A 144,179-nucleotide genomic window follows, 5' to 3' on the forward strand; every position below is an offset into this window, starting at 1 on the left:
TTCGAAGAATTTCGAAAAACATGATGGCATTGAAAAAAAATTAAAAAAATTAAAATTTAAAATTTAAAAATCAAAGGGCACATACAAAATTTTGAAAACTCATCCACCTAAAGAAATGGACGTGATCAACCACACACAACTCAAAACAAAGGAAGAACACACATACATACAACATATTTTTGACGACCCAAATGATTTTACGAAGTTCCTAAGTCGACAGAACGAGAATGTTCGTGTCGCGGAAGATTTGCTGACCGACAAATGTGTTCGAGTCAAGCATTCCGATCGAGGGAGTCGATCGTTGAAAGGACCGATGGAAGTTCCGGTCAAAGAAATATCATCATCAAGGCATGTGGGATCGACGTGCAAGGCACTTTCCCACGGGCGTGCCATATTGTGTTACCTCGTACGAGATGTACGGAGAGTCAAGTGTGATGAGCGAGGGTCGAATGTTATCATAATGTTGTTGTGTATGTGTAGGGGGCATAAATGTAATTGTGAGTCGATACGTATGTGAACACATGCACACGTGTGTGCATGTGGATGGATATGAGGAGGTATGAGTGAGTGTCCAGTATGAATGCTCTAGGGGGCTTACACCCCTTTGTATCTACCCCCTCTTGTACTATTTAACCCCCTTATGGGGAATGAATGAAAAATGAATCATTTCTCTCTATCTATCTCTCTTCCCTCCCCTTAACGTTGAACCCCCTTGGGAGGGGGGTGGAGCCATTCTAGGCACCACCCCCCACCCCGCAATGCTTCTCAATGCACATGATCTCTCTCGCCATCAATCCCATACTCTCCATCATCATCATAACCACCATGTCTATCTTTATCATGATTATCATCGTCCTTAACCCTAGCCCTAAAACATACAACAAGTACCGTCGTGATGACTTCCGCACAGCATGCACTTCTCTTCCTGAGTGCACAACTCTTCTTCATAGCCGCTTGCTCCGACTTGTTCGGATGTGTCGACTTCCTTCGTCGACTCGGCTTCCTTCATCTTCTTGTCTCCTCTTCTTCCGGCTCTCCTCTTACCGACGGGTTCAACAATTCTTTGGCCTTTGCCCGTTTCGGTAGAGACTTTGCCCTTGCTTCTCCCCCTCAAGTGCGGCACGTCGAGATGCTGAATACCAAGCATGTCGGTAAAGTGCTGCAACTTGTCCGATCCGAGTGGCTTGGTGAAGATGTCGGCAACTTGCCGATCCGTATGAACATACCGTAGGACAACTTCACCGCTCAGGACCCGCTCACGCACGAAGTGGTAGTGCACCTCGATGTGCTTTGTGCGAGCATGGAACACAGGGTTCCTGGCGAGCTGCAGGCTGCTCATGTTATCGCAGTAAATCGGGATCGGGGTCGGTACCTCGATCCGCAAGTCTCGCAGCAGTCGCCGAAGCCAGATGGCTTCACAAGTGGCAACGGTAGCGGCCCGGTACTCAGCCTCAGTGCTTGACAAAGCCACTGTGGGCTGCTTCTTGCTGCTCCACGCAATGGCCGCGCTACCTATGGAGAACATGTATCCGGAAGTGGAGCGGCGATCAGACGCATCGCCGGCCCAGTCAGCATCTGTGTAACCGACAAGCTCTTCGGGTATACCTCGCCGGTATAGCAGTCCCCAGTCCTTAGTGTCGCTGACATACGGTAATATTCGTTGCGCGCACTGAAGGTGCTCCACGGTCGGCTTCTGCATGAACTGACTTACCATGCCAACCGGATAGCTGATGTCGGGTCGGGTGATGGTTAAGTAGATCAGGCTTCCGACAACCTGTCGGAACCGTTTCTCATTGCAGGCCGGTCCGGAGTTGGGACGGAGTTTCTGGTTCCGGTCCAAGGGTGTGGAGACAGGTCGGCAATCCGTCATGCCGAACTTATACAACATATTCAACACGTAATGTCGTTGTGAGAGCAATATGCCGTCGGGGGTCCGGATCACTTCGATCCCAAGAAAATAATGAAGGTCCCCCAAGTCCTTCATTTCGAATGCGTCCGACAATTGGGACTTAACGCGGTTGATTTCGGGAAGACCCGGTCCGATGATGACTAAATCATCCACATACAAGAGTATACATACTGGACCGTCAGAGCCTTGCCGAATGAACAACGAAGAGTCCGACTTAGAGACAGCAAACCCCAGCTTACGCAACCGATGCGTGATCTTCGAGTTCCAGGCTTGGGGGGCTTGCTTCAAGCCGTAAAGCGACTTCTTCAGTCGGCATACTGCCGACTTGTTCATCTCCGATTGAAATCCGGGGGGCTGAGTCATAAAGACTTCTTCTTCAAGCTCTCCTTGAAGGAAGGCGTTCTTCACATCCATCTGGTGAAGATGCCACCCCCTTGCTGCAGCAACCGCCAGTACCACACGAACCGTCGTCATCTTTACCACAGGAGCGAAGGTCTCGTCGTAGTCGATTCCGTGGGTCTGCGCGTATCCCTTCGCCACTGACCGGGCTTTGTACCGGTTAACAGAACCGTCGGCGTTGTACTTGATCTTATACACCCACTTGCATCCGATCGTTTTACAGTGACGGGGAGGATCAACTAGGTCCCAAGTTTCGTTGGCATCGAGTGCCCGCATTTCTTCGTCCATAGCGGCACGCCAATTTGCGTCCTTTGCCGCTTCTGCGTAGCTCTCCGGCTCACGCACTTCTGTCACCTTAGTCATGTACGCATAATGATGCGCCATGTATTCATTGTACCCGTACCGCATGACGGGATCCTTCTGGCGGGTTGATCGGCGCAACACACCATCACCTGATTTGAGGCCCTTCTTGGCCAGTTCGGTCTTCGTTGCCAAAGATCCGCCTTTCTCCTTTCCGGAGTCGGATACGCACTGATCCGACTCATCGTTGCCGGTTTTGAATTCCAGCATCTTCCTCTTCCCCTTCTCTTTGCACGTGAACCGTTTCCTCGGTTCCTTGCGCGGGGAGAGCACGACAGAGTCCCCACCACTTGTCGTCTCTTCATCCGACTGGTCCAACCGACTCAGTCGCTCGTTCGGTCCACTCAACCGTAACGATTCCAGACTCTCATCTTGAGTCCCGGCTTCATCATCCTCTGCCAGGGCTGATTCAGGCTCACTGGCCTGATCTTCCGACATTGGGTTAGGATCGGAAGTCGGAGTCAGTACGGAGTACCAGGATACCGATTCATCGAACTCGACATCCTGGCTAACTCGGACTTCCTTCGTCCGGGGGTTATAGCACGTATACCCCTTTTGCTCTTGAGCATAGCCAACTAGGATGCATTTTTCCGATTTTGCATCCAGCTTTGTCCGCTTCTGATCCGGCACATGTACATACACTATGCTGCCGAATATCCGAAGGTGTCTTAAGTTCGGCTTGCGCCCGAAATACAGCTCATGAGCCGACACCTTGTCACCAATGCGGTTTTGAATGTAGACGGTCGTCCGGACCACCTCCACCCAGTAGAACCGGGGCATGCTCTTCTCCTCCAGCATTGCCCTTGCCGCTTCGACGAGTGTCTGGTTCTTCCTTTCGGCCACACCGTTTTGCTCCGGTGTGTATCTGCAGTTGAACTCTCGCCGAATTCCCTTCTGCTGCAGATAACTAGTGAATTGGCCGGAAAAATATTCCTTTCCGCCATCCGACCGAAGGCATTTGATCTTCCTCTCCAATTCCCATTCCACCATCTTCCGGAGGCTCCGGAAACAGTCGAAGACTTTTCTCTTCCGCTCAATGAGGTAGATCCAAGTATGTCGAGTATAGTCGTCGATGAAGGAGACGAAGTATCGGCTCCTGCCAAGGCTTACACTTTGTGTCGGTCCCCACACATCCGAATGGATGAGATCGAGCTTGTTACGGCTCCAGTTCCGTTCGGTGGGGAATGGAAGCCGATGTTGCTTCCCAAGTTGGCAGGCTTCACAAATTTCGGCTCTCCGGCCGCTGAACTTTGGCAAACCGAAAACGACTTGTTTCGTTTGCAGGACTTGAAGCCTCCGGTAGTTGATGTGGCCTATCCGCTTGTGCCATAGGTCGATGTCCGACTCGACCTTCTGTCGTTTCGCGAATAGAGCAGTGCCAAAGTCATTGGTGTTGAGGATAAACATCCTCCTGTCTCTGCGCCCTTGCGCAATGACTTCACCCTCATCCTCAATGAAGCACCCGAGGTGCGTAAACCGCACCTGCATCCCCTGGTCGACAATCTGACCGACGGACACCAGGTTCTTCGTGATTGTTGGAACGTGTAATACGTTCATCAGCTTCCCTTTCTGTCTGACGTGGCTTAGAGGGACTTCTCCGACGTGCACGATTGGGTGAGGAGTGTCGTCTCCGGTTTCGCCTACTCCTGGTTGATCCGGTTTCTCCAGAAAGGAGAACCACTCTTTGTGGCTCGTCATGTGGTTCGACGCGCCGGAATCAACATACCACACTTCCTCCGTTTTGGAAGTGGTCTTCTTCATTGAGTTTGCCTTGTGATTCATCACCAAGGCTGGCCCCTTACCGGCCTTTCCGGTTCCGGATCCTCCGGATCCGTTTGCGTAGTGCGAGTTTTGTCGGCCACCCTTACCAGTCTTGCTGTATCCGGATTTGTCCGAATCGGCATGCTTTTTCCAGCACTCGTTTTCCTTGTGGCCTTTTTTGCCACAGTACCAGCATTCTGTAGCGGATTTGTCTTGCCGGCCTCCGGCACCGCCTTGACTCCCCCTGCTTGTGGAAGTCCCGGAATTGTTGTCGGCACACTCATAGTGCCTTCGTTCCTGCTCTTGCCGACCGCCTCCATTGCGTGTTGACCCACCTCTTCCACCACGCCCACGGAGCCGATCCGTTCCCGTGTACAGAATTTGGTTGTCCGGGGATGCACTGGTAGATGCACCGACGTGGTTCTCCTCTACAAGGAGCATCGACTGTAAGTCGAAGAATGAGGGGATATTCTCCCTTGTACACACCGCAGTCCGGAACGCTCCAAACTTGGACGCCAGGCCTCCGAGACATACCTGCACCATCTCGTCTTCCTCTACGGTAACATTGATAGAGGCGAGTGAGTCGCAGATTTCCTTTATCCGGCCCGTGTAGTCTGCCACGGACATGTTCTTCTGTCGAACATTGCTCAACTCCTGTCTGAGTTGCAGCTTCCGGGCAGTGGTGCTTGCAGCAAAAACCTTTTTCAGGTTCCCCCAAGCATCCTTCGGTGTCTTGGCGTCACGGATGTGGCTGAGCAGCTGATCGCCGACACTGGACGCGAAGCAGTACATCACCCTGCTTGCCGCATGTTCCCATACCGGGAAGTCCTTGTGTGCCGAGTCAGGCGCCGCATCATTCGCTCCTTCGACATAACTCCAGTACCCGTGTCCAAGCAGGTACTGGTGCATCTTGTAAGACCAGGATGCGTAGTTGCTCCTGTCAAGCTTCTCCACCGGGACCGACGTAGCCATGCCTCTATCCATGTCTTCTACTGTGTCTGTTTTCGACCTGTTAGGGTTTTCTTCTCAAGAGTAAATGTCTGCAGCAGAGGTTCTCAACCCTCACGCTCTGATACCATGAGAACGTAAGTGTTTGCGGAAGCGTAAAACAGAGAACAACACACACACACAGAGACAGAGAGAGAGCGAGAGAGACAGAGAGAGCAGAACACAATTTCAAAATTATATCAAAACTCTGTACACACACTGTGCTAAGTAGCACTATTTATACAAGTCCTCTTGGGACTGACAGAAGTACCATGTACTTCAATGCTCACACGAGCATCTGACACTTACTACGAGACTATAGCTACCTAGTAGTCTATCCTATACTAGGCTTCCGATTGGACTTCCGGTTACGGATTGCACCCGGCCTCCACTGCTTGCCGGTTCGGTTGCTCACCGTACTACCGATCCGTTTTGCCCGATCCGTCTCGCTTACCGGCTCCGGCTTATTCAGCCGATCCGGCTGCGGTTGAGCTTGCCGCTCAACACAAAATCTACCTTGAGTTTGAGGAACTGCGGGGCAAAGAGGGCTGCGGATGAAAATGCTCATAACTCCTCACTACGGTAACGGAATTCAGAAAATAAACATTCATTAGAAAGCTCTCTGAAAAAGCTCTCCAACGAGCTATAGAAAGAAGATAATGATGGCAAGAGAGAAACAGACGCACAGAAAGAAAGAAAACGATGAAGATAGAGAGAGAGAGAGAGAGAGATCTTGTTCAACCCCTACATTCCACAGTGGCATCTAGTGAAATAGGAGATATATATGAAGTATATAATAGAGAGGTGAGAAAATTGGGTTTCCAACCCAAGACACAATGCTTGTAGTGCTATCAACTTACCACTAGGGTAAGATAATTACTATAAAAGAGAGATGTTGTTCGAGTATAGTCGTAATTGGGATATGCGCAATGCTTTTGTATTTGATGGTAGGCATAGAGTGAAAGCATATCTACAAAAGTTGAAGGGAATACTAATGTGGCAATTTTCTTTATTAGAACAAGTGGAAGTTCTTTCCTCAATTGAGTGTTCATCTTGCCTATTGGTAATTCAACATGATCCACTACCCATGTATTGTAGTGAGTGGGTGACCATACTCCATAGTGACATCCATTATAAGTAGTGAGAGATGTAGCAGTTAGTAAGGTTGTCCAATGGAAACCATGTTGTCATGGGGTCAACCCCTACATTCCACAGTGGCATCTAGTGAAACACAGATATATATGGTATAATAGAAAATTGGGTTTCAAACCTAAGATGTAAGGTTAGTAGTGTAAATGACTTACCACTAGGGTAAGCTAATTATAATAGCAAGTAAGTTAGTTTGGGAAGAGAAATGGAGAGATGAAACATCTGAAGTGAAGGTGAACTAGAGAGAAATTTCCGTCAATCACAATAGATTACCACTAAACTACATTAACTTTCAAATTTTATAATATAACCAATGGTAGAATTATTATACCCTTAGTATGTAGGGCAATCTTATATATTCCACAAAATAAAATGCTCTTCTTTCATCAAGTTCTCAATATCAATGAATATAAATAAAGAATTCAAAAGTGAAATGTAACATGTACCAATAGTAGAAATAGCATCATTTCGCTAAATAATCAAAGGTAGAGGATACATTCATGATAGTTGAATGTATTGTTCTTTGGATTTGGATATAGAAAAGCCTAAGGTGATGCCATTTATGTAAAGGATATACGATTAGAGGTAACAACACATACACGTATGCACATTTGCATACACAAAATATAGTGAATCTATAAACCTACATTTATATATGCAACTTGTACAAGTAGAACATAAACTTGAATGACTCATTAAAGTGTCTTTATACATAGACATAGATGTAGATATAATATCATTTCAGTTATGTCCATGAGATGGTGATATATGAAAGAGGGAAGCTTAAACTAAAAGCCAAAGCCCAATAGAGAATGAGATTGAAAGATTATTTAGTAATGATGATAATATATTAAACTATTGAATTGAAATCAAAGTTTTGTTATGAGTCATTAATACGGTATGGAGCATGATGAGTGTGCACACATTATTTGTCAACTTATATCTTGGAACCCCCAAAAGACGGGTTGTTTTATCATCCATTATTGATTTGACACTATTATTCGACGATCAAATAAAGAAGCTCATCAAAATCAAAAGCATACATTTGAGTTACAACCGTTATCACTATTTTATTTCCCAAATCATCGTGAATGCCTAAGATTGTGATTCAAGAATGATACTACTATAACAAATTGTCCAAGATATGTCACTACTTGCTTTCTCTAAGTGTGGATCTATAAATCTCTCTTACTGTGTTTCGACTATAGAGAAACCATAATTCATTTGGGAAAGGTGGAGTGGTCATAATTTGAGAATGAAGATCATATATAATGTTAAAAAAGTGCACAAAAACGGTTGACCACGTGCAACATGGCAGGCTAGCAGCCATCAAATCAACCCTTCTACTCTGCATAGACATTTCAAGTATGCATAATAGTATCATACTTTTATGAACAAAATAAAAACATTTTGTTTTCTAAGAGGATGTGAGTATTTAGGAGAATAAATATTGTGTTTATCTTTAATATCTATTCTCAAATTGGTAGAATAAAATAAGATATGGAAACCAATTAAGTAAATTTGTTTTCACTTGATTTCATGTAGAACTTCTCCATATGCTTCAAACCATGCTATTGTTGCAAACATGGAAAAGAAACCTAACAAACTCCTCAAAAGAATTTCCTCGGATACGTTTTCGGAACAAATTCATATATAAAGGCTTTCTCATAAAATATGCATTTGCATTTTATGAGAAGACAAGAAAAATGTCCTGGCGCGGTGTGTGTGTGTGTGTGTGTGTGTGTGTGTGTGTGTGAATGTCCGCGCATGGTGTTTGTGTGTGTCTCTTTGACCTATGGGTGGAAACAATTTTTTGTATTATAGTAGGATGATTTAATGAATACTTTATATGTATATTTCTAACTCGTAGTATCACCCACCCTAACGGAATATTTAGGGTGTTGATCATGCAAAGGTAGTGATGATTGTGATACCAATGACCTCAAATAAACAAATACAATATTAATTCATCTCCCTTCATAGAAAGGGCATTGTTACTTTAAAATCCATGTTCTTTTTCTCAAGGTGCCATCTCTTGAAAATGAGATCCTTACTATGTTTCATTACTAGACATAGGCTTTGTTGCTTGAGTTATAAATTCACAGCAAATTTAACATTTCACTCCACTTGAATTCATAAAAAAGAGACTTTGTTGTTCTTGACTTATCATCCACTTCACATTCTTTTGCATAATTGCTTATGCTATAATTGGGGTTAAGCTCATTTGAAAATTTGCATCGGTAGAAGGCGAATCTAGAAACGTCAAAGTTCACATTTTACACAAGTGTTGATGTTCGCAATGTTGTACGCATCTTTCTTTTTTCCTTGGGAACAATTCATCAATGGAGGAGACATTTTTATTACAATCCATGGGATAAACTAAGATGAATATAAACTTTTTATTATCACAATACAATCTACATTGTAAGATAAACCTTGGACTTACATACATCATTTTGTGATCCAATCTTATCACTTCACAAGCACATTGTTTCTCTGCATGTCTTGCATTTTCCACTTCTATGATGATTTCCTTGGCTTTTTTTTCTCTTACATGAAAACTTAAACAAATATAAACATGAATGAAATTGTTTTCACCACCATACATGCCACAAGGATACACATGAAACAAGCGTAAGACACAAAAGTATGGGATAAACATGAATTAGTCATGAAGCACTAAGATGCATAGATGCCCTCGTGCATTTTTTCGATTACCTCGATGACACTGAAATTTTATAAATTACTCCCATTGTGACTCATTTATTTATGTATCCCACAGAATGCAAGTCCTTGATGAAAAAGAAAATCAATTTAGAAAACAAACTTGGGAGGAACACTTATTATTGTTTCACATCCATTTTAAATATGAGCCATTCAATAATATAATTGAGATATGAACATTGTGCAATTCAACATAATATCTTCGTAACCCCTCATTTTGTTTTTTACCTTGTTACATATCTGAAATGAAAGTTTAGTGATTAAAAAACTAAAATGTCTCCCTCAAAAAATGAAGTTCAAAACTCACTAAGTAGTTTTATGAGTTTTTTTCTTCTTTAGTGGTAATTTGACTTAACTAAAACATTTATTGAACAACTAATATAGATACTCTAGCACATATTCAAGAATAGAAAGGTGATAAGGAGTGAACTGCAATTCATGTTTAAAAGATGATTCAAATCATAAAAGCCTTTACGTCTATTATCTTTGGCAACGCCATTTTAGCACAACCAATAAAATGCTTGATGTTCTTGAGTGTCACTATTAAGTAATGTTTATCGAGAGACTTGATCTTCTTTCATGGTACCCATTTTCTATGACAAGCATCCTCTTCCAACCACTTAATTACAGTAATTAGGTATTTCTCATAGACATGGTGGCAGCAAAGTGTGTTTAAGGAGGCAATCGAACCATTTCTTGGCTCTCACCTACTGATAGTGCAAAAATCTTTTAAGAGATCCAATGGGTTGAAATGTCACAAGCCATACATATATTGGGGGTAATAATGGATGATAGCAAATGGGTTCAAGTCATGGATAAAATGTTTATATCGATTTCGGAAACTAAAGATGTTGTTTGACACCGTCAATAGCAAGTTATAGGTCGATTGAAGTAAAAGATTGACAACATTCATGTGAACTAATTATGGACAAGACAAAATGGGTTTGCCCAATTCATGTTGGGGAATAAAAACGAGTGTAAAAGAACCTAGGTTTAGTACTCATAACTCATTACATACTAATGAAGAGAGAATGAGAGAGACATAGAGGCCAAATGGATGTAGCTCAGTTGGTAAGGTTCCGCAATGGAGACAAAGAGGTCATGGGTTCAACCCCTCCATTCTATAGTGGCATCTAGTGAATTAAAAGAGATATTGTTACTATGAAGTATCTAATAGAGAGGTGAGATAATTGGGTTTTAAACCCAAGACATAGTGCTTACCACTAGGGTTTAAGGTACTTATAATAAAGAGAGAGAGAGAGAGAGAGAGAGAGAGAGAGAGAGTTACCTTACGTAAGGTTGCCCAATGGACCTTCCTAACCAGGAGGTCACGGGTTCAACCCCTACATTCCACACTATCTAGTAAATTAAAAGAGATATGGATGATACTCGGTTTCGAACCCAAGACATAGTGCTTCTAGTGTAACAACTATGTTTAAAAAATAAAAATAAAAATAAAAATTTAAAAAAGAGAGAGAGATCTCTTTTCTTTCTTTCTCTCCACACGCGAGGAGCCTCTGAGAGAGTGCCACGTGGCATGGCCTGTGGGCCCCGATAGTCTTGCGCCACAGAAGTCTATTTTTCTACATATATATATGTATGCTGTTGTTCTAAAACATTAAAACTAAAGAAAGAATTACAGAGAGGAAAAGCAGATAATAACCAATAATAATAATAATAATAATAACAAATTTTAAATAAATAAATAAATAAAATAACAGAGGAGGAAGAAAAGGCAGCTCTGCTTCTGCCTTCTGCCTTCTGCAGGCTTCTGCCTTCTTCTGCGCATTCTACACAGTCAGTCTGCAGATCCATCTCTCCCCCCTCTTCCTTCTGCTTCTGAATCTCCATAATCCTCCTCCTAAGACCTTTACCATGGCTCAGGAGAGTTGGGACAGAGACCCCACCTCCCATGACGCCATGGCCATGGCAGCATCAAACGCAGAGAAACCCCTCCCTTCGTCCTCACTCATCTCTGATCAGAGCCCCAACTCTAATTCTAGCCCCACTACAAGTGCTATCCCTACTTCTTCTAACTCCAACGCCCCTAACTCTGGAACCATCCCTAATCATTTCAACCCTAACCCTCACAACAGATCTGCAGTGTCGCCGTTTCATACTCAAACCGTCCATTTGCCTACTTCCGAGATGTTTGTGTCAAGACAGATGATGATACAATCTGGATCCGGATCTGCATCTGCATCTGCATCTGGGGGGATGCCACAGGTCCTGGAATCCAAGAGATGCTGGGTGTGCAAGAAGCGGACGGGGCTAGTAGCCTTCAAGTGCCGGTGCGGGGCCGGGCTGTTCTGCGCACACCACCGCTACCCGGACAAGCACGCCTGCCCATTCGACTACCGATTGGCCGCCCGCATCGCAATCGCCAAAGCCAACCCACTCATTCTCGCGCCCAAGCTCCACAAGATCTAAACCCTAAATCAAATCAAATCAAATCAAATCAAATCCTCCTCCTCCTCCTCAGGGAATGTTTGTCAAATCTGGTGGAGGATTTACTGTAACTAAGGGAAATCCAATCTCACCCCTAATTCTTGATTTCTTTCTCCTCCCATCTCCCCACTTTACCTCTTCAAATTCCGTTATATTTTCCCTCTGACTGATGCCCCCCTCCTCCTCCTCCTCCTCCTCCTCTTCTTTCGATCGATCGATCGATGACCTCTTCTCCAGCAAATTATAATCCTTGCCCGTTTGGTGCCAGCAATTCTAATATGGTTAATGGATCGATCCCCTGAATCCACTCTTTTGAACTGTCATTTAAAGGCAATTTGGTGGAAACATAGAAAAGCTCTAAGGGGCATTTGGAGAAATAACTGAAACTCGGGGGGATGAACAACTTAAATATATTTTCGATTACATCCTTCCGACCCAACCCGACCCAAGCAAGCAAGCAAGTCGAACAACATATCTGTACACAATATCGAGCCTAAACGAGGAGGCCGTGCCCCAACATAAGATGAATTTGTATTTGGTATTATACATATATGTATGTACACAAACATATATTGTTCATTACTTCTTATACGATTCGAGTTATTAATATTCTTCTTGATCTCTTTCTCGATTTTTATCATCGGGTTCCTCCTCGTCCACGATAATCTTATGATTGGTGAAACATCGTGCCCATTCTTCCCGGCTCCCCGGCTCCGAAGAGCATTCATGTACACCTATGAAACCAGTAGTTATTTAGTTTACTCATTCTGTTATAGCTGCATGATAATTTCCCCCCCTTGACCTCAATAATGTTAGGATTTATCTCTATATGCTTGTAGAAGCCAAGTTTAAGTCTTCTTTTCAATGATGTTAAATGCCATTTGTTAGTATTGTTATTCATGCCACAGCCACCCATGTGAGGTTGTTTACCTAAGTAAAGACTTGAAAACATATCAAAAGTCTTGTTTCGTATGTGAATTGGTCTTAAAATTCGATTGATGGGTTAGGCTCAATGTGAATTCAATTCTCCTATTCACATGTAAATTGCAACTTGCATCTATTAGAGGTCATTTGCAACCCACCTCTTGACAATATGTAGTTTATTGCATTACTGTAACAACATTAATGCACAAGACCACAAGCAAATAGGATTGTGATTCAACAAGTTACAATATTCTTCTCTTAATGCAAAAAATATCCAATGCATCTTCATTTCCTAACATCATTAGAATTTAGGATGCAATTAATATGAAAAGTTAAAGTCAGTGGTTGCATTTTAACTCATTTTATAGGGGAAGATGAGAGATTGAACTTCAAGGATGGTTACAAGGCTAATGAGGAGTTTCTTGCAAGGCTAGAGTGCACACACATGTGTGTACACACACTAGAGATCGGTTTGTGAGATGAATTAAAGGTAGTATAGAATGTAGACAATTAATTCCAAAACATCCGGTTCATTGAGGGAGAAACAAAGAGGAGAGGATTTGGCAAAGTGATACTAGATCAACAAGTAAGCATAAATCCCAAGGGTAAATGAAGTAATAGGCAATATGGTTCTCGTGAAATGATTAAGGAATGAAGAAATGATTTGACAATATGCCAAATTACTAGTGAAGGAATGAAGGTCTAATTCTCAACTAAAATGCATTATGAATGTGGGAAGCATGCAAGGGAATCAAGTAACTAAAATGAGGAATCCTCGAGTAACCCAAATGTGGCATGTAATGCACATGAAGAATTGCAAAATATCTAGGCCATGGAGGGAGAAACAATGTGGAGGGAGAAACAATGTGGACTCAGCAAAGTGACAATCGTGTCGTGATGTTTGTAAAGGGAGAAATGTGCAAAAAAGTTAAGTTGTATAGAGGCTTGAATTCTTGTCAAAGTGGTCAACTAGAAGAAAAAGTGGTAATAATATGGATGTATACGTCAATTGGTAAGAGCTAGCCATTGGTAACAAAAGGGTCAAGAGTTCAAAAGCTTGTAAGGGTGACATAATGGAAAATATGAATCATAATACATAAGTGATGATGAGAAAGCATGCACTAAATGTGGAAAAGTATGAGTTATAATGCATAAGTGATGACAAGAAAGCATGCACTAAAGCCAAGCACCCATGGAAGGATAAGGTCAAGAACATGCTCAAAAGAAAAAGGAGTGGTGCATCCTAAGAAGCACCCATGGAAGGATAAGGAAAAGCACATGCTCAAAAGAAAAAGTAGTGGCACATCCTAAGAAGCAAGGATTCTATTTCCATCTAGCAAAATGCTCTTGAAAGCAAGAGAAGTCATTGTTGGGTTCAGGTTCACAGGGGCACATGAAAGCCTAGGATGGCCGTGGTGACATCGTTGTATCTTGTAGACTCATAACACCAAATCAAGGATATCCCTCCAACTTTTTTTATCCTAATTTCTTCTCACCTTATGACAACAAGTTCAAAATCTTGTGTATTTTTTAATCAATTTTTTTGAAACCCTATTGTAATATGCAACATTTATAGTTGTTGTCTTCGTAATCTATTTATTTCTAGAAACATATCCTTACAAGTTTTAAGTCAAGAGACAACTAAAGCTCGAAGAAAGACGCAACAAAAGGATAATAATGCAACGGTACCATCAACAAGCTAATCCTTTCTTTAGGCTCAGTGTGAGTAGTTTTTTGTAAGACTCTCCACAAGTGAAAATGTTATGGAGATGTTATTTTATGCAGGCAAAGCAAACCACTCAACATCTGCAAAGGCCCAACATGAAAGAAATGCTCTGGAAGACTCAAGAGAGCGCTCTTATATTCTTGTAGAAATCGTAAAGACACTCTATCATGTAGGCCCCAGTGGACCAACCATTATCCGCGAAGTGAAAATAGATATGGTAAAAGTATGCTCTTCCAATCAAGAAGAAACTAAAGGAATTCAAGATTATACGTGCCAATTTTGGGGAGCAACAAACTTAGAGCCCACATCGCTAAATCCTGTAGATTTTATGTCCTTCCATTGCGCAATGATCACATGTCAAATATTTACCAAAGAGCTTGGTCTATTCCCCTTGATATGCCAAGCTTTAGGGGAGTGAAAGAGGGCTAGCAAAAGCAAGGAGGAGAAATTCAAGCTAGTCATAAAAGTGGTTGATTGAGTGAACATAGTTTAGCTTGATTAAGTGGCATACTGACATGACAGGTTCAACCACATATGTGTGTGTGCGTGCGTGCGTGCGTGTGTTAATTTTCACTATTGACTTTTTAGAATAGGATATGGCTTTCCAATGAATGACGGGATACAATACCCCTCAATCTCCAATTATTATTATATTGATCCAAAGTTCTATATGTATTTTCAGAGAGCTATCCCCCCTTCTTACGTAGATTGTTGATTATCCTTGAGTTATAGTTGACTATCTCTTGGTTTTTTTTAGTTGCATTGTTTAATCACCCCTCCATTTGCCTAATACATCGTCTTGGTGAATATTGTGTATTATCTATCTTTCTCTCTTATACACAGACACACATGCATGCATATCTTAGTCTACTTTCCTTCATAAATTTGTATTATCCAATTATTTAAATGATTCACAAAGTCACCTCGAGAGCTTCTTGTATGCAATGACCCGCTCGTCAACATGTGCGATGACATGGTAGTTGTCTTCAAGTGATTCAGCTCAAATGGCAACCAAACCCTTCCCCTTATCTTCAATGATCAATTAATGTAACATTACTCCTCTTCTTCTCTTGTAAGTGTTGTTGCTTAGCCCCCTTGCATGTTTTTGTCAAGTCTTTTAATGTTCTTCCTTCATAACATGTAGTAGATTAACTTTACTCTCATACCACTTGCTGGAGTTAGTGGGTCCTACCTATACCATGACTACAAGGAAGAATGTAAAACAATGATAGAAGTTGGAGAGTTTGCATAACACTCAAAGATACAATGAGATGGTGCACGATTTCAATCTTATTGTCAGAGAATGGAGGCTCCAATAATGACAATAGACGGTACAAGGTCATGTAGAGTTCTCCCTCTCTCACTCAATAAAGAAATCTCTACACCTTAAAGACGAACCACACCTACTCATATTTGTTCTTTAGCATGGGCCAACCTTATTGCCCTTTCCCTCTACTACTATGTGTGGCTTTCCTATTTAGATAACTTAGTTTATGTCCAAGAAATGAACACCAATCATGGCAAATTGATTCATTGTCTTCCTATTTGGCTTGACAATCATTATATTCATAATTTATGGTGTCACTCTTTAGACTTCTCTTGTCTCCCTTAGGGGTAACTTAGGATCACGGATTACATCTTCTTCCTGTGCTGTTTTTTTTTTTAGTAACACTCTTATTACTAGTGGGAAACCTCAAAGTGAGGTGAAAACCCACAAAGAATAAAGAGAAATATACAAGTGTCGATCAGACACTAAAGAGCTTAAAAGCACTCAAAGTAAAGAGTGTAAATTTGTAGTGTGATGTCTCTGTTTTTCTGCTTCTGCTCCTCCATCTACTCATATCAAAATCCTCTCAATTGAAGCCATTTATTTACTCTTGCTCATTCACCCACTCATCAACATTTTACCACTCCACTCTCTGCCAATCATCTAACCCCTTTCTCATATGCCCATCCGATCCCTCATGAATTCGTAGATCGTGTCCTTCCTTGGGTCCTCCTATTTGATCGTCCAATATTTGTGACAGTTTATGATAAGAGTATATCTTCAAGACAACTAGGAATTTATGTCAGCAAGAAGTGCTACCTATTTATCACGAATGAGGACTCTCTAATGTGGTCAAGACAACCAATGGTACATGGGCTAGCTAATAGATTGAAAACCATGTTGTAGGCAATGGAACCTTAGAGAGAGCTTTCGGGTTAGTTCTTCACTCCACGATTGAATTAAATGCACCTATACATATATGCTCAATGAGCAAAGGATCAATAACTCCCATTGATGAGTGACAACTCCCAATGTATCAAACCTCTCTCTTTGTAATCAACCTTTACATTGTGGCTCTCTACTCTATCGTTAAGGCTCTATGTTTGTATTGTGTGCTCTTTGTTGCATATGTGTTAATGGATTGTCTCTTTTTCCGAGTGATTGACATGGTATTAGAGTTATAGGGGTGCTTGCACTTGTTGCTCAAATACAATTGTGAAGGAGTCGATTTGGTTAAGTCAATGCAAATGGGTTCAACAAATCGTGCTGGAAAACAAGCTCTTGGTCAAGTGAGGACACGATAACCGATAATGTGAGAGGAAGCTCAATGAAATGAACTACATGTTGTGGAAGTTGATAATGTCCACTACATTAGACACCATTTGGACTTGACACCAAGCTAATGTGAGCAAAAGACTCAAAGAACCTGATAGCCACAATCACTTCGATAACAAGTGGCATTCTAATGTGGGAAAGGTGGAATGCATGTGCGTGTACATGATTTTCGTAAGGATAACTACTTTGGCATTAACAATTATTTGGCACATGCAAATGTAGTGGATACTTGGAAAACTCTACACAATAAGACAAAAATCCAAAAACCTTAGTATTAGTTAGCCTTTGAGACTAGTGGCTTGTGCAGCTAGTTCGGTAGTTGTTGGGGAGGTTGTCATATCACATTAGAAAATCAACTTTTATGGGGAGTTGGTGTAGATGGAGCTCATATTTCTCATACAATATACAAGAGCCACCTAATATGTAATTTTAAAGAGTTGCATAGTCATCATGGCTTGTGCATATAAATAATATGATATGCCCATTTTGAGATGCATGTTGCCAATCATTCCTTATTATATAAGCTCTCCTTCTCAATGGAAGTGCAATACGTACATTTTAGTCTTACTCATTTTTAACGCATAGTGTATTTTTTGTGGAATTATTTGGCCCTAACTTGAAAAGACAATTCGATGAAAAATTGTCAAGTGAACTGATGTTATTGGAGTAATTCATTCTCGTGATATATTTATCCTACTAGTACCCTTATGGTTGGAGGGCTTATATTGTGAAAATATATGGCAATCCTTGTAAACAAACATTAATCTCTACTTTTTTAGATTTAATATTATTTACTCAACCATGTTTTCGGGTGTTTTGAACACAAACATCACCCCCCAATTTGTCCTTGCCATGTATTTTATGTGCTCTATGCATAATAGATTTCTTAACTTGAAATATGTACAACTTAGACATTCTTGTCATTTAACTACAAAAATCAACATGTTGACAAGCTAGAGTAGTTTGATTGTGCGTGCATTAGTTTCCAAAACGATTAAGTTTTCAAATCAAATAAACATTTTTATCAATACCATTGAAAACAAAAGCTAGGCTTTTTTAGACTTAATTTAGCATTTATTGTCGAAGATGAGTCCATTCAAGAAAACTTATAAAATAAGTAAGAAGTGTTTAATTGAAACACGCTCAATAATGTACACAATAACTATGGGCATGTGACTAAGAAGTATATTATTATTAGGATCTCAAAAGTAAGCAAAACTTTACTGAATTGACACGAACAAGTTGTGCGCACAAAAATTGTGGGAGTCCGCATATGTCTAGTACTTTCGTTAGGCCCTTTTCATGCATTGAATTTGCATAGGCATTATCATTCGCAAATACAAACTGGTTTCTTAGGGGTCTTATCCTCTTCAAAAGAAGGTGGGTTACGAAATTTTTGGAAGAGCTATGCATGAAAATTAGCAAACAATTAGTGTATTCTCCTTGCTTAATTTTAGAGCAAAGATGGAATATCAAGAAAATTCTTTAGTTGTTAATTAACCAATACTAAAATCTTCGTTAATTCGATCTATGAATAAATAAATATAAACATATGTATATACTTCTAGATAGTAGCAAGAAAATGATTGATTTGCTCTAAATTATGTCATTTTTTGAAAACGGGCCCCAAATTTCGATAAAAATGCCACTTGAGTAGGTTAACTATGAGAACATGCACGGCACTATTTTATCATGTTGTGTAACATCTACACACAATAACCAAAAGTCTATAAGAGGGTTCACTACTAATTATGCATGATTTACTATTAGTATTATGAAACATCATGCACCTCATTGAAAACATGATGTAATGTTAGACTTATGGTTTAGGACCTTTGAGGAGTTTTGATTTCTAGCTCGTTCCAGCCTAATGTGAAAGACTCAACCAAAGTGAAACGAAGTGGTACACTTTCAAGAGTTCTATCAACTTTCAATGTATGTTTCTATCTTCTATGTTTATGATCTCTAAATGAAATAAGAATGATTTTGAGAGCATTCTCATTTCATTGGCATGGTGATCATTCGTTAAAATGCATCAATTATAGGATGAAAAGACACTACATTGACCAAGTACATAAGATATTGCCTCAATTTGCATGTGATTTGTTGCATTACTCATTCTAGGATATATATGACCCAACTTACGTCCATCATCCATTTCTTGGTTATTTGTCGTTTATAATGGTTTATTACTCCAACTTTGCATGTTACTTTCATCATTAGTATATATTTCATACTTATAAAATATAAGCTGGATCTCGTGGATTCATCATTCATCAAAGGGAAATGCCATAAAGCTTGTATAAACCACAATGTGACACCTTTAAGTGGTCACTGGTATGTACTATGTATGTACCCATTTACCGCATTGTATACATTGGCATGAAATCCCATGGAGATTTCAAAACATACAAGCATATTTAGATTATTTTCTCCCGACATCCTCAATAGAATAGGGGTGAATGTTATTAAGTCAAGACATGCCCTTGATCAATAAAACAAAGTGGAAGTTAAAGCCATACCTTTTTGTTTGAGTTATGCTTGTGAAAAAGACAAAGAAAGGTCGATGATGAGGTTACATTGCTAGTTTCACACTCAAGTTGGTCAAAAGTTGCATCTTAATTCCAAGTTATCTCCATCTACATGGTTGGAATCTTTTTTTGCTTATATTTATTTGTTCAATATTCTTCTACATTTAAACATGGAGTTGCCGATTTAAGAAATCATGAGTTCGAATGCTTGGAATAATCAATTGATGGCATTCCTAGATATAATCAATCCACATAGTAGTAAAAATGACCAAATGGAATTCACCCAGCTATTATTAGAAGCAATGATGGTTAGAGTTCATAAAAAGCACCTTGTAAGGCCTATACAATAGGGGGCTTGTCTCCAAATAATGCAAGACTTTTTAACTTCCAAAAAACATGGATAAGTAAGAATGTAAGGCTTTAACATGCTGGAAACATGGATTGCTAAGATGTGTGATGGCAAAACATGCCAACGCCATTGTGACAAAAGCCACTAATTCAATTGTAATTTGACCACATGTAAGTAATGAGTAGAAGACTTTGGATTGCCATTTACCTTTACTAAGTTTGTTAAGTGCGTGGTTATGTTGCAAGCTATCACATATTTATGTTGAGCAAGGAAATTCTCATCTTAGAACAATGCCTGTACCCTTGATGTCTTCATCATGTTTTTTATTTGCTTAGCATACAAATCTATTGGTGTGAATACAAAACAACTCTACTCAAAGATCCATGGCAAGACCAAAGAACTGATGCTCTAAGGGATTCCAAGATGATAACAAGAATCACCACAAATTGTTATGTGAGCAACAATGAACAATAATTTAAGGCTTTTGAAAGAACTATTAACACACTCTTTAGCAATAATGAATAATACAATGGGTAGGTATTAGCTAGAATCAAAATTGAATTTCAAATATTTTGCTATTGAGAAGTCGAGTATATAGTGAACCTTCCCAACAAGAAAGATATAATGTTTTGGAGTGCTTACATCTTCCTCAACAAATTTCATAACTTCCTCAACACATGATGAGCAAAATATAGGAAGAGGGAAGGAATTGTACATTGTATTGCATGTGTCTAACTAAGTATGTCTGATGCTCTACATGTGACAACGTCAATCCATCAAATTATGTGGATCACACAAAAGACAATGAATGCTACGTTACTAAAAGTGTGAAGATGTTGCTTAGGGAAAGCATGTGCACTAAACAATTGATAAGGTCCACGTGTTCCTCATTAGAGTTCATAAGTTTCCAAGAACATGGAGAGCAACATGTATCAAGAGGAGTAATAGATGTTGATGACAATCATACATGTTTTGCTAAGTATTTGTTATATTAAAACATGTGGATTGAGGCTTAATTGGTGACATTTACCAAGGCATCTAAACCGAACATTTCATCAAGTTCCACAAACACAAAAAGCGCAAGACCAATGCAATACAACAACACACAGACTCCATAGATCTTCATCTAAGTAGAGTCTAACACTACCCAGAGTTGTTCATCAAGGTTCACAAACACACAGAAAAGCACAAGGTTTGCGCGATATAATAGCAACATTATTAAAGTCCTTAGGATGCATGTTTAGCTGAGTAGAGCCTAGCAATGCTTGGTTGTGGAAAAGATCAGGTGAGCAGATCCAAAATTGGTTGTGGGAAGGGGCAGATATGTATCACCCGAAATTCATGTCTTGCCAATAGAATGTATTGCAATCGGGTGGTTCTTTCTGGGGCCGTAATGTAATGTCGGGTGCAGAGGGAGGAAGCGGGGCGAGGCGAGAGAGATGAGATGATGAGGCCAATAGGTAGCCATCCCCTGAGTTCTTCACAACTTCACAACTTCCCAAGCAACAAGAACTAGAATTCCTGCCTCAAATTTGAAATGAAGAGGACTTTTTTTGACATTGGAGTGAGTGAATGAGAAGGAAAAGGAAGGAAGGAAAGAAAGAAGGAAAGAAGAAACAGAGTACCCCTCCCTCCTCTTCTCTTCTCTTCTCTCTGATCTCATCGCGCTCTCTGGCTCCTTCTGCTCTCTCAAACTCTGTCGCAGCTTCTTCGATGCTCCCAGATTAAGCAGAGAAGGTAATGGAGAGGAAGAAAAGGCGTGGGAGGCCTCTTCCTAATAATGGCTCTGCTGATGCTGCACAGGTAAATAAAAAAGAAAACCTTCAAAAAGCCATACCTCCCCTTATTGCCCTCCCCGCTTTCTTTCTGTTCTGCTCTGTTCTTATCTTTTAATTTGAAGAAGAGAGAGTGGAGAAGGAGCCGTCCTTGATTCTTTTTTCTGCTCAGAATGGGTTTGAAAAAGGTCGGATCTCCAGTTGATATCTTGTTTTTACGTTTTTTGATGGAGATTCCATAAATTCTTGCATTATTCTCAGCATGAAGATTCCAGTTATATAAAAATTGCATTTTTTTACATGATGAAGATGCCATTAAACCTTGTATTATTATGCACAAGTACAGGAATGTCCTACCAAATTCCTGTATATTGTATGGCATTTTATCTTTCATGTCTGAAGAGGAAACTCAGCCAGTTAGTAAGGAAATATTCCCAAGAACACTGTATCATTTTTAAATTTTGCATTAGTCTTTGTGCATTGTAGAATGGAGATGGGCATATATGGCAAACAGAGGCGGAGGGTAACTCCATCAACAAAAAGATTGCTTCAAGTGATAGCCCAACACAACCTTATTTTCCACCATTCTATTGGCCATTTGCCCAACATCCATCAGGTCAGTCACAATCGGCATATGTTCGGATGCCAGGAGAGGCATCACATGCCCAGACACAGGCCCAAGCACAAACACAGGAACGACTGCAATCACAAGGAGCCCATCAATCTCTCCCTTCCGAAGGAGGGGGACCACATCCCTCTCTCCACTCTACTTCAGGGGAGACTGCATGGCAACAAGGTGCCCCGAGACCCCCACCACCATTCTCCTTTCTACCACCACCATTGCCGGGTATGTAGGTGTATTTTTTTGGGGATTTGCATGAATTCTAGCATAGAATTTTCATTTAAATTAGAGTTGCATTCATACCATATTTATGCTTAAGATTCAGGTTCCTTAAGAATGGAAAATGCTGATGTGTCTATAAACATATTAATGCTTAGATTGGGTTCACACAACTATGGAAATGCTGTAATGTAGTCACAAATGACGAGGAATAAAATAAATTCCATGCTTACATTGGGTTCACATAATGATATAAAAAATGAAGAAGAATAAGGGTGGCGAATTGTGATGGTGAAGAAAATTTTGGAGAAGGCATTGGTTAGAATTGTCTAGATTGGATTCACAATAACGGTGGAGAATTCTGATTTATATGCAAATGGTGAAGGAAATTTTGGGTAGAACTTCTTGGAATTGGTTCATATAAGATGTAATGTGGCCACAAACAGGTGAAGAAATACAGTTGAAAGGCATCTAAATGGAACTACTTTGATTGTGTATCACATAAGGTGGTGGATATTGGGATGCCATAGCAATTACCGAAAAACATATAGTCCATTGGCATTTGGATACAAATTCCTATATGTCCATTAGAAGGGGAAAAAAACTAGAGAAATGGATTGTGAAAACTCAAAAGTTCTTTCACCTGCTCTTATTATTGCATGCCTACTATTTAAAGGCAACAAGTGTATCATACAAATGAGCTATTTCATAGCACATGTTTGCTGAAGAAATAAATCATTTCCTGCTCTAAAACAAGACTTTGGTCGGTCTTTATGTATATTCACAGGACCATGGGATCCATGGTGGGTTCATAATCCTTATCCACCACCCTTTCCGTATCTGTTTCCTGGCTATGGAAATGGGTATCCTTGTGCACCACCACCTATACTACCAATGGGGACAAACCAACGTGGTCTCATAAAGCCGCCACCAGGCTTGTCACAAAAACATGTCCAAATGTGGGAAGCTCAGGTACCGTGTTTCTGTATCTATTGTTAGGTAATTTCTCTTCATTTACTTTTTTTGAATTGGGATAATATTGCTATCTTTAGAATCCCATCAATCTATCTAACCACCAGAATTTTATGCTTGGTTATTTTTCTCTACTCAAGTCTATGGAGAATATGCACCTTTGGACAACAACAACTCAGCTCTGGGCTGCAGTTGCAAGAGCCGATGCTGAGATCTCCCTCCAGAGAGGCAAGATTATTAAGCTAGAGGCCGATGTTCAAGCAATGAAGGCACATCGAACTGAGTCCACCCTTCTCACTCCTCCATCAATCACAAAGAGAAGCCGGCACAAGAAAGCTACTCCTACTATGTCTCCAATTCCAACAATTTCCAATATACCTGATCGTGCCTCGGTGCCAGTTAGAAAGTTAAGGGCTAATGCTGAGAAGCTCGACTTGACCCAGAGAAAGGAACCTGAATTGGAAGAAAAAGAGAAGTACACAATAGCATGCCAAGCCATTGAAGAAGTATATCGACCAACTATGACAGGTACAAAAGAGTGCTCACTTATAGTAGATACAATTACAAATGAAGGTGGGTTACTTAAAAGCCCACGGAAGCATATGGAAGAATGCCAAGGATCCTCTGACAGCATGCTCGTCATGACCAAAGATGACTCAGCCTTTAGTCATTTAGATCATCACCTCAACCATTTTAGGCCTAGCACATTCCATGCAACGGGAAAGGATAACAATTTCAATCAAAGTCTTGGTATGAAAGAAAGCATTGTAAGCTTTTTGAAGAGTTCTGGCAATGTAGATCCCCAAGGTGTAATTGTTGGAGACTCTTCTTTTATGGCTGCAATGAATCAACAAACAAATTTATGTGTCAGAAACACAAACGGCTATGATGCAAGGAAGGATAGTACAAATGCAAGGTCATCATTACCTGGTGGACACTATAATGCCAATAATAACGTTGAGGAAAGTAACACACTTCGCTTGCAAAAAGTAATTCCAGGTTGGAGGTACATGGCCGAAAATGGATCTGAGCAAGATGATGCTGTTGCCTCGGCCCAAGATGACGATGAACCTGATGAGGCTGAGGATGAGGATGATGAACCTAACATAGATGACATGAATAGCAAGAAAGTAGGGAATTGTACGGTTCTTGATCATCATCTGTCTATGAAGTGGCAATGAATCAATGCCACCAACATGTGTGTATACTACCTAGATGATGATGATACCATTGTTGTAAGATGAAATCTTTCAAAATACATCAACTATCATTCAACTATGCATTTGTTATCAGCTAGAAATTTTGATGGCATTTTCGGAGTGAATTGGTTGGGTGTTTAAGTTATGACCAACGAAGGGACTCTCCTATTGTATAACTTGGAGAAAAATAATTACTTACATGTTTTAACTATATCCTGAAACCCTAGAATATGTTCAAATTTCAAATCATCTTTTCTCAGCTATGTTTTGTGTCTTTATAAGAAATATTATTTGATGAAAATCATGAACTCAAAATGGCACACATGTCTACCACTTGTAGTGAGCTCTTATGATTGATGTTGTTGAACCAAATTTATAACTTTATCATTAGCTTGCTAAAGTCAATATTTTGTGGTTCTCACAGTTTGTGCACTCATTCATGGCACAAAGAGGTAGGTGGTAATGCGTCACTATTCAGCATTGTAGTTTTCCAATGTTATGATGAGTATCTCATAGTTATGTCACTTCTCTTGTGAACACATATTTCCACTTTATAAAATCCATATGGAACCATTGTGAAATCCATATGCTAATTGTATTCGATGGTTCAAATAGTTTTCATGTGAGTATAATTCGATTGTTCTTGCATGTCCACTAGTATCTTTTGTTATAATTGGATTAATGTCATATTTTTTTCCAAAGGCTACAAAGGGCATATTAATGCTAACTAGCTCTTTGGTCAAATCCATCTCTTCATTCTAGAAGCAAAAAGTATTGGTCATGCCACCCAACCATACTTGTGTCCCTGGGTCCTTACAAATTATATTCATCTAAAAACAAGTTTTTGGGTAGACCCAATCTTGATGACCCTCAATTACTATTGTTGATATCTTAGTACTAATTCTCCATGAAAGTTACATGTGTCACAATCACCCCTAATAGAATCATTTGGAACTATGAGGTTTGGGAAATCACTTATCTACCATTTGTGGCAAGATTTGGTATACTACCAAACCATGCACTACTTTTATCTTTGCATGTGGGAATCCTAAGGATATGCTAGATGAGAAATGTGTCACAATCACCCTAATAGAATCATTTGGAACTTTGAGGTTTGGGAAATTATTTTATCTACCAATTGTGGTAAGATTTGGTATACTCTACCAAACCAAACACTACTTCTTTTAGCTTTGCATGTGGGAATCCCGAGGATATGCTAGATGAGCAATGCATCACAAGCTAATAGAATCATTTGGAACTTTGAGGTTTAGGAAATCATTTTAACTACCAATTGTTGTAAGATTTGGTATGCTACCAAACCATACACTACTTCTTTTAGCTTTTCTTGTGGGAACCTTGAGGATATGCTAGATGAGCAATGTGTCACAAGCTAATAGAATCATTTGGAATTTTGCGGTTTAGGAAATCATTTTAACTATCAATTGTTGTAAGATTTGGTATTCTACCAAACCATACACTACTTTTAGCTTTGCATGTGGGAATCCTGAGGATATGCTAAATGGGCAAAGTGTCACAATCACCCCTAATAGAATCATTTGGAACTTTGAGGTTTGGGAAATCATTTTATCTACCAATTGTGGTAAGATTTGGTATACTACCAAACCATGCACTACTTCTTTTAGCTTTGAATGTGAGAATCATAAGGATATGCTAGGTGAGCAATGACTCACCATGGCATTAATGGATGGTTTCTTCATGGTAGGTAATAATCAAGTAATAGTATTGGTCAATGAGGTGGAACATGCAACTAAATTTGATCTTCACTAAGTTGAAAGGTGTTTTCAATTAGCTCAAGTTGTCTAAAAAATATGCAAGGCAAGAAAAGTGCAATAGAGGCTAATTTTTAGGTCTTAAGAGGGCCCAATCTCCATTAGAAGTTTTGAACATCATTACGTTAAAATCCCCTTTATACCATGCACATTTCTTGAACTTCAGATATTTGTCTGGCAATCATGATATCTAATAAGTTCATCTATTGTCATCATATTTGAACCAATGACTCTTGTTGTATAAAGCATGACTCTAACTTATCAGTCAAGTAGACTTTTTATATGTGGCCACATTGTGCACTTATGTATGTGTATTATGCTTTGGTAGGTATTTGCAAGTTCTTCAAGAAAAAATAGATGTTTTTATATGTTTCAAGGTGAGCTATATATCCATTTTCCTCGAGTATTTGACTTGACAATGATTTATCGGTATCAAATACAATAGTCATTCGTCACCAATGGCAATAGGTCTTTGGTAGCGTGCTATGTTTACATGCACACAAATGATTTTTCTAAGAAGGTTCATCAAATAAGATAGATTCACTCAAATTTCTACATCATAATTTTTTGTGTTACCTCATGTATTGGAGGGGAACACCAACATGGAATGTGGATAGGTCAATAGTTTACAAGTGCACGAGATTTGGTTTTCTTGATGTAGGTTTGTGAGTAGGAATGTGAATCAAATGACTCATTGATTAAAATTTTACATTGCATTTTAATAAGGAGAAGTTCGACAATTTAAAGATTACTCTTTAATATCCACAACAAAAGGCTACATTTTTATTTTATTTTTAGAAAACACATCCTTCCATTAGTTTTAAAAAACATATCAGCTACAAAATACAAAATGATGGAAAGGAAGTGATTATCCTTCCCCAACCCTTCTTGTGTAAGACAATGGCTAGCCATGAGTCCTTCGTTTGATAGACTTGATTGAGCACTTCCTCAATAGTTGAAACATACCATGAATTTGCATATGCTCAAAGCAAATCAATCTTACTCATCATGTTCATATTCAACATATCCAGATACCACCTTTGGGTCATCTAATCCTTGACAAACTTTACATGCATCCAATGTTGGCATAAAAGGCCGACTCCTTCCACTTTGTATCCTAGTGTGAATCTGTCCATATAGTTAGGGCTTAGTATATAAGCGATAACCTAACGTTGTAAAGAGAGATCATCGCTTGATCATTCATGTACAGAGTCTCTGAGAGAGAGAGAGAGAGAGAGAGAGAGAGAGAGAGAGAACAGAAATAAAGAGAGCTTCCATTAAAACTTCATCTGTGTATCTAACATCTGTCGATATCTTCTTGCCCTCCTTCTGTGTTGTTTGCTTAGCACAATCGATAGATCCTCACATATGTTTCCGCGCATATATGTCCCTCAACTGGTATGAGAGTGATCCGTGGCTCGGTGACAACAAACAACAAAAAAAGCTGAAAGGAAAAAGACCAGGTTAACAAATCTCACTTTCAAAAGAATCATGGCATCAACATCCGGTATAGGAGTTGAGATCCGAAAATTCGACGGCAAAAGCTTTGCTCTATGGAAGGAGATGATGCAGGATGTACTGATTAGTCGAAGACGAGCCAAGGCCATTCAACACTCCGAAAACCCTGCTTCAATGTAAGCCGATGAGTGGAGATCAATGGACGAAATCGCACGATCCACCATTCGAATGTACCTAGTCGAAAACGTCTACTTCAGCATGGCAAAAGAGACGACAACGTTCTCATTATGGGAGAAGCTACAAGTTGAGAAAAAGTCTGACGTGGAATACACAGATTAATCTCCAGGCACAACTGAAACGTAGATCACTTGATGATAATAAAAACACAGACGAAATGGGAATGGAGGTAAGTACACAAAACAGAAAGAGAATACACAGGATATTAACGTGGAAAACCTTGAGAGGGAAAAACCACGGGAGTCCACAGACTCCAAACTATCACTATGTAAAGTAATACAACAGGGAGCATAGAGGCACCAACCCCTTGCTCTCAATCTTCTCCTAGCGGTGGTTACAATAGAGACACAATCTCTGTATATCGCTCTCTCTCACTCTTACACATTGTACAGAAGTTACACCAATAACTCTATATTTATTATTAAGTTTGCCCTAGGTCATATTTATACTAATATGACTTTCAGGCTATTTACAAATATAGCCCCATTGGGCTCTCTAGGACATATTTACATATATGTCCCTTCCATCCGATGAGAGGTTCTCACCGGGCCTGCAACATCTGGTTCTCACCGGGTCTTCCGTTGTCGGGTACTCCACATCCGGATTCGGCCTCGACCGAGTTGCTCATCAACACAGTTCTTCTCATTTCCCATCCGGAGGGACCTGTTTCCTATCAAACTCCCCCTTCACTCCGGCATGGGACATCTTACTAGTCTGATCCGCTTCCGTCATGCATCCAACTTGTTGGGTATCATTACTTTAGTCAACATATCTGACCCGTTCTCGGCCGTGTGGATCTTCATCAGCGCGAACTCTCGATCTTCTACTCGCTCCCAGATCCAGTGATACCTATGATGGATGTGCTTCGTCCTAGAATGGTACGTTGCGTTCTTAGCAAGGTGGATGACACTTTGACTGTCGTAATAGAGCCGGTATTCATCTTGCTGGATACCGAGCTCTCCGATGAAGTCCTTCATCCATAATATTTCCTTGCCGGCTTCAACAATCGCCATGTACTCCACCTCCGTGGTTGACAATGCAACCGTCTTCTGCAGCCTTGACTGCCACGAAACAGCTCCCCCTGCATATGTCATTACATACCCGGATGTAGACCGGCTGGTATCCACATCAGCCGACATGTCTGAATCGGTAAAACCGTCAAGTTGAGGTTTACTAGAGCCGAATCGGAGACACATATTCGAAGTGCCCTTCAAGTACCGGAGTATCCATTTGACCGCGTTCCAGTGCTCCTTGTCGGGATTGCTCATAAACCGGCTCACCACTCCGATTACATATCCAATATCCGGTCGAGTACACACCATTGCGTACATTAAGCTCCCGACGGCAGAGGCATATGGAACCTTCACCATATCCGCCTTCTCTGCTTTCATCTTCGGGCTTTGCTTACCGGATAGTCTACAGTTTGCCGGGAGTGTCGATCCAACTGGTTTCACTTCTAACATGTTGAACCGCTAAAGCACCTTTGTCACGTATTTCTCCTATTACAACCATAATTGCTTCTTTGACCGGTGTCGTGAAGATTTTTGGCAATAGTGTGAAAATCCCATAAAATGTACGAAATCGAGTATGAATCACATAATACAATAATTGTGAAGATAACATTTTAAATAAATTTAATATCTAAGTACAAAATGATGGAGGTTTCGAATGCACTTTATTACACGAGAAACGGACAACTAAATGTCAAGATATAAGGGTATAAATTTTGTGAAAGGAAAAGAGAAAATTGTGAGATATCCCACATAGGCACGACAAATACGGCTCTCATCATATATAAGGTAGAGCAAAAGATATTATCTTTGTGTCTATGTGTGGAGCATAGAGAGTTCAAGGTAACTTGAACTAAGAGTGGAGGTGGGCTAGCTACTCGTAAAGGGTTTTGGCCAACCAAAAACGGACCGGCGATGGAGGCGGCATTCGGCGACGGCATCCGACGGCAAACTGGTATCCGGCGCCGGCACCCGTGAGACGACAGCATCCGGCGGGGCACCGGTATTCGGCGGCAACCGGCGACGACATCCGACGGCAAACCGGTATCCGGCGTCGGCGCCGGTGAGACGACGGCATCCGGTGGGGCACCGGTATTCGGCGGCAACAGGCGACGGCATTCGACGGCAAACCGGTATCCGGCGGCGGCATCCGGCGCCGGTGAGACAACGGCATCCGGCGGGGCATCGTTATTCGGCGGCAACCGGCGACGGCATCCGACAGCAAACCGATATCTGGCAGCGGTGGGGCAAGTAAGGATTCGAACCTTGCACCTCCAAGTTAGGAGTCAATTGGCTTACCATTAAGCCATGCCATTTAGTATTTCTATCATTGTACTTTTACATGTAAATTCTCATACATGAGAGCTAAAATGAGTGACATGGTTATCATGCACCACATGTAATACATAAACGCAAAATGGCAAACATGCAATTTATGCATGTCTTGTACCCTCACATGCATCATATACGTGAGAGCATCTATAAAAGAAGGAAGGGGGAGGAGAAAAAACACGTTTTTTTTTGTTATGAAATTAAGAAGGAGAAATTCGTTATCAAATTGATCGTGTAACTTGTTTCTTAAATCTAAAGATAAAAGTTCAATCAATCTCTCTCAATCGTTTAATCTCAACTTCTCTCTTTCCCAATCTATCTCAAGTACTTTCTCGCTAAAGCTTGCGCCAAAGCTTGTACCGACTTTGAATCCTTCCGGTCCAGAACCCCGGCGGTTCCGCCTCACGATCCGCGCGTAGTGACGGATCTTCACGACACCGGTCTCGGATGATGTGCATCCCCAATATCTGTCTTGCTGGGCCCAAGTCTTTCATTGAGAAGGTCTGGTTCAGGGCCTTCTTCAGCATCTGTATCTTGACTTGGTCTCGTCCGACGATCAACATGTCGTCCACGTACAAGAGGAGTATCAGGAAGTCTCCACCTTTGAACTTCTTCACAAATACGCAATGATCGGCTTGCGTCTTGTGGTACCCTTGATTGGTCATGAAGGAGTCGAACTTCCGGTACCATTGCCGGGGAGCCTGCTTCAACCCGTAGAGGCTCTTTTTTAGCCGGCAAACCAGGTGCTCCTTCCCTTTCTTCGCAAATCCCTTCGGTTGCTGCATGTAGATCTCCTCTTCGAGGTCGCTGTGGAGGAATGTTGTCTTCACGTCCAACTGCTCTACCTCGAGGTCCATGCTTGCCGTTATACTCAGCACCGTCCGGATGGAAGTCATCTTTACTACCGGGGCAAATATCTCGTCGAAGTCCATGCCCTTCTTCTACTGGAACCCCTTCACCACGATCCTGGCTTTGTACCTTGGAGGGTTGTCGGCATCTCCCGGTTTCAACTTGTACACCCACTTGTTTCGGAGTGCCCGCTTTCCTTTCGGCAACTCCACCAATTCGTACGTATGGTTCTCATGTAGGGAATCCACCTCATCCTGCATGGCACTTAACCATTTGCGGCTATGAGAGTCACTTTTAGCTTCCTCGAAGCTTTCTGGCTCCACCCCATCGGTTAGTAACACGTGCTCTGGATTCGGAAATCTCTGGGGGGGCCTTCTCTCTCTGAGAGGATAGTTGCGTCCTTGGGCTTCAGTAACCGGCTCCTCCATTTGCTCTTCATCCGAATCTGATTCGGGGTTTGTCTGATTTCAGTTTCACCTATTCCTTCCTCTTCGGCCAGTTTTGTCTCCTCACCGTCACCGGCCGGTTCATCGAGTGCTAACCGGCTTCAAGTCGGTTGGAACTGCATTTCATCAAATCGAAATTTTTCCTTACCGGTCGACTCGGAGTTCATTATCTTCTTCTCCGACTCCTAGTCGGCGAGCATCTTATCCTCCATGAAGATAATATCTTGACTCCAGAATACTTTCTGGTCGACCGGGTTCCACACTTGGTAGCCGAACTCATCGTCGTCGTAACCGAGGAATATGCATGGCCGGGTCTTCGGATCTAACTTTCCTCTCCGGTCCTTAGCTACATGCACATACACAAGACACCTGAATACCTTCAGATGCCGGTAGGACACTTCCTTACCGGTCCAAACTCTCTGTGGCGTGTCTCCGTCCAAGGGTACTGAGGGTGATCTATTTAACACATATGTCGTCATCAACAGTGCCTCAGCCCAAAACTTCTTGGGTAATTTTGCATGCGCCAACATACTCCGGACCCTCTCCATTATGGTTCGGTTCATCCTCTCGGCCAGCCCGTTTAGTTCAGGCGTCTTCGGCACGGTAAATTCGAGCCGGATTCCCTTCGAGCGATAGTACTCCTCGAACTGCCCCCGGTATTCTCCTTCGTTATCTATTCGAACCGCCTTCAGCTTCTGGCCGGTTTCTCTTTCCACTCTCGCGTGGAGCTCTTTGAAGACGGATAGTACCTAATCCTTCGTTTTCAACGGTGTGGCCCACAGCTTCCGGCTGTGGTCATCTATGAACGTCACGAAGTACTGCGATCCGGCATGTGACTTCATGTCCACTTGACACACATCGGTATGCACCAACTCCAATGGTGCATTACGTCTCATCGGTGACCTTGATAGGAAGGAGGTTCGGTTTTGCTTACCGACTAGGCAGTCGGTGCACCTCTCAAGATGCACGTTCTTCACCGGAATGAGGTTGTCATCGGCAAGCCTCTTCATCCCCTTCACGCTCATGTGACACAGTCACTTGTGCCACAACTCACCGGCAGTGTCGGAAGCCACGTTCACTTCTTCCGGGCATTCATCAAGTACAACGTGTTGACCTTCCGAGCCCAAGCCACTATCAGGTTCCCTTTGCTAAATTTCATGACTCCGTTCCGGATGCTACCCGTGTAGCCTTCATCATCTAGCCGACCAGCTGATATCAGGTTCAATCAAACCTCCGGAACGTGTTGGACATCTTTCAGCAGCAACTTGCATCTGGTTGGTGTTGTCAACCACACGTCTCCTATGCCGACAATTCGGCATGTACCTTCATTCCCCATCCGGACACAACCGTGATCACCGGTTGTGTAGGATGAGAAGCATTTCCGATCCAGGGTGAGGTGGAACGACGCTCCAGAATCGACAACGCATGTTGTGTCGTCGCCAGCAAGGTTCACTCTCCTCGGTGATGAGCATCAACTCTTCTTCACTTGCCGCAATTTCCGTCGTTCCCTTCCGGTCCGGCCCCCTCCGATCTTTACCGTTCCGGCCCGGTGTCCGCTTCGAATCGGTACCGTTGGTTTCCTTGTCTTTTCGGAAGTGCCGACAGTTCTTCTGGAAGTGTCCCGGCTTGCCGCAATAGAAGCAAGTAGGCCTCCCCCTTGACTTTGACCGTGTCCCCGACTTTTCCCGGTTCTAGGGACAACGATTCCTTTGTCTTCCGCGTTCCGATTCGGTAAGGAGCGCTTTGGAGTCAGAGCTCGTATCCTTATCTTTCCGACACGCCTCCTCATCTAACAAGCTGGACTTCACTCTTGCTAGAGATAACCGTTTCCCTTCTAGCCCTGCATTGCCCAAAGTGACAACCAACGTCTCCTAGCTATCTGGGAGGGAACCGAGTAGGAGTAGTGCTAGTACCTCATCAGCGAGAGGTACTTCCAATGATGTTGCCTGGTGGATCAGCCCCTGGAAGGCATTCATGTGCTCCGCCATGCTGGAGCCATCTTGGTACCGGAGTCTTACTAGCTTCCGAAATACCGAAACCTGATTAACAACATTTTTGTTCTGAAACATAAAGTTGATCTTCTCCCAAAGCTCATGAGCCTTGCTCTCTTCATTGAAGTTGTTGTATAGACTCATGTCGATGAAGCACCGTATGTACGCCGTTGTCTTCATGTGCATCACTTCCCATATTGTGGCATCATTTTTGTTCGGTCACTTGTCCCCGAACTAAACCGGCAACCAAAGATCTTTAACCACGAGCATGTCCCTCATCTTCGACTTCCACACTGAGTAATTGGAGCCGGTGAGCTTGAACGTGCCTCCCAACGAATCGTCCATTTTTCTGTGTCGTTTTGCTCTCCGGCCACAACCGAAACGTAGATCACTTGATGATAATAAAAACACAGACGAAATGGGAATGGAGGTAAATACACAAAACATAAAGAGAATACACAGGATATTAACGTGGAAAACCCTGATAGGGAAAAACCATAGGAGTCCACAGACTCCAAACTATCACTATGTAAGGTAATCCAACAGGGAGCATAGAGGCACCGACCCCTTGCTCTCAATCTTCACATAGCGGCGGTTACAATAGAGACACAATCTCTGTATATCGCTCTCTCTCTCTCTCTCTCTCTCTCTCTCTCTCTCTTACGCACTGTACAAAAGTTACACTAATAACTCTATATTTATTATTAAGTTTGCCCTAGGTCATATTTATACTAATATGACTTTTAGGCTATTTACAAATATAGCCCTAGTGGGTTCTTTGGGACATATTTACATATATGTCCCTTCCATCCGATGAGAGGTTCTCACCGGGCCTGCAACATCCGGTTCTCACCAGGTCTTCCTTGCCGGGTACTCATCATCCGGTTCTCACCGGGTCTTCCGTTGTCGGGTACTCCACATCCGGATTCGGCCTCGACCGAGTTGCTCATCACTATGGTTCTTCTCATTTCCCATCCGGAGGGACCTGTTTCCTAACAAAGTCCTCATCTTCAAAACTAATCTTGATCAAACAACTGTTCAACATGAAGATGAGAGAGAACGATCCGGCTACCTCTCATATCAACACCTTCAGTCGGGTGTTGTCAGAACTCTCCTCACAAGGGATCAACTTCGAAGAAGAAGTGAAAGCCCTTGCTCTCCTATCAAGCTTGCCAGCTAGTTGGGAGGTATTCTGCACCACAAACACCAATAGCCGACCGATCCTAAATTTGGATGAGACGATCGGCCAAGTCCTCACCGAGGACATTCGACAAAAATCGATGGGACTTACCATCGATGAATCGGCAAAAGCCCATCACTCGACCGAGTCGTTCAACTGACAAAGTCGAACGATTGAACAAGCCGACAAAATCACTCAGAATACCAACCAATAAAAAATGAGGGGAAACCGACCGCGGTCGAAGTCGAGAACGGGCCGATCAAGTGAATTCTGCACACACTACAGAAAAGTTGGCCACAATGTTTCCGACTGTTGGTCAATCACGAGGAAAGAGAGTGGTTGGCGATCCGAACGAAATCGAGGACGACCTTACTCAGACCACTCTCTAGTCGGCAACCAAATCAACGTTGTCGACACCCGATCAGGAGAAATTCTCTCCTTAGAGGATTCAGTGATCGGAGAAGTCCTATACACTGCACAAGATGCACACACGTGGCTACTGGATTCCGGTGCCACATTCCAGGTGACCCCCAACATTGAATGGTTTGCGAACTATTCAACCGACGCCAACGGCACAATCTGACTAGGCAACGGGCAAGAGTGCAAAATCACAGGGACCGACGAAGTCCCCTTTCGATTGCCCAATGCCAACATGATCACCCTCCACCGAGTTCGGCACGTACCTGATCTGAAAAGGAGTCTGGTCTCCATCGGCATGCTAGCCGAAGACAGGTACAAAACGACTCTAAGTGAGTCGGTAATAATGGATGATCATCTGAGGAAACCTGAAGATAGGAGGCGGTCACAACTACAATAACTTGTGCCCAATGATGGCGATCAATCCAAAAGGGGTCGTGAACGTAGCCGAAAAGATCGACCCAAACCTATGGCATGGCAGATTTGGTCATATATCTCAAGTTGATGGCGGTCGGCTACATCCCAAAACTCCAAGCGAAGATGGACTTTTGCGAGCATTGTCAATACAGGAAACAGACCCGAAGTCTGCACGCTCTCCACTACGAGATGGTACGACAACCCCTAGAGCTCATGCACACAGATATATATGGGCCCATGCCAGAGCAATCACTAGGAGGCTCCCAATACTTCATCACCTTTCTAGATGACTTTACACAGAAGGCTTGGGCCTACTCCATCAAGTTTAAAGACGAAGCGCTCGAGGTCTTCACTCGGTGGATATCTGAAGTGGAGAATCAGTTGGGATATAGAGTGAAGACACTCAGATCCGACAACAGAGGAGAATATACCTCCAGAGCCTTCAAGCAGTACTTGTCCAACAAAGGGATCCAACATCAAAAGACCATTCCTTACACACCCATGCAGAATGGATTGGCAGAACAGAACAACAGAACGATCCAAGAGAGGGTGACAACAATGCATCAACAAGCTGGACTGAAGCTGGAGTTCTGGGATGAGGCATTGCATACGGCAATATATTTGGTAAATCTATCATCGTCGAAGGCAATCAGGCTCAAAATGCCATAGGCACTATGGTCAAGCAAACAGCCGACCTACAATAGGCTCCATCCGTGTATTCAGATGCGAAGCCTACGAGTTCATCCCCTAGGAGAAAAGGACTAAGTTGGCACCCCATGCAACAAAATGCATATTTCTCAATTACGGAACCGATGGGGACTTTGGCTACCGGCTATGTGACCCTAAGAATCGGAAACTAATCCAGAGTAGTGACATAGTCTTCAATGAAGACTCTATCTTCTCTCAGCAAAAAATAGTTGGTAAAAAGGTATCTTTCAAAGACGACAGAGACTTCATAGAAGGACCGACCCACCAAGCCAACTAAGAGATTCGACAAACAATCGAACTCCACCAAGCCGACAACATACCTACCGACTCTGAATCGGTAGGAAGTCCACTAGTCGAACTCGAAGACAAAGCCATCAAAGACAAAGCCAATTCGACAAGAGTCAAAGAAGGCAAAGTCAACAAGATGCGAGTAGGAAACAGAACCAAGTCGACAAAGTCCATAGGGGAGGACAACGTGAGACCACCGAAATCCCGACTTAGGGGCGAGTCACCTAACAAGACTCCTGACACAAATGGTTCAACAAAGATCACCCAACAGAGCCGATCGAAGAATCTGAACCACTTATCTCGGCACCCAAGAGATCTAGACAAGCTCGAAGACCAACAGAGTTTTTAAAACGGGGCCTCGACTACGTCAACTACATTGATGCAGGCGAACCAAGCACTTATGAAGAAGCTATGGCCGCAACGGACACCGATACATGGCTAAAAGCCATGAAATCCGAAATGGACTCGATTCACAAGAATCAGACATGGGAGCTGGTTGAACTACTAGCAAGAAGAATACCGCTACCTTGCAAATGGGTTTTTCGATACAATTATGTATCTGACTCAGAGAAACCCAAGTACAAATCTTGGCTTGTCGCGAAAGGGTTCAAACAAGAACATGGGGTCAACTACGACGAGATATTCTCACCAGTAGTCAAGATGACCACCCTCCGCCTCTTACTAGGAGTCGTGGCAACAAAAAACCTAGAGCTAGAGCAGTTGGATGTAAAGACGACATTCCTACACGAAGATCTGGAAGAAGACATCTACATGTCTCCATTAGTAGGCTTCACGGCGATGGGGGAGGAAAGTCACCTCGTATGTCGACTGAAGAAAAGCCTCTATGGCCTGAAACAAGCGCTGAGGATGTGGTACCAGAAGTTTGACTCCCACATCATGCAACTTGGATATCGCCGATCCGACTCCGACCCAATCATGTATATTCGGCAACTGGCCAACGAGTCTAGGATTTATCTGATCCTATATGTTGATGACATGTTGATTGCAAGAAGCAATCAAGCAGAGATCGGAAAGCTGAAGTGGAGCCTTCACGACAAGTTCGCGATGAAGGAACTTAGACAAGCCCGTCACATACTGGGCATGAGGATCGAGCGAAATCGGACGACCAAGACTCTCTGACTCTCCCGGTGCTGAGGCGCTTCAACATGCAGAATGCGAACCCAACACCAACACCGCTTCCGACGTTGATCAGACTATCAGACAGAGAATCTCCTTTAATGGACAAGGAGAGAGAGCTTAATGGAAAGATGTCCTACACATCGGTCGTAGGAAGTATCATGTACGCAATGGTGGCGACCCGACCTCACCTAGCTTATGTCGTAGGAGTGGTCAACCGGTACATGTCAAACCCAGGACAGAAGCATTGGGAGGCCGTCAAGCACATCTTCAGGTACCTGAGAGGTGTTGGGATTACGGTCCCTCCGGATGGGATGGTCGGATGTCCGGGAATCCGGATGATGAAGACCCGGTTCCGGATCCGGATGATGAAGACCCTGGCTACGGAGCCGGATGACGAATGTACCCGGAGAGAGATCCGGATGCGGGGACATATTTGTGAATATGTTTGCCAAGGGCCCTCGAGGCTATACTTGTAAATAGCCCGAAAGTCATATGTGTATAAATATGACTTAGGGCAAACAGTTTTGTTGTTGTTGCTCATTTTTTCTGTTTTCCACTTAGAGGGAGCGAAGTGAGAGCAGCCGAGAGAGAGAGAGAGAGAGAGAGACGAAGAGGTCGTTGCCTCTGTGTATTACCGCCGCCTGTGGCGAAGACAGTGAGCTCAAGGTTGTTGCCTTGTAGCTTCACCATTGTACATCTCTGTTTATAGTGATAGTTGGAGTTTGAGGACTCCCGTGGTTTTTCCCACTAAGGGTTTTCCACGTAAAATATCCTGTGTACTCTTCTCTCTATTGTCTTCGTGCATTTTGTATTTCCTGTTTTCTGTGAGTCGATCCTATTCCTCGGTTGTGGCCGAGCACGGTGTTTGACAAAGTGGTATCAGAGCGACGGTAACACAGAAAATGGAAGGCGGCAGCAGCGGGCAGCCGGGGATGATGGTGCTGAATGCGCAGAACTACGCCGACTGGAAGATAAAGATGGAGGACCTGCTCATTGTTCGGGACCTGTATGAACCGATCGACAGGTCGGAAATACCCAAGGGGGTACTTGAGACGGAATGGAGGCTTCTGAACCGGAAAGCCGTTGCAACCATTCGGCAATACGTCGACGTGAGCGTTCTACAACATGTAGCGAACGACACCAACGCATATGAGATGTGGCAGAAGCTGTCGGGCCTCTACGAGAGGAAGAATGCGTTGAACCGGACCTCCCTGATGAGGAAGATAGTGAATCTTAAGTACCGGGACGGCGAGAGCATGGTCGAACACGTCAGCACGTTCATGGGATTCGTGAACCAGCTTGCGGCGATCAAGTTCCCGTTGGATGATGCAATGCAAGCCATCATGCTGATGTGTACATTGCCGGAAAGCTGGGAGAACTTGGTGGTGACTCTCAGCACCTCCTGCACCGAAGATAACTTGTCTCTACAAACGGTAAAGACAAGCATTTTGAACGAAGAAGCGCGTCGGAGAGATAAAGAACCGGCCTCCGATCCGAAGATGCTGCTTACCGAATCGGATCGGGGAAGACAACGGAACCGGAGTCCGCAAAGACGGGAGAAGTCGGGGACCCGGTCGCGGTCAAGAGGAAGGCCCACATGCTTCCACTGTGGGAAGCCGGGGCACTTCCGAAAGAATTGTCGTCATTACCGAAAAGACAACGGAACCGACGACACCGATTCGAAGAAGTCTTCGGAACGGAACGGTGCTTACCGGGGAGCCACGGACTGGAATGGTTCGGATCGGCGAGGGCACGACCGGAAAGGAACGACGGCACTCGCGGCAAGTGAAGAGGAGATCATGCTCATCACCGAAGAAGGTGAACTAAACATTGCCGGCAATGAGACTACCTGGGTGGTCGATTCCGGAGCGTCGTTCCACCTGACCCCGGAAAGAAGATACTTCTCATCCTACACAGCCGGTGAGCATGGCTGTGTTCGGATGGGAAATGAAGGTACGTGCCGGATTGCCAGCATAGGAGACGTGTGGTTGACAACCTCGACCGGATGCAAAATGTTGCTGAAGGATGTCTGACACGTTCCGGAGGTTCGATTGAACCTGATTTCGGCCGGGAGGCTAGACGATGAAGGCTACACAGGTAGCATCCGGAACTGCGTAATGAAGTTCAGCAAGGGGAGCCTGATAGTGGCTCGGGCCCGGAAAGTCAACACACTGTACCTTATGAATGCCTGGTTGTGTCCGGAGGAGTTGAACGTGGCAGCCGACACTACCGGTGAGTTGTGGCACAAGAGACTGTGCCACATGAGTGAGAAGGGGATGAAGAGGCTTGCAGAAGACAACCTCATTCCAGTGAAGCATGTGCACCTGGAGAAGTGCACCGATTGCCTGGCCGGTAAGCAAAACCGGACCTCCTTCCGCTCAAGACCACCGATGAGACGTAGTGTACCATTGGAGTTGGTACACACTGATGTGTGTCAGGTAGAAACGAAGTCACATGGCGGAGCCCAGTACTTCGTAACATTCATAGATGACCATAGCCGGAAGCTGTGGACGGCACCGTTGAAGACAAAGGACCAAGTATTGTCCGTCTTCAAAGAACTCCACGCGAGAGTGGAAAGAGAATCCGGCAAGAAGCTGAAAGCGCTACGAGCGGATAACGGAGGTGAATACCGAGGGCAATTTGAGGAGTATTGCCGTTCGATGGGAATCCGGCTCGAGTTTACTGTGCCGAAGACGCCGGAACTGAACGGGCTGGCCGAGAGGATGAACCGGACCATAATGGAGAGGGTCCGGAGTATGCTAGCACATGCGAAATTACCCAAGGGATTTTGGGCTGAGGCAATGTCGACGGCGACATATGTGATAAATAGATCACCCTCAGTACCCCTGGATGGAGACACGCCACAGAGAGTGTGGACCGGTAAGGAAGTGTCCTACCGGCATCTGAAGGTGTTCGGGTGTCTCGCATATGTGCATGTGGCAAAGGACCGGAGAGGAAAGCTAGATCCAAAGACCCGGCCATGCATATTCCTCGGTTACGGCAACGACGAGTTCGGCTACCGAGTATGGGACCCGGTCGACAAGAAGATATTCAGGAGTCGAGATATCATCTTCATGGAGGACAAGACACTCGCCGACTGGGAGTCGGAGAAGAAGATGAAGAGCTCCAAGTCGAACGGTGAGAATCAACTCTACGAGGAGCAGTCCCGACCGGCAAGGGACCGGTTAGCACTCGAGGATCCGGCCGAAGACGGTGAAGAAACAGAACCGGCAGAGGAAGATGAAACTGATACCGGAACCATCCCCGATCCCGAAATGGATTCGGATGAAGAGGAAACGGAGGAGCCGGTTACCGAAGCTCCGGAACGGAGATATCCTCTAAGAGAGAGAAGGGCCCCCCGGAGATTTCCGGAACCAGAGCACGTGCTGCTAACCGACGAGGGGGAGCCGGAGAGTTTTGAAGAAGCAAAGCTTGACACCCATAGCCACAGGTGGTTAAGTGCCATGCAGGAGGAGATGGATTCCCTGCATGAGAACCACACATATGAACTTGTGGAGTTGCCGAAAGGAAAGCGGGCACTTCGAAACAAGTGGGTGTTCAAGCTGAAACCGGGAGATGCCGGAAACCCCCCGAGATATAAAGCCAGGATCGTGGTGAAGGGGTTCCAGCAGAAGAAGGGCGTCGACTTTGACGAGATATTTGCCCCGGTAGTGAAGATGACCTCCATACGGACGGTGCTGAGCATAGCGGCAAGCATGGACCTCGAGGTAGAACAGATGGACATGAAGACGGCATTCCTTCACGGCGACCTCGAAGAAGAGATCTACATGCAGCAACCGGAAGGATTCGAGAAGAAAGGGAAGGAGCACCTGGTATGCCGGTTGAAGAAGAGCCTTTACGGACTGAAGCAGGCTCCCCGGCAATGGTACCGGAAGTTCGACTCTTTCATGACCGACGAAGGGTACCACAAAACGCAGTCCGATCACTGCGTGTTTGTGAAGAAGTTCGAAGGAGGAGACTTTCTAATACTCCTCCTGTACGTGGACGACATGTTGATCGTCGGACGGGACCAGGTCAAGATACGGATGCTAAAGAAAGCGCTTCACCGAACCTTCTCAATGAAGGACCTGGGTCCGGCGAGGCAAATACTAGGGATGCACATCATCCGGGACCGGAAGAAGAAGCAGTTGTGGCTGTCACAGGAGAAGTACGTGACAAAGGTGCTTCACCGGTTCAACATGTCGGAAGCAAGACCTGTCGGGTCAACCCTCCCGGCAAACTGCAAGTTGTCCAGCAAGCAAAGCCCCAAGACAAAGGCTGAGAAGGAGGACATGATGAAAGTACCATATGCCTCTGCTGTCGGAAGTTTGATGTACGCAATGGTGTGTACAAGACCGGACATAGGATATGCAGTCGGAGTGGTGAGCCGGTACATGAGCAATCCCGGCAAAGAGCACTGGAACGCGGCCAAGTGGATACTCCAATACCTGAAGGGCACGGCAAACGTGTGCCTCCGATTCGGCTCCGGTAAGCCCGAACTCGACGGCTTTACCGATTCGGATATGTCGGCTGATGCAGATACCAGCCGGTCCACATCAGGGTATGTGATGACGTATGCAGGGGGAGCTATTTCGTGGCAGTCGAGGCTGCAGAAGACGGTTGCGTTGTCAACTACGGAGGCGGAGTACATGGCGGCTGTTGAAGCCGGCAAGGAAATAATATGGATGAAGGACTTCATTAGAGAGCTCGGTATCCGGCAGGAGGAGTACCGACTCTACTGCGACAGTCAGAGTGCCATCCACCTTGCGAAGAACGCGGCCTATCACTCCCGGACAAAGCACATCCAACGAAGATATCACTGGATCCGGGAAAGGATAGAAGACCAAGAGTTCGTGCTGACGAAGATTCACACGGACGAGAACGGGTCAGATATGCTGACCAAAGTGCTCACACCCGACAAGCTGGAAGCGTGCCGGAAGAGGGTCGGACTGGAAAGACATCCCATGCCGAAGTGAAGGGGGAGTTTTTTGGGATTACGGTCCCTCCGGATGGGATGGTCGGATGTCCGGGAATCCGGATGATGAAGACCCGGTTCCGGATCCGGATGATGAAGACCCGGTTCCGGATCCGGATGATGAAGACCCCGGCTACGGAGCCGGATGACGAATGTACCCGGAGAGAGATCCGGATGCGGGGACATATTTGTGAATATGTTTGCCAAGGGCCCTCGAGGCTATACTTGTAAATAGCCCGAAAGTCATATGTGTATAAATATGACTTAGGGCAAACAGTTTTGTTGTTGTTGCTCATTTTTTCTGTTTTCCACTTAGAGGGAGCGAAGTGAGAGCAGCCGAGAGAGAGAGAGAGAGAGAGAGACGAAGAGGTCGTTGCCTATGTGTATTACCGCCGCCTGTGGCGAAGACAGTGAGCTCAAGGTTGTTGCCTTGTAGCTTCACCATTGTACATCTCTGTTTATAGTGATAGTTGGAGTTTGAGGACTCCCGTGGTTTTTCCCACTAAGGGTTTTCCACGTAAAATATCCTGTGTACTCTTCTCTCTATTGTCTTCGTGCATTTTGTATTTCCTGTTTTCTGTGAGTCGATCCTATTCCTCGGTTGTGGCCGAGCACGGTGTTTAACAAGAGGGACCAAAGATACACAACTGACTTTCGGTTTGACAACCTTAGTCGAAGTCAAAGGTTACACTGACTCCGACTATGCCGAAAATACGGACAATCAGAAGTCAACATCAGGCTATATTTTCACCTATGGTGGCGTTGCGATATCATGGAGATCGAAGCGTCAAGAGTGCACAACCCTGATGACCACAAAGGCTGAGTACATAGCAACATCGGAGGCAGCGAAGGAAGCGACATGGCTACACCGACTGTCTGCCAACTTCTCATCTACAAGTCGAATCAACCGACCAACGCTGACCATCTATTGCGACTCGCAGAGTGCAATTCGCCTCATTAACAATCCCGTCTATCACGCAAAGACGAAGCACATTGAGGTACAATATCATCACATCCAGGAGCTCATAACTGAGAAGAGGCTTGAAGTCCGAAAGATCGACACCGAGGTGAACATCGTCAATTGCCTGACAAAGCCACTCCCAGATCAATGCTTTAGAGTACTAAGGACAAAGATGGGACTACGACAAGCAACTGAGCAGAAGAAAGCCGAACAAGGAGTAGAAGGTAAGAGTCAATCGAATCAATCATGATAATGATCCATGCTAGGATCGACACGGACCTCACTTATGCCGACTCGACTATATGCCGACCGACTTGTAACATAAATTTAGATTAGTGTTGTAATCTAGGTTTACGGGGGAGACAACCCCAAACACATGTACATGTAGGAAAGACTAGTCCTTTTACGGGGGAGTTTGTTGGCATAAAAGGCTGACTCCTTCCACTTTGTATCCTAGTGTGAATTCGTACATATAGTTAGGGATTAGTATATAAGCGATAACCTAATGTTGTAAAGAGAGAGCATCGCTTGATCATTCTCTTATAGAGTCTCTAAGAGATAGATAGATAGATAGATTATATTATCATCTTCGGAGGTCAAATATGACCTATGAGACCAAAAATATTACATTTCACGTGATATGTGTGCCCTATGTGTGAAAGTGAGTAGTGACTCTCGATGTTCAAGAACTTTACCAATGAATGTTGCAATCGAGAGTGCACATTGTGGTTGTGAGAGGAATTCATCCAAAGATTGGGCTCAGTTGAAGAGATGTGGAAAGCATGGTTGAATATGATCAAAGGCAGAGCATTGTATCAAAGTGTGATACTCAGACTCGTGAACTTGTTTAGGGCAAAGTGTGCATAGCCAACCACTCTCATCACTTGTGCCCCAACGCCCTATTTCACATCACAATGCATGTGAGCTAAGTCGCATGGAAGCAATGGTTCGAATGGCAGATAACGGTATGGACTCTAACATGTATCGATGTGTATGATTTCCCCGTTCCGCAAAGAATATGGTTTTGTAGTTAGGTGCAACATGTGTAGTATAATGTGTGAAGCGCGAGCCTCCACATTTGTCCCATGTCATGATACATTGGCGTTGCAAAAAGGCATCATTTACACAGGAATCTAATGATGCATCATGAAGCAAGTGTCTCGCATCCCATCTACCAAACCATTTTTCAATATCTTGCATCCAACCCGGAACACAAAATTTTGCTTTTATGCGTCTTTTGGATCTTTTTGCTTGCTTCCCACGCAATTCTAGGAAGTCGATGTGAGGGATTTTTTTGAACCTTAAGCATGTATTCAACAACCCTTTCCATGGCCATGGTCTCAATGGGAAGTGATCTCGTCTCAAGGAGGAGGAGGAGGGTGTAGAGCGTTTGTTTCTTAACTTGTAGAAACTTTGTAAGAAAATGTTTTTGGACATTTTCAAACTCTTTCCACATAGATTTAGGGATGTTACCGCCTCATACTTCCACCCCATAGATAAGAACCAGTGTCACCAAAGTGTCGAAAAGATATTTCTTGAGGAACCAACACTTAATATCTCCAAGGTTGCATGTGTTCTCAAATGCATAATATGCTCGCTTACCCGCCTCTAAGCGGCATGTAGCACATTCATTCCATCTATGATTTGAAGGAACTTCAAGGCCAAGATATTTGAAGCTTTCCACACATTCAAGTGGCTCATTGTTGTACATAATGCATGGTTTATCTCTTTTTTGGCTCTTCATAAGCATAATCTTTGTTTTAGAGCTATTGACACTTAATTTAGTATGCATGCAAAAAAAAAAATCCAATGTCTTCATAAGCTTTTGTGCATCTCGTAAAGTATTTGCAAAAAGCACTACATCATCTGCATATAGCAAAAGCATAATCACAACATTCCCAATGGCAACTTCTTCAACACATTCTTCCTTTGCAAACTTGGTAACCATTTCTTCCAATTCATCAATGCATAGACCAAATAGTGTTGGTGAGAGAGAGAGAGAGAGAGAGAGAGAGAACAGAAATAAAGAGAGCTTCCATTAAAGCTTCATCTGTGTATTTAACATCTGTCAATATCTTCTTGCCCTCCTTTTGTGTTGTTTGCTGAGCACAACCGACAAATCCTCACATACGTTTCCATATCAGGCTTCATCCAATATACCACCACATTTACAATGACCAAGCATCCTCTATTTTCCATATTGAACGTAAAACTCAAGCAAATTATTATGGTATAGAGGTCATTTTGTATGCCTCGATCCATGAATTCAGCATCTATGAACATGCCTTCATGTAAAGGCATGTGATCGACACCCATCTTGAGGGATCTCAGCCCATCGAACAGTTTATATGCATCTGATCAACTTCCACATGTTGCATACATATCAAATGTGCTTCTAATGAGCATATCCAATTTTATACCTAGCTAAGCGATGGAAATATGGATTTCTTTTCCTTTCTTTTAAATCAGATGTGTTCGACCATGAAAATCACATCTCGAATGCAAGATTTGAAGAACAATGATTCCATCCATCACATAATAAGAAATGGAATTCTTTCGAATGCATACGTAAGAGCATCCTCCCCCCACCTATCTCAATGACTCCATCCATATCATAAGAAGAAATGGAATTCTGCATACAAATCATTTAGCATATTAGTGATTACAAGATCATGTTCCAAACCCTATTTTCATATTTTACTTCTTATCCTTTTTCTATTGCTCGAAGGGCAAAATTCCAGATAAGCCATGTTGCCACTATTTCTTTTGATATAAAACAACCCTAAGTCCATTCAGGATTCTGCTTTGCCAATATCTTTGAGATCTATGAGATCTATGGAAAGTCAAAGGTAATGACTTGATGCTGACCATAAGTAGCAATGCAATATTTACAAATTCTTGGGCCGATGCATACCACACAAACCTCTCTTCAAAGTTATCACCTATCATGGACACACCAACTTCAGACTACGATGGAGCATGGATGACGAGGCTACGACCGATAAGTGGAACCAGAAGTGATGAGGCTAGGAACTCTAGAAGTTGTGAGCAACAAGATTGTCAACATAGGAAGCTAGGATTAATTGGAGCACATAAAGACAAAGATGAAGAAGGAGATAAGATGGAATGGAACAAGAAGACTAGATTGATGTGTCAATGACTGGCATTAAATCCCTTGAAAGGGACCACGGAGGTTACAAGTATTTATACAAGTACTAAGATTGAATATCTCTAGAATATACTCGAGAAATATCTCTAGAATATACTCGTCTAGAATACACCACAGAATATTTCTAGAATATTTCTAGAATATACTAAAGAGTAGAATATTCTGGAATTTACTATATGATAGACTATATTGACGAGAATCAACGCTCCGATTCTCCTCCACCACTCGGCCACAACCGAGAAGTCACTTATCGACACAGCAGAAAATAGGAAATACAGAGAAAGACACGATGACACACGGATTAACGTGGAAAACCCTATACGGGAAAAACCACGGGAGTGCAAGACTCCAAACAAAACTATGCACAGAGAAATATACAATGGCGAGCTGCAAGGCGACGACCTTGAGCTCGCTATCCTCACCACAGGCGGCGGTATTACACAGAGGCGTCGACCTCTCCCTCTCTCTCACGCTCTGTCTCTCTCACGGCTGCTCTCTCTTCACTCCTCTTGAGTGGAAAAACAAAAATGAGTAGCAACAACAACATAAAACTGTTTGCCCTAAGTCATATTTATACACATATGACTTTCGGGCTATTTACAAATATAGCCTCAAGGGCCCTTGGCAAACATATTCACAAATATGTCCCCGCATCCGGATCTCTCTCCGGGTACATTCATCATCCGGCTCCGTAGCTGGGGTATTCATCATCCGGCTCCGTAGCCGGGGTCTTCGTCATCCGGCTCCGTAGCCGGGGTCTTCGTCATCCGGCTCCGTAGCCGGGGTCTTCGTCATCCGGATCCGGAAACCGGGTCTTCGTCATCCGGATCCGAAAACCGGGTCTTCGTCATCCGGATCCGGAAACCGGGTCTTCGCCATCCGGCTCCGGATCTCGGGTCTTCATTCCCGATTCCCGGACATCCGACCATCCCATCCGGAGGGACCGTAATCCCAACAAACTCCCCCTTCACTTCGGCATGGGATGTCTTTCCAGTCCGACCCTCTTCCGGCATGCTTCCAGCTTGTCGGGTGTGAGCACCTTGGTCAGCATATCCGACCCGTTCTCGTCCGTGTGGATCTTTGTCAGCACGAACTCCTTATCTTCTATCCTTTCCCGGATCCAGTGATATCTTCGCTGGATGTGCTTCGTCCGGGAATGGTAGGCCGCGTTCTTCGCAAGGTGGATGGCACTCTGACTGTCGCAGTAGAGTCGGTACTCCTCTTGCCGGATACCGAGCTCTCTAATGAAATCCTTCATCCATATCATTTCCTTGCCGGCTTCAACAGCCGCCATGTACTCCGCCTCCGTGGTTGACAATGCAACCGTCTTCTGCAGCCTCGACTGCCACGAAACAGCTCCCCCTGCATACGTCATCACATACCCAGATGTGGACCGGCTGGTATCTGCATCAGCCGACATATCCGAATCGGTAAAGCCGTCGAGTTCGGGCTTACAGGAGCCGAATCGGAGGCACACGTTTGTCGTGCCCTTCAGGTATCGGAGTATCCATTTGACCGTGTTCCAGTGTTCCTTGCCGGGATTACTCATGTACCGGCTCACCACTCCGACTGCGTATCCAATGTCCGGTCGGGTACACACCATTGCGTACATCAAGCTTCCGACGGCAGAGGCGTATGGTACTTTCATCATGTCCTCCTTCTCAGCCTTTGTCTTGGGGCTTTGCTTGCTGGACAACTTGCAGTTTGCCGGGAGGGTTGACCCGACCGGTCTTGCTTCCGACATGTTGAACCGGTGAAGCACCTTTGTCACGTACTTCTCCTGTGACAGCCACAACTGCTTCTTCCTCCGGTCCCGGATGATGTGCATCCCTAGTATTTGCCTCGCCGGACCCAAGTCCTTCATTGAGAAGGTTCGGTGAAGAGCCTTCTTCAGCATCCGTATCTTGACCTGGTCCCGTCCGACGATCAACATGTCGTCCACGTACAGGAGGAGTATCAGGAATTCTCCTCCTTCGAACTTCTTCACAAACACGCAGTGATCGGACTGCGTTTTGTTGTACCCTTCGTCTGTCATGAAGGAGTCGAACTTCCGGTACCATTGCCGGGGAGCCTGCTTCAGACCGTAAAGGCTCTTCTTCAACCAGCATACCAGGTGCTCCTTTCCTTTCTTCTCGAATCCTTCCGGTTGCTGCATGTAGATCTCTTCTTCGAGGTCACCGTGAAGGAATGCCGTCTTCACGTCCATCTGTTCTACCTCGAGGTCCATGCTTGCCGCTATGCTCAGCACCGTCCGGATGGAGGTCATCTTCACTACCGGGGCAAATATCTCGTCAAAGTCGACGCCCTTCTTCTGCTGGAACCCCTTCACCACGATCCTGGCTTTGTATCTCGGGGGGTTTCCGGCATCTCCCGGTTTCAGCTTGAACACCCACTTGTTACGGAGTGCCCGTTTTCCTTTCGGCAACTCCACAAGTTCATATGTGTGGTTCTCATGCAGGGATTCCATCTCCTCCTGCATTGCACTTAGCCACCTGTGGCTATGGGTGTCATGCTTCGCTTCTTCAAAGCTCTCCGGCTCCCCCTCGTCGGTTAGCAGCACGTGCTCCGGTTCCGGAAATCTCCGGGGGGCCCTTCTCTCTCTTAGAGGATATCTCCGTTCCGGAGCTTCGGTAACCGGCTCCTCCGTTTCCTCTTCATCCGAATCCATTTCGGGATCGGGGCCGGTTCCGGTATCATTTTCATCTTCTTCAGCCGGTTCTGTTTCTTCACCGTCTTCGGCCGGATCTTCGAGTGTTAACCGGTCCCTTGCCGGTCGGGACTGCTCCTCGTAGAGTTGATTCTCACCAGTCGACTTGGAGCTCTTCATCTTCTTCTCCGACTCCCAGTCGGCGAGTGTCTTGTCCTCCATGAAGATGATATCTCGACTCCTGAATATCTTCTTGTCGACCGGGTCCCATACTCGGTAGCCGAACTCGTCGTTGCCGTAACCGAGGAATATGCATGGCCGGGTCTTTGGATCTAACTTTCCTCTCCGGTCCTTTGCCACATGCACGTATGCGAGACACCCGAACACCTTCAGATGCCGGTAGGATACTTCCCTACCGGTCCACACTTTTTGCGGCGTGTCTCCGTCCAAAGGTACTGAGGGTGATCTGTTAATCACGTATGTCGCTGTCGACATTGCCTCAGCCCAAAACCCCTTGGGTAATTTCGCATGCGCCAGCATACTCCGGACCCTCTCCATTATGGTCCGGTTCATCCTCTCGGCCAGCCCGTTCAGTTCCGGCGTCTTCGGCACTGCGAACTCGAGCCGGATTCCCTTCGAGCGACAGTACTCCGCGAACTGCCCCCGGTATTCCCCTCCGTTATCCGCTCGTATCGCTTTCAGCTTCTTGCCGGATTCTCTTTCCACTCTCGCGTGGAGTTCTTTGAAGACGCACAACACTTGGTCCTTTGTCTTCAACGGTGCCGTCCACAGCTTCCGGCTGTGGTCATCTATGAATGTTACGAAGTACTGGGCTCCGCCATGTGACTTCGTTTCTACCTGACACACGTCAGTGTGCACCAACTCCAATGGTGCGCTACGTCTCGTCGGTGGCCTTGAGTGGAAGGAGATCCGGTTTTGCTTACCGGCCAGACAGTCGGTACACTTCCCCAAGTGTACGTGCTTTACCGGTATCAGGTTGTCTTCGGCAAGTCTCTTCATCCCCTTCTCGCTCATGTGGCACAGTCTCTTGTGCCACAGCTCACCGGCAGTGTCGGCTGCCACGTTCAACTCTTCCGGACACAACCGGGCATTCATAAGGTACAGTGTGTTGATCTTCCGGGCCCGAGCTACTATCAGGCTCCCTTTGCTGAACTTCATGACACCGTTCCGGATGCTACCCGTGTAGCCTTCATCGTCTAGCCTCCCGGCCGAAATCAGATTCAATCGAACCTCCGGAACGTGTCGAACATCCTTCAGCAGCATCTTGCATCCAGTTGATGTCATCAGCCACACGTCTCCTATGCCGGCAATCCGGCACATACCTTCATTTCCCATCCGAACACAGCCATGCTCACCGGCTGTGTAGGATGAGAAGTATTTCTTCTCCGGGGTCAGGTGGAACGACGCTCCGGAATCGACCACCCAGGTCATCTCTTCACCGGCAAGGTTCAGCTCTGTCTCTTCGGTAATGAGCATTATCTCTTCTTCACTTGCCGCGAGTGCCGTCGTTCCTTTCCGGTCCTGCCCTCGCCGATCCGGACCTCTCCGGTCCGTGGCTCCCCGGTATGCACCGTTTCGCTCCGGTGACTTCTTCGAATCGGTGTCGTCGGCTCCATTGTCCTTTCGGTAATGCCGACAATTCTTCCGGAAATGCCCCGGCTTCCCACAGTGGAAGCATGTGGGTCTTCCTCTTGACTGCGACCGGGTCCCCGACTTCTCCCGTCTCTGCGGACTCCGGTTCCATTGTCTTCCTCGTTCCGATTCGGTAAGCAGCGCCTTCGAGTCGGAGGCCGGTTCTTTATCTCTCCGACGCGCTTCTTCGTTCAAAATGCTTGTCTTTACCGTTTGTAGAGACAAGTTATCTTCGGTGCAGGAGGTACTAAGAGTCACCACCAAGTTCTCCCAGCTTTCCGACAATGTACACATCAGGATGATGGCTTGCATTGCGTCCTCCAACGGGAACTTGATCGCTGCAAGCTGGTTCACGAATCCCATGAACGTGCTTACGTGTTCCACCATACTCTCGCCGTCCCGGTACTTGAGGTTCACTATCTTCCTCATCAGGGAGGTCCGGTTCAACGCATTCTTCCTCTCGTAGAGGCCCGACAGCTTCCGCCACATCTCATATGCGTTGGTGTCGTTCGCCACATGTTGCAGAACACTTACATCGACGTATTGCCGAATGGTTGCAACGGCTTTCCGGTTCAGAAGCCTCCATTCCGTCTCAAGTACCCCCTTCGGTATTTCCGACCTGTCAATCGGTTCGTACAGTGTCGAATACATGTGTATAATGGACGTATTCACACTATCCCGTTTTGGCCATTTATGTAATTAGCATAAAAGGTAGTTGCCCTAAGTCGGTCACTATATATAGTGACCTTGTAACCTCTTTGTGAGGTTGGATGTTGTATTATTGCTTTGAGAAATAAGAAACTCTTTTTGTGTCTCTCTCTCTCTCTCTCTCTCTCTCTCTCTCTCTCTCTCTCTCTGTCATCACGACCTACACTCTGTCACACGCAGGTATTCACAAGAATCGAATGCTTCTTGATCTTCCGCACAGACGACCTTCCTCGACATCAACATCTGGTATCAGAGCAGAGGTTCGGCCGTCATCACGGCCTGCACAGTATTCGCGTCATTCGAAGAAAGAGAGAAGAAGAACAAAAACGAGGTCTGCACCTCATCGCGTTAGATCCTCTTGCTTGGAGTAAGCCATCAGGTTGTACTCTGTCCTTCGTGATCGTAACCGCTCGAGGTGAAATCCCCTTGTGCAACATTGACACGATCGTGCTCCATTCGGTTAAACGGCATCCGAAGAGGTCATCAATCGCCGCTCGTTGTAACCACTCGGTGCAGATCGGTCTCAAGACAACAACCCCAATTCGTGCTTCATCCGGCTGATCGACATTCGAGAGGATCAGTTGGATCCATCTCTCTCGTCGCTGCAGCCACCCGAAGCAGAATCGGTTCAGATAATCGGTTTTAATAATCGGTATTCGGCAGATATATCCGAAGCGAACCGGACTCACTCCGACTCGGTAACATTCGGGAAGACCAGTCGGTTCTGTCCCTCAAGCTACCGAAGTCAATTCGAGCAAGCTCCGAAGCCGAACCTACTCGGGTTCAAATCCGACTAGAACGATATCGGGTGAGCCAACCGGCTGCACTCCAACAAGGTTCGTAGTCGACTCCGAACCGAGCTTCGTCAACCGAAACCGAATTTGATGGCATCAACATCCGGCTCGTCAGAAATGAGTCTACGAAAGTTCGATGGATCGAACTTTAACTTCTGGAAGGAGCAAATGCAGGACTATCTCATAGTCAAGGGGCAAATCGATCCCATCGAAAATGAAGAACCTCCAGAAGGATACAAACCAATCGAGTGGCAGAAGCTGGACAGAATCGTCCGCGCCACGATTCGGATGCACCTATCGGAATCGGTATATTTTACGGTGCAATCGTGTACGACAGCATTCGAACTGTGGAAAACACTGTCGGACACTTACGAAAAGAAGGTCGCCGCAACGAAGATGTTTCTGATCCGGCGCCTCTACAACTTGCGGATGAAAGAATCCGATTCGGTCCAAGCACACCTCAATGAGTACGAAAGCATAAGCTCCCAAATCTCGTCACAGGGGACGGCAATCGAGGATGAACTCAGAGCAATGATACTCATGAGCAGCCTTCCCTCATCATGGGAAACTTTCGTCACAACCGTGTGCAACGCGTCAACCACGGCTGTTAAATACTCCGAAGTCACGAGCGCAATCCTGACCGAAGCAGCTCGGAGAAAGTCTTTCGCCAAAGACTCAACAGACGACGCTTATGTAGTACAAGGTTCGACAGACCGATCGAACATACGAGGAAGAGATTCCTCACGACCGCCGAACAATCAGCGAAGACGGAGCCAGTCACGGGATAACCGAATCTGCAACTATTGCAAGAAACCCGGACACATCAAAGCCGACTGCCGCGCACTCAAGAACAAAAACAACAAGAAGAGTGGCCGGCATGAGGAGATCAATTACGTCAGCTTCTCAGCTGATGTACTACCGGACGACCCGAATATACTATCAATCGAAAATCCCGTCGGATCAGAAGTTCTACTCACGACTGAAGAATCGAGCACATGGCTCCTAGATTCGGGCGCGTCATTTCACGTGACTCCTCATCGATCCCAATTTCGGCAATATACGATCCGTCACTCCGACTCAGTTCGAGTCGGCAACTCGCAACACTGTGACATCATCGGAATCGGCACAGTAGAGCTCAACCTTGCAGGTGGCTCTACACTTGTACTCCACAATGTCCGACATGTACCCGAGCTCTCAAGGCCATTGATCTCAGTCGGACAACTAGATGAAGACGGCATTCGTGCCGGTTTTTCTTCGGGAGGGTGGACACTCCATAGGGGGAACCTCCTGCTTGCTAGAGGACCCAAGATACACTCACTGTATCCGTTACATGTTACACTCAGAGAGGGTAACCTGTTTTTGGTGGATATTCCTGTGTCATCACTATGGCACAGAAGATTAGGACACCTCAGCAAGGCCGGCATCACGCATCTATCTAGAGCCGGATACATCCCCAAACTCTCCTTCTCCGACCATCAATTCTGCGAGCATTGCCAGTATGGCAAACAAGCAGCCGCATCACACCCGACATCAGCACCAAGAGAAACGAGACCTCTCGATTTGGTCCACTCGGACGTCTGTGGCCCAATGCCGCATCAGTCTCTTGGCGGTGCCTCTTACTTCGTCACTTTTATTGACGATTCGACTCGAAAGGTGTGGGCTTATCCAATTCGCACCAAAGATCGGGTCTTCTCGATCTTCACCGATTGGCTCGCTATGGTAGAAAATCAAACCGACCGAAAGCTGAAATGCTTTCGGACAGACAATGGGGGAGAGTTCAAATCTGAAGAATTCGTCAAATTCTGCCGACAACGCGGCATCCGACGTGAATTTACGGCACCACACAGCCCGGAGCAAAACGGGATTGCCGAACGCATGAATCGGACAATCCAAGAACGGATAGTTTCCATGCTCCAACACTCCGAACTGTCGGATGGCTTCTGGGCAGAGGCTCTACTCACGGCAGTACACATAATCAATATGTCGCCAAGTAGACCTCTAGGACTTCAAATTCCTCAGGAACTATGGATCGGCAGTAAGCCGAATTATGACAAGCTGAGGATCTTCGGATGCGAGGCGTACGCCCTTATTCCGAAAGATGATCGCCGAAAACTTGCACCTCGGTCCAGGAAATGCATTTTCCTTGGATATGGATCCGACGGCGAAATGGGATACCGACTCTGGGATCCCGAACGCAGACAAATCGTCCGAAGTTCGGACGTTGTGTTCAACGAGTCGGCTATGAATCCATCAGTCGAAAAACCGATCGAAGTCCGGAGGGTAACATTTTCTGATGTGCCGACCCTTCAAGAAGGCCCCGCTCTTAACACACGGTCAGCTTCACGGGTAGCTGAACCTCACACTACCGACTCGGACAACCCCGACTCGGCGCAGCAGAACAATCCTCTTTCGGACCATCCGACCTCGATACCCGATGCGACCAGTCCAATCATACCTCGACGATCCGAGAGACTGTCGCAACCTCCGGAGAGGTATTCTCCTGGAATTTTCTTCACCGACGCCGGCGAACCGACGTCTTACGAAGAAGCATCGACATCTGTCGATTCAGCCACCTGGCATCTGGCGATGGAGTCGGAAATGCACTCCATTCGGGCAAACAAGACTTGGGACCTGGTCGAATTACCTAAGAATCGACGTGCTCTTCCTTGCAAGTGGGTTTATCGACTGAAAGAGACGTCTGATTCGACCACCCCAAAGTACAAGGCCAGATTAGTTGCGAAGGGCTTCCGACAAGAATATGGCGTCGACTTCGACGAGATTTTCTCACCAGTGGTGAAAATGACAACCCTTCGTTTCCTACTCGGCGTAGTGGCAGCCGACAACTTGGAGCTGATTCAGCTAGATGTCAAAACAGCCTTCCTCCATGGTGATCTCGAGGAGGAAATTTATATGGAGCAGCCCAAAGGCTTCGTGGCCACCGGCCAAGAACATCTAGTCTGCCGACTTAGGAAGAGTCTATACGGCCTCAAACAGGCACCGCGACAATGGTACAAGAAGTTCGACGACTTCATCCAATCGATCGGCTTCTCCAAAAGCGATGAGGACCATTGTCTCTTCACCAACACAGCTCAAGATGGTTCACCCATCTTCCTCATCATTTACGTGGACGACATGCTAATTTCTGGACGCCACGCGGGCGAACTTGCTGATCTCATTCGGCAACTGCGGTTGAAGTTTGCCATGAAGGACCTCGGTCCGGCACGACACATACTCGGCATGAAGATTAGTCGGCATCGCGATAAACGACATCTTTTTTTGTCTCAGACCGACTATATCCGACGTGTCTTGGAACGCTTCAACATGCAATCAGCCAAATCTGCTTCAACCCCGCTCCCAATGAATCTTCGGCTCTCTCAGCGAGACTGCCCGACATCCGGTCCGGAGGGGGAAGATATGAAGTCGGTACCGTATGCACCGGCAGTCGGCTCCCTTATGTATCTGATGGTCGCGACACGGCCTGATATTTCTCACGCCGTAGGAGTCGTTAGCAGATTTATGCACAACCCTGGCCGATCGCATTGGAACGCAGTCAAGCATGTGTTCAGATATCTGGCTGGCACAAAAGACCACGGCATTCTTTTCGGTCCGAACCGAACCTCAGGCGTAGTCGGTTACACCGACTCGGACTTCGCCGGCTGTATAGACAGTCGGAAATCAACAACTGGATACTGTTTCAAATTCGGCAATGGAGCAATCTCGTGGAAGTCGAAACTTCAGGAGTGCACAGCGACCTCAACGACCGAAGCAGAATATGTAGCTGCGTCCGACGCAGCAAAAGAAGCTTTGTGGCTCGGTCGGCTGGCGCACACGTTTCGACAAGTCGACCATGACTCGGCTCCAGTTGTCTACAGCGACAGTCAAGGTGCTGTTGCCTTGTCAAAAAATCCGGTTCACCACAACGCCTCCAAACATATCGACGTTCGATATCACTTCGTTCGGGACTGCGTCATTTCAGGGAAAATCGGTCTAGCGAAAATATCCACAACCGACAATGTCGCAGATGGAATGACCAAGTGTCTCTCGGCAGACCGTTTTCGGTCTCTTCGGCTTCAGATGGGCGTAACGACAAACCAGTCCGGTTAGAGCCGGACACAGAGCAGGATGGTTCCCGACAACCGACATCAGTTCCTTAATGATCGGCTTCAACTGTTCCGACCCGACCAGTTCGGTCTTCTGCCTTCGGACCCTGCCGACCCGAACAAAGCTGATATGTCCGAGAACCTAAGTCTATACCTGTAATCTTAGATAACCCATGTATACGCCCATTACGGGGGAGTGTCGAATACATGTGTATAATGGACGTATTCACACTATCCCGTTTTGGCCATTTATGTAATTAGCATAAAAGGTAGTTGCCCTAAGTCGGTCACTATATATAGTGACCTTGTAACCTCTTTGTGAGGTTGGATGTTGTATTATTGCTTTGAGAAATAAGAAACTCTTTTTGTGTGTGTGTCTCTCTCTCTCTCTCTCTCTCTCTCTCTCTCTCTCTCTGTCATCACGACCTACACTCTGTCACACGCAGGTATTCACAAGAATCGAATGCTTCTTGATCTTCCGCACAGACGACCTTCCTCGACATCAACATACAGGTCCCGAACAATCAGAAGATCCTCCATCTTGATCTTCCAGTCGGCGTAATTCTGCGCATTCAGCACCATCATCCCCGGCTGCCCGCTGCTGCCGCCTTCCATTTTCTGCACTGCCGTCGCTCTGATACCAGTTTGACGAGAATCAACGCTCCGATTCTCCTCCACCACTCGGCCACAACCGAGAAGTCACTTATCGACACAGCAGAAAATAGGAAATACAGAGAAAGACACGATGACACACGGATTAACGTGGAAAACCCTATACGGGAAAAACCACGGGAGTGCAAGACTCCAAACAAAACTATGCACAGAGAAATATACAATGGCGAGCTGCAAGGCGACGACCTTGAGCTCGCTATCCTCACCACAGGCGGCGGTATTACACAGAGGCGTCGACCTCTCCCTCTCTCTCACGCTCTGTCTCTCTCACGGCTGCTCTCTCTTCACTCCTCTTGAGTGGAAAAACAAAAATGAGTAGCAACAACAACATAAAACTGTTTGCCCTAAGTCATATTTATACACATATGACTTTCGGGCTATTTACAAATATAGCCTCAAGGGCCCTTGGCAAACATATTCACAAATATGTCCCCGCATCCGGATCTCTCTCCGGGTACATTCATCATCCGGCTCCGTAGCCGGGGTATTCATCATCCGGCTCCGTAGTCGGGGTCTTCGTCATCCGGCTCCGTAGCCGGGGTCTTCGTCATCCGGATCCGGAAACCGGGTCTTCGTCATCCGGATCCGGAAACCGGGTCTTCATCATCCGGATCCGGAAACCGGGTCTTCGCCATCCGGCTCCGGATCTCGGGTCTTCATTCCCGATTCCCGGACATCCGACCATCCCATCCGGAGGGACCGTAATCCCAACATATATAATATTGAACTATTATATATAAATATATGCTCATATCCAAATGGTTGAGAATTGCATCTTCTTGGCATGAGGTTGCATGTTCAATCCTCACCAACTATGTATTTTATGTCACTGTGTCATGACATCATCTTTGTATAGCCCTATAGCTTTTAAGATGTTAAAAAGCTGCCAAGTGAAAAGCTCATGATTCCAATCTATCCTTACAAGATGAAATGATGTGTAAAAAACTTTCATACAGCTTATGTGGCGCATGAATTCTATAAACTTTGCCTCAATTGCATATTGTCCACTCAATATCTTCAATTTATGGTTGTACCTTGTCATATGCTTACAAAAAGTTACATATTATATCTATTGATGAAATAACATTTCATAGTTGGTTACAATTTCAACCATTACCATTGCTTAGACATATTGCTTTGGGACTATAAATATGATTTACACTTTACACTACATCCAATTTAGCATGCTCTATTGTACAAATGCCTTCTTTCCTTCATATATTTCCTAGAAGCTTGAGAGACTTTTGCTCATTGGATACAATGCACCAACACAATTAGTACATATCTATTCTCGTTTCTTTGATTTTTCAGCTCTATATAGTTTTTATTTGGAGAAAGTGTAAAGGATGTGGGAATGTCAAGGTAGCTCTTTTACCATGTAAACACAACCGTGTGCAATTGATAAAAAGGTGTTACAATGTTGATGAATAAAGCAAAATAGAGGACAATCAAAGTCAAAGAGCAATCTAATCATAATGGTTATGATAGGAAATTGACTGTTCTTATGGATAAAAGTTAGAGAAAAATAATGTGGAAGTTTGAAGTTTAGATTTGAGAAATTCCTATCGACAAAAAGGATCACTTGACCTCATTAAAAACAATTGTTGAAACAACTTGGATCATAGTAGCTAGCATACTATTGATGTTGTGGAGTGTCTTGTTGGAGATTGATGGCAAGGAAACAAATGCAATGAAGTTATAATGGGTAGAGATCAATGGCAAGAAAACAAACGCAATGAAATTAAAATGGGAACCGAAATATACACACAATATTTTAGACAGTGGAAGATAGGCTTTAGTTTACATCATTAAAAAATTCAAAGCTATGCTTAGATCTATAAATGTGAAAGTCCAAGAACACATAACTAAAAATGAATAGATTTGGTGATGTGGTGGGTCCATTTATGCAATAGTTTTAGATGGTGATCTACTTGTGGTGACATTGAATGGCCTGGGAGAATAACATAAGTCTTTGGATATATCCATAGAACTAAAAGAGAAGCTACTATGCTTTGTTGAATTGGTTGCATTGAAACTACATGGCACATGTTTTCGAAAGTTTGAATATTAGGTAATTATGCACATGTAAATAGATATTTTGTTGAGCTTTGGAAACTCAATGTTCATACACGAGCGAGTTTTAAGGAAATTTGTACGTCTCACTTTGATAATCATGGTTTATTTAGTTAGAAATTATTCTTAACTTAGTACGTTTTACATCTACAAGAAAAATAATGCATGCTTATAAATATCTTGATTGAATTGTCGACATATGACATCATCATCATTTGACGAAAGAAATTGTGCTCATGCATAATTGGGTAGAGTGATCATCATTTTTGTTTGAACTTTGGACGTGCATGCTTGCATGTTCGAGTGTCTTTGTCCCAACTTGGTTTGACATTGTACATTTGAGAATGGAAGCCAAGGAGATTAATATAAAGAAATAAGTTGTCTTTTATTGGACGGAGAAAAGACACTTTTGAAGTCCAAACTACTTTCAATCCATGATATCATTAGATTCGGTGCAAATATGAACCATACAAACGAACATGTCATACAAACGAATCTCCGACCTTGATAAAAGGTCAACATGTTTTCTAAGCTTCAAACATACTTAATTAATGGATTGAACTTCTCACTCATTTTATTATGTGGACAATGTCGTGCACCACTCATTTAGATATGTAAAGGCAAAATTCATGAAGTTTGTTCGACATCAAAGATACTAAAATTACCAATTTTCATATTATGTGAATAAAATAACTTACATGTACACTTGATTTATGACATTATATTTAAAGTAATTACATGACCATCTCTTTGTGTAGGAGTCTCTTGTTGTTTAAAATTTGGTGAGACAATATCATCTACTTCAACTTTAGTGATACAAGGGATCAATTTGGTAAATTGTGGATATTGATGTTTTTTAAATATTTCTGAGATTGATGGCTTCTTTAACACTTCTATCTCAACCAGGAAGATAGAGGCAACTGGACGATGGTCCGAGTGCCTCAACTCAGAGCGTGTGTATGACATTTGCTTCAACCCCTTACCATACCATAATATACGATCACACCTAACATAATGATTAGTTTTGATTAGTTAACGTCTACAAAGGCACATGTCAATATTATTCAATTTAAACATGTGTGAACATTCCGATTAGCCCATGCATGCAAAACACAAACAAGCTACCAAAAATGTGAACCATAAACACTTCCATTATATGCCTTACATGTAAAGCAAGATATAAATAAACAAATTTGTTTGAATATTAGGTCGTACAAAGCTCGCCTCTATATCTAGAATGTATCAACTAACACATACATGTGCAATTATTACGGAGGACATGTGAAACACATAAAGTGGATAGGTTGATGTGCACTATTAACAAAATAATCCAAATCTAAGATATATGTAGGCCAATGAATACACCAACTAAACTAGGCCATGCACATTGATATGTAGGCCACAAGAGAGCATATTGCAACTAGAAGGCACGACATACTTGAAGAGCTTTGACAAACCTATCACATTATTAAATACTACCATATTGATTAATATGATAATGATGCATACAATTTACCATGCGGGAGCTCGCCTTTTAACTCTTTCATGGGTGGGGGCATGAAGCATGTAGTAGGCATCTGTGTTTGGCATATATTTATAGGTTGGGGCGAACAAAATAAGCCCTTCATGCCACCCTTCAAACACTCCTCCAATCCCTTTCTCGTGTTTTAACTGTAAAACACATTTCCAAAGCTCATCAATAGCATACATATGATTTGCATTATATTCAATGTTTAACTTTACTATTTGAAATATTCCTAAGTATTAAACCGTCTATATCAAGGCCACACATGTAGATTTATAATGAATAAAATACAAGCAATTCATTCAATCCAAAGTTGTCGCCTTGAAATGGCACCACTATGTAAACACATTATATGCAAAAGTAGGTGTTATAACTTATAAACCCCTTTTATCGAACTCACATGCGTGAAGTTTCCTTCGCCTTAAGTAAATATTATCCTTGTATAGACACTTGCAAATCCCTCACAAATCCAAATTGGTCACAATAGAAAATGGAAGAATAACATTGAGTGCGTATGAAATGGTTTATTTTACAATTTGAGGAGACGTCTAGTTCACTTACATTAGTATAAAAAAATGTTGCGGAATCAAAGAGGGAGACATAGGTATGAGATCATAAAATTAAGTAGTTGTTTGGAAGCTATTAGTATATCATTATTGAAAACCATACAAATCTTATCACGCTTCAGCAAATTTTGACAATATTGATTCCCAATTCCAATTCAACAAGAACAATAACATGAGCTTGTGCATGCAATTTACGATATGTAAAATACCTTTTCGGTAGTGCGAGAAGCTCATCGACAACTCTTACATTCCATGCATCATCCTAACAATAAGTGTTCATGTGCGAGTTTGTCCCAAGCTACTACTCTTGCATAACATATAGGAGCCCTCCCAACCCCCCAAAAAAGAACAATATATTCCAATAACTTCTTATCTTATTTAATGGAAAGATGTCTCTCAATGCATCCATTATCTTTCATCAAAAACAAGTTTTTAGAACTAAAACGAAATCTAAAGTTAAATTTGTATATATATATATATATATATATTACCTCGTCTTTTGCAAGGAGAGTTTCCCAATCCTCCTTCGCCACAAGTGATTTAAGATCCTCAAGGGGTAACGATAATCGATAGTTCAAGTCTCCAAACCATATAATCCGACTGCAAATTTTGAGTATTTATTAGCCGAATAAGCCTCCAATTGAAGTGAATCCACATTTCATTAGTTTACCAAATATATCAAAATTTATAAAGAAAGATGGAAAATGAGCATACAAAAAAGTGTAAAGACATCTTGTAAAATGAGCATACAAATTTGGAAAACTTACTCATGGCCTAAGATAGATTGGGGCAAATAGTTATTATAATATTTGCTCCACGTTATAGTATCTGGATTAGAGCTGTCAATCAATGACGTGGAGCGTTTCATGCGGTGGGATCGCCAGAATCGAGTACGTCGGAGGATTTGAGTCACATCAGCATTTCGGCGCAAGACATCGGTGGGTTTGTCGCCGGAATTGAGATGGCTGCAGATGAAGCACATGCTCGTCTCACCGATCGTTAGACTAACTGAAACCGCACCCTAGCATAACATAACCATGGAGGCATACAAGCTCATGATGGAACAATGAAAAGTAATAAGATGACATATATTTGAACCATACTTGATTATTCTATTAGATTGAAAACACTTGAGAATGATGGTTCCTATGCATATATTTGAAAGAACGTGCATGGGTATAGGTACTAACAATCGGCAACGGTTCGGTTTGAACCAAACCAATTAACGGTTTCACGGTTTGGTTCAGGTTTCAAACCATTTAAACGGTTCGGTTTGGACCCTCTCAAACCGAACCGACCCGTTGCCGATTGTTAATAGGTACCCTAGTTTTCTAATGAATAAATCTCAATCAGTACAAGAGTGGACTCCTTCCCAAGGGTATGAGTGTGTTTATTCTTTACCTTGTTCCCTAGGTAACCCATGATGCCACAACCAACACAAGACACTTCCACACCTTTGATATGGCTACACAGATCCTCTCTAGCCCACACACTCACAAACAACCCCACCATCTGTTTATTGACCACCTTTATGTACTTCTTCATGTTCTCATCTCTGCGACTCGCGGCACCACTGTGTGGTCGGTCGCCGATCCCTGATCCGGTCACTTCGCGACGCGAGGTCTGGGCTCGGGGGCGTGGATCGTAATTTCGGTTGGCTTGGGACACTGTATGTCTCTTCACACGCGGACACGGATACATCCTGTCGATACCAGTTGAGTCGGCATTCACATTTCTACCCAAAGTGTCACATCTCCCACACTCACATGTCACCACCAGAGGTGCATGTCTCGGTTGGTGGCGGTGGTGGTCACAAGGGGATGCGAGCGCGGGTTCACGAGGGCTGCCGCGGTCGCCAATGTCCGGCGCCACATTTGTGGGCAGGCCGATATCATGTGGGGTGCGGCATGAGGACGGGTCGGTGGAATGCTCCCCGTACATATCGAGGGGTGAGACATTGGTCGGGGTATCGGGTATCACGTGATGCCCGTGGCTAGCTAGTGGACTCGGGTGACACTCCTCCGCCTTGTGCGTGGGCATGGGAGCGGGAGCGGGATTGGGCGGGAGCGGCTCGTGTGGTGGCCGGACGGCATTTTGCATCCGTAATTCGGATTCGAGAAGAGAGAAGAGCAGGTTGCAATGATGATTTGGTGCCGGCTTCTCCTCGAGTGGATGAGGTATAAGGTGTATGTAGTAGTTGTTGGGTGAATGCTGCACATCTTCAGATTCATATGAGTCATGATGATTGTGATGAGTTATTGGAGAAGGTGGGGCTGTCAGGCTTCTTCTCCAGGACCTACTTCTGCTACTACTTACTACAGATGGATGCAGGTCATTGGAGCCGCTTATATCATAATAGCTTGATGATGAGGTGATTAAAGATCCATCACTATGGTTAGGGTTAGGGTTAGGGTTAGGGTTAGGGTTAGGGTTAGGGCTCATCTGATTATGGTTGATATGAGTGTTTAAGGTGGAGCTGATCAGATTGTCCCACTGGCTTGCAGCTGAATTAAGCACCCCGTGAGCCGCTGCATCCTCCCCCTCGCGAAGATTGGCTCCCAGTAGTATATTGGCAGCATTTAGGGGAACTATCTCTTGGAACCTGCAGTAGATTAGCATTAAAGCTTTTAATTCATTTTAGTGGCCAAAAACATATATGTAATCTAGTTCACCCTTAGAATCCAAATTTGACACTTTCGTTTTTTTTAATGAAATGAACTGGACTGAATTGTCAGTCAAATTAGATGGATCGATTTACCCAATTACATAGAGGTCTGCTTTCTCTGCCTGATTCGTGTTCTGGTTGATCCATTCATTCATCATGTCCCATGGCGCTTCTTCATTCTGGGGATGATGAGGGGGAGGCTTCAATCCACCCACATTCCAAGTGCCCACAAATACTCTGAATTTCCATTGGCATACACACATTTATATATTATAGACAGAAAGACACAGTCTCTGTATTGAAACGGTGATGGAGATGGAGATGGAGATCAGAAGTACCTTATTTGTTGTATATCTACACTGCTGCTGTTATTTATGAAGGATGCGTGAGGAGGAGGAGGAGGAGGAGGAGGAGGAGGATGGCCGTATGGATCAATGGCTTCTTCTTCTTCTTCTTCGTTGTTGTCCATAACCGATCTGCTCTTCTGAACCCTGCAATATCTCTTTGTGGCTTCCCACAGTAAAGAGGACCTGATCTGCACCAAGAGTGCATTATATCAGAATATGAGCTCCTTATGGAGGTAGAAAAATCTGGTGTGAGCTGAATGAATTCGACACAAATAAATCTGTGTTTAAACATGAAGATCAACAATTTTACATGATTAATATAATCACCTTAGTGCCACTTTTGTGAGGATCAGTCCTCATTCTTTTGGATACAATTAGGAATTAAGCAGAACCGAGAAGACTGGATTGAATCGGATGTTATATGCACACGCATGTAATTAAAGATCAGAAAACGCATGAGATTAAGAAGGGATTAATTGAGGGGGTGCTAAAACTACTGACATTAACTAACCATTACTATGGATGAAGAGGAGGAGCAGAGCAGAGTAATTACAACTCATCTCTGAATGACCACATACATAATGCATGTATATATGCATGTGTGTGTGTGTAAAGGAGACATTACACACACATCAAATCATTTCATTTCATTTCATTGTCTGTCTTTTGAGAAATATTATAGAAGAGGGGAAAGAGAGTATTATGGCAAATCATTTGTGTTGGGGTTTGCACATACATACATACATACAATACAATACAATACATACATGATACATACATACAACATACACACACACACATACATACATAGCATATAATATATATGTTATATGTTATATATATCTATGTAGTTGTAACTCGTAGTGTGCCTGGCTATCTATGATAAGTGATGTCCTTTACCCAATTATACTTGTTACCCATTCATTACATTGGTCACTTATGTGTCCCAACAAGAAATGATAACCTCTCTCTATCTCTCTATGTATATGTATATTTGTCATCATCACCATTGATGGATGGTTTCCTAGAAACACTTACAAGCAAGCATGTGCCTTGGTAGTGTCTCCTATGCCCCCCATAAGTGCCAATATTGGAGAACACCCACTTATGACTCCTCCATAGGTTTCATAGTGCACAAAAGTATTGTGTAACTTTTCTGTAAAACTTCTGGAGTTGTCATGCTCATAGAAAAACCAACAAGACAAATGTAACAATTCCATCTCCCTTTGTCATATGTTCTCACTTGTGTTTTTCTTTTCTAAACACCAATGTGACATGTTTATTCTTCTTCAAAAGAGCAGAACATATGCTTGAGAGGCTGGCAAAATTTTGGGCATGTAAAAGGTTAGCGGGTTGTATATCTCGTTTGTCATAAGTTCAAATCCTATGTAGCATGTGATTCAAAATATGTAGGGGTTGCCTCTCACCATGTGTGAAGCTCACCTTACCATTATATATGCCAATATGGCATGAGGTGGTCTTGTGATGACCTCTAAGGACATGTCTATGTACAAAGTTTGTTAGTTACTTAGGAGGTTGACTGCAACATTTGTGGAAACAACAAAAAAGCAAGGGTATTTTAGACATATTTTGGTAATGCCTATGCTTGCAACTACCACGATATCTGCATATATACATATTGGTGCTTTTTGCCTATATGAACCCATTTAACGGTTTATAAGAACATTGTAACCATGCCCAAGCGAGGAAATCTCCTTCTTGCTATCATGGTGTCTATGTTTGCCTCGACACTTGATGCTTGACATTGCGCACTATATGGAAAACCATTGGACAGGTGTTGTGTCTTCAAACACTGATTACAATTTACAAATGACAAAACTTTTGCGTGTTGGTTGATTATTCAATCTTGTTGTTGATTAATTAATTGCATCGAGACTCATGCCAACTTATTTACAAGATAAGAATTTTGATATTGGAGAATAATCGTGAGGATGTTCTTTCAGAAATCCGCCTTCTTTTCTCATAATTGTAATTTCAAGACAAAGACGGTTAGGAATGATAATATAATACATGGATATTTGTTCTCGTGATTATTTTGTTATTAAAGAAATGGTCATCCATGAGAGAAAAACTCATGAGATTATAGGTACACGAACATGAGTTGGTGAGGTTTGACAACATGCATGGAAATGACAATAGAGAAAGAAAGAAAGAAATATCGATGTCTTCTAAGACCAAATTTGGCCCATGAGAGAGAGAGAGAGAGAGAGAGAGAGAGAGAGCAGAAGTTCAAGTCCCCACAATCACAAATGGTGCTGATTACATCACATCAAAAAGCTTCAAAACTTTGCTACACACATGGTATATAAAGTGAAGGGCATAAAGAACAACTTAAAAGCCTCTAATGGTTGACCTTGAGTATCGACCTTTAAAGAGAGGAGTCCAATTGAGTGTTACATTTGCAAAGCTATGTTAACATAAATATTTTAAAGGTTTGAAAATAGGGGCATCTACATTAACGAAAAGACGGCTTGGAAAGTAATCATTGTAGTAGGATGATGAAGGACATATAAACAAGTAGTACTCTATAAGACAAAATGCACATTACAAGGTTCTTATGGACCACATCATATGTATAGAACATATGTATTTTGATATTATTATAATGCACACACTTTGCACTTACATTTGAGATTTGTGAGAAATATCATGTTGTCATTAATCATATGTATTGTTTGGTGGGGGAAGCTAAGGGTGTGTAGATTTAACCAAAACCCGTTCATTAAGAAGCTTCCAATTCTTTGTTAGAGGATAATAGAACCCCAAAGATTTCTCAACTCGGAGTTATGATGTGAAAGCTACAGCCTACAACCTTCTCTCTAAAAATAAGCTCCTAAAATCACCAACAATGGAACTTAGCCTTTTTCTTATTTATTGAGAGAGAATCATTTTGAAATTTTAAATGCTCAAAAGTTTGAGATAGAGCCTGAATTCAGCCTAATGGTTCTTCATTGAGTTGACAATTGATGGGGAATACAAACTATAGTTGATAGAGATCTAATAATATAGAACACAAATTTAGTGAATGTTTTGGCAACATCGTGGACCAAAGAAAAGTGTAGCCAGTGACAAACATTGATCAAGAATGTTGGGGTATGTCTTCCATGTTCCCTTCACGTGAAGTGATCAAATACATACTTGTAGGTAACAATAAGTGACTATATTCAATAACTCACCATTGTTCATATGATATAGTCTCCTTTTAACTAGTTCCATTAACACTAGTGGATGCATTACCCAACAAATGCATGTCAATGTGGTCAACTTTCAAGGTTTAGCAGTAAGGTAGGGCTACCATCTAGTAAATGGTCAATCCTTTGTTCATGAACTTTGTATTAAGTGAGAATGAAGAGCAAGTTATAAATCATCAATATTTGTTCAAATATTTGTTTTGTAAGTGAGGGGTTGATGATGTGTAGGTAAATATTTGGATATATGAGTAATTTAAATATCTACTTGTTACAGATATTTAGAACTGAGTGATTTAAATTCTCACAAATATTATCAACAAAGCTAAGGCTACAAGAAGATTCCTAGGGACAAAATTTTGATCACGAGCCTACACGATAGCATTGTTAGGAATATAGCCATCCTAGCATATGCACTGCTATATATAGAGGATGATAATAGGAATTCATTTATGCTTAAAGAAACTTAGGTGGCAACCACAACCAAGCTCTAGTTTGTGGCCAAAAGTCCTTTGACTTGGGAGTGGTCCATCATCAAGCATCAATGTGAGGTTCAACATGTTTTTCTTGATAGGCTAAGGCTACCTTCCATTGGAGGGGGGAGAGAGTCTTAATCACGCATATCCTTAAATTTTGCCAAAGCTCTCCCTTAGCTAATGCAGGTTCATTGTGGTCATTGAAGATATACTCTCTCCCTTATCTAATGCATGTCCCTAAACTCTATGAGGTGGAGCCTCGACAAGTCTCAAGTGAGGTTCAACAAGTTTCTTGATAGGTTAGGGCTACTATCCATTGGAGGAGCAAACATTTGTTAACACATATCCTTAAAGGCGGCCCTAATGCATTTACCTAATCTCTATGAGGTGGAGCCTCATCTGACCCTTGAGTGAGGTTCAACTAGTTTCTTGATAGGCTAGGGATACGTTTCATTGGAGGGACAACCCTTCATTAACACATGACACTAAAGTCTACCTATCCTCTAACGGGCAAATCACGTAAAAAAAGGGTGTAGGATTGACCATTGTTGTCATTGAAGGCATACTTAATACATTGACAAAAACCTCTTTGGATGCATTGTGGACAACAATGAATATCTTCTGCAAGAAGTTTGAAAAGAGTCGATGAGAAGGAAGAGTGGGAATAGGATCTCTTGTTGCATTCGTGTGTAAGACTAAGGGAGTGACAACAATGAATATCTTCTGCAAGAAGTTTGAAAAGAGTCGATGAGAAGGAAGAGTGGGAATAGGATCTCTTGTTGCATTCGTGTGTAAGACTAAGGGAGTGACAATGAGTAAAAGATGGCATTTGTGGTTGTGCAATCCAAGAAAGTAAGAGGGACAAGAGGGTAGAGAGAGAGAGAGAGAGAGAGAGAGAGAGAGAGAGAGAGAGAGAGAGAAATTTTCACAAACCGACACCTTAAGGTGGCATTAGCCGATATACGGCACTAACTAACAACCCAACGTTGGGAGTTTCATCGTTGAAACATACCTATATAAAGTGGATTTTCAGTCAAATATTTTGATATATTACGATGGTTCTTTCAAAATGTTAGTATGTTTCACCTAAAATGTGAATGTGATATATGTGACTAGTTAACACTAAACATCTTCAAAAAATCAATCATGCCGATGTTTTCTTGACCACTAGATTTGTCAATGATATTGTCTCGTCATTCTTTTGCTTATTATATATGATGTTATATATATATATATATATATATATATATAGAGAGAGAGAGAGAGAGAGAGAGAGAGAGAGAGAGAGATCATGTGAGTGTGGGTGCACACATATTCAAAACACAAATGTGTGTATGCGTGTTTCTCGCAAAGGATCACGAAAGAAACAAATGCGGATACTCATGCACAGACAAAATGCCACATTAGTTTATCTGTGTTTGGATATGTCTCAATGCACGCACACATACACACACATAAATATATATTGCAGGTATGCCTAGGTGGCATATAGATGTAGAATGTACACTAAGCATTCCTCTCTTTATTTTGATGTATACTTAATATGTAGTATATTGCATAATCCAAGTTTGTTGTGCAAATTTAGTAGAGCAAGATCCACGCTAAATTCCTTGGAAAAATCTAATGTCAATGATTAGCATATTCAATCAAAACTTCATTTGATTCTGAATTCATTCACTATTACACAGTACGAGATATGTTTGTGTTTTTGTATTGTTAAATATAATAATTCTTATAATCTACAACTCATCAACTTATTTATCGTAAAAATATACCACATATAATTGATCTTGCCCTATAGCTAGACATCTTTTTCTTATAGTTTGAGATGCTTGTCTACGATCACATCTATAAAATGGAGTTCCCGTTATAAACTGCCTTTCGCATTGTAACAAATTGTATATTGTTTGTGGATGTATTATACATCGACCATGCATACAAATATATTACGTGTCAAAGTTGTCTAGTGCATTTACAAGTATTTTTTTCCCATATCAATATTATATAATGTCTTTATTGGACTACATATGACTAATTTGTGTATGATATAAGAATCACAATTAAAAAGGATTGAGTATTGCCTTTGGATCATTGATCAATTGTCAGAGAACTAGAATAAACATATAATAAAACTATATGTGTACATGTGAGTGACCTATATTATCGTATACTAATTGTCTTGTTGTGATGCATCTTGTAAATTACATATATTATTATTGTTCTAAAATGTTTTATTGTATTGTTCCATGTAGGGATCACTTTCTCAGTGTAACAATGACGACATGTTTCCTACCCACTCATAACTAAGCACCATATCACAATATTAACATAATCGAGCATATTAAATAACTAAAGAGAGAGTGAAAACACAAGAGTGCACAAAGAGAAATATTGGGTCATAATAGTTTCACCTTAGTTGTGAGCCCTCATGTATATGTGTATTTATATGCAATTCTTTCTATGCACCATCGAAATTCATTGAACTTAGACAAATTTGTCACCCATCCAATACAATTTCATTAGGTCAATACAATTTTTAAACAAGGTAGTATTGCACAAGTTATAATAGTTCACTACAAACAAAATCTATCAACTCAATGTATAATTACACCCATGTCACAAAAATAAATGTTTTCAATATATAAAAATCTCCATAATTCCAGGATGCTCCTTTAATGAAAGCACAATTATGCTCATTTGAGATCTAATGGTACCAAAACACCACATCGACTACGACTTTGTCAAGGTCAAATACAAATCCACCATGAAGCTAACTCGATCTATATTGGATGTCTGTGATACGAGGTTGATGATGTTACTTATGTAAAACTCACTCAATGTATGACTCTAATAGGATTCAAACACATGCATTACAGGTTTGATTTCTTAAATATATATGGGACATGTTCTCGGGTATATCCAAAAAACCCATAAATATATTTTTCCTAGATATTTTGTGGTCAAGTACATATATGTATGTGGGCAACTTATGATCTATTGTTAAGGCTGAACAGCAATTTGATTGTAATTAGTAAATTTTGGAATAAATATTCAAACATATATCCAAGTGTTCCTAGCAATCCTCGCAAACATCATATTGGCATCAATCTTTTAGGCAATAACATATATTCTAGCACTCTACTCTACAATAGCACAATAGCACTTCTAAAAAACCCTTGAATTATGCATGTAGGTGGTTACAAGGCAAGACAAAGTAGTTGACAAAGTCATATTAAGATAAACCCTTTGTCGTGCATGGTGTCATGAGTATTCAATATTAAGGGATTATATACCCTAATCATCCCAGTCGTGTTCGATGAAAGTTAAACTAGATTTGTTACAACTTACAATGTTAGAATATATACATGATTCCCAAATTATATATAGGCCACAGTCTTAGGTGCATTTAAAAACATCACAAACATAATCTATCATTTCAAGATAGGGTTTAGGGTTGAATATATGTATTCGGCCAACCATGATCTATTATTGAGGGTGAAAGTTAATTAGATTTTATTCTATGATATCTTGAATGGACGTTGATCTTCAAATTTGTGCCCAAATATTTGGTAACAACACTTTGGAAGCACATACATAGTCATCAATTTGATATGCACGACTAATGGTAACGAAACTCATAAAGCTCGTATATATATATATTCTTGATGTGTGCACAGGCACACACATTGCTATATCCTTGGTTATGAATTATAGTAAAAGTTAATAGATAGTAGCCACAAAATCACATGCAAACTATGGTATTCCTTACTCGTATCGTTTATGTAAGACCATTAGTTAACATAATAAATGGGAGTGTGTGTTTATATATTAAGTATAATTTAAACAAAACTTTGAGCAATCTCAATGAAAGATACACTAAATATAATAAGACTATATACATTGACGGTATACTATTTCTAGATATATACATATGTAGTTTATTATCGTATGGAGGAATTATATAGCCCAGTAGTGCTCACTTAAAGATAATATGGTACATGTCTTACAATTGACCAAACCAAAATACATAAGATTTCTGAAATATATATATATATATAGGTGCAGGCTACAATCTTAGGCATGACTAAAGAAACCTGTTATATAAGTGTGTTATTTATGGATAGTTGAGGATATATATGGGTACACTATGATTCAAGACTAAGGCAATAAATGAAACTATCTAGTCTTAAATAGTTATGCGTGCATCTAAATGATGGTAACAACCCTCGCAAACATCATATCATGAATCTTTTACACATGATCCCATACTCTAGAACGTGAATATGCTATGAAGCATAGCAAGTAGAAGCCTATAAATTAACCTCAATTTACGCATGTCCATGACATGCGGATTGAGATACAACGTAAGACAAGGGGAGAACTAAAATCTCACATCAATGTTACAAACAAGGGGAGAACTAAAATGAGAGTATGGAAACGCAATGGTGGCCATGTAGCGAAATGGAGGGATCGATTTGTGGCGATGATATTTTGAACAACTAAACCACACAAGCATGATAAGATTTGGGATCGAGACTTTTGGGTTTGAAGTCTTAACATACATATTTGTGGCACAACATGGAATGTTTGTTCTTGATCCTTTTGTTAAGCACGGTGTTATGAATATTCTATATAGAGTGGATTATATAGCTTCACATGCTAAATAGTGGTGCACCATAAGTTATACAATTGACCGCACTAGAATAAATACAAATTCTGAATGATGGTTATTGTATCACCTTACATGATACATTAGCACCGTGCATGATAGCCAGGTGGTGAACATGAATAGATGAACAAGTGGTGCACGAGGGCTACGTGGTGATCATTTAGAGAGTGAGGAATATTATATACATGGAAGTCCCAATCTTGCAAACATTGTTTCATTTCAACACTAATATTTGGACAACACATTTGAAATCACTTGTGTACTCTTTTGCCTTCTTTGACAATTTGTATATTTTTCTTCTTTTCCAATTTAATATTGTTTTTGTTAAGCCTTGACAAATTGAACCATGAACCCTATTGTTCACGAGGAATTTCATTGTTGTTGGGACACCAATTTAGAGATATTTAAAGTTTTGCACCCTTGTAGTACTTAGAAGTGGGGTGGTTTCTTTGCTAGTAGGACCAATGAGGGTCTTGACACATGGTCTTTATATACCTTCAATTCCATAATATCTCGAGGATGCAATGAAACACTTTTGAGGTATACACCCGATGTTGCAAACCTTGTTCAATTTCAACACTAATCTTTGGGCAACATGTTCGAAAGCACATCATGTACTCTTGCTCTTTCTTTCACAAATTGAAAATTCTTTCCGTCCTTTTCCAATTTAATATAATCTCTTTGTGCCTTGACAAACAGAACTGTGATTCCTTTTGTTCGCAAGGAATTGCTTCGTTGTTGGGACACCAATCCTCATACTATTTAGAGCCTTGCACCCCATGTTCTCCCTCGTATAAGTATGTAGAGGTGGGGTAGTTTCTTTCTACGTAGGACCAACAAGGGTAGACTTGACAAAATATCAGCTAATAGAAATATTTGTCCATCGATCGAGTATTTTAGAATAGCCCCTATTGAACATCCGGATGCACACGTACATGACATGGGCATCATTCAATTCCATTATATCTCAAGAATGCACGAAACACGACAAAGTTATACAACCCCATGATCTATATTGATGTCACCTTTCGAAAGACTTGCGAGAGGCTAGTCAGATCGGATAGAATCCATGGTGGACATCGGATCGGCTCAAGCCTTTGCATGTGGCACATTCATTCTTTCCCCATGCTTGCCCAAACCGGAAGACGATGGCCGGACGTTCCGTTCCGTCCACGAATGATTCCGTGACACGAGATTCGTTTCACACTAGGCCGCCCAAAGCGGCCCATTGTGGTTCCCTTCATTTTTTCACACTCCCAAGGAATGAACCAACCCTACACACAATCACATACATATGTACATATTTCCCGCTTCTTCTTCTTCATCGAACTCCAACAAACAAACAAACAGCTCTTCTCTTCTCTTCTTTTCTGTATTTTCCCCTGTTTCCCTCCCCTGGGCTGCAATCTATCAAGAAGAAGAAGAAGGACTCCATCGCTACATCGCTCGCGCAGAGCCGACAGGAGAAGGAAGAAGCGTGAGGAAGGAAACATGGCGCTGGCCTTCGACGAGTTTGGTCGCCCTTTCATCATCATCAAGGAGCAGGAGCAGAAGTCTCGTGTTCGTGGCCTGGAAGCTCACAAGGCCAACATCACCGCTGCCAAATCTGTGGCGAGGATCCTCCGGACATCTCTCGGCCCCAAAGGAATGGATAAAATGCTCCAGAGTCCTGATGGAGATGTCACAATCAGTAAGCGAATGCAACCTTCTCCTTCTCCTTCTCCTTCTTCCTTTTCTGTTTATGTCCTGGTCAATTTCGTTTCTACTGCCTCAGTGATCGCCAGTACCATTTTCTTGAGAACTGCTGATTTAAGTTACGTTTGATCTTAGAGATAATGTGGGATCCGTTTTCATGTCAAAAGGATACGTTCGATTCATTTTGAACTTACAGACATTTTGGGTGCTACATTGTGGTATGAGGGTTATATTTGTTTCGTTTGTAAACCAAAAACACGTTTTGCTTAACTTTGGCGGTATGGGAACCAATATGTTCTTCGGTGTTTACAAGATTTCAGCATTAAAATGCTAGTTTAGAAATCACATTCATTTTCTGGTATGTTGTCCAAGAACATGGTAAAAATGTATATATTAAAGTTTCCTGCTTGTCAAAAAATTCACAATTTCTAATCTTTACTGGTGGTCTCCTGTACAATGTGCAAGTGCATTTAAGAATCTTTGGTTGGATTACGAGTTCCCTTCAAGACTGGGGTTGCATACATTGCCATCTTCATATTATTGAAAGCATTCTCCTACGTCTCTCCCTAATGAAATGAAGCCTTTCCTTTGATCAATTCAGTGAGTGTTGCGGCAATGTGGCTGAAATGGTGTATGAGCTTCTTCATATATTGCACAAACCCCATGAATTGCTGCACTTCGCTTACTATGGTGGGTCGTGGCCATTCCCCCATGACCTGAACCTTCTTCAGGTCGTCCTTGATTCCATCTTTCCTGATCACACTTCTCTCGCTTTGCATATAATTTGAGCAATTATATGGTTAATACGTCCCTCAATTATATGTCCTCTCTGAGAAAAGTGTCTTGAGTTTTTTTTTCCAAGTTCTAATTGTTCCAGGGAATCTCAGTTGATCTAAAAGTTGACATTGTTATTTTAGTTTTGCTCTCTGCTACTTTCTAATGTGTATGTTTTCTACCCTTTCAGCCAATGATGGAGCCACTATATTGGAGCAAATGGATGTGGAGAACCAGATAGGGAAGTTGATGGTAGAGCTATCCAGGAGTCAAGATTATGAGATTGGTGATGGAACAACAGGTGTTGTGGTTACAGCAGGCGCATTGCTTGAGCAAGCAGAACTATTGTTGGACAGAGGTATTCATCCTATACGTATTGCGGAAGGCTACGAGATGGCTTCCAAGATAGCTGTTGAGAATCTCTCCAACATCGCCCAGAAGTTTGAATTCACCTCATTGAATATTGAACCCCTTGTGCAAACCTGCATGACAACACTATCCTCAAAAATGTAAATGAAGAGGATATCCTCCTTATTAAGAACATTCATGTCAGTTAGATGAGGGCTCATTAGTTTTTCTGTTTCTGTATGTTGTGACAGAGTCAATCGATGTAAGAGAAGACTAGCTGAAATTGCAGTTAAAGCTGTACTATCTGTAGCTGATCTTGAAAGGAAGGATGTAAACCTTGACCTCATTAAAGTCGAAGGCAAGGTTGGAGGGAAACTTGAAGATACAGAACTAGTGGAGGGAATTGTTGTGGACAAGGATATGAGTCATCCCCAAATGCCAAAAAGTATTGAAAATGCAAAGATTGCTATCTTAACCTGCCCCTTTGAGCCTCCAAAGCCAAAAACCAAACATAAGGTGGACATCGACACTGTTGAAAAGTTTGAATCATTACGAGAACAGGAGAAGAAGTATTTCGATGATATGGTTCAGCTTTGTAAGGTAAGCTAACATGGAGTTCATAAAGCTGGTAAAGCTAGGCTTTTACTGGGAACAACTTTGAAATACCCCTAGGTATTTCTTTTTTTCCAAAAATGTCCTTCCTTTTTTTGTTATTTTCTCAAATTCACTTGGCAACCCCATTTTGATCAATAATATGGTCAATTCTTTTGGGAGTTTCACAGGGATATTTGGGAAAGTATACTGAAACATAGGGCATCCGGAGAGAATAAGAAAATAGTCAGGGGTATTTAGAGTGTTTCACCTAAGCTTTTACTGGTGTCAATGAAGCAAAAACCAATCGTTAATCTAGTAGGAATTAAATTTCCTCTGAAGGAAGGAGCAATTTTGGATGTTTTACTGTTTTAGGATGCTGGTGCTACCTTAGTGATCTGTCAATGGGGGTTTGATGATGAAGCAAATCACTTGTTGATGAACCGAGGGTTGCCTGCTGTTCGTTGGGTAGGAGGAGTGGAATTGGAACTCATTGCAATTGCTACAGGTGTGTGTCCTTACTTCTTTTCATGTTGTTCCATATGTAGATCTATTCGCTATTAATTCTTTGCTTTTTCTGACAGCAACAGGCATGCGTTTTTCTTGTTATTGTTAATCCTAATGATAGTTTTGGTGGTTAATAATGATAGGAGGACGAATTGTTCCGAGGTTTCAGGAACTTACTCCAGATAAACTTGGCAAGGTAAAAATCTCAGTCATACTGCGGACATCTGTGCTTGTAGTTGATGTCTCATTCTTTTTTTTTTCACTTACTCCTGCCTTCGAAATTAGGCTGGATTGGTGCGAGAGAAATCCTTCGGAACAACCAAGGATCGAATGCTGTACATTGAGCAATGTGCCAATTCTAAAGCGGTGACTATCTTCATTAGAGGAGGTAAGTGGAGGGATAACATATATCTTTGGAAATCTTCTAATAATCTTGGTACATTGCAATTCTCTTTTTGTTGGGCACGTCCATGTAGGTTATAGTTGCTGTTTATTTTCAACATGGCATTGTGTGTTTTATGTTGAGGTGTCAAATATTATTCATATTTGTTTTTGTCTCAGTATGCATTTTTGTATCCTAAATTTCTAAATGCCTTTATCTATAATGTCTCTTAATGTTTAAATAATGTAGTTCAGAGTGTTATGAATATACTCCATGTACCTGCATGTTTGTGCTGGTAGATTCCAATTTGCTGTAACTTCCTAAGAATTTAGACCTGACGTCTAATCATTTAGAGTTAGATGATAGCTTTAAAGGTATATTGAGACTGTTTTTCCTCATTCAAACAATGCATTTTACTATATTTGATAACTAAAGCAGATGTTATGGATACTCAATTGATTGGAGGATTTGTTATGTGTGCTCTCAATCTCCTATGTATAAAAGTATCCTTCAAGATAAAGTTGATGGTGTAGACCTTTCAATTCATGCTGACTTTCCCAGAGTGCCATGTTTTTCCTTGTCTATTTGTCTTCAGCTTAAAAGAGGTTGGAAAGTAGTTTTCTAATTACCATGTATGGTAGTGATACTTGTGCTTCTTGTCGTAAGAATGATTTTGGCATGAACAATCAACACACTTGTCATTATTAAATGCATTTGATATTTTTGTATTTTTCATCATTGGATGCAGGCAATAAAATGATTATTGAGGAAACCAAACGCAGTATACATGATGCTCTCTGTGTTGCTCGAAATTTAATCCGCAATAACGCTATTGTATACGGAGGAGGTTCAGCTGAAATCTCGTGTTCTCTTGTCATTGATGCTGCAGCTGATAAGATTCCAGGAGTCGAGCAAGTATGTATTCTGATCTACTTCTTGTTTTGTGCAGACATCTTTTTTAGGTTAAACCTTCAAGGACCTCTTTAGTTTTTTACACCTGAGTTTTCCAGTCCACAGATTTTGGATTATGTGATGCTTGATTACTCTACTGCTTTGTATAATTAAATTACTTCAATTCTTATCAGAAAACTCACGTTTTATAAATCTAATTAGAAAACTCAGATCGTGTACTGATTGAGAATTAATAACCCCTTTTTGATAAGGTGTAATTAGACTGTTAGTGGCATATTGGATGTGTTTACCTTGTAGAGTAACATTTTAATATTTTGGCAAGTTTTTGTCATGATGGGTTTGGGTTGATAATTTGACCTTTTGCTTATATGTTTAGTTTTTTGCAACTGGTTTTAATGGCTTTTGTAATAAAATCCTTTGGGCTTTTGTAGTATGCAATGCGAGCTTTTGCAGAGGCACTGGATGCAGTTCCGATGGCACTTGCTGAAAATAGTGGCTTGCAACCCATTGATACTTTGGCCGCTGTAAAGGCACAGCAAGTCAAGGTAATTTATTATTTTACTTGTAGCGATACTCTTGTCTTTTATATGAATTACATTTCAAACTTATTCTTGTTATAAAATGGACAGGACAAAAATCCTTACTTGGGCATTGATTGCAACAACGTTGGGACCAATGATATGAAAGAACAGAATGTTTTTGAGACTTTGATAGGTAAACAGCAACAGATGCTGCTTGCCACGCAAGTCGTGAAAATGATTTTGAAGATTGATGATGTAATCACACCATCAGGCTATTGAAATGTCAAATGCCATGCTCAAAATATGAAACAGTTTGTAATGTTGTTTGAGTATATGAAGATCCTTGCCTTGTTGAGACAGACTATTTTTTGAAAGAATTTGATAATTGGGAATTCTCTATTTTTGACTTATGTGCAATGTGATCATTATGTTTGTTGGAAGCCAATAAAGAGTTGGAGAAGGCAAGGAATGTTGAAACAGTTGTATTCTGTGAAAGAATTTGATAATTGGGAATTCTCTTGTTTTGACTTATGTGCAATGTGATCATTATGTTTGTTGGAAGCCAATAAAGAGTTGGAGATGGATGATTTGCAAAGGCAAGGAATGTTGAAACAGTTGTATTCTGTGAAAGAATTTGATAATTGGGAATTCTCTTGTTTTGACTTATGTGCAATGTGATCATTGTGTTTGTTGGAAGCCAATAAAGAGTTGGAGATGGATTATTTTCAAAGGCAAGTAATGTTGAAACAGTTGTATTCAGTGAATGAATTTGAAATTTGGGAATTCTCTTGTTTTGATTTGAGCCTAAAGGATTCAAGTCTTTTTGGGTGGTGATCTTTATGTTTGTTGGAAGCTAATAAATATATGATATATCGTACAGACCAACCTAAGGTCTTCATATTTACATGGTAATTCACTTGACGAATTTAACACGCATACAAATTTAGGTCAGTCACTTTACACCTGTAACATTTTTCGTTTTTTAAATATATTTTAGCTGTTAATGCTACGGCAAATTCATTTTCTTTTACTGTACTATAATTTCTGCAACACATTGGGTTTTTTATTATATATTCGATACATTAGCACTACATTATTGATTGTGTACCTTTTGCATGGATGGGTAATACTATCGTCATAATGATGAGGAAAAAGCAATTTGCTATAATGATGAAAAAACTAAATTGCGTTTCGATTTTGTACAGGAATACCAAATATTTTGTATGAGTTTGTACAAATGAGTAGTAAGTAACAAGGCAAGTGCTACACCTAAATGTTGATTCTGCGTGAATAAAACAAGTGATTCAGTAAAGACGATTCAATCAGTAGCCAACATTGCATCTTAAATTTAATTATAGATAGATTAAACTAAAAGTGATTAAACATGACTGAAAGGCTACTAGTAGCAGACGTCACAACTTAATATAGCATCTTAAAATTAATTTTGTATTTAGCTAACATTACAAACGATTTTGTAAACATATAATTGAGACCATGAACAAATTCAAAATCGCAGGTATGAAGAAACCAGTGGTAAAGAAATGGAAGTTCAGAATTAGATATGTGATTTAGAAAGGTGTCAGTCCTCCCTCCACAGCTTGTTTTATTTCTTTACATATAATTCAATAGCACATCCAGCAACCATCTTCGGATATTCCACCTGTTGAATCTGGTTTGTATCACAATGAATTGATTGAAAGAGACGGAGGAGGGGGTGAAATATGTTATCTAAACAATGTATCTACATCTCATTTTGCCCAAAGGCTAGGCTAATACCAAATATAAGTAAGGTTGGTAAAATGAAAAGCATTTCGCAAGGGTCTAGGACGTGAGGTAAAAGAGAGAAAGCAAGCCCGACCAATGATGACCTAAAAGTTGCAAGAATGCAGAGCTCTGTTTTCTAGGGTTGGAAAAAAGAAAAAGAAAAAGATTAGGGCAAAGGAAGAGTAGTGATTATTAGGGATACATTTGTTTTTCTTTCTTTCTTCTTCATGAAAACCATGGATGGACAATATTACAAAAAAGGAAGAAAGAAGAAGCAGGATTAAGGAGGCGGGGGAGAGAGGCAGGAGCCAGTGAGCTGGTGAACTAGCAAGTGATTGTTGAGGAAGAGGTGTGCGACATGGGGGCTGCCTTCATGGGCTGCGATGAGCAGCTGTTTGATCTTGGCCGCCACTCGCCGAGTGGAGCTCTTCAGCCTGGACCTCACCACAACCACAACCCCCAGCCCAAGCCGGCCATTACTCGAGCCCCCCATCTTACTCTCGATCTCCTCCTTCTCCTCCTCCTCCTCCTCCTCTCTCAGCAGTGTTGTCGCCGCCATCGCCATGGCTTCTTGCACCTCTTCCTGCTCCTCCGGCGCCACATGGCGCCGCCTCCACCTCGCCATATCCACCATCATCCACTCATCGCACTCGTACTCGTACTCTTCCCTTGCTCCTCCTCCTACATTCCCGCCAATGCCCCCGCCCTCCTCCTCCTCGTCTTCTTCTTCCTCTTCATGCAGTGTCTGTAAGCGCCCGTAGCTGAAGCTCGACGCCGGCAGCAGCTTACAGGCTCCTGCACTGTCACCGTACGGATCAGAGGGAGAGGAATATGAAGTGGAGGAAGAGAAAGGCGAGATGGATGATGATGAAGAAGAAGAAGAAGAGTGGAAGACCATGGATCTGCCCCTTGTGTCCTGTACAGACATCCCTATACCACCTCCGAAGCAGCTGAGCAGAGAGGGGCCTTGCATCAAGCTTTCCATGGGAGCAGAACAAGCGAGAAACACAGACAGAAGACACACGCACGCACATAGACACACACACACACACTCTCTCTCTCTCTCTCTCTCTCTCTCTACCTCTCTCTCTCTAACTGAACGCTGTCCCTCTCTATTTTGTTTATATCTTTTTTTTCCCTCTCATTTCTTTTACTTTGTTTTGGTCATTCGTTATTATTGGTGCTGTTGTTTGTACTATTTACGTTTCTAGCCCCACTGTAGTTTCCTTTGGGGATTTGTGACTCCTCTGCAGATCTATGGATATATATACATACATACACATATGTCTCTAATACATTATACATACATATATTATTATATATATCTGTCACTATGTATATATATGGTCAGAGAGAGAGAGAGAAAGAAAGAAAGATATACATATTAACGTCTTCTAAGGCCAAAATTGGCCCATGACACACCAAAACACTATCTTGTAATAGAGTTTCTTTTTTGTTTCCTCACTCATCAAAGATACACCAAAACACTATCTTGTAATAGAGTTTCTTTTTTGTTTCCTCACTCATCAAAGATACACCAAAACACTATCTTGTAAGTTGTAATTGTTTATGTAAGTGGGTGAAAATAGACGAAAACACATGCAACATTATTTACTAAGGAGGCCTTGGGTTCCTCAACCATAAAACCAAGCAAAAGACATGGACACAAGCACGATACACATCCACCGCTTCTCTCTCTCTCTCTCTCTCTCTCTCTCTCTCTCTCTCTCTCTCTCTCTCTCTCTCTCTCATTCGTTCCTTCGAACTTCGCAACCCATCTCCTCGATCCTTTACGACATCTACAATGCTTCCCTTCCCCCCATTCCCTCTTTAATTTAACTGCCAAGTATCCGAAATGAATCTTGCTACATGTGCAGTACCCTCAACATCCACACCAGCAACCCCTTGCTTTCTGCATGCCCTTTGCACGTAAACGACGCGTCATATGTTATGTCCTTTCACATGTGACCATTGATGCCCTTTGCACCACAAGGATCTCATGATGAGGTTATTTGGTGTTACATAAAATAATTTAGGTTTTGTTTACCCATGCATCATAACGTAATGCAAGTTGACATTGTTGACAATGACAGGTGTCATACACCTTAGTGTGCCCATTACAATATGCAATATCACATGGCCTTTCTAGCTACAACTACGAAAATATGTTGATGTTTGTCTTTTCATGTTCCTAGGCATCTATGAAAATTCTTTAGAAGAAATATATTCGGAGGAGAGGGAAAAATGTAAACATAAGCATCATATGCATGCTTGTTTCCTAGACAATTCATTGGGCACCAACGTGTTTTTCTTTGCTTTCATACAAAACATGATTATGGCATATGTTAATGTCCATAAATTTGATGCAACGTAATAGTGCGGCCTCGCATATATTATAAGAGTGTACATTTGACACCACACTGTTGAATTTTGAAAAGTTTACATGTATTTTATGATCCACGATCATTTTATGTATAAACAATCGTGATCAATCAAAGACAAAATATGCACATGTTTCAAGTACATATCATAGACATGGGATAGATTATGGACATATGATCTTTCTTAAACCAATAAGTTTGAAGTATCTATGTTTTTCGAGGCTAAAATATGGTTTGCATATCAAAGAAGCCTATGACAATTAGTAATTATGTTTACTTTTAGTACTAGAATCAATTCACTTAGAGCATAACCTCTTGATTTCTTTATAATGTGTTGTAATAGATGACGACCAAAGAGTATGTGGTTGCCTAATTTAATGCAAGAAGTGGACTAGTTAGTAAAGACCAATTGAAGCAAAAGTTTAAACTTTTGATAGTACAAGTTAGTCAACCTTAACTTCTAGACGTGGATTAACTAGTATTTCATGTTAGAAACCGGCGTGAAATATGTAAGAGTTATGGGGGGCTTGTATATATGAAACTTTCATTTTCAATATATGGCCCTTTCATGGAGTTCTACCGAAACGCAGAAATCTCATTACGTGTCAAGTGTTTTTATTATCGAGTGTCACAAATGAAGGACACTCAGCACTCAAGTAGTGTAGTTATTTTTCCATGTGGGAAATAGGAATTTTCGAAAACGTGAACATCCATGCTATGCTTGCATGTTTGCACTCATTTTCTCCTTCTCACTCCTCTTCTAGTGTTTTCAAACATTTTTTATTGGTTCCTATACTTCCATCGTTGTAACCTCTCATAGAAATTCCTCCTTGTAATGATTTCCATCGTTGATTGACTTATTCATTCTCTCTCATATTTGCAAGAATAAAGGGTTCATAAATAGCCTGGCTTGGAGTAGTTCCACTTTTGTTAATGTCCTCGCGTCTATCATTATTTTCTCGTATGCTCTCATCTCTTTAATTAAACATGCATTGCATTAGTACAATGTTAAATTCATCCATACATTTAGACCCTATAAGTACTCATGTTCAACTATAATGTTTAATGGATATAAAGGCAAAGTTGATCGAAATTTTACCCTTGATTCCTTGAAACAAATGGTAGTAGTTTTTAATTACGACATACAACCATAAATATGTATAGAGATTGTACAATGGTAATGTATCTAAAAATGGCACACCTTTTCTCATTGATTTTAGTGTCGCATCTTGGTGCACAAAGTTTGATATTGTTTAGTAACACCATATTCATTTGATATATCAAACGCATGTGCTATACTAGTGCTCTTATTTTAAATCGCACCTTCAACAATATCCTTTGCATGTGCCCCGGACATATAATGTGAAATTTTGCTATTTTGTTTTGATTTTATATGATTTCATAAAGCACCTATTTTATAATATCGCGTTGTCACCTAAAATATAATACGGGTACCATTAAGAAGGCTTATATTTTATTTGCTTCGAAATTTGGGTCTTTTTTATGGTATTTATACTATCCCTAGGATATGCATAACCTTTTATTCACTTCTTTTTTTTCTAAAAATAAAACTCCTTCCATTAGTTATAAAATTTTACAAATGAGATGATTATGTACAAATCCCTGTAGAGACGCAATAGTTCCATCATATGCGGATGCCCACTGACTCAAGAAAGGGAGAGGACGACCATTGTTAGATGAAGGCTATTCGTTGTCTTTCAACTCCATCAGAGCTGCCCTTGAAGCCATGATATTGGCTCTTTAGAGTGGTTACAATTTCACTCCATATCTCTTGCAGTAACATTGTTGGAGCAAGATATATATATATATATATATATAGAGAGAGAGAGAGAGAGAGAGAGAGAGAGAGTTTATCATATTTATACCATCCCTAAGATATGCATAACCTTTTATTCACATTAGTAAATTAATCACACTTGATACACGCATTTGACATAAGACTTAGAGTAACACACTTAATAGTAACTTTGTAGCAAGAGATATATATTGATGGATTCATTGATACACACACACACACACACACACACACACACACAGATTATCGTATTTATACCATCCCTAAGATATGCATAACCCTTTATTCACATTAGTAAATTAATCACACTTTATACAAGCATTTGATATAAGACTTAGAGTAAAGCACTTAATAGTGACTTTGTATCAAGAGATATATATTGATGGATTAGTTGGTAAGGTTGCCCAATAAAGACTCGGTGGTCATGGGTTCAACCCCTACATTCCATAGTGACATCTAGTGAGATCAGAGATATCCAAGAGAGAGAGAGAGATGTAGTTTAGTTGGTAAGGTTGCCCAATAAAGACTCGGTGGTCATGGGTTCAACCCCTACATTCCACAGTGACATGATCTAGTGAGATCAAAGATATCTATAAAGTAATCAAGAGGTGAGATAATTAGGTTTCAAACCCAAGATGGGGTTTTTTCTATCTCTAGGGTAAGCTAATTACCATAAAGAGAGAGAGAGAACCTTGAAATGGTGAAAGTGAAGAAGAAGATGGGAGGGGCCAAAAAGTTCGTTAGGTTATAAACCTACATGTTTCTTTGTACCCCATTATTGTGTTGTACATATTATGCATTCTCATCCAATGTCAATGCTCATGCTAACGATGTGTATCTAGTGAAACATACAATAAATGTTTAACATCTTACTGGGCACCCTCCCAATGAGTTCACACTCTTCAGTGCACTGTTTCATGTGTCACCCAATGATGTATCATGAGGTTATGGTTTGTGGTGGGGGAAAAAAATGGACAGACGGTGAAGTGGAAAGGGGGTGTGGGGGCTCAAGGGATACCAAGTAGACTTTTTGGAAGTACAAGATCTTATCATGGGATGGGGTGGTGGTTGCATGAGTTTGTGTTCAAAGGGTGGGTGGCTTGGAAAGTGGGTGTGGGGGCTCAAGGGATACCAAGTAGACTTTTTGGAAGTACAATATCTTATCATGGGATGGGGTGGTGGTTGCACGAGTTGTGTTCAAAGTGTGGGTGACCTCATCGCTTGTAATGCAACACATTGCTTCAATGATTTAATATAAATATGACCTAGGTTTAACAACTTTTGACGCTATATTGTCGGAAACTAAGTCAAGTACCATCCGTTTTGCAATCTTTACATTTACCCTTTTAATATTTCTAAAACTTTGCCAGTTTTAGATATAGCAATATCCGAACGTAGTCCCTTCTTGTTCTTTGAAACATGTTTGTTTTTGCCACTATTGTGCCAATTCAAACTGTTAATTTGAAGCACGTAAACATAAGGTTGCATTGAAACCTTGTGCTTGTGTTTGTGCGTGTAGGATGGGGAGGAGGGGGGTATGGATTTGGTATTTACTATGTGTCAGCATCTTGTTAATGCATTGAGGGGAGTTCAACAACTTTGTTCTAGAGACCGGCCATTTGTGTCACACTCTAAAGTAGAATGATTAAACTTTGGTAATAATGTGTTGTTTTACAAAAAAATGAGTTTGATGCAACATTATTGAGAAGGCCAAAGGTCTAATGGTGAGTTGGATGTTGGATTCAAGTAGGTCTAGAATAGAATGTGTTAATAAAGAGACCAAATTATTATGTAGAACTCTAGGACATGATCATGATGGGATTTTAACCCATGACTTTTGAGTTTGAAATTAGAAATGATAATCCAATATCCTATGTTGTGCTTTGTTAGCCCTTGCATAAATTGAGATTTAAGTGGTGTTTGTTGCTCATATATACTTTACACCCACACACGATGAATAGGGCTCCATCCAATAACTGCAATAAGTTGTTCAACCTCACCCAAAAGACTAAATAGTTTACAAATAAAGTAGACATTCTTTTCCTAATAAGCTTTTTCATCTTCATCTCGTTCAACGAATCACACAGAGCGGTATTGACAAAAGTGCCAAAATCTAGAGATATTACATTGAGTGCATGCTCACCAACTTGCCAGAGAAGAATATTTGTTTCCTCTAGAGTTGTGGTGACTCTGCCTTATCATACCATACTCATCGTTAAAAGAATAATTGATTTAAGCATTAGTAGCGATTGCTCAACTGGTTCTAGCTCCCTTTGGATTTTAAGGAATGGAATATTACGAAACACTCTTTTTTTCCCCCAAAAATGAGGTATTTTCCCATTAGGTAGGAGAGATTATTACAAAAAGGCTATACATGGTGGCTTATATATATATATATATATATATGGGAATCAACCCTCGGCCGTGTTCCAAAATATGAGAAAGCAACTATGGCTACATACATATCCTCTCATATTTTCTACTTAATGTAAGTAGGTACCTGGAGCTATAAACATATTTTCACCACATTACGAAGCACTCTTCATTATTTCCAATTATATTTATAATTTTACTTTCCTTTTAGCCATTGGGTGGAATCACTATGGTGCTACTAGTGGTAATGCACCAGGCCAGTTTTCCCTCGAGCTATACATATTTTATCAGCGGCTTTGCAAAGTACGTGACTGATAAACCATTTCTCTGCTCAACGTAAAGCATCCATGTAGCATCGACATTCAAGTGTTGTGCCAAAATGAGGATATTCGACCATATTCGACCATGTTGGCCTACACATGGGGTGATAGTTTAAAGGCTATGCAAGACTTTGCAAATAATGTATAGGGAGGTGGTACGACCAATGTAGTACATACTTGACTTTGAGTGGTAAGACTCTTATGTTCTATAGGCAAGCCCCCATCCCGGAAGAACGCATTTTGCTTCTCAAATTTGTGGGCGTCTTTAAACGTTGGTGAGTGAGAGACCAGGCTGAGCTCAGCAAGGCAATACATATATGTACATATTCTTCTTCTTTCCGGGAGACAACGAAAACGGTAATTCTGAAGGCAAATTAATTACATAATTTTGGAAGAGAGACAAAGAAGAGTTCTCTTTCTCAAGGGCATTCTTCGTCTTCGTCTTCGTCTTCGTCTTCGTCTCCTTCTTCGCAGGCGTCAGTGGTCACACCATGGGAGACTATGGCGATGCGTTCATGCGTAACAAGGACTCCTCTTTATCGTCTTCTTCCTCTCTAGGACGCAACACCAAGGTCCAGAATCGAGCCACTGTTCAACAGCTCAAACTGGTAAAACTACTACTGCTCTATTTCTTTTCCTCCTCCTCCTCCTCCTCTTCTTCAATCCTTCTTTGCAACAAAGATCTAGATCTAGATGCATAACTCCATACCTTTTTTCGTTTTCTTTCTTTCTGTGCAGAACGTGGACCTTGTTTTTCTTCTCAAACGTTGTTTATCCATTTTTCCTAGGATTGAAATCATCCAGTTTTTCTGAAAACATCGTTCTTTTCATTTTATAGTTACGGCTTAGCTGTGAATTTGTTGAATTTTTCATGATCATCATGGTTTTTAGAATGATCACAAAAGGATCATCTTGCCTCTTTTCTTCACATTTACTATGCTTTTTACTGAGGTTTTATTGAATTTCTATGTTATATTTTTTCGTTCCTTACATATTGATCTCAAACACGACCATCTTGTTTGTTTTCTTTACATTTACTGTGCATTAGTTTATTGAGTCTTTATGAACTTTGTTATTTGCATTTTATTACAGATTGGCCAGAGCCATCCGACCGGTTTAACTGCGAATTTGTTGAAGCTTTTTGAAGCAAGACCGCCACTTGAATTTAGAATTCCTACAGAAAAGAGAAAATGTCCACCTTACACAGGTTTTTCTATCTATATATGTTCGTAAATGTCTGATCATGGTGTATATTTTTGTCTAATTCGTTAACTTTGAGAATTATAAGAAAGAAATAATGACTCATTTGAGAAGGATTTGTTTCTTTACTAATTAGCTGAGTTTCATTTTTAAGCTGGAAAATACCTGGATTTTAGCTGAAAGTTCATGTGATTCTGCTGGATTTTGCTCCCTCTATAAAATATCTAGATCTAGAACATTCATTCTCTTCAAAAATTGTAAGAAATGAGTGATCACAGTGTTAAATGCCAGAATTTTCTTTAGAAATTGGCTGAGAACATTTTCATGCACACAATAGTAGGAAACTATGATCATATCCTTCAAATGTTCAGGAGCATAGTAGAAAGTCCATATATACTTCTGTCCAATTTTGTTCCATTCAGAAATAAATATTTCTCACCAGGAAGTTCTAAAATTCAACTGGAGTTTTAATGAATTTACAATTTTTTTTTTGATAAGACCAAAACTTTTACTGGTTCTTTTCTTTTGTATAGGTATAGGACAGTTTGTTAACCGGTTTGCAGAGCCTGGTGATCCAGAGTATTCTCCGCCAGTTACAAAGGGAGAGACCACAGTAATTAAATTGAAATTGCTCATGAACTTTAGGACCCTTAACACTGATTTAGTGTTTGTCTCTTCATAAACTATGCATGAAAAATGCACATTATGTTTGTAGACTATATAATCATAATCGTCAATGGCATAGGCACAGCGAAAAGCTCGCATTCATGCTCTTCGAATGGTGAAGGGAACTGAAAAAGCTGCAGAAGACTTAGAGAAATGTAGGGTAATTTGAATAATGCATACTCGTTATCCTCCATTTCACCTTCAATCATAAGCCTAATTTGAAGAAGCAACAAAACTTGATTTAACTCAAACTAAATTATATCAATTTTCTTTTCAGATGATCCTCATCATGATCCTGCAATTGAAGGTGACCCCTACAAAATGCTATTTGTGGCTAGACTTGTGAGTATACTTTAAGTATGATTCAATATATGTTAGTTTCATATTGATGCATTGTTGTAAAAGGTGGTGGATCAATTCACCGGTCTCCTTGCCTTTTAGAAATTAAAGCAATTGAATCCTCATATTTTGAAGGAAAAATTCTTTACATTGTATCATGGTGCAGAGCTATGAGACGACGGAACAGAAAATCAAAAGGGAATTTGAGGCATATGGACCAATCAAAAGGGTAAATAATGTGTTTTGGTTCTTCAGATGCAACCATGTTAGGATTGCATCAAATGCGTCTATTTTGTATACTGTTCACATAACTCCTTATTCAATTGTTTACTTCAGCTTCATTTTGTCATTTATTTGTGGCATCATGAAGGTGAATCTATGTAATAAATTAGAGAAAGGTAGACTGATTTATGCTTTCTATTCCAATTTCTATCAGCATATGCCTTAGTGTACTGGTTACTTTGGCTGCACTTTGTCTTTATTTGAGTGTTAAATTTGTACATAGTTGTTTATTTATGCTTTCTATTCCAATTTCTACCAGCATATGCCTTAATGTACTGGTTACTTTGGCTGCGCTTTGTCTTCATTTGATTGTTCAATTTGTACATAGTTGTTTATTTGCGGCATCATGTAGGTGAACCTATGTAATAAATTAGAGAAAGGTTAATGTTTATTCGGTCTATTGCAATTTCTACCTGCATGTGCCTTGGGTTAAATCCACCTGCACTTTTATGTCATTAGAATCCTCAAATCATATGGTGAAATTTGATAAGTCCAAACATTCTTGTTTTCTCGAGATCCTTGTGATTAGTGTTTCTCACTTATATTCGCAGATCAACTATCTTATCATTTCTAGTTTTGTTCTATGGTTTTCTTCCATCAGGATTTCACATTTTTCGTTATGCTCTTGTGAGCAATCCAACAGCAGATTGCCCCAAGTTGCGTATCACAAGACCATGCTGTCATCCCGGAGAACTATGCGTAACCATTTAAAATCACACTAGGAGTTAATTTGATGAATCCTCAGTCAGGAATTCCTTGCTAAGGAATTTACACTAAAAAAGTTTCCTGAATATTTGGTATTACTGATGAGCCAAACTGCTGTTACAACCATCCACTGATGCACAGTTGAATTAATCCCAAAAAGTAAGTGGCACAAGTTGCACTCAGAAAAGAACTACTAACACCAGGTAACCCTGCGAATTACAATGTAGGATAGTTGTGGTCTTTACATTGGCAGAACTTCTGTGACGCATTAAAATTTAGTAGACTTCTTGAATGGGTTGATCAGGCTGGTAACACGCTGTATACTTGAGGCCAGGCCACATAACATTGTGTAAAGAGCAATATTGGGCACGTCAAGAGAACTTCTGGCATTAATGGCAGTTTGGGGAAGGGCTAGTAGCATATTTTGATTTGTGGTGAAATTGTATCCTGAGACCGAAACCAACTTATTTTCCGAGTCCTGCCATTCACTGCCAATAGAGCTGTCAGCTCGTGTTGTATATCTGCCGACATTGCAGCATTAGCCTAGAGACACCAAGAGTAAAGAGAGATTGCAATATATGTGCACATATATTCCTTAGAGCCTGTTCACAGAAATGGAATGCGCCTCTTCAATATATGGTTACATAGTTGCTGCATGCATCAGGTGAAAAAATACGTAAGAGGCTTTATAATTTAGCCTTTACTCAGTGTAATGAGGCTATAAAGGTAACATAGCGTATTCAACCCTGCCTTCAGGGGTTCTCTAATGCTTAAATTGATATCCTTTGTTCTTCATGAAAAAAAGTTGCTTTGATATGATTCAAGTGGAGGATATATATCTTCTTATTGTCTGCATTTTGCCTTCATAAGAAAGAAAGAAACAAACAGAAAGTAGACATACAAACAGATTCAGGTGAAGGTCCAGTGAAATTAGGTAGTCAACAAGGAGCGTCTCTTCTCGATGCATGCATTTGATGCCTTGTGCTTGTTCGATACTTTTCATTTAGTTGGAGGAATGCTTTCTGAATACAACAGTTACGTCCAGATCCTTCTTGTCGACATTCTGCATAATGGACTTGTATGTGAAGACTCCATAGCATGGAACTAGCACTAACAAACCTTAGGAAACCATTATTATCCTCGTTTGGTAAGGGATCCATCACCTGCAAACAGGTAATTTTGCATGTGGAGTTAAATGGCACTATGACGAAGTTTAACAAGTGGATCTGGTTGTCTTTGTGTTGATCAGACATGGCAAACAATTATCTCCATAATTTGCTAATGGGGTGGCCCATGTGCCTTATATCCTTGTACTTGTGGTTCCCTTTGTCTTTGGCATTCCTCTGCTTGCGCAATGGAGACTCCCTTGCATGCTGTTAGTGAAGCTAAAGAGATGTGGAAGAAATCAGTGATGTGCTATTGCCTTATGTAAGGGTTGATTCCCTATGCTTTTGAAGTTCGAGTTGCCACTTTCCAACACATACATGTATGTATAATTATACATCAATACAGTAGAGTAGGACACAGAACTAGGTCCATTAGCAGGCTGCATGGCCATTTTGTTGTGCATGGTTGTTATGGTTCTGCCATCATATTTGCAAGAGATAAGTGTTCCCACCTGGGAATTGAAAGGCTGTTTCCGATGGCCAAAAATGAACAATTTTGAAATTGGATTTCCCTGATTCCTGGCGTTGCTCAAAACGTTTTCTGATGATTTTAACTTGATTCTATGATGATTTCCAGTATGTATATCCAGCACATCTAGACTTCACAGACATTTTTTACCAAAATATCTGATTCTATTATGAACTCCTCAGCCTACAATCCAGCATTTGCCCGTTGCATCTATTGCCTCAAATATAGGTAGTTTGTATTATCTTCTTCATTTTGTATGGATTATCAGGTTCAATATATTACTGTGTTGAATGAGAGTCTTGGGTTAAATAGGATATAATTTGAGTAGCTTTATTTTAATGCTTTTATGTAGCATAGGTAACCCATGTAAATAATATTATTTGTATATATAGCCCTAAAGAAGTCTTCGCTTCACATTATTGGAAACACGGAAATGCATCTCTATGTTTCTCTTTCCAACTGTATTGGGAAATATGTTGGACATTAACCTAGGGTTAATTGCTACAAATAGAGTAGATTTCTTTTTCTTTTACCTTGCCCATTCAATGAGTATTGATTCTGTATGAGATGCACTGCTAAGGAACAAGAATGTTGCTTTTTCTGTGGTACGGGATGTAGGACGTATGGGATGTTGCTTTTTCTGTGGTTAGTATCATTAGGTAGAAATTTCGTTTTCCAGAAGAGAGTATCTTACAAGGTGCCTGCAGTCATAACATAATGAATGGGATTCATCAATGCTGAGTGTGTTTGAAAATGCTATATCTCAAATGGTGACTGTGGCATTGTAGTATTTGCCTTTACTCCCATGCTTGTGCACATTGAGAATGTCACTTTGATATATCCTCTGGAGAAATTCATGCATCTTGTGGTTCATATTTGCAGGTTCGTTTAATCAATGACAAAATAACTGGAAAACCAAGGGGTTATGCCTTTGTCGAGTATCAGCATACTCGAGACATGAAGAGTAAACATTTGATAACTGCGCTATCTCTCATCATTTTTTTGATTTTGAAAGGACCATACTTTTCTCAATGTTTGTTCATGCAGATGCTTACAAACAAGCAGATGGGAGGAAAGTTGACAACCGGAGAGTTCTTGTAGATGTGGAGAGAGGACGCACTGTGCCTAATTGGCGACCAAGAAGGCTTGGTGGTGGTTTGGGATCTACTCGAGTTGGAGGTGATGAGGTGAACCAAAAGTGTTCTGGAAGGTATAGTTTGTATTGTGTAGGAGGTTATAACCAACTAGGTTCATAAGTAAATAGCTGCAACATTGTGCTAAAAAATGACATTCTTAGCAGGGAACCGCAAGTTGCAGGATCACAAGCTAGGAGTGAAGAGCCAAAACCACGTGATCTAGATAGAGGGAATGATGAAAGGTACCACGGGCATTGTTTTTTTTGCATTAATATGCAACATTTTGAATACTCACTTTCATGATTAGTGTTCAAGTATCAGAGACTCTGAATGAAAGTTAGAGCATGCTTGCATGTGACTGCGTGTTGTTCCAGATCTAAATTCATTGTCTTGTAAATTCAGAGATCTGGAAAGACGGGATCGTGACCGAGACCGTGATCGAAGTGAACGCGGTGATCGAGATAAGGATCGTGATAGAGATCATGATAGGCAAAGAGATAGAGATCGTGATCATGGTCGCGACCGCGACCGTGAGCGTAGAAGTGAAAGGGGTAGAGAGCGCGAGCGCGAGCGCGATCGGGATCGGGATCGGGATGATAGGCATCATGATCGTGATCGTGGTGATAGGGACCGAAAGAAAGAGGAATCAGATAAGAGTTCTCATTCTCATGAACGTCACCAAGAGAGGTAGGCATATTTTGTTTTCTCTTCCATCCTTGGTCTTTTTCTCCTGTCCTTATTGAACTCTACAGTGTGTCTTCTGACAGAGAGAAACGGAGCCATGATGCAATGGATGAGATGGTGGTGTAAGTTATGTTCCGTCTTTTAACTAGTCCTTATTAACCTTTGTCTAATTCCTACCCTTACACAATACATGAATTCTTCTGGCAACGATGAAAGTCTATGGTAAAATCTTTGTTTGCTTTAGAGCTTTAGAAAGATCATTTGTAAGTAAACAAAATTTTCACTAGCGAGGAATTATGTTGTAACATTCAGTACCTGACAATGGTGGCCAGTGGTGGTGTTTGCAGAAAGGTATGGTTATGGATTGCTTTCACTTGGAAAGCAATATAAGCTACATTCTGAAGTGTGTTTTATGGTGAGAATCTGGATGAAAGTGAACATTACGGCTGAAGATGGGTCTTTAAATTAGTCTAAATCTTAACATTGCGTTTTAAAGCAATTGAAATCATTAAGTCAATTGCAGTATTCACTATAAACAAAGTACAATTTGATTAAATACGGCATGATAGGGCAAGTATAATCAGGTTTAGTTTTTAAATGAAGTTTTACTAAGGCCTGTTTTATATTACTTTCCATTGAATCTGTTCAATGTTGCTTTCATGGTAAGAATCTACATTCGATAGTGAATATCTTTGCTTTTTGTTCAAAGTCTTGATCTCACAGTGGTAACCCAAGTATAATCAGATTAAATGCAATGTCACAAGGCAAGTATAATCAGGTCAAATGTGACCAATATAATGAGGTTAAATAGTGTTTTAAGGCAAAGATGATGAGGTCAGCATTATAAGGCAAGTATGACAACGTTGAATTTATACAATCTATCTTGTCCAAGTAATTTTGCAGGTTTATATTTTAAAATGCAGGGCTGCAAGGCAACTTTGCAACTATAATCAGCTTGATGTAATAAGTGAGTCAAGGAAGTATTTATGATGCTATGATAATATATGGTTTTGTACTCCTTTCTTACTTCAGTGTTGGTGTAGTATATGGGCGATTGATGTAGTAAATTAAAATTATGTTATCTTATTTCATGGGCTTGAGTCAAAAGGAGAATTAACTCTAAAATGAAGGAAAGGTAATATATGTGGGTTTTATGGAACATGTGAAGTTGCAAATTCATATTAAACATATAGCATGCCTTTCATAGCAACCAATTGTGTGGGTTCAATGGCAGGTGAAGTTGGCATCTTTGCTAGATTGATATAAAAAGAAACAAACTAAGCTATTGGAAAATGGTTAATGGTCAACACTGGCTTGTTGGGGAATGTTAGTTTAATTCAACACTGACCGCTTATATGATCTTATGTTTCTTCAAAGGTAAGATAATCATAATAAAATGGGCTTCATAATGAATATTTGGAATTTTGTGAATTAAAATTCAACTAGTATAAGCAGTCAAAAAATCAGGTAATTTTTTGCATGAAAGGCGTTGTGCTTAAAAGAGACACAGATGCCCAATGAAGTTTAAAAACATTTCTATATTTTCCATGTGTGATGATTGTGGCTTCTTACATCTCAGTGGTATTATTCTACACCAAAGCTTCAAAAGAACGGTCCATTCCTTTTTCATTTATGTCATTGTCAAAATCTGTGTATAATACCTTTGATTTGTGTATGAACCCTCATGATACATTTCTATTTCCAGGGAAATTTTGTAATGGCTCTTCCTTCCTGTATTATGCTACTATTTGACATGACCACCCCAAGTCTAAACTTCTGGTAATTAGGTAAAATGGTTTTTTTGTTTTTATTATTAACAATTGCCTTTGGCATTATAGAGCATTTCTTAAGTATTTGTCATACACTTTTGACAAGCTTGAGATTAGTATTGGAATTTGGTGCACAATAGACAAGTGTCCTTGTAAATAAAAGAGGACGAGATGAAAATTAAGAATATCATGTCTTGTGACTATCCTAAGTTGAACAGGCCTAAACTACTGTTGAAATCACTTTTGTTCCTTTTGATAATACTTTTTTGTTCACTTTCTCATTCGTCAAATTAAAGCTCTCCTTTCTCTTCCTATCATTGAACTCTAATTTAACCTTAATGGTCATGGCTTTGGGCATAAGACTTGTATCTTAATTATTTAAGCATTTGTATTGGAATGAACGATAATTGATTGAAGCTCGGTAATTTTACATTTAGGGCATAAGTCTTGTATCTTAATTCTTTAAATGTTTGTATTAGAATGAATTATAATTGATTGAAGCATGGTTTTTGACCCTCGTGACTTTTGTACATTTATATGCTGAACTGAAGTTGGATTTGAAGTTGACCGTATTGATCCACTATTTTACTTAGTTGTCTTTTAATATAAAATCTATCAACAAACTAACAATGTTAAGCTTGTTATATTAACCTACAAATATGACATGGTTCATCAACACAAAAGTTTGTCTATAGAACATGGTTTACAACAAAATAATAAATGTTCTTACATGAGTTAAAGGTCAAAACCATTTGTGCTAGTTACTAACGATATGTTAAAGGTCAAAACCATAGTACGTAAAATTCGTGTTCGTCTAGCAAAACATTTGTTTTCCTACATTACTAACGATACGTTAAAGGTTAAAACCATAGTATGTAAAATTCGTGTTTGTCTAGCATAACATTTATTGGAAAACGAATGTGAATGTTATTCAAACATTCTTGTGTTTTTTTTTCCTTTTTTAGGTTTATTTACCTCATAATAAATAGTTAATCCAAAAGTATGGTATTTACCATTCTTCAAGGGTGTTTACCAATGAATGCATGTATGGTTAAGCGCAACCATGACGACGGTTCCTTTCCATCAGGAACATTACTAGTTCGTCTGGGCTTTCATTTAGGGACGCATCGACTCCATGGTGGGTAACAGAGCCTTAATTTTGGGCCTTGTGAGCATAGGCCACGCTCTGATTGCCGAGTTGCTCACACTCTCGTCTCGTATCCTTACTGGATTTCTGGATCCTCTCTATGCTTCCCTCTTCTTCCATTTCATGTAAGCTTCCACTCATCCTGGCTTTTCGAGAAAACATATCTATACACGGATCATGAAAAAAAGGTTCCATTTTGTTAAAGCATGCTTTTGATGGTACGTGGTCACTCTCATGATTTATAAGCACGTTTTTGTAGTAATCTACCGAATAGTGCAATACTTGAAGAACTCTCTAGTGTGTTGACGCCCAAGTTCGATCATTCCAGATGGGTGGATTTGCTGTAACCAAGTTTCGTTGTTTGTTGTGCATTTTCGTCTACTGTGCGTGAAACGAAGAAGAAAATATTTCAAAGGTTGTGGCCTTGAGTCTGGGTGTTACCTTAGTGATCTAGGGAAATAGCAAACTGACTGTATACACTTCTTGCATAGTGAAATTGTTTCAAAGTCTAAGAACTCCCATGGTTTTTCCTGATTAGGGTTTTCCACATTTAAACCTGTGTGTCCTTGTGTTCCTGTTTTCTTGTTATCTGCATTCTTGCTTGCTTGTCGGCTGAGTCCGAGCCCATATTTCAACACCAACTAGGTGTGTATGACACATTGAACATACTGGAGGAATATGGTATATTACATCCTACAGAGCAATGATAGAATACTTAAATCTCAGAGTGAATACTCTCTGTGCAAAACCCAGTGACAATGTCAAAGACCCTCACCAACTAGGTGTGTATGATACATTGATCATCGTGGAGGAATATGATATATTACATCCTACAGAGCAATGATGGAATGTGCAAAGAGATCCCCATTGATTCTATTTACTCCATGGATCCATCAATTTGACAGAAGATCATTGTCTCTCAAGAGCAAGCATGCCATCATATTCAAAACTCAACAAAGTATTGATGGAACACAGAATCTCGCAGGGTTAACCACAATCATCACCTAATAGAATATCCATAAATGCTGCAAGGGGTGGATTGGGACACTATTTTTTGGTATGTAGATATACATTGGGAATAATCCCTGAGCATAGATAGACATATTCGCCTCTAGGACATGCGCAGAGGAAACATTAGATATTTTCAAACTATTAAAAACGGGTCCCCCCGGACATAGGAAATCATGCGCATGGTATCCACCAAATCTTTGTAAGAACTTCCTCACGTAGGCAACCATGGATTTTCAATTTGATCCATGATTATTCAAACAACATCCTCTAGTCCTATCTCCATCATAACCCAAATATGTTCCCAAAACTCTATGTCCCCGGAACCAATGCACCATGTAAAGTATGCAATGAAGGCATGGCCGAGGATGAATGTCACTTGCTCTTCACATGCTCGACATATAATGCAATTTGTTTAAGATATGATGACATATTAAGAGGGAGTGATAACTTAAGTGCCATACTTAAGACACCGCCTAGAAGGTTACAGTCATATGTGCATGCCTTATTCACGCATAAAGACATTGTGCTTCATTGTATGAATACCCCTTTTTAGGAAGGAGACACATATCAAGAACACATGTACACTCTGGTCCCATAGGTCAAAATTGGCCTCTTTATGGAGGATAAAAATTCTAATTCTAATTCTAGTTCTAAGGAATTAACATTGTGTCCTTGTACCTTTTATGGGCGTAGGCTTATGAACCAATTCTAACAAATAATTTTGATGGCTGAGACAAACCCATAAGGATCTGGCATATATAGAAACACCCACGGTGATCTCGCATCATAAGAAGTTCAGCTATATAAAGAGGGTTACTCACCCCTTTTAATATGGCAACTCAACAACGTTATAGAGACTGTGCTAGTAAGGAAAGCCTCTCGTATTTCAAATCCGTTTTTGGCGTACGGCCAAAGCATAATACAAGACCATATTCAGCAGAATGGGATGCCAATGTGGTTTTGTATTCATCTCTTATCCTTCCCTTGAATGTGGTTGGTGTGGGTAAAAACATTTAATCTATTGCTTTCCTTTCACTTTAATTAATTTCTTATCATTAGAATTGTTCACAACATACTGGATCCCTAAAATGTGTCACATGTGACTAAGCAAAATAATCATTATGAAATGGTTGTTTGGGATTCAAGCAGTAGTGTTGGGATGTAAACAAATTCTAATGACCTCATGGATGAGTATGAACATGGCCACCTTCATTGAGAATAGATAACTACTTTTGCTTTCTATGTCTTCATAGTTGTGCTTATATTTTCATCCTCTCCAAAGTTTCCTCATTCCACTACAATAATGATCGATCTCCAATTGGTTTGATTCTTTTATGCAAAAGTCTAAACTAAAATGTCATTCAATAGATGGGTTGTAGTATGGACATGTCTATATTTGATAAGACTTGTTTGAGGATGTGGCGATGAAGTAAAGTCGAGGGTCTCACTTTCTTGATCTCTTAGCCTTCTCTGAAAACTCTGTTCAGTCCGAAACATCACACACATCGTCTAGGGCATATACGTATATATATATATATATATATATACATGTTCACACATTAATGTGTACCATATAATCTACATATATGTCCCTAGCTAAATTGGCACCTAGCTGGCTAGGATCCTTAGCCAGCTCCTAGTTGGCTCTCGGCCGACATTTGAGCTTAGTTGGTGCTCAGCCAACACATAGCCGGCTAGCCGGCCCTTTAGCCGAATCGGCTCCCATTCGTTTCGACTCCTCTCCCATAAGGAGGGACATCATTTCACAACAAACTCCCCCTTCACTCTTGTGTGGGAGAGTCGAGTGGATCTGTCCTCAGCCGGCAAGCACTAAGTTTGTCCATGGACAAAACTTTCGTCAACATATCCGATTCATTTTCATCAGTATGGATCTTTACTAGAGCAAATTCATTTTCAGCCACCGTCTCTCATAACCAATGATACCTTGTCTGTATGTGTTTGGTCTGAGAGTGGTAGGCAACATTCTTTGCAAGGTGGATGGTAATTTGATTATCACAATGAAGTAGGAATGTGTCCTGCTTCATTCCTAGTTCAATGACGAAATCTCTCATGCAAATTATTTCCTTGCCGGCTTCAACAACAGTCATATACTCAGCTTCTGTGGTTGACAAAGCCACAACCTTTAACAACCTAGATTGCCATGACATGTCTCCCCCTGCATAGGTTATTACATATCCAGAGGTAGATTGGGTGGAGTCAAAATCACCTGACATGTCAGAATTTGTGAACCCTTCAAGCATGAGTTTCTCGGAGCCATACCTAAGGCAAACACTCGAGGTGCCTTTCAAGTATCTGAGCATCCATTTTATTGCAACCCAACCTTCCTTTCCAGGATTGCTCATAAACTGGATGACTATTCCGACAACATAGGAAATGGCCGGTCTAGTATAAACCACAACATACATCAGGCTTCCCATGGCAGAGGCATATAAAACCTTCCTCATCTCAACCTTACCCTTTTCATTCTTTGGACATTGACCTGCATTTAGCTTGCAATTTATCAACTGTGTCGATCCAACATGTTTTGCATTTTTCATGTTGAACCTTTGTCACATACTTTTCCTATGACATCCACAACATGTTCTTAGTCTTGTCCCGAACTATGTGCATCCCTAATATATGCTTTGCCGACCCAAATGTTTCATTGCAAAGGACTTACTCAATGCCTTTTTAAGACTTGCAATCTTCTTGGCATCTTGTTCGACAACAAGCATATCATTGACATACAATAGGAGAATTAGAAAATCTCCTCCATCATACCTCTTCGTAAAGACAGAGTGGTTGGCTTGTGTTTTGTGGAAGCTATGATTTTCCATGAAATACCATTGTAGAGGGGCTTGCTTCAACCCATACAACCTCTTCCTCAGTCGGCACACAGGTTCCTACTTTCCCTTTTCCTGAAATCCTTCAAGCTATTGCATGTAGATCTCGTCTTCTAACTCACCATGCAAAAAGGCAGTCTTAACATCCAACGGTTCTATCTCCAGATTCATACTAGCGCAATGTTTAACTCAGTCTGAATGGATGTCACTTTAACTACTAGAGGAAGTATCTCATCAAAGTCTACACCCTTTTTCTGCTGAAATCCTCTCACCACTACCCGAGCTTTATATTTGGGTGGATTTCCATTTTCTATAGGTTTCAGTTTGAAGACCCACTTATTTCTTAGTGCCTTCTTTCCCTTTGGCAACTCCATTAGCTCATAGGTGCGGTTCTCATGCAAGGAATCCATTTCATCTTGCATGACATTATACCACTGCTTGCCATGTCCATCCGACATTGCTTCTTCAAGGCATTCCGACTCACCTTCATCAGTCAATAGAACATATTATTTGGTTGGATACTAGCAGTGGGCTCTTCTTTGTCTCAATGGGTATCTTCTTCCTTTAGTATCCGGCTTTGGTTTTGCTCCTTCCACCGACTCTTTATCCAAAATGGATTCGGTTGCATCAACCGGTTGTTGGTTGCCCGCCAGTTGGTATTCAACTGTTTTTGCTAATTCGGATTCAGCTTCATCAGTCAGTTACTGTCTACCAGCCGACTTGGTAAAGGTGGAGTCGGCAAGTGTCGAATCAGTGGTTGTAGCAGGCTTGGAGGACGACCATGGTTGTTTTTGTTCCAAGTCCTTAACAATGTTGTCCTCCATAAAGACTATATGCCAGCTTCTCATCACTTTTCTATCCACCAAATCCCACAATTTGTAGCCAAATTTGTCTTCACAACACCCCAAGAAAATACACAGCTTTGATTTGTTGTCAAGTTTTGATCTTTAATCCTTTGCCACATGAACATAAGCCAAACATCCGAACACCCTCAGATGCAGATAAGACACATTTTTTCCTGTCCACACCCTCTGTGGGACATCACCATTTAGTGGCACTGAGGGAGACCTGTTTATAAGGTAAACAATTATCATCATTACCTCAGGCCGGAATGTCTTTGCCAACTTTGCATGTGACAACATGCTTCTTACTCTTTCCATGATTGTTTTGTTCATCCTTTTAGCCATTTCATTTAGCTCAGGAGTCTTGGGTATAGTGTATTCAATTTTTATGCCTTGGCTTCTGCAATACTCCTCAAACTGGCCTCACTACTCTCCCCCATTATCTGTCCCGACAACCTTTAGCTTTTGTTTGGACTTTCTTTCGGCTCTTGCTTGGAAATCTTTAAAGATCGACAACACTTGGTCTTTAGTCTTCTGGATGAAAGCCCACACCTTTTGGTTGTAGTCATCAATAAAAGATATAAAATATTGTGCGTTAGCATGTGACTTGGCATCCACGTAACATACATCTGAGTGCAACAATTCCAAGGAGTTTTCCCTTCTCCTCAGAGGCCTAGGGTGGAAGGCAACCCAGTTTTGCTTGTAGCATTTGCATCCCTCTCTGGCTCATATGGCCAAGCCTTTTGTGCCACAAGTAACCAACTATGTCGGCTATTACATTTGCCTCTCCTTGGCATAGTTGTGCATACATTACATACAATGTGTTTTGCTTTTGGGCACGAGCCACAATCAAGGTTCCCCTATAGAATTTCCAGGTGCCCTTTTGAAAACCACCACTGTAGCCTTCATCATCTACCCACCCAACCAATATCAGATTCAACCTGATATCCGGAACATGGCGTACATCATGCAATACTATTCTACAACATGTAGATGTTAACAAACACACATTTCCAATGCCAACAATTTTGCATGCACCATCATTTCCCATCTTTACACAATCGTAGTCTCCAGTTGTGTAAGATGTGAAGCACTCTCTCTTGGGAGTTAATTGAAACGGCGCACCTGAGTCAACTACCCAAGTACACTCATCATTTCTGAGGTTTACACAACTCGGTTCACTAATGAACAATAGCTCTTCCTCACTCGCAACTATGGCTGAGGTGTTCTTATTCTACGAAATCTTCTTTGGCTCAACACCATCTGCACTTCCTTTGTCCCTTTTATAATGCCTACAGTTCTTTAGGAAATGCCCTGGCTTCCTGTAGTAGAAGCACTTGAGCCTTCCTCTAGACTTCAGCCTTGCTTGGGACTTGTCCCAGTTTTGTAAACCTCTCTGCCTACCCTTCCTCTTCACGACCACTTTTTGTGATTAGGGTCTTATGCTCAAAGCTGGATTCATTCACTTTTCGTCATGTGTCTTCATTGAGAAGACTCGACTCAAGCATATCAAGTCAACTGTTTTCCTTATGGTCCTGAGTTACCTAAGGTCATCACAAGTGTCTCCCAACTATCTGGGAGAGAGCCTAACAACAATAAGGCTAATGCCTTATATGCTAGAGGTATTTCTAGGGAGACAATATGGTTAATCAACCCTTGGATTGCATTCAGGTGCTCAACCATGCTAGAGCCATCTTAGTATCTCAACCTTGCGATTTTCCTAAATACGGAGACTCTAATTAAGGCTTTTTTAGTTTCAAACATGCTCCCTATTTTTTCCATAGAACATCTGCTTGGGTCTCATCATTGAAGTTGTTATATAGGCTCATGTCTATAAAACATCGTATGTATGCGATTGCTTTTAAATGCATGGCTTCCCAAGTCAATGCATCTATTTTGTCTAGTTTGTCATGGTCATTTTGTATTGGCAACCCCAGGTATTTGAACACTAACATGTCCCTCATCGTGGACTTCCACATTGAGTAGTTTGGGCTAGTCAACTTGAACATCCCACCAAGGGATTTGTCCATATTTCAACACAACTCTAGTACTAGTTTGTTGAAATATGGGCTCGGACTCAACCAACGAGGAAGCAAGAATGCAAAAAACAAGAAAACAGAAACACAAGGATACACAGATTTTAACATGGAAAACCTTAATTGGGAAAAACCACGGGAGTTCTCAAACTCCGAAACAATTTCACTATGCAACAAGCTTATACAGTCAGTTTGCTATTTCCCCTAGATCACTAAGGGAACTCCTAGACTCAAGGCCACAAACTTTGAAATATATTTTTCTTCATCTCACACACAGTAGACAGAAACGCACAACGAACTACAAAGATCTTGGTTACAACAAAGCTGTCGATCTGGAATGATTGGACGCAAGTGAGGTGTGCAAGTATTGCACCATTCACTCTCACTTTCTTGATCTCTCAGTGTTCTCGGAAAACTCTGGTCAGCTTGAAACATCACACACATATTCTAGGGCATTTATATATATATACATACATACATATATATCGCAAGCCGAATCAACGCTTCGCCGATTTTCGGCACCTAGTCGGCTCCGAGGGCTCTCAAGTAATCAACCGGCTCTCAACTGGCATTTGAGCTTAGCCGGTTCTCAGCCAGCACACAACCGGCTAGCCAACCCTTTAGTTGAATCAACTCCCAACTGTTTCAACTTCTCTCCCATAAGGAGGGACATCATTTCACAACACTTGGTGAGGGTCTTTGACATGGTCACTAGTTTCTGCAGAGAGAGTATTCACTCTGAGATTTAACTATGTAGGTTAGAGATTCCAACTCTTGGTTGTAGCTCTCACTCTTCATGGAGTAGTACTATTGTGTCTTGAACATAGACTTAATGGGGATTTCATTGCATATGCTAGGTGCAAGGGTATATATCTGAATAACCAAATTTTGAGGTGTTATGTTTCCTTTGTCGAGCAAATCCACTGTAGCCACATTCAAAAGTACCCTTTGGTGTCAATGTCTTTCGCACCATTTTTTCAGATTTCAAAAGTACCCTCAGTAGCAACAATGATCACAACAAACAAATCTGAAGATCTTTTTTACGTCTCCCTGCCCGAAAGTTGTTGTAAAGCCAGTAGTGTTGTGTAAAATTGTCCCTCCTTACGGGGGAGTCGGTTGAAAAGCTGAAATCGGCTGAAGAGCCGACCTGAGACACGGCGCGGTCGAAGAGCTGAGCCGTGCACAGCCAACCTAAGACACAACGCGGCCAAAAAGCCAAATCGACACACAACGTGGCCAAAGAGCCGACCCAAGACACGGTGCAGCCGAAGAGCCGAACCGTGCACAGCCGACCCGAGACACGGCTCAGCCGAAAAGCCGAACCATGCAGAAGAGTCAAAGGGAACTCGAATGTGTATGTGGGTTAGCATACATATATGCTAAGAGGCATTCACTGCCTTTGTATGTGGGATAAATGACCTAGAGAAAAAGTAGTGAGTGTAGCCATATACATATAGTAAATTCAAGTGAGTTGTATTATTATTGAGTGCGTTTTAGGCACGAGAGTGTGCAGAGCGAAAAACGAGTTGCAGAAGAGAAGTGTGACTTAGAGAACGACTGCGTATATACACAGTAGTGGATGTGAGAACGAAATAAGAAAAGTTGAGTGTGTGTGAAGAAAAGGGAGAAGAACAAAAGGGAAGAAAGACAAGAATTGAGAAGCTAAAGGAGTTTCGAATGGGAAAGACACATACGCATTAGGGTTTGGTATGCTCATCTGAAATCGTGGTATTAGAGAACATTCAGACTAGTACAAGTTCTTTTATTCAGTGGTTGTATTCTGTCTTTCTATCATAGTGAATTTTTTGTTCCGTTGTTTTTCCTTGAAATTAGGGTTTTCCACGTAAATCTTGTTTTACTCTTTATTTTCAGTTTGTGTCTAACGTTATATCGTAATCCTTGTCTAAGTGAAATCTTATCAAACTGGTATCAAAGCATAGGTTTTAGATGGAAGGGGGTGTGAGTGGCTTTCCGGGGATGATTGTCCTAAACTCACAAAACTACTCAGACTAGAAGATCAAAATGAAAGATCTTTTGATAGTCAAAGACCTATATGAGCCTATAGAAAATAAGGATATACCAAGAGGGGTGATAGAATCGGAGTGGAAAATTCTGAATAGAAAGGCAATGGCAACTATAAGACAATGTCTAGACATTAGCGTCCTACAACATGTAGCAAGTGATACCAATGCTTTCGACTTATGGCATAAACTCTCTACTCTCTATGAAAGGAAAAATGCCTTAAATAAAACTTTCTTGATGAGGAAGATAGTGAGACTAAAGTATGTAGATGGGGAGAGCATTATAGAGCACATCAGTACTTTTATGGGACTGGTAAATCATTAGCCTCAGCGAAGTTCCCATTAGATGATGTTATGCAGGCCACACTATTGCTATGTACTCTACCAAATAGTTGGGAAAACTTAACAGTGACACTCAGCACTTCATGTAAAGAAGACAACCTGTCTTTACAAACAATAAAGACTAGCATTTTAAATGAAGAGACAAGAAGAAAGGATAAAAGTGCCTTGTCTCAATCAGAGGCTAATGTGACCCAAGAACTTAGTAGAGGTAAAAGAGAACACAGAAGTCCAAATGAAGATAGGTTTTATGCAAGGTCGAAATCTAGAGGAAGACCTACATGCTTCTATTGTGGGAAGCCTAGTCACTTCCAAAAGAATTGCCAACACCTTAGGAAGGACAAAGGCATGGCTGATGAGATCGAACCCCGGAAAATTTCTAATGATAAAAACACCTCAGCCATTGCAACTAGTGAAGAAGAGATGTTATTTATCTGTGAACAAGGTAGCGTGAACCTAGCAAATGCTAAGTGCTCATGGGTAGTGGATTCCGGTGCTTCATTTCACCTAACTCCCAAAAGAGAATGTTTCTCGTCTTACATAGCCGGTGACCGTGGCTACGTAAGGATGGGAAATGACAGTGAATGCAAGATTGTGGGCATAGGAACTGTGTGTTTGCTAACATCTACTGGCTGCAGGTTGATATTGAAGGATGTACGCCATGTTTGGATGTCAGATTGAATCTGATATCAGCTGGACGGCTAGACGACGAAGGCTATAGTGGTGGTTTTCGAAGTGGTACATGGAAGTTTTGTAAAGGGAGCTTGATTGTGGCTCGAGCTCAAAAACAAAATACACTATATGTAATGCATGCCAAATTGTGCCGAGATGAAGCAAATGTAGTGGCTGGCTCAAATGGTGAGCGGTGGCATAAAAGGCTCGGACACATGAGCGAAAGGGGAATGCATATCCTTGCGGAAAAGGATTTTCTACCAAAGGTGAAAGGAATACACTTGGAGAAGTGTGTGGATTGCTTGGTTGGAAAGCAAAATAGAACAACCTTTCACTCTAGACCTCTGATGAGGAGAGAGCATGCCTTAGAGCTGGTTCACACAGATGTGTGTTATGTGGATGCCCCATCACATCATGGTGGACAATATTTTGTTACATTTATTGATGACTTCAGTAGGAAGGTATGGGCTTATGTGTTGGTGTCTAAGGACCAAGTGTTGTCATTCTTTAGAGAGTTTCATGCAAGGGTAGAAAGAGAATCTAGATAGAAGCTAAAGGTTGTCCGAACAGATAATGGTGGTGAGTATAGAGGCCAATTCGAGATGTATTGCAAGACTCAAGGTATCAAACTTGAGTATACGGTGCCGAAGACACTTGAGCTAAATGGTCTAGCAGAAAGAATGAATAGAACTATTATGGAAAGGATAAGAAGCATGTTGGTGCATGCAAAATTGTCAAAGTCGTATTGGGCTGAGGCAATGTTGACGATTGTTTATCTCATAAACAAGTCTCCATCAGTGCCCCTGAAGGGGAATGTACCACAAAGGGTGTGGACATGAAGGGATGTATCCTATCAGCACTTGAAGGTGTTTTGATGCTTGGCCTATGTACATGTTGCTAAAGATCAGAGGTCAAAGCTGGACAGCAAGTCCAAACCTTGTATATTCTTGGGGTACTCGGAAGACGAGTTCGGGTATAGAATGTGGGATCTCCTTGGTAAGAAAGTGATAAGAAGTCGAGATGTCATATTCATGGAAGATAAGACAATCGAGAACTGGAAACAACAAAGACCAGAGTCATCTTCCAAATCGACTACCGTTATGGAGTTGACATTGGTCGATCTCACTCCCACACAACCAGCCGACGGACAACAGCTGGCTGATGAAGTCGAACCTGAGTCAGTCGACACCCAACAACAGACAGATGCACACGAAGTTGAGTCGGAAGATGAGCTGTTGGAAGAAAGCGAATCTGAGCCAGTTATCGAAGGAAGAAGATATCCACGAAGACAAAGGAAGGCATCCTCTCGATATCCAGCCAGTCAATATATCCTCTTGAATGATGAAAGGGAACCAAAATGCTATGAAGAGGCCATGACTGATGTACACAAGGAAAAATGGTATAATGCCATGCAAGAAGAAATGGATTCCTTGCATGAGAACCTAACTTATAAGTTAATGGAGTTGCATGATGGTAAGAAGGCACTTAGAAACAAATGGGTCTACAAATTAAAGACAGGTGAAGACGGAAGTACACCCAAGTATAAGGCCCGCATTGTTGTAAAGGGTTTCCAACATAAAAAGGGGGTTGATTTCAATGAGATTTTTGCTCCAGTTGTCAAGATGACCTTTATCCGGACTGTTTTGAGTATGGCTGCTAGTATGAATCTTGAAATCGAACAGTTAGATGTTAAAACAACCTTCTTGCAAGGTGAGCTAGAAGAGGAAATTTATATGCAACAGCCGGAGGGCTTTGAGGTAAAAGGAAAAGAGAACCTCGTGTGTAGGTTGAGGAAAAGCTTGTATGGTCTAAAGCAAGCTCCACAACAATGGTATAAGAAATTTGAGTCCTTCATGTTGGAACATGGATTCCACAAAACACAAGCCGATCATTGTGTATTTGTGAAAAGGTATAATGAAGGTGATTTTCTTATTCTATTGTTGTATGTGGATGATATGTTGGTTGTTGGACATGACGTTAAAAAGATTGCAAGCTTGAAGAAAGCATTGAGCAAATCGTTTGCCATGAAAGACTTAGGACTAGCAAAACAGATTTTGGGAATGCATATAGTCCAGGACAGGACTAAAAACATGCTATGGCTGTCACAAGAGAAATATGTGACAAAAGTTTTGCAAAGGTTGAACATGTACAATGCAAAATCTGTTGGATCTCCATTGCCGGTGGATTGTAAGTTAAATTCAGGACAATGTCCGAAAACTGAGAAAGATAAGGCAGAGATGAGGAGGGTGCCATATGCCTCTGCTGTCGGTAGTCTTATGTATGTTATGGTTTGCACGAGGCCGGACATTGCATTTGCTGTCAAGACAGTTAGTCGCTACTTGACTAATCCTGGAAAGGAGCATTGGACAGCCGTAAAATGGATACTTAGATATCTAAGAGGGACTTCGAGTGTATGCCTTAGATATGGCTCAGAGAAACCTATCCTAGAAGGTTTTCACAGATTCTGATATGTCGGGTGATGTAGATTCCAGCCGATCCACATCAGGGTATGTGATGACTTATTCAGGGGGAGCCGTGTCATGGCAATCAAGATTGCAAAAGACGGTGGCTTTGTCAACCACAGAGGCTGAGTATATGGCTGCAATGAAAGCCGGAAAAGAAGTGATTTGGATGAGAGACTTCTAAGGCGAACTAGGAATGAAGCAAGAAAGGTTCTTGCTTCATTGTGATAATCAGAGTGTTATTCGTTTGGGTAAGAATGTTGCCTATCATTCCCGTACGAAGCACATTCAAAGAAGGTATCATTGGTTGCGAGAGAAAGTGGAAGAAAATGAATTTGCTTTAGCAAAGATCCATACTGACGAAAATGGATCAAACATGCTCACTAAAATCCTATCAATGGAAAAACTTGTTTCATGCCGACAAAGGATTGGGTTGGTTGATTCTCCCCCTACATGAGTGAAGGGGGAGTTTGTTGTGTAAAATTGTCCCTCCTTACGGGGGAGTCGGTTGAAAAGTCGAAATCGGCCGAAGAGCCGAGCCGTGCACGACCAACCTGAGACATGGCGTGGCCGAAAAGCCAAACCGAGACACGACGCGGCCGAAGAGCCAAACCGTGCACAACCGAAAAGTTGAACCATGCAGAAGAGTCAAAGGGAACTCAAATGTGTATACACATATATATACACACTTCTATTCACATTTATATATATGTGGGTTAGCATACATATATGCTAAGAGGCATTTACTGCCTTTGTATGTGGGATAAATGACCTAGAGAAAAAGTAGTGAGTGTAGCCATATACATATAGTAAACTCAAGTGAGTTGTATTATTATTGAGTGCATAGTACGTAAAATTGGTGTTCGTCTAGTATAACATTCGTTTTCCTACGTTGAAAAACAAATGAGAATGTTATCCAAACATTCTTGTGTTTTTTTTTTTGTTTTTTTCCCATTTTTTTAATGTTTTTTTTTTGTTTTTTGTTTTCATTTTTAGGCTTATCTACCTCATAATAAATAGTTAATCCAAAAGTATGATATTTATCATTCGTTGAGGGTGTTTTTCTTTTGCGAATGATTGAATTATTCGCGAATGCGAATGCACGTATGGTGCGTATGGTTCATACTATGATTGAGTGCGTTTTAGGCGCGAGAGTGTGTAGAGCAAAAAACGAGTTGCAGAAGAGAAGTGTGACTCAGAGAATGACTGCGTATATACACAGTAGTGGATGTGAGAACGAAATAAGAAAAGTTGAGTGTGTGTGAAGAAAAGGGAGAAGAACAAAAGGGAAGAAAGACAAGAATTGAGAAGCCAAAGGAGTTTCGAATGGGAAAGACACCTACGCATTAGGGTTTGGTATGCTCATCTGAAATCGTGGTATTAGAGAACATTCAGACTAGTACAGGTTCTTTTATTCAGTGGTTGTATTCTTTCTTTCTATCATAGTGAAATTTCTGTTCCGTCGTTTTTCCTTGAAATTAGGGTTTTCCACGTAAATCTTGTTTTACTCTTTATTTTTAGTTTGTGTCTAAGGTTATTTCGTAATCCTTGTCTGAGTGAAATCTTATCATTCGAAAGTTAGGAGTTGATGATATCTACCATCGAATTTGGCACTGCCCCAATCCAGAATATTGGAATGTTGTCTAGATGTAAGCTAGAAAAAAATCACAAGAGCAATGGACAAAGTATTCTCTTTATCTTTGAGTTTGACTCCTAGATGGTGGCTTTATTACAAGAAAAGTGATCCAACCTATAAAACAATTGACATATTTTGATGGAATTCCAAAGTAACTCTGTTCACAATTTCAGATATCTAGTGTTAATTGCCGGTCATTTATCTTTCATAATGTTTCCTTTGATTCTTCAATATGAGAAAACCAGGAAAAATGTAGATTCCACTAATAGAAAGGGCAAGATTGATGCCTATACATATAATAAAACCGAAAGCCTAGTAAAAATGAGTTATGAGTTTAAACTTTATTGTCATGCCACATCAAGTTATCTAAAATACAACATTCAGATTTTTATCATTTTTTCCTACGTAGGGAAATTAAAATTCAAAGAAATGGAAGGAAGCATCTTCCAGGTCTTTGCTAGCTCAGAATTTATGTGGAAGCTTACATTATTGAATTGCCGATTTGAGTATCACAAATCATTCTCGGATGTGCTAATCATCTCTTTTCTATGAGACGTAGCTTCCTCGCTATGTTATCGACACGCATTTTAGTACTTTGGTGAGGCACATGAAGAAGTCATCTCTAGATTTTATTCCATTGGTAAGTTTGTTGCATCATTTGTAAGTTTAACAATTCGTAAATCCAAATATGGCCTACATTAGGTAACTATATGAAACCAACATAAGAGACCACAATATATATGACGAAACAATTTTTTAACCATGTTTATGTGTGTAGAAATATGTTTTAAATGTTCTTTGTATTTAAATTATTGTTCTACTAGTGGTTTATGATTAGAAACTAATAGAAAACAAGGTTAGAACTTTCAATTCCTTATGATCAACAATGTGGTTCATAAAAACTTCATGTAGACTGTATTGGTAGACTATGATTGAACTATATAAAGTATGTAATTTATATTTATATGAACGTTAAAACCATGAATGACCAAATATTTATGTTTAATCTCTGACAACAATGCTTTTGGAATTGAACGACAAGTGGTGGGTCTAGTAACCTTGTTCTGTAAATTTCACACAACACATGTAGCAACCTGCATACAGGTGATACTTTTTCCATCATAAATCTGTTTGCAGTTTGAAAGAGAATATGTGCTTTATGCAGTACTTAGGGCAATATTTGCGTTCCTATATTGAAAGCACAACAATGAATGATCACACTAGGAAAAAAGATCTAGACAGTCATGTTGAGGTAGGATAAGTATGAACCTATTCTTGTGTGTCTGGTTTGTGTAGATTAAAGAGAACATATTCTAAAAAGATGTTGTAGCAGGTGAACGAAATGATGCCATGGCTTTTCGTACTCCTTTGGTACCTGGATGTACCAATTGACACTGCCAAGCCTGCCTTGCCACTATCTACATTGACTTTCATAGCTAGGTGATATTCCTGTGAGTTCAATTGGAGACTTCTTGTCTTAGGTTTTCCTTTTGTATGTATTATAATTGGGCTCCAATCAAACCTGCAACATCTTACACATCATTTTAACTAACTAAAACATCATTATCTATTCTTGTGTTCAATCATGGGAATTTTCAAAATAACCTCATTTTATCGTTAACATTTGCCATAACATGTTTTAAAGTTGTCAAAGCTATAAAAAGGATATTGCATCTACTTTCTGTTAACATGTGTCATCTTATGTAAATTACCTTGTTCCATGTGTTTCTTTGAATAGAGGAAACACATTTTCATTTGTACTCAACACAATTCTAATTTAAGAGTAATATTTTTTCTACAAGGGTAGATGGATTTATGTTTGATGAAAATAGAACCCGCCTTTCATGTTGTGTTCTATTATTGTTGGGTAGAAATCATCTCCCCTAACACCACAAACATGAGCTATTATCATAAAGTCTAACTCTAGTATACTAGCAATGAGGAAATAATCTCATAATGAGCACCAAGAGCATCATTAACTAAGGCGAGAAAGTTTGAAATAATAATGATGATATACAAGGTCATTGCCCTATTCATAGTAATGTCCTTTTCCTTGAGAATTGGTCCAAGAATCATTTCAAGCTATTCATTAATATTTAAAGTTGTTCAAAGTGATTGTGAAATATGTTGAAGTAAAGTATATTTGGTTAGAATTGCCTTGTTAAGGACAATGTAATGTTGTCCTGCATATTGTTTGAATTGTTTGATGTCAATCTTGTAGACCCATTTATCATTTTGCCAATTTATGACGTTCGTATTGTCTTTCTAATGGCCATAGCATTGCTTTCCCTCGTATTGATTGTTGAAAGTCTATCAGCCATCATGTCATTTCCTCCTAACATTGCATACCCCCATATATGTTGAAAAGCATATGTGATATGATCATGTGTGCAATGATATTAGGTTTTAACCACGTTGTCGCAGAAATCCATGAGTATGTGTTGGAACTGGGGCGGCATCATCAAGGTCTTGAATGAAGGGGGCGGTAAGGGAGTGTGAAGAGTATAATCAAACGTTTCAGGATAACTTCACCGGCACACGGGATCGGGCACGCTACCGATCCGGACTAGTCACCGGATACCAGACAGTGAGCACACATGCTCAGATGTGTATGTTATTCCAGACCAGCGTGCAAAGAACAACCAATGAGCACACAAGCTCAGAGACTCGGCTATGCACAAGATGAAAATGGAATAGAGGTGAGAATGCGGACAAAAACAGAGAGACACCGCGACACAAAAGAACTCGGGTACAACAAAATGATTAATTAGCTAGGAATAATAGAAATCCAACCAGACTCAGTCGGCAACAGAGCTACTAGCTCCCCACACTCACACACAGGGTACCAACTCGAAACAGAGGCCTCACAGCACAACGACAGACAAAAACAGAGAATGGGGAAAACATAAAACTATAGAGCTCTGTCCGGCAGCACTTCGTTATCCCAAAACGTGGATCCCTCCCTCCGTATTCTCTCTCTCATTTTATAGCTCAAGGAGAAAGCGACCGTTAAATCAAGTTGTTATCACAACCGCTTTTTCGTCCTCAATTCTCTCCTCGATTTCCTCCTACGTATCACCTTTATTCTCCTCTATGCATGTGAGACATCGAAGTACCCATTAACTACTCTGCCTAGTACTTTAAATACTCTATTCATATTTACATCTTTTTGTACATTGGTCTTTGTTTATGTGCACACTTGCACATACTCGTTCACGCACATTTTTCACCCTATGGCCAGAATTTCCCACAACAACGTATAATGCCCTGTTGTTGTACAAAAGAATCCAAGTATTTTAAACCCTCGAGAGAATAGATCATCTTTTTCATTTAACAAAACAAATGTATGAGCATATGAACCTATTGAACAACTTCATCCATTCATGTCATAATATAGTCAAAAATACATGTGGAGATTAAGGAATGTCAAAGAGAGTGTATTCTTGTTACATTCCAATTATGGAATGAACGGGCTTTGTAAATCCATCTCAAGTATTTATTTTACCCACTATTCTTTAGAACTTAAAAGGCCATTGTGTGGCTTCCATTGAAACATGTATATACATAGTTCAATGGAGTTATGCCTCACGTTAATATCATTGTACCTAGGATCCATACTAGTGTATATCCTATTGGTGGTTAACTGGGTAAGGGTGGTTGTCGAGCACCCGAGAGATACTAGCTCATTTAACCTTAATGATTAATACTCTCTCTCTCTCTCTCTCTCTCTCTCTCTCTCTCTCTCTCTCTCTCTCTCTCTCTCTCTCTCTTTATCGTAATTAGCTTACCCTAGTGGTAAGTTGATAACATCACAAGCACTCTCTCTCTCTTTTCTTTTCTTTTTATCGTAATTACCTTACCCTAGTGGTAAGTTGTTAGCACTACAAGCACTGCGTTTTGGGTTTGAAACCCAACTTCCTCACATCTCTATATACTTCTTATATATCTCTTAATTCACTAGATGCCAATGTGGAATGTAGGGATTGAACCTATGACCACTTGGTCTCCATTGGGTTCTATTCTTGCCATTTCCTTATATGCTTCAAGAATTAGTGTACAAAATGCACTATTGTGTGCGAGCCAAAATATAAATCATTGTGTTTGCATGTGGTGAACAAAGAAAAATTACTACTAAGTGGATAACCATCTAGACTAGAAGCTTATGATGTATACAAGGCAATAGGATGGTGTTGCGTAGGGGGGCCAAATTACAATCTATTTTGCCAGAATTATGTCTACATGGAATGAATGCAAAACTACCTCGTGGTTATTTGTCTAGACCATTCATGATGGTTGATAGATATATTGATCTCATCTTGAAATTATATATCCCATACTCAATGCAACCTTCTCTAACTCATACACACCTAAAGTAACGGGTATTGGTTGAATGTTATTCTAGCAATTAAATATCCAAGAAAGATGGCATCTCCATTCTTGAGAAACCCCAAATATTACCATCATTGTTTATTGTTGCTTGAGAGGTTTCATAGAAAACATCTACTTTTGCATGAACATACTTTCTTGAAATTTTCCAAAATGGTTGGGATGACGTGTACTCTCTTGTTGACGGAGTGAGTATGAGTGGTTATCAATCCACTCCTAAGCCCACTATCAAATATTGATAAATGAGAGAACGGAATCTTAACCTTAATACCTAATCACACATTGATGAGGTCAAGAATTAACCCAAAATGTTTAGTCACTTAAATATAGGTGTTAAGGTACCTAACACAATCAACAAAGAAATCAAAGAGAGACAGTTCAGACTCCAGAGGCAAAGGGATGCTCCACAAGAACTATAGCCACCAACCCAAACACTTAAGGTTTGCATCTTAAGGTAAGAATACGGTAACTAAATAATGAGGGTTACTAGTAATGAGAAATTAAACTTATTGTGGGAGGCTTAATCTCTGGCTCAAGTTTACTAAATGTTAAAAAAGAACCTTAAAATATTTATACAAGTGTCTTGTATAGCTTTTACAATATCCTTGGGCTTTTTCACATGGTGCCACAAGTCTATCTATTTCGTTTTCTCTTTTAATGTCTTGTATCCCTTTCCATGGCGCTATATAAAGATCGGCAACAGTTCGGTTTAGGCTTAGCCAGTTTGGCCTGATCCAAGCCAAATTGGCTAAGCCTAAACCGTTTTGGGGATCTCAAACCTGAACCGAACCAAACCGGTTTGGTAAACGACTTAGAAACCAATTTTCAAACCAGCTTGGAAACCGGTTTGGAAAGCTCCCTCTCTCTCTCTCTCTCTCTCTCTCTCTCTCTACCTCCCTCCCTCTCTCTCTCTCAAATGATCCACTATATAGTATACATTGTACAAGCTCTCCCTCCCACTCTCTCTCTCTCACGTCTGTGTGGTCTCGACTCTCCCTCTCTCTCTCCCCCCTTATCTGTTGTCTCCCTCCCTCTCTCTCTCTCCTCGTTTGTGTAGTTCTCCCTCTCTCTCTCTCTCTCTCTCTCCCCTTGTCAGTTGTCTCCCTCCCTCTCTCCCTGCCTCTCTCTCTCCCTCTCGCTCTAGTAGGCTAAACCGGCTTAGTCGGCTTGAGCCGGTTTGGCGAGGCTCAAGCCAAGCTGAGCCAATCTCAAACCGTTAAGGCAAGTTCAAGGCTAAACCAAGCCGAGCCGCTTTAAGCAGTCTAAGCCAAATGGTTTAGGCTTGAACTGAGCCGTTGTTGATCCCTAGCTCTACATTTGTACATAAATCATTAATGTCACCTTTAGTGATTCCTTGAAGAAGAAAATAGAACACATGATAGATTTAGTGCCCATAACAAAACCTATAGATCAATGCACCTATGGATATATGAGCTTTAAAAGGATGAAATATCATGATTATTTTTAGGATAAGGTTTTGTTCATCTAAATAAGTCACTTTGGCCTAACCAATATTAGAAGTGGAGAAAATAGATGGGATAATGTGTTTATACTTGAGTATCGTAGCTCCGATAATTTGAAAAGCTCCCCAAATTTTGCCAACTATGTCGAAAGCATGTAAAGCAAGCAATGAATTAGTCTTCGGCATTTTGTGGTGATGTGTCCACTACATCAAGAACCAATGGCAATGCATATCATGAAGGGTATATGACATTGTGTGAAGTCGCCTTTCTTCTTCCCTAGTGCCTTTGAACTTAACAACAATTAATTTGTTCCTAATTAGTTCTTTCTTTAAACAATTTGATTAATAGATTTTATTATTGTTTAAGATCAAATACAACCTATGGGAAATGATACCTTTTCAAGTATATGATGTGTTATTCATTAGTGACTCTGAATGTTCATTAGTGAATTTTAGCGATGAATGTTGCAATTAAGAGTGCATATAATGCAGCAACAATCAAGGGGAAGAAGAGGAAGCATTTCATCTTTTTATTGAATTGCAGCATGAACATGTAATGCCAGACGTGGTCACTTTCATATTCTTCGAGAAGGAGAATACAAAACCTCATGTAGTGAACTTTCTAGGTGATTTAACTGTGTGTATAAATCTCACTTCATTAGATGGATGTTTCAGCTTTTCGGATGATTTGGAAACACTTGAAAAGGTTGTTAATCTTCTTGCATACATAAGTCATAAGGATCTATTTGCAGATTTCTAAAGGAAGAAGCTTGATCGGAGGCTTCTATTTGACAAGAGTGCAAATGATGATCATGAAGCAAAGTTGAAGTAACAGTGTGGAGATCAATTTACCTCCAAAACAACTATTGGAAAAGAAGCATTCAGGATGCCATGCATTCAGGATTAGACCAAGCATTTGTACGGAATGTGTTTGAATTGCAGAATAAATATCTGCAATAGGTGAGTAATGCTTTGTACATCATTCCCTCTTTCACAAGGCTCTAAAGGAAGCTTTTGAAGTTTTCTGTAACAAAGGTGTTGATGGAAGCAGCAGCACTAACCTATTAGTTGTATTTTGTAGCAGATACGCTTTTTAAAACTAATGGAAGGATATCTTCTTTGGGGAAAAAAGAGAGTGCATATAATGTCTATAATAGAAGTATGTGTAGAGATAGGTTTGGAATAGCAATGCAAAGAAGTAAATCAATAACAACCCTTTACAAGCCCATGATCTAAGCAAGAAATGACCTAATCTCAAAAAGTAAAGAATATGTGGAGTTTATGTATTGAATAAAGAAACTTCATATTATAACATTATAGGGCATTTTCAAACTCTTTCTAGTTGGACTTGAAGTTCAACCCCATGGGGAAGCAATGGTGTGACGTGGGTGTCAAAGAGATATTTCTTGAGAACACAATGTTCATTCAATTCTTCTTCTTTGCATACCTTCTCGAATGCATCATGAGCCTTCTTCTCCAACTGAAGCTATGAGTAGCACTTTCATTCCCAAGGTGTATGAAACTTTCTACCTTTTCAATTATTACACACAATGTATGGTTTATACTTATTTTGTGTCTTAACAAACATAACGTTCATTTTAAAACTCACGATGCATGCAAAAGTTTTGCAAGACACTTGTAAGCTTTTGTGCATCCTATAAACTATTTATTAAAATCACCACATCATTTGTACATAACAAAAGCATGACTATTGCTTTCCAAATTGTAGCTTCTCCATGTCAATGACCTCCTCCAATTCCTTAATGCATTAACTATTGTTGGTTATTGGTTGGGCTTTATTTTTTTCCTCTAGAGACATACATAGTTAGCTATGACGGACCAATTGATAATATATGAGGGATTACAAGAGAAAGAAAACACTAAGAAAGTTTATCAACGGTAACATGAGGTTTGACAAGAGTGGGACGAACTAGTTGACAATTCATGAGGGGATATTGGAGAAAAAAACATTGAGATTATTTTGACACCTCTTGGAGTTTCCCTAGATTGGACGAGTCATGTGATCCATGTAGTTATTTACCAAAATCCATGGTGTTAGTGAATCCCTAGATACATAGTTAGCTATGACGGACCAATTGATAATATATGAGGGATTACGAGAGAAAGAAAACACAAAGAAAGTTTATCAATCGTAACATGATGTATGAAAAGGGTGGGAAGAACAAGTTGACAATTCATGAGGGGATATTGGAGAAAAAAGCATTGAGATTATTTTGACACCTCTTGGAGTTTCCCTAGATTGGATGAGTCATGTGATCCATGTAGTTATTTACCAAAATCCAAGGTGTTAGTAAATATAAACATATAACAAAAAATGTAGTAGCTCCAATACTATTTGACATTATTTCCAAATAATGATGTTAGCAATATGAAACAACTTTGAAAATACATGGTAAAGATACCATGTTGGTCCTATTATTCTTTGGGCAATGGGGCTTCTAAAATAACATTGTTCGTCCTCATGGGCAATATTTTAGATCCCGAGACATTTTGCTTTCTCATCCAATCTTACATGAAGTTGTGAGATTTGTCTTTTATTTCTTTCAACCAACATCAACATTCAAATAATATTGCAAAACATATACGTTATAAGGTTGATTTCAAATCCACACAACTCTCCCATGAAGTGTATTGTGTTGGCACATTCAATTATTTAGCTTCATAACAACTAACTCTCAAATTTCTATCTCTGATAATGACAAGTCACCCATATCAATCCCCACCATTGGGCCCATGAAGTTATTTGCTTATATGATCCAGTGCTACTTGTTTTATTGATATGCTCAAGTCCTTCAACACATTCAAGATCAATACATGACGTACTACAACATGATTCTGAAGTCCATTGAACAATGAATATTTGTGTATGTGATCCAAGACACATTGCAAATTTGACATATGTCAAACTAGTTCTCCAAAATGAAGCTGCTTTCCCATTAGTTAGGAAGGATTATTACAAAGAGACTGTACAAGGAGGCTTATACACAAATCAGGGAATCTCCCTCCGATCAAGCTCAAGAAAATGAGACTACTTACATAACCTTTCAGACTGACTACTTAATGTAAGTAGATACCTATAGCTAAAAGCAGTGCCCTTCAGTGTTGGCTAGTACGAGCCAACTCTTGGGGCCTACAATAAAGGGAGGGTGGCAAGTGAGTAGGAAACAACCAACGTGGGGGTTAGGATGGTAGTTCCACCTCGGGCCACTTCCTCCTTGCGTCACCCTAGGCGTGTTTTGCCATTCCTGCCAAAAGCGCAAACGAGCAGTGACCACGTCGTTGGAATGGTTGCAAACCTCATCCAATTGCCCTCGTAGGAAGCTAATAAGCGCAAACCATATGTCCAGGATCACTTCCTTCGGGGGCCGTACCAAATCTTGGAAGACCTTTAGGCAACGCGTTTTCCATACATACCACAGGGTGAAGCCTGCAATCAACATCCAATTTTCCAAGAACCTAGGGGATGCGGATTGCAAGCCTCTCTCAAAACGGATCTTGACAATTTTGCCTCTCATGCATACATAGCACCAATTATCCGCATTGAAGGCGTCCATCCACCTATCAACAGAGTGTGATCAATCCATGCCACAACACTCGACGATGATGTTCCTTCCACTTCACATGCCGCAAGGAGGCGAGTCACTCTATCCCATACCTTTTGAGCTTGAGGGCAATCCCACAAACAATGTCTCAGAGTCTGAATAGGTGAAGAGAAAAGTGGGCAACCTAACAGAACGCCATGTTTACCTAGCCATTCGCCAACAGGAACCACATTATGACTAATCTGCCACCAAAAGAGCTTGATCTTTTCAGGCATGTGGAGATGCCAGAGACCCTTCCAAAAGGTAATGAGCACCTCATCAGGGATGCCCAATGTTTGCCAACCATTGCGTAGGGGGGGCATCTAGCTACAATTGTAAAGTCTGGCCCAATTTAGTGTTGTATTCGAAGAAATGGTGGAGTTTGCCGTCATGTTTCCACCTAAAATCCCCTGGGTCCCATTCTAGTTCAACAAGGGGACAACAACCGTATACCCATAACTTCCAATGGGGTTCCACCTTAGCAACATCTGGGTTTGTCTTCCAAATGTTATCAACCTGCGCCACCACTCGGATTGGGTGCCAAGAGCCCCTACTCTGACTCTCCCCCAAATTTGTATCTCTTCCCGATCCGCTTGCGCCCTTCAACAACTTAACCATTCCAGCCTCATAAAAGAGACCGAACCATGCATCTTCTCTCACCTCCCCCATCGGAACCCTATCAATTGCCTCAGCTCTCCGCATTTTCATAGCTCCCTTAAGGGGAGGGAATTGCTCGTGGGCTCCTCTTGAATAAACCATGCGTCTCCAATCATCTATAGAATGGAGCCTTGTCTATGCCATCTTTCCCCATGCTAGGCCCTTATGTTGCCCTAACATCATGTCGTCACTTGTTCGCACCTGAGGGTTCCAAAATAATGGATGTCTAGTCCACTCGATTAGTGTCTCCGGGGTGTGCTTGACCAAATGATGTCGTACGTGACACCATGCCTGCAAGATGAAGTTCGTGACCCTGTCCTCCAGTTGACAAGCCATCTTGGGTGGGACTCTGCTCGTGCAACACCAATTCAATGAGTCGAGCCAAGGCCTACCATACTTGGGAGTCCCCACTTGCAACCTATTGCGAAGTAGTACCTTCCAACACCCCTTACCTATCGTGACCTACTCACACCTATGCATATGCGGAAAAACACGGAGCTGTTGATAGGGTGATGACTTGCATTCACCCCAAGGTAACCCAAGAGATGGAAGTTGTGCTCAATAGCCCCATTTCTCGATTAGAACTCTCAGAGGTGCTCAGGGAATTGTGGAGAGGAGCATGCTCTGACCCCGATAGTCTCTCAAGAGACTTTTTTGAGATTCATTGGGAAAGTGTTATCCCGTCATTGGAAGCCGGGGTTCATGAGATTTGAACCTCAGGACTGATGCCGACTGTTCTGACTGAGGGGATGATCTATCTCATCCCCAAAGCGGCAGAGTGAAGCATAGAGTTGTGCCGATGGCGTCCAATCACAATCCTTAACACGATTTACAAGCTACTCGCAAAAGTCCTCGCTCGGCAGATAGCAAGCTTCTTATTGGACATCATACATGAGAATCAAATAGGGTTTATCAAGAGTAGGTGTATTTTTTATAATGTGCTGCTTCTCTAGGAAGTTATGGCATTGGCAAATCGCTCCATATCGAGCTCGGCTATTCTGATGTTAGATTTTGAGAAGGCCTACGACAAGGTGTTATGGCCCTTTTTGGAAAATTTGATGAGAGCTATGAGCCGACCCCAACAATGGAGGAATTGCACTTCTGCACTCTATCGGGCTACCAGTACCGTGCCGATAGTTGGTGCTAGGGGCCCCGCCTTCCAACTACAACGCTTAGTGAGACAAGGTTGACCCCTAGGCCCATATCTCTATCTATTTGTAACCGGGGCATTCTCTGCCTACTTACTAGCACCAAGCAACGGACTGAGGGGATTGCCAATCCCCAATGAGAGTGAAGATCTTCTGTTATCTGAATATGCCGACAATATGGTCCTTTTCTTGCAAGGCGATGATGAGAATTTGCAACAGGCTAAACATCTTGTTGATTACTTTTGTCATGCCGCTGGTGCCAAGGTCAATCGGGATAAAACCCAAGGCCTCTTGTTCAACGAACAAGAGAAACCAATGTGGCAACCCCATGCCGATTTTACATGGGTCCCTGATGGGACGACATTCAAGTACCTAGGATTTACGATGGGGAGTGCAATTGTCCCATGTGCAAGCCAAAATAAGGAGGAACCTGAACCAATGGAGTAGATCTAAATTATCCTTCGATGGTAGGGTCCTTATTGCGAACCAAGTGATGCTCACCACCATGTGGCACTCAATCTCATGCTGGATTATGGACCCTGCAGGTTTGCACACGATTAAGGCTGCCATCAAGGGGTTTATATGGTCAGGTAAGGACAACCCGATGGCTTCCGCCAGAGTGTCATGGCGTTGGTTAACGCAACTACGGGCAAAAGGGGGGCTTGGCCTCGTAGACCCCTTAATGCAGAACCGAGCATTGCTAGCCAAAATGGTGGTTCGATGCCTCCTACCATGTCAAACTATTTCTATTATTATCTCTACATGTGTAGTCATGGTTTTCATTCCATAATGCTACATAATTTTTAAGGACCCTTCTAATACGATTGCACACGTAAAAATTACTTTTCAAATTTATACGACTTCTTTTCATCCATATAAGTCCGACCATTATATGTGTATATGCCCATATCCTTAATATATGTGGCTTGAAATATTTTCATGTGCCAAATCAAGAAATGTTGAGCTTGAGACATACAAAGACTAAGAGAGACAGAGGAAGATTGGCTTGAGTTTGTGTTGTCTATGAGATTGACATATTGGTTGCCTATTAGGTCAATTATGTAAACATGATGATATATTGAGAGAAGTTTTGGCTCATGACACTCAATTAACGCTTGGACGATGGGTTTGATGGTTGATTTTGATGTGAAAATATTTCTTGAAAAGTTGTTTTGCAACATGGAAACTGTGTAGAAATTGTGTCATTGTAATTTGTTACCAAATGTAGCATCTTGAATAAAAATTGAAAAGTGGTTTCACAACATTAACGTTGATATGAGGTTTTATGATTTTTCCCAAACACATTATCAATTCAAATAATGTGTATTATTTACATGGGATGGATATGCATTTGAGTCACTCACTGTAATTGTATGAGCGGCTTTTGTTACAATTTGAAAGTTGATAGCCATTTGTACATTGTGGTGCTTGTCCTTGAATCATGATGTATGTTAACATCATTGTGTTTTTATGTAACTTTTCAACTTGGATATTGATAGCCAATACATTGGATTGTGATTTGTCTCTTTCAAGGCTCGAATTTCAACAAAGTCTTGGTGCTCTATTTCACTCTGCATGGCTAGTAAATATGATGAGTTACCCTTTGGATCCCTCTTAACCAAATTGTATTATAATATATTGTTGTTCTGGAGTTTAGACTACAATTTTCCATCAAACTTTTGACTTGCTAACACGTATCTTCTCGACATATGCACCAATGTGATTGTGTTTTGAAGATTGAAAGGGATGGGTTGCATAAGCTTATTGTCTACTTACATATGCTTACATGCTTAGATATATGTGTTGTTACAATGATTTTTTGTTTCCTTTCACACTCTTCACTAATATTGTGGGCAAATGTCTTAACGACAATAGGTTTCGTGATAATGTTTCCTTATTCTAATTTTCATACAAGAAGATGACATTTTTAGTAGCCAAATGTTTAAACATAATCTTATAATGTACTTTTCCAACACGAACCTAATTTCCCTCAATTTTTGAATGCCCCAAATTCCTCTACACGTGACTTTTCCCCCTTGAAAAGACCTTAGCATGTGGTTCTCCCTCCCTCCTTTAAATCCCTTTGCATGTGCCATGGAATTTAAATGCAACTAGGGGAAAACAAGCCTCTAATCTAGAAAAGGTCACACATTTTCTCCAGTATACAACATCAAATATCAGAAAATGTGATGTTTTCCCCATTCATCAAATTTGCAAACATCAAATATTGATGAAACATTTCAATATAAACCTAGTATGTTTTTTAATAATGAGTTTTAGACAAAAGAACATAATCTCTTCACGAATCACTATCCCTTATCTTGATATCATTATGAGTGTCTTTGAAAATATGCAATGAATAGTATTTTTTTTCCAAAAAACTCTACTTCGCATTAGTTAGCAAGCAATGAATAGTATTAATCGATGACAACATTGTATATTCATTTTTTATGACATCAAATAGATATTAATATGAAAAAAATTGTGTTTATGCTATAGACGTATTAAAATAATTGCTTCAAAAAATGTGTTAATAGAACGTTTTATCACTATAAAACTTAGCTTGATTTTATGTATCATGCAAATGTACCAACTTGAAGGAAGCCTTAACCACCACAAGTGCCACCATCAAGTTGAAGGTTTCATATGAACATTGACACATCCAACTTTTGAATCATCAATTGTTCTTCTTTAACTTAACATCTTTTATTTAATATATTCTAGAAGGCCTAAGCATATGAAAAAAAGCCCATGACCAACACATCACAACGTGTACATCCATGACCCATCCAAATATTCAGATGACTCAACCTTTATGGATATACATAATCATTGAAATTTCATATTTAACAAGCTAATGGAAATATATTAGCAAACCCACCAATGCTCAGGGTTCAATCGTGCAAATTATGTAACATAACTCTTCAATTAAACGATTGACATTTGAAATGTAACAAATATCATTTGATTCACTAGTGTCATGTAGTATTAGAACTCATCTAATTTATAGTAGTACTTACTATTATATGTCTGGCAAGTGTGTTGCCATAAATATATGGTCAATCACTCTATTTATGGCACTAATCATTACATAGCACAAGTTGAATTGAAATAGTATCCATATGTTTTCTTTTTATATGTAATTAAGCCATATTAATCATTGGTGTTAATGTAACTAATTAGGTATTAATCATTAAAATACCTACAATTAATATCATCTTCCCTAATTGCTTATCTTCCTAAAGATTGATCGATTTTTTGCGTAAACTTAATTTTTTTCTTTAATATTAAAATATGGTGTATGTCTAGGTGTTTTGTTTGTTCCCATTTGAAAAACCCTCTAAAACCCGTGGACTACCCTACCCTAACCAACTAGAGTTGGATGAATAGAAATAAAGCTCAAAGAGCTCTCATTGCATTTGTGTAAATAAGACAAATGCGTTAAAATCAATACATGCATATAGATTGATTTGGAGCTTTAGGTCCACCACCAAATGTCTTGATTTTATTACCTAATAACTTTCAAAATTTTAAGTTGGACCTTCTCCTCAATGCAACAATGTTCTTTCTTGTAAAATGCACAACAAAAACATGAAGTTGAACTTTGCATTTGGTCATTGAACTCAACCTTTTATTTTGTTAAGAAGAAGTGATAGAACATGCATTCCAACATTGCACTCGATCATCAAATGCAAGAAAAAACTTGAGTTTCCTTGCCTTCTTTTGCCACGACAATTATTAAAAGGGGAAAGGCATGAATTCATATATTGTGCTCAGCTCCAAACATATTTTCTTTTCCAAAACAAATGACTTGAGTTAGTCCTTACATTTGAGCGCCCAACTTGTCTTTAATAATTGAAAACAAACTTGAATTTAGCACTTGAACACAATTGTCTTTGTCTGCTAGCAACAAGAAAATTAAAATAAAACAAAGCATGAATTGGGCCTTGTGTTACTACTGAACACATGTTCTTCCTAATAATTAAGACAAAATGATAGAAATGCAAGCTTTGGTTGCCAAAATATGAAACAAAAAACCTAGGTTTTTCCTCATTGCCTAAAATACTATTTGGCTAAGAAATAAATGAAATGGACAAAATGACACTCGTTAATTGCTAAAATTTAATGGTATGATTAAGAGAGTGCATGTTGGATATAAAATTGAATGATAAAGATGGTCATCTATATGTCATGGGTGTCAAGGATATCTCATGCATGGATTTGTGGGCGTATGTTGCATTCGTTGTGGATATACCTTAGCATGGCCATCATGTGCGTCATGGATAAGTCATTGATAAATCACAAATGGGTCATGAATGGGCTATGGACTTATGCGTTTTCCTCTAAAGGAACCCATCACATTCCCATCTTAAGGAAATTTTAGAAGAACATGGATTATTGGTCAAAGGCGGGTATCTTTCAATGTGTATGGCTCAATAGTTTTCCTTTTTGCAACATGATAGATGAGACCAAACCAAACTCCGCCTTGATACATTCTTTCCCAACTCTTTTCGTGTGTGTGTGTGTGTGTGTGTGTGTCTCTCTCTCTCTCTCTCTCTCTCTTGACGCTAAAAAAATGGTCCTATGGGTCAATATTGGCCTCTCTATAGACGCTAAAAAAATTTATCTATCTATCTATCTATAAGTATATAATATCTTTTGGTAAAAGCACACAAGTATATTAATTGTATGTAAAATCCCTCTTTTTTTAGTAACACTTTTATTACTAGTGGGAAACCTCAAAGTGAGGTGAAAACCCACAAAGAATAAAGAAAAATATACAAGTGTCGATTAGACACAAAAAAGCTTAAAAGCACTAAAAGTAAAGATTGTAAATTTGCAGTGTGATGTCTCTAAGTTGGAGACAATCAAATAGAGATTGCTTAAATATAAGCGCTCTCTGTCTCCCTCCACAAAAAGCTTTTATCTAGAAGTACGTTGCACAACCCAAAGAAGACAAATAGCCCGTCGAAGGTTCATGCTTCTCATATATATGCTTACTCTTGGAGTGTTTGTGCTAGGTTGACCCAATTGATTGTGCATTTACTTACATCAATCTCCCATCAAAGACCAACATATGACCAATAATTTATAGAATTCTTATAAGTGCTTATACGTAGGCAATTGCCTCTACATACGACATGTATACGATATGAGCTCCATCTACACTTGCCTAGTCTAGGCATCTATATTTTGAGGATGTGTGAACCCCAAAACTCTATCGCCCATGTAACACAATCCTTGATCAATGATCCTCAATTTGCTCCTATTGGTTCAACAAAATTCAATCTTCATTTTTGAAAGGGATTGTGGGAGAAATTGATGGTCTTCCCATCCTACTAAGCTTGCTTAATTGTCCTTCCTTTGGCATGTACATGGCAATTGTTTAATGTTTGGGGCTCCCATAGAGGCACACAATATTCTTTCTCCCCATCAGGTCTCTTGAAAAGGGAGCACTTGATGTTTCTCCACATGCTTCTTAGAGAATTGCCTTATGCTATTTATCAGGAATAAATGTTCTAATTATCCAATTTAGTCCTCATTTATGGCAAAAATATTTTAATTACAAAAAATGACATACTTTTTGGAGCAAATTTCTTCTCATGACTAAGTTGACATGGAAGAGGGCAATGCCCATCCTGTCAATTGCTTTGGATGCCTAAACTTCATTATCAAACGTAACCTTGTCTTCATCAGTGGTTACTCCTTCCATTGACACTAGATGTCCTTGTAATTTCCCACTTTTGACAATAGATGTCATAGTAATTTCCCACTTTTGACTACAATAACACATTTAAATGGGTTAAGACTTAAGAGACATTGGAAATTACCTAGATTTGTTCAGACAATACAAAGCCTTTAATGCCCTAAATGCTTTTTTTCTTTTCTTTTCAACAAGAAAACACAAATTTGTGGGGACAAAAAATTTATAAAGTGAAATAAGGTTCACATGTCTTTATGGCGAACCTTGAGAGTATGAAAGATTTGCATAGACTTTTGTTATGTTCATGAGATCATGGTCATCCGTAAAAAAAATCATAAAGGACATGAAAATAATGTTCACATGTTTTCATGGCCAACCTTGAGAGCATGAGAGATTTGCATAAACTTTTGTTATGTTAATGAGATAATGGCGATGTTTCATTATCGTGAAAGATTTAATTTGTAAATGTAAGGATCTAATAATGTTTTCAAAACTATAAATTGTGAGAATGAAAATATCTGTTTGGGCACGTGTATGGATTCCATATATTGAGATGAATGACAAAAATATCGGTAATATTCTCAACAAGTTAGGGATGTTTCTTGTTGAGCATTGACACCTTGACACACTCATGTCCACATTATGTATTCTTTAAGAACATTGCCTATTATCTTCAAAATATAGAGGTGATATGTTTGCCAAATCAAAGTCAAAAGATAGTTGGATTCATACAATTGCTAGTCGATTCAATCAATATCCCATTGCACCCACATGTCAGTTTGCCCAACACATAATCTTTTATATGTAAGCATCAAACCATTGTTGTTGAACCATGTAAGTGGATGTGCTATTTGCATTCAAAAAATACATTCAACACATTCAAATTGCGTATGATATATCACACACAATCTTAAACATGTAAGCGATGCATGATCTTGAAGAGATCCTTGACTTCTTGTAATTTCTTTCTCGGCAATCATATCTTCTTCTTGACTACTTAAAGTTTCTTCCATCGTGATTCTAACCCTACCCTTGATGATTGGATGTGGTTGAACCTACAAATAAGCCCGAGTTGACGAAAATACATCATTGTGCATTCGCATGTTAAGAAAGACAATTACCAAATTCCAAATTGCACACGATGTTTTTACTTATTTATCTATTATTATCATGCACAATTTATAATGGTGAAGAGCGTTTCATGATTGTTTCTGTTTTCGACCCAACAACGTTATGTTAGAAATCGACTACAACCTAATCTAATTAGCATTGTTTATGAGGTGCAAAATTCCCCTGGTCAATCAATCAAATTAATGTGGTTGCAAGATTAGAGGCGAATACATAATAACAATGATAGAAAAATGGTGGGATAAAGCGCTCTCTCTTCTACACTGATGGAGTGAGTATTTGGCACGTTAGAGTTCAAATTCATGGTAAGCCAACCAAGCCGAACCGAGCCCCGTCCACGGAATTCGCGAATTGTACACAATGTTAACAAAGCACGAGCTTTAGGAAATGGGGGCACATTAGGGTAGAAAGTAAACATGGGCGACTGGAAACTATGTATATGGCCGGCAGAACAAATACAAATAGAGAGGTGGGTCGAGAGAGAGGAGGCATGTGTGAATGAATGAATATCATGAAGGAAGGAAGGAATTGTGTTGTGGTGTGGTTTGTTTTGTTTTGATGTGAATGGCACCTAACATTGGGAGGCGGGGATAAAATAGAACGCACCGGATGTTACCGGTGACTGGGCTGTGGAAGCCGGGGCACGCGACCGGCAGTAGGCGGTCAGGACAGAAGGGGGCGGTAGAACAGGGGGCCGTTTGAGGTTTGAAAAAAAGTGAAGAAGAAGAAGAAGAAGAAGACGAAGAAGAAGAAGAAGAAGAAGAAGAAGAAGAAGAACAGAGCAGAACCAGACCAGAGATGGTGCGGCGTTCTTAGATCTCTCAATCCTCTTCCTCTTCCTCTTCCTCTTCCTCTTCTTCTTCTTCTTCCTCCCTGCGTTTCTTCAGCATACGGAAATTCACTAAGGCAGGTTCAATTCCCCCCCATCGCTCCAGGATCCGTCCATCTCTTCTCCCTCTTCTCCCTCTTCTCCCTCTTCTTCTTCTTCTTTTTCAGAATCACAGGATTTCACCGGAGATCTGTTGTTCTTCGAAGACCCCGCAATCACTCGATCTCTGCGTCTCAAGCCCTAATCCTGCCAAATTTGGATCTACCTTATCCCCCAAAACCTAAAATTGCAGGAAACTTCTCAGAGGCAAGCTCTGCTTATCCTTCCAGAAAGGACCTGGAACCCATGCTAGGATATATCAACATTCTTGAAGGGGGGTTTGTGATCATGTTTTGGCTTTCATGAATTTCGCAAGCCAGCAGGGTATGCAGGATATCTGTTCCTCAGGAAGATGTCAGAGACCAAACTAAAGAGGAATGCTGCATCTGAAGAGAAGACGCCTGCACCTTCTTGTTCATCCATATCCGAATGTAGTGACAATGGTGGTGTTCATAGCCTGCCTCCAGTCCAAGGGTATATATATACCTGCACACACACATATGCAGTTTCTTCCCACATCCTTTTCAGTATATGTTTATGAGACTTAACATGTGAAATTGTATTTGCTTTAATGTTGGCAATTGTTCATCATAACATGTGACATTTGTATGTTGTCTTCTATGATTTGATCTATCAGAATTAGACAAAATCTCACAATAAGTTGTTATGCACAGGCGCACTGGGGGACCTACTCGAAAATCTGCTAAAGGTGGATGGACGCCTGAGGAGGTAATCCTTCATTACCACGTTCAACGTTTCCTAAACACTATAAGGATGTGCAGTAATTCCTAATGTACATACGTTATCTGTTGTTTTTGGAGAAATATAGGAGAAATGTATATCATAGTATAAAAAGAGTACAGAAAACGGTATATCTGTGGTTTTTGTTGGATCTGAAAGCATTTTTATTCAATGTCCAGGATGAAACCCTTCGGAGGGCAGTGCAATGCTATAACGGAAAGAATTGGAAGAAGATAGGTAAACACACAGCTCATGGATTTTATTGCAACTCTAATTATATGTCTGAGAAAATATGAAATGACAAGGATGCATGTATGTGTTCATATGTGCGCACATCCCATGTTTCTGAGTTATAATGAGATCCTCAGGAAAATCCTTTTGTAGTTTCATACCTATACTTTAGTTAAAGGTTAAACAATAATGTCTTATTTTTTGAATACAATTACCAAAGGATTTAAGGCAAGCAATTTCACTTCGTTAAGCACCTAAATCCATGCACTCCACATAAATTTTGCTCCAATAGTTTTTGAAGTTGTGGGTTTGGCTTAATTTGATCCTATCGAATGATAAAATTATATGTCTGGAGCCACATATGCATCCATTAGTTTTTGGTGAATGTGCATGCCTGAAGTATCTTTAAAGCTAATTTGTTGATTAATATTGGCCACACCTTTGTTGGTAGGATGTTTTCTGCATCCATTATCTTTTGTGAATCTGCATGGCTGATGGGTCTTTCAGGCTAATATGTTGATGAATAATATTGGCGAAACCTTTGTTGGAAGGTTTCCTTTGTGGCACTAAAACATTTATTCCCACAATACATGATAGATCTCTGATTTTCATATTAGCCAAAAACATATGTTAAATTGCAGTGTTCTCTAAATGTTTGCCACATTGCAGAATTAAAACTCTGGAAGTTAGAAGTATGCCATTTACAGGAAATAAGTTTGTAGGTTTTGAGATCTATGCTTCTTTACTGAAATCGTTTGTGTTTCTGGCTTTCAGAATTGATTATACTCTTTTGGTAGGTATCTTATCTGATTTTGAGGATCATATTTCTGAATTATCTACTTTTTAATCCTTAGGTAAAGCTTCCGTAATGATGTTGTCAAAGAGAGAGACAGTGTATCTTATTATTTGTTACAAAGACAGGGAATTCACCCATGATATATGCTCAATTTTCGGAATGATTTGTGGGCTGCATGTGTTGCCTTTGGAGTATATTCATTTTTATATTCTTAGTAAAAGGTCCAACCATTGTGTCGAACTGTTTGCAGCGGAGTATTTTACAGATCGAACAGATGTTCAATGCTTGCATCGCTGGCAAAAAGTTTTGAACCCTGATCTTGTGAAGGGACCATGGACAAAAGAGGTTGCTCTAAAATCTGTTTTGCATAATTGTACAATAGGTCTTTGTTCCGTGTTAATTTTTGTTGGAAATCATGTTCAACTTTGTTCACCAGGAGGATGATAAAATTGTGGAGCTTGTTCATAAATATGGGGCAAAGAAATGGTCAGTTATTGCACAATCCTTACCTGGTCGAATTGGAAAACAATGTAGAGAAAGGTTTTGTTCCACCATTCTGCTGAGATGTTTAAATGCAATTTCTAGTTTGTTTTGAATTAAGACTGACGAGATTCAAAAATAAATCTCATTATTGCAACTTGGTTGAAATAGATGGCATAATCATCTCAATCCAAATATTAAAAAGGAGGCTTGGACTCAGCAAGAAGAATTGGCCCTCGTTCAGGCTCATGAAATATATGGTAATAAATGGGCTGAGATTGCAAAGTTTCTACCTGGAAGGTGATGATTCTTCCCTTGTCCCATCTGCTATCCTACTCTCCTGTATTTATGGTTAGGCATTCAGTAGGTGCATTGGAGAGAGAGAGAGAGAGAGAGAGAGAGAGAGAGAGAGGTATGCCATAACACAGCATATATATAAAACTTCGCCACCGCATCGTTGCTGGAAATAGAATATTTCTTTTGAGGACAAAAAGAGCCAATTTCTCCACAGGACATTACCTTCAAATCTTACATATATGATAGCATAATGATTATATATACAATCCTTTGTATGTAGTTGATACAATGCTATTTCTATCTGTGCGTATCATTAATAAATGATTCTTAGTATGGAAATAATTCTGAGTCAACTGTTTGACTATTTTCTCAGGACGGACAATGCTATAAAGAACCACTGGAACAGCTCTATCAAGAAAAAGCTTGATTCTTTCTTTATTGCAAGTGCCTCCAGGCAATCGTTAGAACCCAACATTTCAGAGTGTATGATGAAGGGTGCTGATAATGGGTCAATAATGGAGATGCTCACATCAGTTAGCCCTGAAATAGAACTGGCCAAACGACAAACCAATTCTCCTTGTACTCAGTTAGAAAGCTCCTTGCATGGCTATAAGTATCCCAAAAGTGAACGAATGGAGGAATTTAAAATGTGTGATGAGAGCATGCCCATCAAAAGTGATCGCAGACACTTTCGTCCTCAGCGTAGAGGATCTGAAATGCAGCTCACTGCTCAATATGAAGAGATCCATGGGCAGCCTTGCCAGCTTGCACAAGTACATCAATGCTCACAGACACCGAGCCTGGAGAAATGCCAACAGAATGATGGCCGCTACAGCCTTGGAGCATCATGCCCTCAGGTACAGCAGTCACAAGAAGTGTGCATTAACCCAATGGAGATAGATGTTTCTGCACAAGAAGCTGTAGGAGTGGCAAATGGTTTTTCTCCTTTGGATTCTTCTGTGCACCATGGATCTCCAACCAATCCATCCATCTTAGCTGTCCAGGCATACTCCCCAGTTAATTCCTCTTCCCATTTGTCTAGTTCTTCTCAAAGTCCTCTGAAGCCTGAGAGAAAGCAAAATCTGTTGATCAAGATGAGTGCAGACTGCCGCAGAACAAATCTTCCTGCTTATGCAGCTGATTGCCTTCAGCTGTCTGACATCCCTATCCTTGAAGACATTGATCAGAAAAAACATTTTGGCAAAGAAGTGCTAGACTTGAGAGACACCATGGTTGGGCTTCCTGGTTGCTATGGAGAAGCTATTCTTGAGCAAGAACTAGAAGGCATTGAAATGGTTCAATGGCAGGATGAACATGAAGAACCAAGTTCTGAGACACCCTGTATAGAGGCAGAGTCTCTCTTCTATGAACCTCCTAAGTTCACAAACCTGGAAATGCCATTCACCAACTATGATGTGATGACTTCAAATTATGTCCAGCAAGCCTATAGTCCCCTTGGTGTGCGTGAAATGTTCTTTTCCACGGTGAGTTGCTCCACCCCATCAAATTATCCGTGGGTGTCATCGCCATTGTCAGAAGACAGCCCACAAGCTGTCCTGAGAATTGCAGCACGAAGCTTTGGTGGCACACCTTCAATACTGAGGAAGCGCCAGCGAGAGCTGCTCACTCCGGTCCATGAGGCTAGATCCAATGAGAGAGACAATGCTCCTGTTGCCACCACATCTGCAGTAACTCCCCAAAATGCTTTACAATGTTGCCATGAGCAAATTGAACTGTCTGATTCCAAGCCAGCAGGAGAAAGGTCTATGCATGTTTCACCACCGTATTGCTTGAAATATAAAGGTCCACTTCATTCGAGGTCGAACATGAAGAGAGGATCTATTCGAGTAAAAGCTGAGAGTTCGCTCCACGAACCAGAGTGCATGGAAGGCTCACCTAGATATGTAGGTCAAAGCTTTAAAATTATTTCGCATGGAACCAACCAAGGCATCAGAAACCACTATTTATTAGGAAAAGAAGTTAAGGTATTTTTCAACTGTAATCTGATGCACACAGATATATTCAGAGAAATACATAATGTATATATAAATAAATGTTGAGAGAGATTACTTTTGTTTTTCTAATTTGCAGTTTGATGGACATCTGGAATCAAATATGTTATCATATACACCAACTGGCAAGATTTCTTCACGGTCTCCACTACTAAAATCTTGTGAGAAGAAGCTTGGATTGAAAGTGCTGATGCCTAAATCGGGAAACATAGTTCCGGTTTCAGGTTCAAGTCAGGATTTGATAAATTCCATGGCAGAATGGGATAGTCTCAACATGTATGCATTCTAGATTTTGCCAACTTATTCTTATGTTTTCTCGTACTCATTCAGGAACTGTTTAATAGAATTGTGAAGTGTGGATATATATATATATATATACAGATATGCTCATTTCTATTTACTTTTACTTATCAACTGAGATTGTTTGATGTGAATTGGGTCTCTTGGTATGCGAATATTAAGAAATATTAAGACCATTCTCATGCTGTGCATCATGAATGGCATCATTAGGCCAACTCTTCTGTACATCTCTGTAATATCAAGGTCCATTAACTTAACTTTTTTGATTGCATTCCAGGAATTAGAGCGTCTTACTTCTTAGTTTACATTCTAGTAACTTTTTATTGGTTCTTCCTGCCTTAGTGTGTTGAACTGGATGTCTGCATTAGAATGGAACCTACAGTACTAAAGCTTTTACATCTCTCCAGGTCATTATGTTCACCTTTGGTCGGCTGGAAATCGCCAGTCTGTTCTGGGCCCCTCTCTGCCCAGGAAGCAAGAACATATTCAGTGCTAGAGGTAAAAAAATAAAGTACCTTCCTCTTTCTGTTTACTTCTGGTATGAGGCAATATTTTTATACTCAATCACTACTGTAAAATGATTGTGGCCTTGTCTAGTACGCATTAAAATTGATTGTTCTTATTTGGGCAGCAGGATACCTCGGTGTTGTATCGTGAAGATTATGGGGCAGATGCTCTGAGTCTGATGGAACAACTAAGCCAGCATACCGCCTCTGCCTTTATGGAGGCTGAGCAAATCTTGTCGTCATGTGATGGTAAAGCCAAAGAATTGGTACAGTCTCTGCTCAACAAGCCAGCAGCCAACGAGAAGGAGAACATGATTGCAGTGGATAGACAGATGGTGGATGGGTCTGTTTGCTCACCTAGTTCTCTGTTGGTATGTCTAAAAACATAATGCATTCTCTCCTTCTGATCCAATGTCTTTTCATATTAGGCTCATACAATGGGCTGATGAACATTGGACGATGAATTATGTTATTGGGATCCCTCTTTTCTGACGTTCATCTTGATGGTGCTTGCTTGCCTTCAGGTGGACTGCTCCCCGGCAGCATATTTGACCCCAAATCATGGGGAGACGACACAGTTGATCTATGCAAACTCAGCCGATCTTCCAAGTCCATCTTTATATCTGCTTCGTGAATGCCGATAATAGTGATTGATGATGCTGCCTATTGTGGCATTCCAACCAATGATTTCTGATTTGCAATTGATTCGCTTACTGATGGGTTGATGGAGAGTCGCTACCTATCTTACTGATTGGAGAGTTAAATAATCGAGCTGACCATTGAGGCTCACAGTGTGCTATATGTACAATATCAGTGAACTATATATACCGTAGTCCAATCTCTACCAATACAGCTTTCCACCATTTATTTCTCATCAGTTCATTTGTTTGGCTTTGCTTCTAGTGCAACTTTCCCATGAAGGTTCTCTCTCTCGTGAACCTCTTGGGCGAAACATTACATTTGTACTTCGACCATTGATCTATTGTGGACACTTCAAAATCTACTTTTCAGACCATGCCAATGAGTGATAAATAAATTTTCTTCTCATCATGACTCGTTCATGTCAGTATACTAAACATCCTGGCTCCTATCTATGAAAAGCATGAGCTGGACAATATCCGAATGAGTGTAAAGATCGATTGCCTTAACAAGATTGTGAAATAATATTTTGGCGTGTTATAATGTCCTCTCTATTGCAACGGAAAGATTTACAAATTTATAAAAATAAGATTCATCTATGAAGTTGAATGGGTGACTGTTATATTGATGTTTGAATGTATGGGAGAGATGGAAGGAAAGGAAATGTTTATGTCCTGACTCCTTATCATTAAGGTTTCTAGTACCTTTTAGAAAGAGACAAAGAGACATACAAAGTAGAAGCTGACTAGTTTTGAAGAGCTCCCTAATTTCTTGATCTTGTCAAACTGCTCTGTAGCTTTAGGGTTATCTATTTGTCAAACTGATTCTGGAGCTTATCTATTTGATGGTTTTAGTCATTCATAGATTTGTACTATCTATGTATATTCATACATTAATTTCCATACTCTTTGCTCATAGACTTACTCGGCCTATATATATTCAAACTTTTTGCATTTCCTATGTACATTCATGCATTAATTTCATGGTTTTAATCATTCATAGATTTGTTCTATCCATTTACATTCATACATTAATTACATACTCTTTGTTCATAGATTTGTTCTATTTGTGTGCATTCCTACGTTGTTTTCATACTCTTTGGTTGTATTTGTTGTTTTGTTTATGTACATTCATGCATTGTTTACATACTCTTTGTTCATATATTTATTCATTCATACATTGTTTTTCAAGCTGTTGTGATCTTTGACACAATGAAGTATCCAAACAAATCAGGGGAGATAATGTGAGCTCTAATGTATAATCACATACATGACCTTTACAAGTGTAATAGTCAATTATTTGTTTGGTAATAATTTCAAATTTTGACATGCATATTTAGATTGTATATGTCTCTTTCTTTGCTAAGAATCTGCTATTCTTCCAATACCTTTACATTTGGGGAAATATTTTTGTAATTGGAAGTATAGAAATGAGAGGCATATTGGATGGTGTTACACTTCATTTCAAGAGAAAAAGGAAATTTGATATGGTGTTACATTTTCAATGATTTGTTCATCCAAAAATTCCAAAGTTATCTTTTCAATATAAAGTAATCTGTGAGAGTTGGAAGAACAATTCAAACAAATAATTAGAATTCAAACATATTTCAAGAGAACATTGGTGGGATAGGCATGAAACATGAGAATATACTTTCCATTAAATAACTTTATCTAAAACTCAATGTTTTCGTAGTGATTGTGGTCAATGACAAGGCTATATTTGTCAAGTTCTCTATCAAAGTCATTTTCTAAAGAAGTTGTGAGTGCATCAACATTGTCATCAAGTACCATATTATCAATATCTCGATCAAGTGTCTCGAAAAGCTTCGATTGCCAAGCTCCCATTTCGAGAATGGTTGGCATACGCAAAGGTTCAGTAGACTTGTCACAATGCTCCAAGAACTCTCTCATGCCTATTTTGACATGGAAACATAATTATAAAAACCTTAATCCTACATTCCTCATTCTTTAGTTAATTAGATTCACTAGTTGCTCACATTCCTGAACTCTTTAATTAATTGGATTCCCACATTCGCGATTCTTTAATTAATTAGATTCGCTATAATGCACCAAAATTCAATGATGTGTACAAGTTGTGAGTATTAGTTTGAAATGTATATTTAAGGAGATGTGATGGGGGATTGGAATGTCGTGGCGAGAGGATACTACATGCATCATGTGGGGAGCCACTAATGTCGAGGTTGAGAGGAGATGAAGTAGATAGATCATCCGAATACTCATGCTTCGACTTCCATCCATGCTCTTCGCAATTGCCCTGAGATTTTTACACAAACCACCGACCGATGAGTGTAAGGAAGGAAGAATATAGAAGGATGATGTTGTTTCGCATGTTTTGTTGGCACTACAATGGAGTGCTCGGCCACTCACCTGGACTATATTTTCGATGCCTTCGTCAATATGTGTGGCATTCGAGTCGTTGGGTTTGGAAATATTGTGTCCGTGTCCGAGGAGGTGGAGGCATGGCATGGCCGGGTGGTCAATGGAAGCAGCATGGGCAGAGTGGTCGGGACATGAAGCTGATGGTCCTCCTCCTGTACCCGCTATGGCCATGGTCTTCCTGCACCCGCCATGGCCAACATGCATCATGCCCATCTCTACCCTCTCCCGGCACGCATCCATCAGATGTACTCTACTCGATCTCTTCTTCCTTTTCTCCTCCTTCTGTTTCTGTTTCTGCTTCTGGTTCTCATGACCAGTTACATTTGCGATTTCTTCCATGGCCAGAGGATCAATGACGCAGGAGTCCTTGGAAACGCCACACCCCATATCAGCACAGAGATTCGTGTCTCGGTTTCTCTGTCCTCTGTCTCCCTCCCTATGTATGTATGTATGTCTATGTCTCTGTCTGCTGCTGGAAACCAGATTTCCTACCATTAAACCTGCACGGAATTCCTAATCTTCGCGAGGATCAAAGAAGAAACCAAGAATCCCCAGGTTGGAAGGGGCGCCTTCCCTCTCCGCCGTTGGATGAGTGAGTAGTAGTCGCAGGTACTGGAACCATCTCCGCCCTACATGCATCCTGTCCGTCCATGCTCCTACTCCTACGTACGTATGTATGTACGTATGTATGTATGCTATGGTGTATGTGTGTATGTATGTATGTACGTATGTATGATGTATGGAATGCGGATCCATGGCTATGTATGATGCCTCACAAAGGCCTCGTAAAAGTTCCACAACGTCATAAATCGCTCACCTTCAAAAGTGTGTGCATTCATCGAGCACACTCATTGATTTGCCACTAGTTTCATATGGACAATTCGACATGGTTGTACCGCTAAAATTGGTCCAGTAGATGGCATGCATGCGTACATGCACAAGAAGGCCTCCTAATAAGTCCCATAATGCTCTTAATCTAGGTAGGTTGTCGGATTGACCATAGGTTCAAGCCTCTTGCCAACAACATTTTCATACCTCTTCTAATCAACTCATGTGAGATTTTTATTTTATTTTTATCATTGGTGTCATGTTCAAGGATACATGTTGTCATTTTTATGTTTGAGAATGCAAAATATATATCACATGGGCATGTTTGCATTCCTATGTTATACCTAAAGTCCAAGTCAATATTGGTGTAGGGATGTTGATACTTCTTATAATGAAACTAACAATCTATTTAGGGAGGCAAACTCTTGTTAAGTACTATCCCAATTGAGGTTGTTTATGCATTGACTAGTTAGTTATTTATGACATCGTAATATTGTCAACATTGACTCAAGTAGGCCGAGTTCTTTTTTGGATATGTTCAAGATGGCAAATTCCTTTGATTGTTTAGGAATCTGAAAAACCTTAGAGACATTTCCACAACCTATATCCAAAGAACTGGTTCTTTGAGAACTCAAGTATATATTTTGCCTCTATATTCCTGAGGATAGTTTGACAAATTCCACATAATGTGAACGCATCAAATGGTGTTGATTGTTGTGCATAGGTGGTGACTACAAATATGTGTGAGATTTATCATCGGCATGAAATGTGAATCACACACAATATGTGTGAGATTTAATCATGGACATGAAATGTCAATCATGTAGAGGGTAGACTGCTCGAGTCATCGTGAAACCGCAATCACGATGAGGGCTCTCGGACGGAGAAGGCTTATTCTAGAAGGAGTCGTCATGAAATCTCGATCATATCGAGGGGTTCCAAAGAAGGGAAAGAATAAGAGCCCTAGGGTTAGGGTTAGGTTTTTTTTTTAGGTTGTGTCTTTCTTTATAACTTTCAATCACAAACGGCTATAAAACAACTGAAAGAGCTCAAACGTATTTACATTTGTGTCCTGAAACGTTCCCGCCTTTGTTTACAAAGATAGCCTACGACCGTTTCTGGCCTACATTACTCTCTCTCGTCTCTGTGTCTCTGTCTGTGTCTGTTTCTGCACTTTCGATTCTCTCTGTCTCTGATTGCGCCTCTCTCTCTCTCTCATGGGTTTGATTAATATGAATATGGATATGGATTCCTACCCTCGCCCTGTCGTCCGCCCATGGAAGCTCTTCTTCTCTGCCAAGACAAAGGACTTCTCCGCAGACCTGAATATGCAGCATCGCCCCCACCGCTCCCTCCTCTCCTTCCTCCCCAGTAAACAGCACACCTCCAATGATCCATCCGTCTCTATCTCCCTGCGCATCAGGATCCATAACCTCATCCTCAGGATCAGGATCGCTGCCGGGAAGATGAAGGAAATGAAACTTCTACAAAGGTTTCACAGGTTCCGGAAGGTGACTGTGCTCGACGTTAAGCCGTCTGATCACACGAACAAGAACTGCACGGCAATATCTGCTGTTCCTTTTTGTCCATTTCCTCATATCTTATACAACTCCCCGAAATGGAAGGGGAATGGGTTTGTTTATGGTTCCATATGCGTAGGTACATTCGTTTTTCTTGTGTCTCGACGTTGTGCTAGCTTTCTTCACTTTCCTGTGTTTTGCTTAATGAGAGCAGGTACCTCCATCGCTGGACTAATCGCTAAGAATAAAAAAAGTGCTTCCTTTGTCAATTCCTCGTCCTCACTTTCTGCTCGCATATGGCAAGGCATAAAAAAGTCAGCTACTTTATCCCGGGTAAATACGAAGATACCTCTTCTTGTTCATCACCAGAGAGACAAGAAAATACATTACGATTTCTGTGTTTCGTTTTCCACATCGTCTACTTCTCGATCATCGAAACAAGAAAAAGAAGAACCTTTATCTACTTTTTCTGTATTTAGTTCTTCTTACACATCAGAACGTTAAGAAATTCCATTCATCTTTCTTCTTTTTATTCAGCACTACTAATTTACATAATCTTTGTCTCATTTGGATCGAAACGATTCGTTTCTGTATTTTGATTCTTGCAGGTTGTGTTGTCTATGTTCTTTCCCAAGCGATTTGTTGTCACAGCAATATTAACTATCGGGATCGGTTTGCTGTTGATGGTAAAGATATGAACGATTTTTGTCTGGTTCAGTTAATAAACACAGTGAAGGAATTAGCTTCTCAGAATGTTTTATGTCTGTGGATGGATCATTATGACAGAGAAAATCAAATAATTCGATGGAAAGAAAGAAGAAACGGATGGGGAATAGGCTTTTGTCAGCCATGAAACTGGTTAGATCAGAAATGTTTTAATTTATTTCGTTTCCTTCATGTTATAATAAATGTGTGTCTAGTTTGTGTACCCTTTGTATATTCTCGGGGAGTTCAAAACCCTTTCAATATGTGCAGATGAGATATTGGTGGAAGCACGTAGCGATGAAGCATGCTGTATGTCTTGTGGTTTTGGTTGCTGTTGTCTTCAACATTTTTTGCTCACGATCAAAACAGTGATGAAGGGCCAGAGAAAAAAAGAGATCTACATAACTTCAGCAGAGATATTGTGAAGAACAATCTAAAAGATTTGCATCTATGTCTTGATCAAACAAGAAGAAAACCCATACACACTCGGTCTCCTTGTAATGATATCATGCTGAAAACAGAGTAGAGGAATCAGTGTAATGGCATCATGCAGAGATTAAAGTGTAATGATATTGTGATGCAGAGATTAAAGTTTAACAAGATTTTGTTAGAAGCTTCTAACAATCAAAAACTGTAACTGAACATTGTCCTTATTTATCTGAACACGCTCCAAATTACAGCAATCCGCTTGATCTGAGTAATGGGATGATGCAGCCAAGCAAGGGTTTTTGAGTGGCTGAATTTCAAAGTTGTGATCCAGTGAGTAGACTTGGACAAAATCACGTTGTTAGAAGCTTCTAACCAAATCAACTGTGCTTGCAGCACCGGCTATATATATGATGGCCGGAAGTTTCTCGAGTGCGAGATTTGTATCTGCAAACTAAAGACATGCATGTATATGTAGATGTATAAAGGTATATCTACTGCTTGGACAAAATCACGTTGTTAGAAGCTTCTAACCAAATCAACTGTGCTTGCAGCACCGGCTATATATATGATGGCCAGAAGTTTCTCGAGTGCGAGATTTGTATCTGCAAACTAAAGACATGCAGGACAAAATCACGTTGTTAGAAGCTTCTAACCAAATCAACTGTGCTTGCAGCACCGGCTATATATATGATGGCCAGAAGTTTCTCGAGTGCGAGATTTGTATCTGCAAACTAAAGACATGCATGTATATGTAGATGTATAAAGGTATATCTACTGGAAGTGATGCTGATATGTTATGTTTTAGAAATCACAAATTTTGTGATCTTCTAACAAATTCATAAGAGTAATGACAAAATTTCAGAATGATCTATCTAAACTTCTTTGTATATACAACGTTGCGTTCTTGAACTGAAGATTTCCCGATAAAACATACATGTTCACACATAACATAGAATATGAGGATTCTGGGATAAAACATGCTCATGCAAAGATCTCCCCACTTCTAGTGTTTTAAACAATGTGCGGCATTGCAATGATTAAAAGGCTCTGTGCATTGTAGTGCTGGGGCATGGAAGGGTTGATTAGTTAATGTTTGTAACATTGCAATGTTGAAAGTCTCTGTGCATTATATCGTTGAAGTTTTGAAGGCTAGGTGATAGATTGTACAGACCTTCTAATTCATATGAGTTGAGAATATGAAAAGATAATGTGTATATGATTGGTTAATGATAATTGTAAAGATTATATAGTATTTCTCATTGTTTAAAGGGAAAAGTACTAGGATACCCTTGGAAGTTCGTCTATTTACCAGAATGCTCTTGGAAGTTTCAAATTTACCAAACTACTTATGTCCAAAAAAACCTCCTTCCATAAGTTATAAAATTTTACAAATGAGATGATTATGTACAAATCCTTATAGGGATGCGATAGTTCTATCTTATGTGGATGCCCATTGACCCAAGAAAGGGAGAGGACGACCATTGTTGGATGAAGGCTATTCGTTGTCTTTCAACTCCATCATAGTTGCCCTTGAGGCCATCATATTGGCTCTTTAGAGTGGCTACAATTTCATTCCATATCTCTTGTAGTAACATTGTTGGATGCACAGTTTGGTTGGAGAAGACCTGTCTACATCGTTGTTTCCATAGAATCTAAAGAGTTATTAGGCTGACCAATTCCAACACAATTTGAGATTTGTCATTAAGAGGAGTTGCGTGGACATTGCTGATGGTGGAGAAAAAAACCTCTTGTGATTTTATCACCAAAGTCATCCCCTCCTAATGCTCGTATACGGGAGAGCTAAGGTTCCCACGTTGGACACTCTACACAATTAGGAGAGCTAAGGTTCCCACATTGCCATGCTCCCACCGATAGTGACTTATGTATTAATAGCCATTGGAACGTGGTAATTGGCCTCACGTATTGTTGTTTCTAGATTTTCTGTCAAAACTTGGTGATAATTGTGTGAGGAACTTGATATGTGTGCCAAAGCTTTGCAAGAGTTGGCTCTCGGGCAGTTTGAGTAGCTAGGATGTGGCAACCCAATCTAGTTGTAAATTGGAAGAAAGGGATAGGTTTGTTTCCTTGCTCCTCTGCTTAAGGACCACGCCATGTCCATTGCAAACGGTCCCAACTGACCTTACGTAGCCATGTGTTTTCATGAGTACATATGTGCCAATCGGGTTGTACTTTGATCGGATCAGGATCTACAATCCATTTAGGACCAGTATACGCGAGTACTCGAATTGCGTTATTCTGTGTTGGTGTCTCAATGTCTCGGAATTCAGAGGCTTCGATCCAGTCTAGTGATCCCCTACCTCTCGGGATCAAAGATCCCTCCTCC

General features: G+C 40.8%; 6 protein-coding genes and 1 long non-coding RNA gene across 11 annotated transcripts; 5 read left to right on the plus strand and 2 right to left on the minus strand.

Annotated features, from left to right (window-relative positions):
* The first annotated feature begins 21,525 nt into the window (after positions 1-21,525).
* Positions 21,526-24,735, plus strand: LOC147859686 (uncharacterized). 2 transcript variants are annotated; one of them, XM_087324935.1, is made up of 4 exons: positions 21,526-21,672; positions 22,131-22,491; positions 23,273-23,457; positions 23,598-24,735. In XM_087324935.1, the coding sequence occupies exons 1-4, from the start codon at positions 21,610-21,612 to the stop codon at positions 24,636-24,638; spliced, it is 1,650 nt and encodes a 549-aa protein (XP_087181061.1). In that variant the 5' UTR covers positions 21,526-21,609; the 3' UTR covers positions 24,639-24,735. The 2 variants fall into 2 exon arrangements, with proteins under 2 accessions (XP_087181061.1, XP_087181062.1); XM_087324936.1 differs by having other exon boundaries at positions 21,544-21,672; positions 22,115-22,491.
* A 14,366-nt stretch (positions 24,736-39,101) lies between these two features.
* LOC147859687 (T-complex protein 1 subunit epsilon-like) lies at positions 39,102-79,518 on the plus strand. 2 transcript variants are annotated; one of them, XM_087324831.1, is made up of 10 exons: positions 39,102-39,114; positions 74,602-74,818; positions 75,788-76,106; positions 76,197-76,545; positions 76,912-77,044; positions 77,187-77,239; positions 77,329-77,431; positions 78,174-78,340; positions 78,769-78,882; positions 78,967-79,518. In XM_087324831.1, exons 2-10 carry the CDS (start codon positions 74,620-74,622, stop codon positions 79,135-79,137), a joined length of 1,608 nt encoding a protein of 535 aa, XP_087180957.1. In that variant the 5' UTR covers positions 39,102-39,114; positions 74,602-74,619; the 3' UTR covers positions 79,138-79,518. The 2 variants fall into 2 exon arrangements, with proteins under 2 accessions (XP_087180957.1, XP_087180956.1); XM_087324830.1 differs by lacking the exon at positions 39,102-39,114 and having other exon boundaries at positions 74,524-74,818.
* Positions 60,323-64,690, minus strand: LOC147859688 (uncharacterized). The gene is made up of 6 exons (XM_087324564.1): positions 64,521-64,690; positions 63,164-64,364; positions 62,530-62,783; positions 62,254-62,362; positions 61,188-61,342; positions 60,323-60,677 (listed from the first exon to the last, which is right to left on the minus strand). Exons 1-6 carry the CDS (start codon positions 64,688-64,690, stop codon positions 60,383-60,385), a joined length of 2,184 nt encoding a protein of 727 aa, XP_087180690.1. The 3' UTR covers positions 60,323-60,382.
* Positions 64,756-65,216, minus strand: LOC147859689 (uncharacterized). The gene is made up of 2 exons (XR_015530237.1): positions 65,102-65,216; positions 64,756-64,962 (listed from the first exon to the last, which is right to left on the minus strand). It is a non-coding gene; the product is annotated as an uncharacterized LOC147859689 (long non-coding RNA).
* Positions 79,519-87,945: 8,427 nt separating the features above from the next.
* Positions 87,946-96,197, plus strand: LOC147859690 (U1 small nuclear ribonucleoprotein 70 kDa-like). 2 transcript variants are annotated; one of them, XR_015530226.1, is made up of 12 exons: positions 87,946-88,120; positions 88,605-88,719; positions 89,246-89,325; positions 89,458-89,533; positions 89,656-89,720; positions 89,884-89,946; positions 93,222-93,303; positions 93,387-93,549; positions 93,640-93,717; positions 93,878-94,162; positions 94,243-94,381; positions 94,472-96,197. XR_015530226.1 is itself a non-coding variant. In XM_087324415.1 (11 exons), exons 1-11 carry the CDS (start codon positions 88,004-88,006, stop codon positions 94,283-94,285), a joined length of 1,167 nt encoding a protein of 388 aa, XP_087180541.1. In that variant the 5' UTR covers positions 87,946-88,003; the 3' UTR covers positions 94,286-96,197. The 2 variants fall into 2 exon arrangements, 1 of the variants encoding a protein (XP_087180541.1); XM_087324415.1 differs by having other exon boundaries at positions 94,243-96,197.
* A 33,543-nt stretch (positions 96,198-129,740) lies between these two features.
* On the plus strand, positions 129,741-136,362 carry LOC147859691 (transcription factor MYB3R-1-like). 2 transcript variants are annotated; one of them, XM_087324367.1, is made up of 11 exons: positions 129,741-130,426; positions 130,627-130,681; positions 130,873-130,930; positions 131,971-132,065; positions 132,157-132,260; positions 132,372-132,500; positions 132,871-134,482; positions 134,589-134,785; positions 135,217-135,307; positions 135,441-135,686; positions 135,840-136,362. In XM_087324367.1, the coding sequence occupies exons 1-11, from the start codon at positions 130,305-130,307 to the stop codon at positions 135,957-135,959; spliced, it is 2,829 nt and encodes a 942-aa protein (XP_087180493.1). In that variant the 5' UTR covers positions 129,741-130,304; the 3' UTR covers positions 135,960-136,362. The 2 variants fall into 2 exon arrangements, with proteins under 2 accessions (XP_087180493.1, XP_087180494.1); XM_087324368.1 differs by having other exon boundaries at positions 129,742-130,426; positions 135,444-135,686.
* Positions 136,363-140,381: 4,019 nt separating this feature from the next.
* LOC147859692 (uncharacterized) lies at positions 140,382-142,409 on the plus strand. Its single transcript, XM_087324172.1, has 4 exons — positions 140,382-141,034; positions 141,310-141,387; positions 141,488-141,559; positions 141,677-142,409. The coding sequence occupies exons 1-4, from the start codon at positions 140,399-140,401 to the stop codon at positions 141,776-141,778; spliced, it is 888 nt and encodes a 295-aa protein (XP_087180298.1). The 5' UTR covers positions 140,382-140,398; the 3' UTR covers positions 141,779-142,409.
* Positions 142,410-144,179: the final 1,770 nt, after the last annotated feature.

The sequence above is a fragment of the Azolla caroliniana genome, unplaced genomic scaffold (genome assembly GCF_043228905.1).
Source record: "Azolla caroliniana isolate FFs.n. ecotype wild unplaced genomic scaffold, voAzoCaro1.0.p SCAF_9, whole genome shotgun sequence".
NCBI classification, from domain to species: domain Eukaryota; kingdom Viridiplantae; phylum Streptophyta; class Polypodiopsida; order Salviniales; family Salviniaceae; genus Azolla; species Azolla caroliniana.

Bases quoted from the DNA above. Each gene is read 5' to 3' on its own strand.
- LOC147859692 (XM_087324172.1), top strand. From the start codon at position 140,399: ATGGGTTTGATTAATATGAATATGGATATGGATTCCTACCCTCGCCCT. The intron at 141,035-141,309 runs GTAAATACGAAG...TGATTCTTGCAG, and splicing joins AGTCAGCTACTTTATCCCGG to GTTGTGTTGTCTATGTTCTT. The intron at 141,388-141,487 runs GTAAAGATATGA...TCATTATGACAG, and splicing joins GGATCGGTTTGCTGTTGATG to AGAAAATCAAATAATTCGAT.
- LOC147859686 (XM_087324935.1), top strand. From the start codon at position 21,610: ATGGAGAGGAAGAAAAGGCGTGGGAGGCCTCTTCCTAATAATGGCTCT. The intron at 22,492-23,272 runs GTATGTAGGTGT...GTATATTCACAG, and splicing joins TCTACCACCACCATTGCCGG to GACCATGGGATCCATGGTGG. The intron at 23,458-23,597 runs GTACCGTGTTTC...TCTCTACTCAAG, and splicing joins TCCAAATGTGGGAAGCTCAG to TCTATGGAGAATATGCACCT.
- LOC147859690 (XM_087324415.1), top strand. From the start codon at position 88,004: ATGGGAGACTATGGCGATGCGTTCATGCGTAACAAGGACTCCTCTTTA. The intron at 89,534-89,655 runs GTAGGGTAATTT...TTTTCTTTTCAG, and splicing joins TGCAGAAGACTTAGAGAAAT to ATGATCCTCATCATGATCCT. The intron at 89,947-93,221 runs GTAAATAATGTG...TCATATTTGCAG, and splicing joins CATATGGACCAATCAAAAGG to GTTCGTTTAATCAATGACAA.
- LOC147859691 (XM_087324367.1), top strand. From the start codon at position 130,305: ATGTCAGAGACCAAACTAAAGAGGAATGCTGCATCTGAAGAGAAGACG. The intron at 130,931-131,970 runs GTAAACACACAG...AACTGTTTGCAG, and splicing joins AAAGAATTGGAAGAAGATAG to CGGAGTATTTTACAGATCGA. The intron at 135,308-135,440 runs GTAAAAAAATAA...TTATTTGGGCAG, and splicing joins GAACATATTCAGTGCTAGAG to CAGGATACCTCGGTGTTGTA.
- LOC147859688 (XM_087324564.1), bottom strand. From the start codon at position 64,690: ATGTGTGTATGCCAATGGAAATTCAGAGTATTTGTGGGCACTTGGAAT. The intron at 62,784-63,163 runs GTAAAGAATAAA...ATGTTATGCTAG, and splicing joins TGGGTTACCTAGGGAACAAG to GGTGCGGTTTCAGTTAGTCT. The intron at 61,343-62,253 runs GTAATATATATA...TGTGTTTTACAG, and splicing joins CTCTCCTTGCAAAAGACGAG to TTAAAACACGAGAAAGGGAT.
- LOC147859687 (XM_087324831.1), top strand. From the start codon at position 74,620: ATGGCGCTGGCCTTCGACGAGTTTGGTCGCCCTTTCATCATCATCAAG. The intron at 76,107-76,196 runs GTAAATGAAGAG...ATGTTGTGACAG, and splicing joins ACAACACTATCCTCAAAAAT to AGTCAATCGATGTAAGAGAA. The intron at 78,341-78,768 runs GTATGTATTCTG...GGGCTTTTGTAG, and splicing joins AGATTCCAGGAGTCGAGCAA to TATGCAATGCGAGCTTTTGC.